The 117847-nt window shown below is 42.7% G+C and overlaps 4 protein-coding genes across 13 annotated transcripts; 2 read left to right on the top strand and 2 right to left on the bottom strand.

Annotated features, from left to right (window-relative positions):
• Nucleotides 1-45568: 45568 nt before the first annotated feature.
• Nucleotides 45569-50738, top strand: WNT8B (Wnt family member 8B). The gene is made up of 5 exons (XM_045507500.2): nucleotides 45569-45622; nucleotides 46780-46918; nucleotides 47735-47860; nucleotides 48850-48992; nucleotides 49203-50738. The coding sequence occupies exons 1-5, from the start codon at nucleotides 45569-45571 to the stop codon at nucleotides 49746-49748; spliced, it is 1008 nt and encodes a 335-aa protein (XP_045363456.1). The 3' UTR covers nucleotides 49749-50738.
• Nucleotides 50739-53605: 2867 nt separating this feature from the next.
• On the bottom strand, nucleotides 53606-82521 carry SEC31B (SEC31 homolog B, COPII coat complex component). Of its 10 annotated transcripts, none has more exons than XM_010971043.3 (27): nucleotides 82366-82467; nucleotides 81427-81596; nucleotides 79798-79884; nucleotides 79323-79446; nucleotides 73252-73447; nucleotides 72943-73038; nucleotides 71848-71991; nucleotides 71350-71492; nucleotides 70383-70482; nucleotides 70102-70263; nucleotides 69462-69596; nucleotides 66840-67070; nucleotides 64853-64927; nucleotides 64493-64591; nucleotides 64034-64133; nucleotides 63338-63516; nucleotides 62960-63086; nucleotides 62453-62598; nucleotides 61549-61722; nucleotides 60855-61013; nucleotides 57325-57502; nucleotides 56581-56895; nucleotides 56287-56345; nucleotides 55830-55976; nucleotides 55425-55541; nucleotides 54902-54973; nucleotides 53606-54678 (listed from the first exon to the last, which is right to left on the bottom strand). In XM_010971043.3, the coding sequence occupies exons 3-27, from the start codon at nucleotides 79874-79876 to the stop codon at nucleotides 54499-54501; spliced, it is 3537 nt and encodes a 1178-aa protein (XP_010969345.2). In that variant the 5' UTR covers nucleotides 79877-79884; nucleotides 81427-81596; nucleotides 82366-82467; the 3' UTR covers nucleotides 53606-54498. The 10 variants fall into 10 exon arrangements, with proteins under 10 accessions (XP_010969345.2, XP_074229866.1, XP_010969346.2 ...); XM_074373765.1 differs by having other exon boundaries at nucleotides 81427-81569; nucleotides 82366-82380; XM_010971044.3 differs by lacking the exon at nucleotides 81427-81596 and having other exon boundaries at nucleotides 69462-69551; nucleotides 82366-82521.
• Nucleotides 82522-84600: 2079 nt separating this feature from the next.
• On the bottom strand, nucleotides 84601-89258 carry NDUFB8 (NADH:ubiquinone oxidoreductase subunit B8). The gene is made up of 5 exons (XM_010971040.3): nucleotides 89105-89258; nucleotides 88729-88855; nucleotides 87389-87488; nucleotides 86810-86965; nucleotides 84601-84787 (listed from the first exon to the last, which is right to left on the bottom strand). Exons 1-5 carry the CDS (start codon nucleotides 89187-89189, stop codon nucleotides 84695-84697), a joined length of 561 nt encoding a protein of 186 aa, XP_010969342.1. The 5' UTR covers nucleotides 89190-89258; the 3' UTR covers nucleotides 84601-84694.
• Nucleotides 89244-101971, top strand: HIF1AN (hypoxia inducible factor 1 subunit alpha inhibitor). Its single transcript, XM_010971039.3, has 9 exons — nucleotides 89244-89383; nucleotides 93333-93551; nucleotides 93830-94080; nucleotides 96847-96995; nucleotides 99012-99157; nucleotides 99884-99990; nucleotides 100399-100462; nucleotides 100688-100798; nucleotides 101619-101971. Exons 2-9 carry the CDS (start codon nucleotides 93375-93377, stop codon nucleotides 101661-101663), a joined length of 1050 nt encoding a protein of 349 aa, XP_010969341.1. The 5' UTR covers nucleotides 89244-89383; nucleotides 93333-93374; the 3' UTR covers nucleotides 101664-101971.
• The last annotated feature ends 15876 nt before the right edge of the window (nucleotides 101972-117847 follow it).

The following is a 117847-nucleotide window of genomic DNA, read 5'->3' as shown; positions in this document are numbered from 1 at the left end:
CCCACACATTCAAGGAAGTAAACAAAAACAAGTAAATCAAAACCCCTGGGATATAGCTTCCAGAAAGTCTTTATTTAAATGCACATTTACTGCCTGAAAGACAGTAAGCTTTTAAGAGACAGTCCTTTAAACATCTCCTATTTGTGGCTCATGCAACAGATTTAATGTGAGCCCTATCAAATTATCCAAGACATTTTTCACAAAATTAGAACAGATAATCCTAAAATTTATATGGAATCACAAAAGACCCAGAATGGCCAAAGCATTACTGAAGAAAAAGAATGAAGCTGGAGGACTAACCCTTCCAGACTTCAGACAATACTACAGAGCTATAGTAATCAAAACAGCATGGTATTGGTACAAAAACAGACATATAGATTAATGGAACAGAATAGAGAGCCCAGAAATAAGCCCAAAAACTTTTGATCAATTAATCTTTGACAAAGGAAGCGAGAACATATAATGGAGTAAAGACAGTCTCTTCAGCAAATGGTGTTGGGAAAACTGGACAGCTGCATGTAAATCAATGAAGTTAGAATACTCTCTCGCACCATACACAAAAATAAACTCAAAGTAGCTTAAAGACTTAAACATAAGACAAGACACTATAAACCTCTTAGAAGAAAACATAGGGAAAACAGTATCTGAAATACAGCTCAGCAATGTTCTCCGAGGGCAGTCTACCCAGGCAACAGAAATAAAAGCAAAAATAAACAAATGGGACCTAATTAAACTTATAAGCTTTTGCACAGCAAAGGAAACCATAGGAAAAACAAAAAGACAACATACGGAATGCGAGAAAATATTTGCAAAAGATGAGACTGATGAGGGCTTAATCTCCAGAATATAAAAACAGCTCATACAACTTAATAAGAAAAAAAAAATCCCAATTCAACCATGGGCAGAAGTCCTAAACAAGCAGTACTCCAATGAAGACATACAAATGGCCAATAGGTACACGAAAAAATGCTCAATATCGCTAATTATCAGAGAAATGCAAATCAAAACTAAATTGAGGTATCACCTCACACCAGTCAGAATGGCCATCATTCAAAAGTCTACAAACGATAAATGCTGGAGAGGCTGTGGAGTAAAAGCAACCCTTATACACAGTTAGGAATGTAGTTTGGTGCAGCGACTATGGAAAACAGTACGGAGATTCCCCCTGAAGGGTTTTAAAAACAGGGAAGCGATGTGCAGATGTGCATTTGTAGAAGATCACTGAGGTTCTAGTGAGGTGAACTGACTTAAGAAGCAAGCAGCATAGGAAACCTGCTAGAAAGCTACTTCAGTGGGTCAAGGTGAGACAGGATGGAACAGGGCAGGGCACAACCACTCAAGCAATGACAACAATTTAACACCAAAATAGTGGAAGATTCACCAAAATGGTGGAACATGCACCTCCTAGTTGGCTTTAAGGATTAAGAGGTTTACCTTCTAGTAGACCTTGAGCTTCATTATATGCTCATTGTAACAGCGTGATCAAGTAACATGCCCGCAGGCGCCATGACAGCCCCAAGGCTAACCGCAAAAGGCCGAAGAATGCGTGGTGGCCCAATCCCTGGTAATCCTAGCCCGTTCCCCAGGGCAGTTGGATTGATCCCACCTGTAGGCGTGTGAAGCTATTGAGACCACAAAAAGTGACAACACCACGCCTAGTGGCCCTTTGCACTCTCTCCCCTTTGGAGACAGCCCGCACTCTGTCTATGGAGTGTGTACCTACTTTTACTTTAACCTGAGCACCCAATTCCCACACCTCTTTCCTTGCCTTTCTCTTGCCTTACACTCTATGCAGTATGTATCTCTCTGAATAAATCTACCTTTACTCAACGTTGGCTCGCACTTGAATTCTTTCCTGCGCGAAGCCAAGGACCCACACTTGACAGGGCACGTCCCAGAGGCTCAACCAAGACCTGGGACTCGGCCCTCATCATGCCCCACATCTGTTTTCCTGCATCAGAGGGAGAGCTACTGGTGGCAGCAAGAGGACAAACTGAAGGGATATTCGGGAGTTAGGACTGATAAGACAGATGGAATTGATAAGTGATGCAACATAGGATGGAGGAAGAGTCACAGATGACTCATCTTTCCCTTGATAGTGCTTATAACAATTATGACAAAACAGTTAGTTGTGCAGTTAGTCATGGATGACTTATCTTTTCCTTGATAGTGTTTATAACAATTATGATGAAACAGTTATTTGTGCAATTATTTATTTCATGTCTCCCTTCCCTACTGGATTAGAAGCAACCTGAGGACAGGGATCAATCTTATCCGACACCTTACTCCTTGTGTATATGCTCTAGCATGGTATGAGGCACGTAACAGTGTTTAAAAACTGTATGCTGGTTTGATTATGTTTTTGGTTATAAGGAAATGGGTTTATGGTGATATCCACTCACTGAGTTAGGGACACAGAGGAGGAAGAAGAAATGTGGAGGGTGAGTTTTGACCATGCTGAGTTGCAGGTGCCTGTGAAACATGCAAGGGAAAACATCTTGAAAGCAACTGGAAATATCACATCTAAAGCCCAGAAGAGAGAGATGGGCTGGACAGATATGCGAGTCATAAGCACAGAAAAGGCAGTCAGAGCCATGGAGAGTATGAGATAGCCAAATTAGAAGGTTTAGAATAAGAAAAGAGATGCTCAGAGAGCAGTCTGAGGAAGTAATATTTAAGGACTGTGCACAGGAGTAGCAGTGGACAAAGGAGATTGAGAAATGGCCAGAGTGTTCTAGGGAGGAGGAAAACCAGGAGAAATAGGACCTGAGGGTTAAGGGATGAATTTTAAGGAAGAAGGAAGGGTCAACATGTCCAGTGCATCTAAGAACTCAAACAATGAAAGTAATTGATAACCAGTTTCACTTTAGCGGTGGACAAAAAAGCCAGAGTGAGTTAAGGTGAAAGTGGAAAGAGAAAATGGATTTAGCAAATGTCAGCAGCTCATTCATTAATTTATCAGATTCATTCACTGTTGTCTTTGAAAACAATTTCAACTTCGTAGAGGACAAAATGAAAAACCTGAATTAAAAAAGAGAGAGAGGCAATAAAGGATGACTGTAACCAAGCCCTTTATGAGGAGATAACGTGGAGGTTGGGGCTAAGGAGGAGGTCTCTATAAGTGGGAGGAGAGGAGGGTAGATAACTTTGATTATTTCATCATTTTGCCTTAGGTCAGCCCTAATTCTCAACTTCAAAGAAGTTTGAAGAATTTACTGTCAGGATTTCACCTGTGGAACTCCACCTCTGGCAGAAGAGTTTTGTTAAGGTCCTCGCTCAAGTTTTGTTAAGGTCCTTGCTCAAGTAGCTCAAGTAGCAAAGCTCTATTGAGAAATTTTAGGACACTTCTCTAAGCTTCTCAACCTCTCCCCTGCAAAGAAGCTAACCATTGGAGAGAGCAAAGAATGCTGGAGAGAGCAAAGAATGTTCAAGTTCCTTTTGCTGAGAAAATAGGATTAACAGCTAATTTCTCTTTGTGGTTCAGGGATCTGATGTGTATCATTATTCTTGCCCTTTATTTAGTTAGAGGGATGTTGGGAAGAATAAAAGCATTTGTGCAAAATGCTTAAAACTTTAAAGTCAATGTTTAAAAAATACAAGGGGACAGTTCCTTTCCTAAGGGTTAGTAAATTAAACATTAACCTAAAGTACCATTTTTTATTACTGGAGGTTTATACATTCAGCCCCAATTACTAACTAGAAAAATGGTGGGATAAAATACAAATTCTGTCCCTGATCTTGAAATTTCTAGAATTGTAAGATCAGGAAAAGTTGGCATGAATATTGACTTTCCAAGCATTAAGGACAGAAAACCAGGCCTTCACAACAGCCCTGACCCCTGAGGTCTCAAACTGACCTCCAAGGGACATTGGATCCTAAAGCACTTGAGTGAATAGGAAACCTACTGGGAAGCCCAACCCAACTCTGCCTGGGTAGTGGCTTCTCAGTTCTTTTGCCTCCTAAAGGCTGTGTATAACTGTTTAAGGGGCTGGAAAGCTTCCTGGCATTCTCCATGCCCAATCATTTTCACTACCTTGTAATCTCTCCCACTGTATAACTTCTTGTCCAGGAGAGATTAAAGGTGACTTGAAAAGAAGTCTGAGTTTAGAGAAGGCAGAAAAGTCAGATTTCCACCCGGAAAGCAGTATCTCCATGGCACACACAAAATTCTTTATGAATAGGCATGGTAGTTCAGAAATAAGCCAAAATTAGAAATAAAGAAGTTAGAGGAAAGCTGTCCTTTCAATGTACTTTGGTACCAGCCAAGACGTCTTCGTGTGTATGCATTTCTCCCAAGGCTCTCGCAATGGACATTCGAGATAATGAGGATTGAGGGGTTTAGAGGTGAGGTCACACACATCTACAACTGGAGTCTGAAAAGACAAGCGTACACTTCCTTTCATCCTTATCCACCTCTTGTACTCCAGTTAAGTTTCCCTGGATGCCATCAGCATCTTTCTATTGACGTTTCCACATATCATTATACTTTACAAGAAAGCCCTTAAGTCTGGCCCGAAAATTTATTCATTCATTCAACAAATACTTATTAAGTTCCTCTTATTTTCCACCATTGCAACAAGCATTGTAGATACAAGTGGGAATTAGATATGATCTTCAACTTTATTGAGGAACTTACAGTTTAATAAATAAAAGAGAAATTCAACGAATTCCGGCAACCTAAAAGCATTTTCTGGACTATAAAGGTGATAACATCTGGGTCTAGTTTTGTAGATAAGTACTGTCTTCTGATTGTCTGTTGTTGAAACCACGACTCCAAGTCTCAATCCACCTGTGAATGCATGTAACCTTAGATGTTTACACTGTTAAATTTTAAACTGGTCCTTAAATAGAGAGGTTTTGCAATTCATTCATTCTTAAGTTTGTTTCTGAGGTATTTCTTAATACTGAAGCACTTATCAGATGATTTAAACATACCCACAAATTGTGAGTGTCAAAGAGCATATCTGATAATAAGCCCAGTGTACAGTGTCTGAGAATTTTCTGTTCTGCCTAGTTTTGATGGCTTTGTTTGCCTCATTTGAAGAGATGTGTTTAAATATTGTGTAGAATTTATATTTGTCAAACAGCTTTGCAAAGCTGAGTTGTGACATATTCTCTTTTGTTAATTCATTTGACCATCTCAAGGGTGTTTTTACAATTTAACATCTGGGCACCTCACTTCAAACACGTGGTGTCTGGACCTGAGATACACGGTCAAAGTGAGACAAAAGTTTATGATGTTTCACTATAATTCTTTAACATTTATCCTTTTCCTTTCATTTTCTAATTAGGAACTCAAAGTTTTGACTATAATGATTCTAACCTGTAATCTGTATACTGTCAGCCTTAATAAATACTGAGTAAATTAACATAGAGCTTAGAGGGAGCCCATGAGCCTGAAATCAGGTTATCCTGTATAGAGAAAATGTCCCACAATTTCATTTCATTCTTTCATTCAACAAACATTCACTGAGGGCCTTCCAAGGGGCAGGCACTGTTCTAGGTGCTGAGAAGACATCGGGGAACAAAACAGGCTCCCCTAGGGACCTTATGTTATAGTGCCACTTACATTCATTGAACCAAAACCCCCAAATGACCAGTGTTGAGAAAGAACTCCACTTTTTATGGGGGAAGGAGACAAATGACAAGAATCCCAAATCATTTGAAAGTTGCAGCATGAGAGAGTCAAAGGGCGGCTGGGTTTGCAGTCAGGAGACACTGATTGTTGGTCTAGCTGTACTAACCTCCCTTGTTATTCTCTGAGTCTTTGTGTTCTCTGTTAAACAGTGGCATTAAATTTCTTAATCTCAAGAGTCTCTTCTGGATCAAATAGTCTGTTATTCTATGATATGTAACAGGCATTTACTTAATTAAGGTCAATTTACATACAGTGAAATACACAGATCACTGAGATTTCTTTTTCAAAAGTATAGAAATACATTAAGTATAGAAATGTTCAGGAGCTATTTTAAACTCCTCTACCTTCTGTAGCTACAGTACGTATAGAATTTTTTATTAGGTTCAGAGTAATGATCTGAGGCATTGCAGGATGCTGACTCAGTAAGAGAAGATTTAATTATGCTCATCTGACTACTTATTAAAGCAACAAAATGCATGGAGGCAAATTTAGAGAGATTTCAAACACAAGTGTCTTCCCTTAACCCATAGTTAATCAGAAACCCAATTAACCAGTATGCTATATTCCAAGAGATTACTGTTTTTAGACTTATTTATTCTTCTTTGCAGCCATGAACAGATCACTGATCCAGATCCCAGCCATTTCACATTCATACTGCTCAAATCAATGGGTTATTTCCCCCTCAAACAATATGAGATGCTACCACCAAAACAATCACTTCCGAGACAGAAAAAATAATTATTTAAATAAGAAACTGATGTGAGGGAAGTGATAAAATTCTGAGGGTTTTTTTTTTTTTTCTTTTTAATTAAGGGGCCAAGGTCCAGGATAGAGTAGACACTTACAGGGACAGGTACCCAAGACAGAGCAGACACTTGGGGAGACAGCTCAGGGACAGAGGACATTTAAAGTGGTAGGTGCTCCAGAGAGCAGGACATTTTAAAGAGCCTCAGGGCAAGCTTGGAAGACATTTAAAGAGGCAGGGGCTGGGGTTTGAGAACACATTTGTTACAGAGGCAGGGATGATCTCCTGTCCTGGTGGCCGGGGTAGGAGAAAAGAACATGCACTCCTGCTCTCCTCCATTGTAAAGAAAAAGAAAGGAAGAAAGAGACATGAATGAAATGATAAAGCTGAGTTTTGCTTTATAATACTTCAGATGCATTCTTTCAGGTATACGTGCAATTCAAAAGCAAGTAAAAAATAAGAAATAAAACATTTATTTTCCAAGTCTGTTTTTATTTCATAAATCTTAATTCTTTCTAAATTCTGAATCTCTATAAGCATTAACTATCCTATGTATGTCAGGGTACCTCACTGATGACACTGTGTCAGAAAGGCTGGGCTCTCCTCCCTTCACTAAGGAGCTAAAGAAAAAACAAAACTCTTTGCAATCTTACTGGACACTTAAACTGGTTCAACTTTACAGAATGATAAAGTAAGGTTTAAAAACAGTTTTGGTGTTCAATATTTGACTGTAACATTCAGGAAGAATTCGAAGCTTGGCCTATTGTTTTAAATCTGTAGACTCCTTCACCAGTTGGAACTTATTTCAAAAGTATAACTTCCTTTCACAGAATGCCTTTTTTTCATTCATTTTTATCTCCGTTGGTGAAGAAATCTTATTTCTTCCTGTGTGCACCATGAATATCTCCTCAAAAGTTATTACTGTCCACAGTAGCATTTCCACTTTTTGAAAAAATGAGATTCAAATTTCCTCCCTTCATATGGCCTTTGATTAGTCCATTTTCCTTTTCTTAACTACTTCCTTTCATGGGTCAGTTAAATCAGTCTTTTAGAAACTTTTTTTTTTTTTCAATTCCTTCCTATCTCTGGGCTCTCCCTTACTTCTCACTGTTTTAAAACAACTTCCTCATTATTGCATCAACCCAAACATTGGTATTGAGCAAGCAGAGCATGTCCAACAATGTGAGTGTTTGAGGGCAATGGGATCTAGGCTTGAAGCCTGCAGTCAAAGGCTTCCAGTCTAGATAAGGAGACAGCAAATCCATTAGGGCAAACAAGACCATGAGGAAACTGTGACCCTGAACCCTGTGGTCCAGGCTGCCAGTGTAACCCTCAAGCTAAGAAAACCAAGCAGCTAGAAGTCTCAAGGTAGAGAAACGAAGCCATGCCATCATCTACCAGGAAATCTCATGCAAATCTGCAGAGATGGGCATCCTTCCCAGTGCTACCTCCTACCTCTGGAGCCTACATGCAGCTATTAGATAAGAAAAAGCAGGGAGACTAATGGACTATGAAACTTTCATACATCTTCTTTCCAGCTGTATTAATTTAGCTGGATCACTAAAGATGATTAGGCCACTGAAAAAGGTGTGCGATTATAAATATCAGAAAAATGTGTGTGTGTGTGAGAGAGAGTGTCAGAGAGACAGACAGAGACTTGGCCAGGTAGGAATCAATCAAAAGATGCATAGTCAGAATCACACTATGGTACCCCAACCCGCTCCACCAAAATAAACCAATGTATGGTTAGGGAGAAATACCACCAGATAAGAGACCTGATCTATTCATTAATGCCTGACTTAGGACGTGTACCATATAAAAAAATAAATCTTTCCACGACATATCTTACAGCAGGTACTACCCAGGATAGAGACATATTGACTGGGGCATGGGGACCACCATGGTCTTCCCTGACCGAGACTGTCACAGAGATTGGCTTTTAATGTCAGCAGAAGGCTTGTGCATGCCTTTGCACTTAGTCTTCCCAGACTATTCTACTTTCACAACGGGGAGGTTTGTGGTTTCTGATCTGGCGCGATGTTCCACCCCATGCCTTGTCATAGGGGATGTTTACTGACATCATCCACGTAGGTAACTAGAAGACACTTCCTCACCTAAAAACATAAGCAAGTGCTGCACCCTGCAGGAAAAAGTGGCAATTGCAGCCCCAGTGATCCGTGACAGCGTCCCGTGCTTTTTGTAGCGCTATAGTTTCTCTCCAGAAGGTGGCGCTGCTGTTCCAAACGTCATTTTTCAGCCAGCCAGGGAAAGACGGGTGACACCGAGAAGGTATAGGGTGGGAAACCAAGGCAATTAGGAGAGAGAAGTTAAGGAAGAAAGTTGGCTCTTTCTGCCAGAAAGGGCTTGCCTGGCAACTCAAATCAGACCCACTGCCATTAGGAAAGTTATACCCCTAGCCCAGGTAATTCATTTTGGATCAATTAACCCAATATTTCCCAAACCTTGCTGACCAACAGAATCACCAGGGAGACGTCTTTAAAGATACAGATCCCCAGATTCCACCCCAAGAAACTCGGACGCAGTCACCAGTCTTTTTAAAAAGCTCTCCCGAAAATCATTCGTGTTTCATTTATACAACATTTATAAATTAAAACAGTATTTTAAAAGGAATCAGTTCTTGCAGCAAACATGGCTTGCATTTCTCAATTCAATAACAACAAATGTAGCAAGAATCTAGGCTGTGGCAGCGAGTTCTCTAGGAAATAAGTGCACAGTTTATTGACTAAGCCCATCTATCTCTTTTAGGAGCTTAGTAAACAGACCTCTGTTCGGTGTTTCCTCTCACTCATTTTGGGCAAAGACTTTGTGACCCAAGAGATTCATAATTCCCTGGTATCAGACCACACTGTCTCCCTTCTGTGTACTGGTCATCCGATCATCCCAGTTAGGGAACAGGGTGATTGGGCTATCTTTGGCATCATTCAGAACTGAGTTTGAATCCTACCTCAACAACTCATCAACTGTGGGACATTAAAAAAAAATGTTACCTAACCTTTCTGAACATTTGCTTATAATAAGAGAGAGTCATACCTGCCTCTGTAGGCTGTTTGTTAGAAGACTCGCATAAGGCAATTTAAAGTCCTTAGTATGCTGCCCAGCACATGGTGTTTGATAAGCATTATTTATTGATAGTAGTAGTAGTAGCCTGCTGCCTTGGTCTCTAGAACTTCTCTCCAGCACCTGTGTAATCTAATAACCTTCTATGTACCCTTTTGCCTCCTAATGCCCTGTTTTGAGGAAAGCTGCTTGGCCTTGCCTTCAATAACCTGTACAGAAATTAAAGTAAGGAAAATGTCCTTCCTGCCTCTGAATCATAGCAAATTGAGAAAATAAATATACTTATCAATCCTTAACACCCCCCCCCATCTATAATGTTAGAATAATATAGGTGGAAATTACCTTAGCAGGAGTTTTCAGGTTTGGTGAGCAATCTATTTGTCAGCAGCACATATGCAAAGTGCAGGGTCTTAGGCTACTTCTTGGGATTCTGACTAAGTAAACCTGGGGAGGAGCCCAGGCATCTTCACCCTAACAAAGCCCTTGGTCACACTGGGAGAAACATGGCCTTAAAAACTACCTAGTCCCAGGTGATGGATATTAACTAAACTTATCAAGGTAATGATTTTGCAATATGTACATATATCAAATCATGTTGTACAGCTTAAATTTATACAATTTTATGTCATAATATCTCAATAAAACACAACACAAAAAACCCAAGTAGAATGTGTGATTTTTGTATTAGATAGATAGCAGTGATGATGGCATAGCTACTGAGTCCCTGCAAATCCTCACATAAAAACCGAGAGAGAACAGATAGCAAAGCCAAAAGCCATGGACTGCATTTTGCAAAACTAGGTGACAAGTTTTCTCCATGAATTCTGTATACAAGCAGATGAGGGCAAATTACCAACAGCCACAACGTCTGCATCATTTTGGCATCTGTGTGGGAGAAAGCAGAGGAGCAACAGGACATCTGACAGCCCCCCCAAGCTGGAAAATCTCAAGAGGAAAGTGAGGTGAGTCCATCTGAGAACAAGAGATTAAACTGGAAGGATTTGGCCTAATCCTATTAGTAGATGAGGGCACAGGGCCCACAGTAAAATCTGAAGTGACTTGAACAGTCTGGTCCCTATAAACTCTGGAACTTGACTAGGCAGGGATCCATTCCAGGACACGGCCACACACTGAGGAGAAGCTTCTGGGTGTCAAATCAAAAGTGAGAAAGACCCGGATAACAGAGCCAAGGAGAGAGAAGGTAGGCTCACACGGGGGAGGGCAACAACTCCAGGAAGTCACAAAAAGCAAGATACCGTCTTTTTAAGCACTAACTACAAAACCATCTTGTAAAAGTTCAGGAAAACCAACATCCCATAAAAATATGCAGCAGAAAAGTACCAAGGTTCAATCTGGTAAAACTTATTATAAGGAAAGGGAGAATGAGGAGCAGATAACATTTTTACAGACAATAAAAATGAAAGCACACCAGAGACAGGTGAAAAATATTACACTCTGCTTCACACCAAACCAAAAAACATTTTTAAATGATGCCAGACATAAAAGAATACGAGAAAACAGAAACAGAAATACTCAGAAATTGTGACAGAATTCATAAAAGAATTAGAAAGAAAAGAAAAAATTCAGAAATAAGACTAAACAATTAGGAACACCAGAATGAACAGGCACAACAGATAACTCCTTAAGGGAAATAGAAGGTAGAAAAGAGGGAAATTTCAAAAATCAAAAAGAAATGTAAACTATAAAGATATATATATGTATATATATATAGAGAGAGAGAGAGAGAGAGAGAGAATGACAAATATTAAAGATGAATTAAGAACAGCCAACGACATGCAGGCGAGGTGACGGCTCTAGCTCTATACTCAGAGCTGGGGGAGACCCCAACTAAACTGGGAACATACATGTTTTAAAAGTGTTTAACTTTATAGTTTATCCTAAACTAAAAAGGATTAAAAGTTCATTCAATGATCTTCACGTTTTTCACTGATTAGAACCCAAATCCCCCTTTCCTAGGAAAGGTATGGTTTAGCTAGTTTCAAAAATGAACCCTCAGGATGAAGAAAATAACATGGGTCAGGACCACCTCCCCTATAACTAGGACTGATCTAGATTTTATGGGTCACACAGTTTATATAATTTGGGGCGCCCTCTTTAAGGAAAAGAATACAAAAATGTCTTACTTTTATAAATTTCACAAAAACATATGGCAGTTCAAGGGGCCTTAATTTAGTCTTATGGGCCCTCTGCCTGTATCGACTTCTAATACCACAGTAGGCTGTTGTCTAGATTTTTTTAATAAATTTTTAAAAGTTTTTTTTGTGTTCACCAGAAAATTACAAGGAAAATACAGAGATCTCCCATATGCCCCCTGCCCCGACACATGCGTAGTCTCTCCCATTATCTCCCATCAGAGCTTGAATCTACACTGATGAATCTGCATTGACACATCATAATCGCCCAAAGTCAACAATTTACATTAAGGTTCATGCCAGGGTTTCTATGGGTTTCTATTGGACAAATGTGTAATGACATGTATCCATCACTATGGTATTATACAGCGTAATTTTACTACCCTAAAAATCCTCTGTGTTCCACCTGTTCATCCCTCCCTCCCCAATCCCTGGCAGCCACTGATTTTAGTCTCCATAGTTTTGCCTTCTCCAGAATGTCATATAGTTGAAAGCATACAGCATGTAACCTTTTCAGATTGGCTTCTTTTACTTAGTAACATGCATTTAGGTTCCTCCAAGACTTTTCATGGCTTGATAGCCCATTTCTTTTTAATGCTGAATAACATTGCGTTGTTTGGATATACCACAGTTTATTTATCCATTTACTTACTGAAGGACATCTTGGTTGCTTCCCAATTCTGGCAATTATAAATAAAGCTACTAAAAACATCCGTATGTGGGTTTTCATATGGACATAAGTTTTCAGTTCCTTTGGGTTGCTGGATCATATGGTAAGAGTATGTTTAGTTTTATAAGAAACTGCCAAATTGTCTTCCAAAGTGACTGTACCATTTTGCATACCGACTAGCAATGAATTCGAGTTCCTGTTGCTCCACATATTCACGGCATTTGGTGTTGCCAGCGTCCCCAACAGCTGGGAGAAATATAAAATGGTCACTGCTGGGAGAAACATAGGATGATATAATTGCTTTGGAAAAGTTTTTCAGTTTCTTAAAATGTTCACCTGTACCTACCACATGAACTAGTCATTCCATTTCTAAGTATTTACCCCAAATAAATGAAAGTATATATACATATAAAGACTTGTACTAAATGTTAATAGCTTTCTTTGTAAAGGCTAAGAACAGAAAACAATCCTTATGACCATCAACAGGTGACTGCGTAAACAAAATGGGGTATATTCATACAATGGGAAAAAAAAGAAGAAAGATGAAAAAGAAAGAAAAGAGAAATGAACTGTTGATAAATGAACCTGGAAGAACTTCAAAAACATACTGAGTGATACAAGACCAACAGAGTATATTCTATATGATTCTATTTATATAAAATTCTAGAAAATGCAAACTAATCTATAGTGACAGAAAGATCAGTGGTTGCTTGACAGGAAGCTGGGGAGGCGTAGAAGTTGATAACACAGTATTGCACAATTGAAATTTGGTAAGAGAGTAGAACTACTCACACACACAGAAAGATAAATATGTGAGGTGATGGATGTGTTAATGAACTAGCTGGAAGGAAGCCTTTCACATGTATATGTCTATCAGATCATTAAGATGTATCTTTGAAATATCTTAGAATTTCATTTGCCAATTATACCTCAATATAGCTGAATTTTAAAAAAGGGAGAGACAGATATGACTAGTGAGAAAGATATAACCATGACTATTGGGAAACACACCAATAAAACACCCTCCTAGGGAGCCGTCCAAGCTGGTGCTCAGGAAACCTGGTAGCTCAACAGTAGAAACAATGGTCAGGGAAGAAGCCATTTAAAGCCATAGATGAGATGTGATTTCATCACTCCTCCCTGAGGACATTAGCAGAGGTATGCGCAGTTCCGTGGGGACAGCTTTGTCTATTGCTTGGTGCTCATTTTTTAAAAAAAGAAAAGGAACATATTTCCTCAGGAGTCCAGAGTAAAATAAAATCTCATTGGGTTTCCTGGGGAACTGGCTTTTGGACAGGCTCACATGGTCATTAGACATCATGTTTCACTCTTGCAGGACTTAAGCTGAATGGCTGCCATCTGTCTCCTTGATTTGCCCTACAATTCACCAAACTAAGTCATTCTTCTCTCTCTCCAGCCTGTCCTTTGGAGGATTGCTATTGTTGACACAAAATAGCTTGCCTTTATTACTCTTTCATTTACTCTGTTTCCTCTTATTTTTTTAAAATAAAAATTGTGGTAAAAAATACATAACATAAAATTCACCATCTCAACCAGTTTTAAGTGTACAGTTTAGAAATGTTAAGTATAATTCTCATTGTTGTGAAACAGATCTATCCTATTTCCTCTTGCCCCAAACCATCTCCTTTTGTGTACTCCACTTAACAACATCCTAGTCATCCGGATTCAAAATCTCAGAAACAACCTTTTACTACTTCTATTCTACTTGCTAATTTCAGTCAGTTCTATCTGTAACTTGGGCTTATTGAATCAGCCTCCAAAATCTTTCTCATGTCATTAGTCCCTTTCTTTCTAAACTCTTTCCCTCTATCTTAGTCCAAAGCCTTATAACTTCTTGCCTGGATAATTCCAAGAGTTTTATAAGTGATTCTCTTATCTCCAGGATCTCTCCCCTTTGAGCCATTCTTTAACAAAATTAACATTTTTAATAAAAAAATTTTAATTGGAGTATTCCTCTATTCAGAAAAATCTTTGATGACTCTCCCTACAAAATAACATATGGTGTTCTTGGACAATCACAGAAGGTTCTGCATGATGTGCCATAAATTATCTTTCTGGGCTTATCACTCACAAGCATGGTATGATTTCAGAGGATTGGCAAGAAGGAAAGAGCCACTGTCAACGTTCCAAGCAGAGAACGTACCTCCATGAGACCATTTCATAACACGAGTAGAACACTGATTCCATCAGTGCTCTCATTTCAAAGTATGCCTTTCCCATCCCCAAACAATGGATGTTTACCAGCCATTGTGAAATCACAGATACTAAAAGTTAAATATTCATGCTTCTTGCATGTCTATATTATTTTCTTTTGGAAATAAAAGAAATATAATTTCTTTGGAAAATCATAGAATGAAAGTCCTGGGGAAAAAAATCTGTTCACTTCTCTTTACATCTGCTGCTACCACCCTGGACCAAACCACCATCATCTCTCACCTGGACTACCACAGCAGTCTGCTAAGTGGTTCTCCCTGCTTCTGTTCTATTATTCTTCTAATGTATTCTTCACAGCAGCCAGAATACATTTTTCAATAATATAAACCATATCATGATACTCCTCTGCTTAAAACCCTCCTATGGCTTCCATTGCTTTTAGAATCAAATCCAAATATCTTGAAGGCTCTTCCTGACCCTGTTCATTCTACCTGTTTGACCTTATCTCCAACTATTCTCTCCTCTTGCTTACTCTGCTTCAGCTGTACAGGTCTTCTTTTGTTTCATAAACCCGCCTCAGTTGTTCCTGCCTCTGAACCTCTCCATTCATTGGATGCTCCTCCTTGGACCCTTGTCAGATGGCTCCTTGTCTTTCAGGTTTCACTTCACATATCCCCTCTTCAGAAATAAAAGCAAAAATAAACAAACGGGACCTAATCAAACTTAAAAGATTTTGCACAGCAAAGAAAACCATCAACAAAATGAAACAGAACACCCAAGACAAAAAGACTGTCTTAAAAGCAGACAGAAAGAAAATCACTACTTTCAAAGGAAAAATTATCATATCTACAGCTGACATTTCAGTAGGAACAATGGAACCCAGAAAACAATAATATATTTAATATACTCAAATAACTGTAAACCTAGAAATGTACATTTGACAAAACTATCTTTCAAAAACAAGAATGAAATAAAAAACACTTCAAATAAAAACTGATAAGAGTTTGCCACCACACTGCAAGAGTTCTTAAGGTTGTTAACTCAGGTAGAAGGAAAATTATGTATATCTTGGGACCACAGATAAAATAATTAGCAAAGAAAGTGGTAAATATGTGGGTAAATCTAAAAAAAAGCAATAACTAGATGAAACAATAATGATCAAGTCTTATGGGGTTTAAATAAAACAAGACAGGATTGAAGTGCATGAAAATGATAGCACATAAATTGGAAGGGAGATCATCAGAACCAAGGTTTTCTACAGTCTTTTTATTGTCAGATGTGGTAAAGACACTGATTGCCTTTGGACTTGGAGAAGTTGAGTACGGATAATAAAATTTCAAGAGTAAACACTAAAAGAACAGAGAAAGTGTAAACTTCTAAGTTACTATAGGGAAATAAGGAATGAAAAAATCCTCAGTTGCTTTGAGAGGCAAGAAAAGATAGAAAAAGATATATGTGGAGAAGGTGGGAAAAATCACAAAGTAGGAAATTCAAATATGTCAGGAATCACAAAAAGTGTAAATGGATTAAATGGTCCCATTTAAAGCAAGAATTGTCAGATTGATTAAAAGTAAATCTATCTGTATGAGGTTTTACAAGAGAGACAAAGCATAAGGACACAGAAAGTTTTCAAGTAAAAGGATGGAAAAAAATATACCAGGCAAACACTAACAACAACAACAATTTGGCTAACTATATTAATAACAGACAAAATAAACTTTAAAGCAAAAAGCATTACTTGAGATAAAGAAGATCAATTCATCAGGATGGTTTAACAATTCTGGACAACGTAATTCACTATTTTATCTAATGGACATATCTAGAAGATACCCAATATTACTAAGTGTGTATTTTCTTAGAATTCAAAAACACTGAGAACTGAGTGACATAAATATACCACATATGTGATCTAGCTAAAACAGTATCTGAAAGGAATTTTATAACATTAAATGCTTCTGAAAAAAAGATGATCACGAAAGGGTTGTTGAATGTTCCCCCAACATGCCAGTTGGCTCGTCCAGAGCCAGTGATCCAAGAATGGGAACAAAATGTCATGCAACTTAAGAAGTGAAGAAAGGAAAACATAGTAAATTCAAAGAAGGTAAGTAAAAGGAAGTAAATAATAAAGATAACGTCAGAAAATAAGACTTTGCATAGCACTTCCTCTGTGCTGGGCACACTGTTTGAAATTCTTGGCAGTTACTAAGAAAATCATACAACAGAGGGGTTTAACAAAACCAAAGTTTCATTTTTATAAACAAAGATCTATTAAAATTTAAAAACCTCTGGCAAGATTAATCAAGGAAAAAGGAAAGATCCAAATAGTAATGGGTATAAAAATAAGAACACTCTAAATATGACAGAGATTAAATAGATAAGATTATATTATGAAAAAATATATACCAACACATTTGAAAACTTTCATGAAATGAACCAGTTTCCAGAAAAATAAAAATATAACTTACTAAGACTGACTCAAGGATAAACAAAAACCCTGAATAATCCTACAACCATTAAGTCACTGAAACAATAGTTTAAAATCTTCCCACAAAAAAATCAGGTCCAGATTGTTTTACTAGTGAGTTCTAACATACACCAAAGGACCAAACAATCCCCCCTTACATAAACCAATCCGGAGTACAGAAGAGGATGAGTCACACCCCAATTAATTTTATGAAGCTAGCAAAATGCTGACACCAAAACTTGGCAAGGACTGTATGAGAAAGGAAGATTGTAGGTCAGACTTACTCAATAATATATGCAAAAATCCAACAATGTGTTACAAAACTAAATTTAATAACATACAAAAATGACAAAACATTATGACCAACTTGGGTTTATCCTAGAAATGCAAGCTTAGTTTAACATTAGAAAATCAACCAAGACAATTAATCATATTTGCATATTAAAGAAAGGTAATATGTTCATTCACTAGATAGATAAAATGCATATAATAAAATTCAATGTCAATTCATAATTTTAAAGAATCTCTTATGAAACTAGAAATGGATGGAAACTTCCTTAATCTGCTAAAGCCTTTACAAAAACTCCCAGTATTAGTTATCCATTATTATGTAACAAATTAACTTAAAGCTTAAATACAATAATAAATATTTATGTTTTCATGTAATTTCGGGGGGGGGTGTCAGAAATTCAGGGCAACTAAGCTGGGTGGTCCTAGCTTAGGGTTTCTCATAAAGTTTCAGTCAAGAATGTTGGCCAGTCCTGCAGTCATTCGAAGACTTGACTGGGGCTGGAGGACCCTTTGCCAAGGTGGCTCACTCACAGGGCTAGCAAATCTATGCTGGCTGCTAGCAGGAGGCCTCTTGGCCACACTGATCCTGCCCTAGGGCTGTTTGAGTAAACTCCCAACACAGCAGCTGGTTTCCAAGAAAGAGCAAAGTGGAAACAGCAATATCTTTTGTAACCTAGCCTCAGAAGTCACACACCAACATTTCTACAATATCCTATTACATAGGTCTGCCCTATTCAGCATTGGGGTATAAATGTCACCAGGCAAAGATCATTTGAGGCCATCCTGGGGACTGGTTATAAAAACACCATGTCAAATATTTTATGATGAAACATTCAAATTATTCCTTTTAATTTCAGGAACAAGACAACAGTTGCCACTATCATCATTTCTATTAAATGTGGAACTATGGTTCTTAGCTGACACAGAAAAACAAGAAAAAGAAACAGAAGGAAGAAACAGTCACTATTTTCAGATCATATGATGTGTCAACATAGAAAAGGCAAAAGAATAAACCACAAAATATCAGAATTAAGGTCAATAAATTTCTGGATACAAAGTCAGTATACAAAAATCAATTGCATTTTCACACATCAGCAACAATCAGTTAGAAAATACAATTTTAAAAAATGATTGCACTTAAAATAGCATGAACTATGAAGTTCGTAGGAATAAACCTAACAAAATACATCTAAGACCTTGGTGGAGAATATTATAAAACTTCATTGAATAACATTATAGAAGACCTGAATAAATAAAGGGCTGCATCATAGTTGTAGACAGGAAGGCCGGGTGCTATGAAGATGCTAAGTCTCCCCAAATTGATCTGTAGATCTGATAAATTCCAATGAAAATCCTAAAAGTGTTCTGGGAGGAGGGAAGAATTGACAAGATGATTCTGAAGAACTAGATGGGAGGACTTGCCATACAAAATATAAAGAATTATTATAAATCCCTAGTAATTAAAATATATCTTACTGATGTAGTGATAAAAATGTAGCTAACGAAATAAAATAACCTAGAAATAGACTTATGAATAAATGAAAACTTGACTTAAATAAAGCTGGTAATAAAGAATGGGGAGGGTATAGTTCAATGGTAGAGCACATGCTTAGCATACAGGAGGTTGTGGGTTCAATCTCTAGTATCTCCATTAAATTAAAAAATAATAATAAATAAATAAACCTAATTATCTACCCCCCCAAAAAAAGAGCAGTGAAAAATGGATAAATAGCTTTTTCTTTAAATAAATGGTACTTCATTACAGCTACACATAACAGCAGGGATAATCTCAAGAATGCAATGTTAAACTTAAAAAAAGCAAATTACAAAAGAATACATATAATATGATTTTATTAATATAAATACCAAAAACCAAACATTGTTTAGGAATAAAACATGGGAATAGCAAAGGCATGCTAAAGAAAAAAATTCAAGATACTGTTTATCTCTGAAGGGGGAGTAAAGAAGACAAGACTGGGATGAGGTATAAAGTGTATTTCAAACATAATAGAATTATTCTGTTATATTAAGCTACAAAGGTGTTCACTGTATCTTATTTCTTAATTTTTAATATGTATTTATAAATTTTATTTTTTATTTAATTAAAACACTAAACACCAAAAACAATTTTAAAACACCAGGTGTAATAGTGCATGTAAAACTTTATACCCACTTTTCAAACACAAATGAAACATTCACATAATTTGAAAAACTCCCAATGAATTTCAAAAACTAATGATCATATGGCCACATTTCCTGATTACAATGCAATACAATTAAAGATTAACAATAATTTTTTAAAAATCTATCCATTTAGAAAATTTTAAACGCTTGATTAAATTACTCAGATTAGAGATGAAATCAAAATAGAAACTTTAAAATGTGGGATGTGGCTAAAATAGTTCTCAGTAAAAAAAGTTTAAATGTATATATTAGAAATTAACAGTGATTGAAAATAAAGTAGATAATGTAAGAAGCTCTAAGAAAATAAATCCAGTGAAAATAGATGAATTTAGTAAAGATAAAAGCCAAAACAAAATAGAAAACAAATGATGGGGAGAAGCAACTAGCAGAATAGCAATCTGAATAACTGTCACTGGTAATCAATAAAATGCAAATTAAAATGATATACCATTTCACACTCATTAGACTGAAAAAATTAAAAACGAAAATACCAAATGTGGATGAAGACGTGAAGAAACAAGAACTTTCATACTGCTTGTGGAATATAAATTGGTATGAATACTCTGGAAAAAATTTTGGCAGAATCTGGCAAAGCTAAAGAGCACGTTTCTTTGGACCAACAATTACATTTATAGTTATATATTCCATAGAAACTCTGATACATGAGTTCCAGGAGACATGAATATATGTGTACAAAACTTCTAAATATCCACCAAGAAAGAAGGGATAAATAAAATTTAGTACATTCATGAAAGGTGTGCTACACAGAAGTTTAAGTGAAGAAAGTAGGTTACATGTATCTACATGAATAAATATCTAAAGAAGAAAAAACCAAGGAAAATATAGAACTCTACATGGCATGTGACTGCATTTGTATAAAATTTTAAAACATGCAAAACAATGTTATTTAGGAATACATATGTATGTAGTTAAAGTATAAAACATGCAAGGTAATGATAAGCACCAAATTCAGAATAGTGATATGTCTGGGGAGAGAATGAAGGGAATAGAATTGGGAGGAGAAATGCCAGGGACTTCAAGTATATCTGTAATTTCTTATTTCTTTTTTAAAAAATTAAGCAAGTGAAACAAAATGTTTGGATTTGATGGAGGTAGGATGGATACAGAGATTTGTTATGTTTTAGTTCTGAATAATATATTTTACAATATTTTAAAGACTTTTAAATGACTTAAGAATATGTAGAAAACCTGAAAAGACTGATATTTACAAAAGAAATGGAAAAGTCCTACTCATCAAAACAATAGCATCTGACTGAGATATTTGTATGTCAGTCCTAAAAAATCTTTAAAAAATGATCACTTTTATGTTATATGATTTGTATCAAGGTTTAGAAAAGGACGAAAGTCTTCCAATTTGTTCCAAAAATCTAGCATAATGTTGCTACCAACACCAAACTAGGATGGCATTTTTAAAATGGGGAGGCCAAATTTACTTATGCTAATAGATGACATATTTGAAACGACAGGTTAGCAAATTAATCTGTCAATGCAGTAAAATAATAGTACATCATAATCAGGAATCCATGAATGATTTTGAATTGGGAACTATATTAATATAATTCATTATATAAACATATTAAAGGAGAAAGACCTATTATCTCAATAGATACTACCAAGATAATTTAGTAAGATCAAAACCCATTATGAATTTTTAAAAACTCAGCAGAAATATTAAGAAAATATTTCAGTTTCATGAAGGATATGAATCTACAACAAAAATCATGCTTAATGATGAAATATTTTCACCTAAATAGGATAAGGATGATCATCACCAACATTATATTTAAGTTTAGCCAATGCAATAAAATAAGAAAAGTGATCAAGAAATACAAATATTAAAAAGGAAAAGCACTTTGGTGATATCTATCAAAAAACTAAGTACATATATACACAAGTTTTAGATTGCTATGGACACAGTTTTCCCCGTTTCCTATTAGGATCACACTCCATTAAAATGATGATACAGAAATAACATACACTTAAATTAAATTTCAATGGTGAAAATAATGAAGAAGTCTGTAAGCAAATGAAAGATTTCAGCCAATATCTGGAAGTTAGACAATGGATAAAGAAAGGGTAATTAATGAAGCCAGAAAGGGGAAGCTACTGCCCAAAGTATGTGGAAAGTGATACAGCTAAGGGCACTAATCAGTTCCTCAAAATCCTGGAGAAGCTCTTAACTGGTAAAAGCCATGTACAACAGAGGGAACAAGTGAGACATGGTACCTATTAATTAAAAGTCTGTAGAGATCTATAGATACTGACAGGTATATATAGAATAGATAAACAAGTTTATACTGTATAGCACAGGGAAATACATTCAAGATCTTGTAGTAGCTCACGGTGAAAAAGAATATAAAACAAATATATGTATATTCATGTATGACTGAAAAATTGTGCTGTACACCAGAAATTGACACAACATTGTAAACTGACTATAACTCAATAAAAAAAAGAAAGATTAAATCCTGAGATTTAGGCCCTAAAATCAATACATAATGGGTCTTAACAACTGGAAAAGAGGAGATGGCTTCTAGGCTACAAGACATCTCAGCAATCTTGAATAAGACTGAATGAATAAGCATATCTAATGAAAAAAAAAGTCTGTATACACAACAGCCAAGTCATCAACTCCACTCTCTCTCCATCAGCGAAGTATCTACCCCTCTGGCAAATAAATGAAGGTTCTCTTCAAAATAAATCAAATGGCTCAATGAGAACGGGTTTAGTATGAAAAATATAGGCTCCTGGAATCACAGACCCTTCCAACATCTGATATGTGGGATTTGACCACTCAAGTGAAAGGGTCCAAAATGTTAAAATATGAGATTATACAACATCTGAACAAGAGTTCAAGGTTTGTCAGAGTTAAATGTTTAAAGTTATTTATAGGTTCTATAGGTTCAATTGTGCTATAGGTTCAACTGTGACCCTAAAAGATATTTTGAAGTCAGAACCCCCAGTACTTTAGAATGTGATCTTATCTGGAATAAAGTCATGTCAATACAGTTAGTTAAGATGAGGTCACACTGGGGCAGAGTGGGCTCTTAATCCAATGACTGTGTCCTCATAAGAAGAAAAGAAACACAGAAACGCAGACACACAGGGAGAGCACCATGGGAAGACAGAGGCAGAGACTGGAGTGATGCAGCTACAAACTGTTATAGGGCTTTTGGATTCTCTGTCATCTACTTTAGAAAGCATTTTCCTATCCCGTGCTTCTCCTTTCTACTCTCAGCATTCTTCTTTTGAAAAAAAAAATACATGGACTAATCAGGAGACACTGGGAAGTTTAACTTGACAGAGGTACTACTTACTCTCTGTCATTCTCTGTCATCTAAAGTTCCAGGAAAGGAAACCTGATTGGCTCAGCTGGAGTGAGTACCAATTTAGTTATGACCACTGAGGCGGGGGTGGGGGAAAGCTGTCACGTGGTACAAAATCACTACTGGAGGACCCCCTTTAGAAGTAAGACAGTCCATAAAAGTAGTCCTTATGAGCTAGGTAGACACTCTGATAGTTTTCTACTAAAACTATTATTTATAATAATTCAATAAATATCCTTGTAGATATATCCTGATAAACATTATCTGATTCACACTCCCACCAGCAGTATATAAAACGACCATTTGATAAAATACAACTCCTTTGTCAATATTGGGTCTCATTTTTTTTAACCTTTAAAAATTTGATAAATGAAGGTGATATCTCATTGTTTTTATCTGTCTTTTCTCTTATAATCAAGAAAGCTGAATCTTTTAATCTGCCTTTTGGATATTTTTACTTATGCATTTTTTTAAGAGTCTAATCATATGAATTAGCCATTTTTAAAAATTCTTATTTTTTTTATTGAAGTGTAGTTGATTTACAGTGTTAGTTTCAGGTGTTAGGCAAAGCGTGAATTAGCCATTTTTAAGTAGGGCTATTTTTTTCATCCTAATAGCTCATAATAACTCTTTATATATTAAATAAATTTACTTTTTAAGATCTATGATGAAAATATTTCTTTCTATTAGTATTTTTATTTTGTTTATAGAGCAGGTTTTTTCTTTTTTTTTGGATGCCTAGTTAAATCTAAAAAGATGCTTTTCCCTAGATATGAATTGTCCTCAGATCAACTTTAATAATAGATTTTTAAAAATACTATGGAGAGCAATAGATTAAATACTAACAAATGAATCTTGAATACTTAATGAGTATGAAATGCCAAGCAAATATGCAATCATAGCAGCCTCTGTTATATTAATAGCTATCTCATCCCATCCTTTTATTTGCTATCATAGTTTAACCTTTGTCTCTTCTCACTTGGATTTCTGCAGCTAGCCCTAAACTGCCTCTGCCTCTAGTGTCACCTAAGCCATCTTTCATCACTGCCCCCCAATAATCCTTCTGATACACACATTTGAGGTCACATATATGCATAACCCTCTTTGATGGGTTCCAACTGCCTTCCTGATAAAGTCCAAACCCTTAGCCCAAGGCCCTTCCCCACCTGCGTGCTACCGAATTTCTCCTGCCTTCCTTCTATCTTCACGTCACACAGACTCCAGCAATAACGGACTAATTACAGTTCTCCAAAAGGACCCTGTTGCTTCACAGGGCTGTGATACCTTCTGTTAGCCCTTTGATAAAGAATCTCCTTCCTCTCTGTCACTATTGATGAACTCACTCATTTTTTTTAAGACTCAACCAAGTCTTTGCATTTCTAGGAAGCCTTTCTGCCTCCCCTTCCTTTAGGTAGCCGGTCTCTGTCCTTCCACAGTGCTCCATGCCTCTCTCTTCCTTAGCACTTTTGAGAGTTTGCTAGTCTATTTCTTCCAGACTGTAAATGTAATGACAGCCTCCTCTCTCTCTATAACTCAGGATCATCCACAGGACGGGACACGTCATCGGCCATTAAGCTTTTGCCACTTAGATATATAGACAAATGAACATTTTCATGTTTTCTCAGGAAAAAGTACAGCAAAGCAAGTGTGCTCCCATCAAAGTTTTAAATAGGGATTAAACAATACAGCAGAGTGTCAGGACATTAATAACAATCATTTTTAAAGGTGGTATCATTTAGAGTATTTGGTATATTGCTTTTCTGCCCTGTGCCTTAATTTCTACATTTTAAGGTCTAAAAGAATATTATCAAGCAAATATCTTCAGAAGATAAACTAGGATAGATGAAAATTAAGAAATTTGATTATAAAATGCTTCGATATATCAAACGCTGGTACAAAATTCCAAGAGACCTAAGAATATCTTATTGTCAAATATCTATAATATTGAAAGTCACTAAATAATGCAGTATAGTTCATTTTTAGAGGAATAATGCAAATGTAGTTCATTTTTACCTGGGACCGTTGATTTGAGGACATTGAGAGGGAACTCCAGACCTAGGATTTAGAGAAGATAGGAGGAGATTAAGAAGGTTATATAAACTTCAGACTGCTAAGAGACCAGATCTAAATAGTTCTTACAATAAAAAAGAAATGATAATTATGTGACATGATAAAGGAGTTAGCTAACACAACGATGGTGATCATACTGCAACATATCAAATTAGCACCTTGTACACCTCAAACTTACACAATGTTTTATGGCAATTATATTTCCACTTAAAAAAAGATCATAGATCTTGTGGTAGCTCACGGTGATAAAAAAATGTGACAATGAATATATGCATGTTCGTGTATAACTGAAAATTTGTGCTCTACACTGGAATTTGACACAACATTGTAAAAAGACTATAACTCAATAAAAAATGTTTAAAAAAAGATTATAAAGTTGAAAACAAACACAAAAATATTATGGTGCTCATAACTTTATGAATAATCCATTGGACCTCAGACATTGAGATAACTCTATTTTCCAGTATCAAAATGATTAAAACAGCAATACTTAAGTCCAAACTGAAATAAATTTAAAACTTGCCAATTCCTTTACTAGACTGAAAACAACCCAAATTGTCAGCAAAATAAGAGTGCTAACGATTTATATACCTGACGATTTATATCTCACTCTTAAAAGACAGAGATCTTTAGGCCCTAACATAGAAAGCTGTCTAATATATTATTAAATGAGAAAAGCAACTTGCAAAATATAATCTATATAATCTCATTTTTGTGAAAAATGTCAAGGTACATATTTGCATTCAAATATGTATATTTAAAAACCTGAGAGACTATCCAAAACCTAGTTGTTCTCCTGGAGTGGGGAGGAGGCGTGTCACCAAGGAGACTACTTCATATATTTCTGTCATGGTTAAGCTTTCACAATGAATATACATTAACTTTGTACAAAACAATAAGAACACTAAATTTTTCCTTTGTGGGAAAAAATTCTGAGGGGTTGGGGAGCATGTCAAGAAACTTGTTTTAAATTAGCTCACCCTTTTCACATAAAAATCACCCGTCTGTTCTGCCTCTACAAGTTTTTCATCTCCTGGGAATTCTTTTGTCAAGTAAATGGGGAGAACCCCATCCCCACATAAGGGAAGAAGTCAAGATGGAAATTCAGGAGTCATCACTCCTCAATTCCCTAGGACTTGACTCTGGGTCTTAAATATACTCTACAACTCCCTTTCTGAATGACAAAACAGAGAAGGACCTCCAAAGGGTACAAACGTTCAGTGGTAAGATGAACAAGTTCTGGGGATCTAATGTGTAGCATGGTGATTGTAGTTAACAATGTTGTATTGTATTCTTGAAACTTGCTAAGAGAAGAGATCTTAAGTGTTCTCACCACCCACACACCATAACCATGTGATGGATGTGTGAATGAACTTGATTGTGGTAATCATTTCAAAATATAGACATATATCAAATGATCACTTTGGACGCATTTAAATATATACAATTGTATAATTTGTTAATTATACCTCAATAAAGCTGAGGAGAAAAAAAGAGAGTGAAGGACCTAAAGTTGTTTGTGTGGGGGTCAAAACTGACTGAGCTCATCTCACAATAAGGAATCCCAAATAAAGGTCTGGAAGACTCCAAATGGATAACAGTTACCTGGTCAAAATATTCAAGTCAAGAGCCCTAAATCATCTGTCCTGAACAATCTGATAATGAATTAATCTAATAATTCTTTATTTCCCAATTCTGATTATCAGTGTAGATCTGGCCAGAAAAGGTTCAGAAGCAAGAGAAACAAGGAAAAAGGGAAGAAAGTAGACAGACCATTGTCTCTGGGGAGCCCTGAGGAAAGGTGATGCAGATGCTAAAGCAGACATGACATGAGGAAGTACGTTGGGGGCCCTTTGAGGACCCCTGCACTGTGACTGAGGTGACCCTTCCTAGTGGGACAGAAGGGATGGCAACTCAGAGATGTGAGAGCAAGAAGCTTGGGTGCCTTCCTGGCTTCACCATTGAGTTTAAGAGGGTAGGGACTTGGCTGCTTATTGAAATCTCATCCCTTCTTTGAAGCTCAAATTCTACCTTCTTCACAAAACCTTCCCAAAATAAGCTGATATAATATGTAGTCAGTTTCCAGAAATTTAATACCTTATTCAATTGCATTCTTGTATTATCACCTCACTAGGTTGTAAATGTCTGTAGGGCAGAAATCATGTTTTGGTGTTAGAAAACGTCCACAATGCCTAGCGTTGGGTTGAGAATGTAATAGGTGTTCAACAAGTCAGCGTTCCAAGGAAAAGTTGAAAGGAAGAAACCATCGGGCTCCCTAAAGTTTCCTAAGCTTCTAGCTTAGAGAATACCAGAGATGGTTGGGCCATATCCCTGCCTTCTCAAAACAGGGGGCTGAGGTTCACCTAGTACATGATATATTTTCCTCTGAAGAAAGTTACCCTGAATGCAAATTAAGTCTCAGAGCCCTACAAAGGACAGCCGGGAAAGCACAGTCCCTTCTAAATCCCCTTGGGGACCAGGCTCCCCTCTCTGTGTGTCTGTGTCTGTGTCTGCGGTGAGTGTGCGTGGGTGGGGGAGGCTGGGGTGGGGTGGGAGGGCGCAGGCGAGAGGGAGGAGAGAGACTCCTTGCCCTGATTATGTGGAGGGGATTTGCTATGTCCCTTTTCCTCCCCCCTTTCTTTCTTTGTCCTCTTTCTCCGTGTTCCTCTCTTTGTCCCCTTTTCCTCGTCCCCTTCTTCTGCATTTGTCTGGGAGGATCCTGGAGTGTTCTTTTGATCGACTCAATCTTTCTCTGGCACTTGAATTCTGATTGGCTGAAGGACTTAGAGGGGAGAAAAAAAAAACTTTAATTAAGTAGATAATCTCTTCTTTGGAAGTTTGGCAGCTCCATTTCACCTCCCCTTAACTCTGTTTGGGATCGCTTACACACCAAGGAAGTTGGGGTTCGAGGAGAATTCCATCCCACTACCACTGAGAACACTTTCCCATTTTACTTTCACCTCCCAAGTTTTTAGAATTTTCTATCCTTGTTACTCCAGAGGATTATGTTGCTTACGAAGCCTTCTGTGTGCATCTTCCTTCTCACCTGTGTCCTCCAACTCACCCACACCTGGTAAGTAACCTGGGAATAGGTAAATGTATGTAATATGTTGGAAAGAGCTTATTTTCACTTCCAGAATTGTGGGAAGCCTTGGGATCTCTCCTAGGGAAAAAATAGAATTGCTCTATGGGGTAGGGCTCTTCCGAAATTTTATGGCTGGTTTTAGTAAATCTTTAGGACTCCTTTTGCAATAAAGGAATGGATTAAAAGATGAGGGGTTCTTACTTTTATAAATTGCTGGACCACAAATATTCTAAGTGGTTTTGGGGAAATGGACAGTAGCCTTTTTACCAAGTCCTGACATCAGCATTGTGAAGAAGAGGAAGGTGGTTCAAAGCAAGTTCTACAGTGTGTTGAATCTGATCTTTGAGGTGAAGCCTGGAGACAAAATTTATTGGGATCTTATTTTGCTCTTTCTGACTTTATTTTTTTTTCAGAGTATTCTAAGTAACTGCTCATATTGACACTTCCTAGAGACTAAAAATTTACTTGAGCTACTGAGTTGATACTGAGTTAACAAACATATTTGAAATAAACTAGGTTAGAAATCTAAACTTCTCTACAATTTTATTTAATTTCCTCCACTTACACACATTCCTAAATTGCTCAGAAAGTAAGAAAATGTGTGTGAAAGTGCTTTGTAAACCATAAACCATTGTGCAAAGAATAGATGATATTATCATCATTTTCATTTAGCTCTTGGAAACCACATAGAGTATCTATATATGGAAATGTTAATAAGCTAGTAGGCAAAGACATGCAGAAGTAGGACCGGGGAGATGCATGTTGCTAGGGTGTTTGGAATTTCTCCCCAATTAAGATAGAAACTCAGTTCCTCTCGTTATCAGTTCTAATTTTGACCATCTATGTAACCAAGATATGAATCCAATTACTACATAAACTGTCGAGAAAGCAACAATAGGAATTTTTTTTGCTGAAATCAGCTGCCTGTGCTAGTTGAGAATACATTCTTATCATAAATGAGTATAGCCATCTTTATTAGAGTTAATAAGAACTATGCCAAAATACGATGATTTGTAACTTAATGTGATCATTTGCAACATTTCTGAATATAAACTGAACCAGCAAAGAACTGGTCAATTTTTAACTGGCATTTTAATTAAATATTCCATGTTTAAAAAAAAAAAACCTCTCTTCTCTCCCCTTCAGGAGAACAAAAAGACAAAAGGGAGAGGAGACTATTTCAGAGCATTTCTTCTGACGTTCATGGTATTCTTCAGCTGATTCAGTATCAGCAAAAGAGAAACACGAGATTCCTCTCCCCAGTCACCAGGGCAGTGTAAAGAATTGTTCTATAAAAAATACCTTTACTGTGTGTTCCTTCCCTGCTGGAGGGGGTCATGTTCATTTCATTCTGATACTGACACAGCCACACTGAAAGGTGGCTGGGTTGCTTGTCTGTCCAAATTCAAGTGTCTGGATTCAAAAAGAGACAAGAAAAAAAGAGATGTGAAAGAAAGTTCTAATTTAAAAACAGGGTTTAAGAACCCCTTCTCGCCTGGCCTGACTTTGAGGAGAAAATGTACAAATCTCCTGTATAATGCAATTAGATTTAAATTGCTTTTCCCCTATAAGCCCCAGTTTGAATGAAACATTTATACTTTGCCAAAGTCTTGTTTGGGTAGCATTTCAAAGAGATTTTTAAACTTAACTTTAAATCTTGATTATTCTTAGAGTGGAACTATCAGGGTTTTGCATAAGGTCATCCTCCCCTTTGAGCCATGCAGAGAAATTTGACCAACCGCAGCCTTTCAGAGTTTCTCTTAATACTTCATTATCAACCTTTTATGTAAGGACCTCAAAAGCATTTAACAAATAGAGAACAACAATTTCTGCTTGGCTGTTCAATTGTAGGCTTTCCTGAAATTACTGTCTAAAAGAGTCCATCAACAGAAATTCCTGGGCTTGAAAAGGAAAGAATAAAGATGAAATTCACCTACAATGCAGTTTTACTAGGTATCTCAGCACAAGATAATTGGGGGGAAAAAAAGCATTTTCCACAGTTTCTTCTTGTTGGGACACTTCTGAAGAGAATTCTCCTTTAGTAACTTGAGAAAAATCTATTTAGATTTGCTTTTCTTAATCCTAAAGGCTGCAAAAAAAAAAAAAAAAAAAAAAAAAAAAAGAGAGAATGGGAACTCATGATAAAGCCAAGCAGATGGCGATGGTTATAATGGTGGTCAGAGAAGAACCAATTTGACTTTTCACTCCCAATACATTTAGGCATCTGGAACGAACAGGCCTAGAACATGGTTTTCCTTAACTTGTCTTCATTTAACTCCAAATGATGTATCATAATGATACCGGTCTTGCTCAGTTCTGTCCATTTCTCATTCTCTCTCTTTCTCTGCTCCACTCAGCCACCAAATCAGAAAGAGGCACTGGGATATAGAGGTTAACTCTGGCTCTGCCCTCATTCTTTAAGAGATCACTACCTCTACTTCTTTCCAAAGGAGTTAAACAGGGTCAGTTTCTTTTCTGCCATAGAGCAAGAATTTATCTAAATCTTTGGGTTTTAAGGCAGCTTTTGAAATACATAATTTCTTGGCTCTCTACAGGTACATCTTCAGGGTAACTTTTCTGTGGCTCCTGAAATTTATCTTATAATGACATGCAGAACCTCTGATTAGCAAGCACTTCAGTTAGTGTGTGTGTGTGTGTGTGTTGTGTGGTGGTTGGGGGGGTTGAACCCATATTCTCACCAATATATATAGTTTATTATTCTCGTGTATATGTGAAATGGTTTTTCAAATGTATATTATGAACAATAAAATACACCACGCCTTTAAAAATGGTTGAATCCATGGTAATTTGTCATCATGTTAAGATCTTGCTGAGTTCTGCCCACTGACAGATACAGAAAGAACAGGTGCAACTGAGTGAGAATCTCTGTCAGATTAAAAAGGGATTCTCCTCCTCACAGGGGCTGGGAAATCTTCAAAGTTGGGGAAATAAAATGTAAGGTGTGTGAAATTGCTTTGGAATCTGGAAAATAGTATGCCAATATAAAAGATTCATATACCTAATAGCTTCCCTGCTCAATAAAAAAAAAGTTTATAGTCCATAAAAAAAGGCTTGGGATTCGTGGCATAAACTCAGAGGAGGATTAGGTTGCCAGCTGCACTGTAGGAAGTCCTTCTAAGGGCTTGAGACACGATCACTGAAATTTAATTCCCATTTTGTCACTGATTTCTCAACAATGGAGCCCTGCGATTTCTCCTGTCAGAGTCTCTATATCTCCTGCCTTGGATAGTAATACTAATAATAGTAATAATTATTGTTATTTACAAAGGCTGTGAAGTCCTGGGAGGAGACACTTCATTAGATTTTTTCTCACAAAACCACTTTGTATAAGCAATGAGGAGGATGCTCCGCGGTACCTCTTTATTGTTTTATGTGTGGATGGTAATGTGACACAAAGAAGAATCTTCTTTTTGTGGTATTATATAGAGATAAATGAGAGTATTTTTTTTAAAAGAGTCAGAAGAAAAGGAATTTCAGTCCAAACTCTCTCTCTTCCATGGAAAGAGTTTTTTTTTTTTCTTCACTTTTTCCCAGCTGGCACAATTGGTTTAATGCTGCTCTATGTTTAGTAATGCTCTTCTTTCTTGGGACTATTAATAAAATCCTTTTTTCCCTTGGGCTCCATTTATTTTCTTTTCCAACTGATATGATCAAATTCCTTTAATCTGCTGGCTGATCATCATCATCATCATTATTTTTATACTAATATTATTGTTATACATCAGGACATTTGGAAAGGATTTTATTTGCTCACATTTGGGTGAAGTGATTTTTTGGCTAAAAGATTCCAAAGATTCCACCAGAACGTGGCCATCTAGTCATTCTTAAAGACTTAGTTCAGGTATTCCCTCCTCCAGAAAGTCTTCCCAGGTTAAATTAGCTACCTTTCTTCTCTGCTTCTGCTTTTCATATTTTCTAGTTTAAAAGTAGAAGATCCCATGGTTTACTGAAGTCCTTACTTCTGTATTGCTACTGACTCCTGAGAAAGGGTAACTTATGATTAGCTCTGCTCCATATCCTGGGACACAATCTATACTCAGGAATAATAATAATGTGAACCAACATTTAGTAAGCATTCACTCTGTAACTTGGCTAAAGACACACTGCTTGTCCGTGGTGAGACAGGGATTTGCCTCTACAACACTCACTACTCTGAGCCACTAAACCATCCCATGTCAGACAGAACCTTGCTTTGTTTCCTCTGCCCACAATTTATTGCTCAGTAACTGGAACACTGGACCATTCTCCTTCATCTTGTGGTCATATTTCTTTCTCTGTCTGGCACTCCAATTCCTCTGGGAATTTTTAATGATATTAACCGTTTAGTCTGATAAACATGCAGAAGTCTGGCACTGAGAAACAGAAGCTTGTACCTGACTAATATTTTTACTTATAAAAGTATTTGTTCTGTTAGTGATTCAAATTGTCTCTTACATTTATTTATCCATAGAATTTATATTGATTTCATAACTTTCAACTCACTGAAAACTGTCAGTAGGCTCTTTGATTTGGATTAGATGTGTGAAGAACTGGCTTTTGCCCAAAATCTCAAATTACCTGTTCTTTTCAATGTAGTGGTTTCATGCTTGTTTGGAGATCAGTTCAAAAGCTATTTTTTCTATCTGTACTGCCTCTGATGTTAAGAGTTTACATACAGGGGTAGGAGTATAGCTTAGTGGCAGAGCATGTGCTTAGCATGCATGACAGTTCAATCCCCAGTACCTCCATAAAAAATTGTTCTAAAAAAAAAGAGTTTACTTATAGGATAAGGAAGCTAGCTCTGTCTATATTTTCCTAAGAATAAAGATCAATTTTTGTAGCATATTTTAGAATTTCCAGGAGTGCAAGAATTATTGTGGGCATCCTTCATTTCACTGTTTTTCATTTAACAGCTTTTAAACAGACACTTGGAATCATTAGCACTTTTGATTATTGAAGTAACTAGCCAATGGTAAAAACAAATTCGCCAAGATCCCTAATTCAAGCACACGATGAGAGACGTGTAGGATAAATATAGAGTTGGTCTTCAAAACAAACAAACGAACCTCTCTCCTATTTCTATCAGAAAGGCAGAGGAGAATTCACAGGGCTTAGAGAAAGAGGTCAATACAATTTTTCTTAGAATAAATCCTCATTTTTCAGAAAAGCAGATTTTTCTTCCTAGGTAAAAGATCAGGCTGGGTTAACAGTTGGGGGAACTCTGAGCTTGGTTCACATAAATAACATTCCCCACTGCTTCCCTTTTGAAATATACCTACACTCTCAGGGCCTCTTGAAAGAAACTACCATCCACTTTGGACAGACTCTCTAATCTCATTAGAAGCCGAACTTTTATGGCTTGTTTTTCTCAATCTTTATTGCAGGCTCTTGTTATTGATCATATCATTTCGGTGTATGCTTCTAAGGTCAGAGTTTTCTCTAGGCCAAAAGAAATCAGACCATAAGGGGATCATTTAAATTCACCATAATCTGACCAGCCCAAAATCACTTTTCTTAATAGGCTGTTTTCCCAACTTCAGCATCCTCTGGTTCCAGCACACCAGAAGGCTATGTGCCGGCGGTCTCAATAAGACCCTGTAAGTGGGCTGACAGTGCGGTCTTTCTGTGCAACTCCATAGATGACATGCTTATATTTACCAGACCAAGCTTACACCATCCTGCATAAGGAGAAATTTTCTTTCATTCAAAACTGTAATTCTCTTTTGCTACCATAAATTACAGTCCTTCTGCTTTACTCAGGGTCTCCAGGTTCACCATATCAGACTTTGAAGGTTCTGTTCCATACTAATATCCAAAATAATAAATAGTAAACCATTCAATCTTGTCTGGCATTTCTTCATGTTAATCCAGGGTGTCCAATGGAGCCTAGATCACATACATTACTGCTTCTGTTCAGATTATTCATTCTGTTGTTTAATTTTATATTATGAACATTTTGATTTTCTTACAAAGCTAGAGAGAACGGTGTATACAATGAACCCCCATAGCTCAGCTTCAACAGTTATCAACCACTGGCTAATCTTGCTTCATCTATACTTTCTGTAGCATTTTTAACTGCATATGTTTCTCTTTGTCTAAATCTCCCAAATACTACCATGGTTCAAAATAGGAAAAATAAGGATAGGAGAAGGAATCTTGTGTCTGAGAGATCTTGATCCAGTATGTAATTAGAATGAATCTTGGGGAGCATCATATAAATCTGACCGCCCTTGGGGGAAAAACCAAGAATACAAATTAAAGAAAAAGAGAAACTATTCAAATACACATTTGAGTTTATTTCTGTTTGAGCTGTGGCTGGTCAGCATAGGCAACAGAAACTGACAGTTGAGTTGGAATGAGGAAAGAAAATTTTTACCATCCATTTGGATTTAGTTCCATTAAGTAGCGAAAATGGTATCAAAGTGCCAACGTTTGTCAATTTGCCTACCTTGAACTGTTCACCTAGTTGTTTGGCAGGATAATTCTTAGAATTACCAAGCATACCTACCTTCTTGATCCTGATATAAACTGGTATTGTGTCCATCAGTGCAATTGAGAACACAAATATTTTCAAAAGTCTACACTGCAGGGATCAACACTACAAGATCAAAAAAAAAAAAAAAAAACAAAAAAAACCCCAAAATTCTCTGCCTTCATAAGGATCCTGGAAGAGGTTCCTGCAATCCCAGGCTGTCTGGGAACCATGGTTTGAGCTGTTCCTTAGCACCTTTCACTTAGAGACCACTGAACGGAGAATGAGTACAGCTTACTCCCTCCCAGTCAGAGTCCTCATTTAAATGCTAAGTGCTTAAATGCTTTTTTGTAGCTCAGGGTTTCTCAGCGGAGTTTGCTACAATGCATAAAGAAGGAAGGAAATGAGGACAAGGGAAGATGGCTGACTGTTCCATAAAATATCCTGGAATACAAATGACATTTCACTTTCAAGGGAAAAGATTACCCTTTGCAAATATGTGACTTGCCTGGGAAGGGATCTGCCTGAGATTGTTTTGCAGAGACTCAGGATACACAGTTGTCTGTGGCCTATTCTATGGTCCTTGCCAAAAGTTAATTGAGAAGGGCTAGCTTTGAGATAACGTGGGATTTTAATATAAATATAAGGATAACTGCTAAAACTGAAGCATCTGTTTCACCTTTTTTTTTTTTTAAAGCCAAGTGGTTTACAAGACTTTTTTCCTTAATATTTTAGGGCACTGTATTATATAATACAGAAGATTCACATAAGACACATATTTTCCTCAAAAGAGAATTACATATGTATATGTATATGTTTACATATATAAAACAATTTGAGAATTATTTATAGGGCTGAATTCCCTTTGATGAAAGAGAGGGAGTTTAAATCAGTGAAACAGATATGAGGATATAGCCAAAACGACACAGTCATTAATTTTTCCTTTTACACTTAATCTTGGAAAAACCTTCACTCAGCTCCATCTTTCACTGCAATCATTTCTTTCTCTCTTCCCTTTTTCTTGCATACTCTTTCCATGAATCTATATTAGTTGCTTTCATTTCATAACTGTTTCCTTGCTGTAATCTGGACTTTGTTCTATTTCTAACTGAAATAGATGTCTCCACTGATAGCACCTTTGTTCCCCCTAGACAAATTTTTAAGTAGGAGGAAACTTGTCTTTGAAAGGCTGAATACTTCTCTTCCCTTCAAGACTGCAGCAGTCTTGTGCCTTCTACCTCCTCATCCCTTCCCATAACTAAATAGGAAAGAGCCTGATTTCAATTATTTATACTTCACAATGGATAAGAATGAGTCATGCTGGCCACTCTTAGAAAATGTTGCATTTTAAACTTAACTCTCTCTAATTCTACAGTGAATTGTTCCTAGCTTAAATAACCTCAGTTATTGTCAGAGAAGGCAGTGAACATTTTTGGACCAATGGGATATTATTTCACAGTCACTAGTAAGGATGGCCTTCTATGTACATAATTGTGTGTATATACATATCTGTGTGTGTGTACATGTGAGCTCTGTGGGTCAGATGTTGTAGAGGCTAGAGTCGCAATGAAACTTGCTCAGAAAGAACTGTCTTTGGGCTTTTCCCAGGCCAAGGCATCTTGTGGGTTCTATTAGGTGAAGAATCTGGCTGTCAGACATAAATCCTAAGAGAGAGTTATTTCCCCAGGGCCACATTCTAGCTGCAGCTCCAGGCAGTTCCCCTCCGCTGGACCCTCCCCTTAACCTTTTCACCCCTTTCCCCCTGTGCTCTCTCTGTGCCACATCACCAGATGGAGATCTGTATCTACATGTATTCACAACCACTTCTCCTTTTCCCTGGGCCACCACCCAAAGTTATAATAGTCAGATGGTCTCTCCTGAAGTAGACCAACTAGAGCTTCATGACCCAGAGACTTCTTAACAGTCCTGAAAGGGCAGGAAGAAGCCAAATCTGTTAATGAAGGACTTGGGGGGAAAATGAAGGAGGCAGAACAAAGGAGGGGCTCAGAAGGCATTGAGATGAAAGTCCTGGTAGGTGAGAGGAAACCACCAAATTCTGGAGAAATATATTCAGAACCTTTGCTTTTTAAAAATACATGCGGGAGTGAGGTGGGTATAGCTCAGTGGTAGAGTGCATGCCTAGCATGCACGAGGTCCTGGGTTCAAGCCCCAGTACCTCTATTTGAACAAACAAACAAACAAACTTAATTACCTCCCCCAACCCCCCTACTCTGAAAAAAATGCATGGAGAAGGGGAAAAGAGAATCCTAACTTAAATCAGAGCTGCATCAACCACTGGGATTCAATTGTGTCTGGGCACACTTGGCAAACTAGTGAGGCTGGCCTGCAAGAGGCTGGCTCCATGAGACAGTTCCTTACCGGGAAGGAACTCTCTTACTGAGAGGAGTTGTGCACACTTGGCCCAGTCACAAAGTCCCAGTCATGCAAAGGGAGAAGTCAGCCTGCAGATAGCATGGTGCCTGGTGCTCCTGTGCCCATCTGTGCCATGGACCATATAGAATCAGGCATGTATCCTCACCATGGCTGCTAAATCCCTCACTTCATAAGGTGATGTGCTGCAGACTGCCTATGCTAGTTTGGAGAAAATCCCCAAATAGGGAGAAGTGGGTAAAACTAATTGGATAGTGGCTTCAACCACTCATCCACAATGAAGCATAAGTAACAGAGAATGGGAACTTGCAATTTTCTATGAACTTCCTAAGCGGGTAAAATTAATTTCTTCAAATGGTATCAGGTGAAGAAGGGCTTTGAAAATTTGAGTGTATGGATCTATGGATAGTAAATGTTAGGTAAGAAAAGACAACCAAACAAACAAACAAAAGCAACTTGGAGACTTTCCAAGAACTAAAAGAGAAGCTGTGGCATTTGTATTTGGGTTGATCCAAAGTCCCTCCCCTCCTGTCCCAGCTCCCTGGGAAAAAGTTTTGCTGCTGATCAGGCTGATTATGGAATAGGCAATTCAGGAGGCAATACAGCCCACGAGAAAAGCTGTGTGATATTGAAAGCTGTGGGTGTTTGTACCCTAGATCAAAGAATTTTGAATTGTGGTCAGATTGTGGCCAGATAACAGCCACTGAGGTGCTGCAAGTTTAGAAGGTCCCTAGAGCAGAGAGAAATAGGAAATGATAGAAAGTCCACAAGGCTCTGCTCCGGCAGTTACCCACAGCCTCCAAACTACGAATGCATCTTTATCTGTGGATGGTTGCTTAACAAAAGCTGAAAAGATATTATTAATGAAGAGAACAGCCTGGACTTAGACACACATTAAAAAGAAGGGGGAAGAATTTGTTAATGTTGATATTAGAGGAATCATGGCAAGAGATAGTGAAGACAGGACAAAAGGAAACAATTTGGCTACCCAGCCCAGATGGGAGCAAGTGACAGCAGAAGCTACTTACAGTGAAACATTATTGTGAGAGCTTAGAGTGAATGATGGAGAGAGGAGAGAGAGAGATCTGACTGCTTGTTCAAATTCTTCCCGTTGGTAAATTAACTTGGGAGAAGAATAAAGTAGCATTAGAAGCTTGTAGAAAAAAGTATAGATCCAAAAAATGAGGTAAAGATTCACTTCAGGGTTGATGACAAGAGTGTGGAGGTGGTCTAAGAATACAAAATAATAGCTATGGCATTAAAGACTTCCATAAGTGGAAGTAGTTAGCATGTTTCCTAAAGGACAGAGGGCCCCTAGACAAAGATTCAGAATCCTTGTGGGCATATTCCACCCCTCCCCTCCAGATATTTTAGTCTTGGTATGGGGAAGGTGGACATAAACAGGGCAGCTGTAATTGCCAGGAAAACACTACAATACCAAGAAAAAAGCTGCAGGGAAGGACAGAGGTCCATGGTTTTAATGCTTAGTGCAGTCAGAGACTCAGTCCCTTAAAGCAGTAACCAGTTAGAGCTTTGAAACCAGAAGGTGCTCCGTCCAGACACAAAAGAAGAGAATGTCCACCTATTTGTTACTGTTGCAGTTGGAGCAGCCATTTTTCCAGAATACTGAGGCAATAATTTGCATCTCCCAGGCCCTCAAATTATACCTCAGTATCTGATACTTGTAGGCACCTCCCGGTTCTCCTAGTGTTTCTCACAGTGGACTCTCAGGATCATCTACAACGCCACCGTCTCAGGAACATGCAGATTCCTACAATCCGTTCCCCAATCACCACTGCCCAATGAGACTCTCTTGAGCTGGGGTCCTTCATGTTTAATAAACTCCCCAGAAGATTCTCTACAGATAATACATAAGGATTGATTTTCAAATGCCTGTAACGAAGTCCATTCTCTGGCACTCTAGATTATGTATATATATGTATGTTACATTTTTATTTTTATGTAACTATAAATTTGCAGAAGGTTGGAAAGAAATGCACAGGAAACTCCCATGCACCCTCTCCCCAGCCTCCTCCAGTGTTAATATCTTATGACTACAGTACAATGCCCATAAAGCTTATTCAGACTTCACCAGTTTTACATGCTCTACGGATTGTACTTCACGGTCCTAGACTAACGGAACACCTCTAAAAGAGCACGAAAACAAGACAGATATCAGGAGACAAGAGGTAGGGAAAGAATACTGTCCTGTCCAGGCCACCTGAGTTAAAGGGGACTGGTGGAGTGTGGCTGTTGCCAATAGCCTCCACCGCTGGGACTCACAGTAAAGCCATAGGCAGATCTGGAGAGATGCTGTCACCAAAGTCACCCTTTTCAGGCATCTGGGGACAGGCGCAGGGATAGAACTTCAATAAGAGTCTTACTGAGGAATTATCCTGCTTATCTGGCCAGACCTCAGTCTCCATGTTTTGCTTTTGAGCCAATGGAAACTGCCAGCTTCCAAGGTAACAGTCTTCCCTAAAACCAGGAAGTACGCGGGTGCTTATTCTTCAGAGTCATTATGGGTGGAAGAGGTCCAGGGTGGGTGAATCAATAATGACCCACGCTAGGGCTAAGGATACTGCCCCTGGGTGGGCAAGGGCACTTTGTTTGTGAGGCCCCTGAAGGCTGAGACCAGTGAAGATTATCGACAGAACACTAGAGAGGCCCTAGTTAATACTTTTTTAAATTGCCCAGTTCTTTGCAAGGATAGCACCCTTTGAAAGGACCACCTTTTGAAAGGGCTCCAGTTTGGGCCCACCACCTAAATTCAGCATTTATAGGCAGGTCAGGAAAATTGGTAGGACTAAGGCCCAAGAAGTTTATCTAAACAAGTGACTGTAGAGTCTTCCCAGGAGAGCATTCTCTCCAAAGGAAGGGAACTGAGAAGATTCAGCTATAAAGCTTGTCACTGGAATTTATTAGCAAGCCCCTCAGTTTCAGTTCAGTGAAGGAGGTTGGAGGGTGACTAGGAGGGGGTGTTCTAAGCAAAAACGAAAGAGCTATTTTACTAAAACCCTATAAAACCTTGTACACAAATGGCAGTTTTGATACCCAAGTGGAAAAGTAAAACTCTAAAAGGGGTTAAAAGACATTTGTCCCTACATTAAAACAATAGACTTTCTAAAAGAGAAGTTTTAGGTTTACAGAAAAACTAGAGATGAAAGTAGAGTTCCGTATCTCCCCTCCTCTCATCCCCTGCACTTCCCCTGCTATTAACATCTTGCATTCGCGTGGTACATTTGTTTGTCCCTTCTTTTTCATGCATTGAATCCAATGTGAGCAGCAACAGACTCCTCAAAATGTGCCCAGGGGATGTGGTGGTAGATAAAGCAGAGCCAGTGCCTGGTGGGTAGGAGTGCCCGGAGGCTTGGAAGCAGAAGGAAGAGCTGGAGCAATGGAATAACAGAAAAGCATGGGAGACAATGTGATAGTTAACTGAGCTTTTTATGACTGTGTGCAAAATATCCCTGAGACTGCCAAGAAATACTCATCAAGAACTTTCTGGGATCAGGAGCCTTGGCATGTGGGAAAAAAGGCAAGAAAAATATGTGCAGAAAAGTGTAGCAGGGAGGGAGTACCTGCTCCAGAGTCAGACTGACTAGGTCCCTACCCTGGCTTTACCATGTAACTAGCTGTGTGATGCTGGTTAACCACTCTATACTTCAGTTCCTGTGTCTGTTAAGATGGAAGACATAACAGTTTCTTCCTCATATAACTGTAATAATTATGTGAGCTTCAAACATGTAAAGCACTAAAACCAGTATTTGGTGTGCACAGAATAAACAATCAATAGTACAGTACCTACCCCATGGGGATGTTATAAAAATTTTAAATGATGATACATTTACAGAAGAGTTCCTTACACACCAAATAAATGTTAGCTATTATTGTGTGACAGAAATTACATTTTAACACTAGAAACTGACACAACATTGTAAACTGACTATACTTCAATAAAAATATCTTTTAAATTACATTTTATATGGTATCAGTATATATACTGGAAGACTGACAAAAGGAGAAGAAACAATTATAAAATTTTTATTTGACCATACAAAAGCAAAACTAACTACAATTATTTATGTAAATTGCTTCCTACTTATGCCTAATTACTATGAAGCACAATAACAATTATATATCACATTAAGTGGGTCAGACTGATTTTGCTAAAAGTTTTTTTAATATATGTTTTTTACATTTTCTAGGTGATTTATTTATTTATTTATTTATCTATGTATCTATTTATTTATTTATGGTTTTTCGGAGGGGGTAATTAGGTTTATTTGTTTATTTATTTTTGGAGGCAGTATGGAGGATTGAAACCAGGACCTTCTGCATACTAAGCATGTGCTCTACCATTTAAGCTATAGCCCTCTCTAGAGGTTTTGATTATAACATCAACCTCTGTGTACATATGGTCAGTGTTTATTGTCTGTTGCTCATATGCTATGATCTTCTGCTGACGTAGCAGTCATCTGCTCACAATGGTTGAACATTAGTGGGAGCACTGGCTTGCCACAAATTTCATTCTCATACTCCCCCCAAAATTTCTTTTCAGTTCTTATTATCCTAGAATTTTCTGTTGGATCTGATGATCCTTCCATTATTGTTTCAAAACCCTTTAATTTGTTTTTATGGAGTACTTCCTATGTTCAGATAAGGAGGTGGAGGGGATACAATGATAATTAAGGCAGCCTCTATTTATAGTTGAATACAAGGGAATAAAGGAAAACCTTTATATGAGGCAGAAAAAAGTTTTCTGTCTGGCTTCTTTCACTTAGAATGATATTATCAAAGTTCATCCATGTTGTAGCATTTATCAGTACTTCATCCCTTTTTATGGCTGAATATTCCATTCTATGAAAAGACCTCAGTTTATTCATTCATTCATCAGTTGATAGACATTTGGTTGTTTACACTGTTTGGCTACCATGAATAATGCAGCTATGAATACTCATGTATAAGTTTTGTTGGACACGTGGTTTTAATTCTCTTCAGTAAATACCTAGGAGTAGAATTCTGGGTCATATGGTAACTTTATGTTTAACCTTTTGAGGAATTGCCAGACTGTTCTCCAAAGTAGCTACATCATTTTGTAATCCCACCAGCAAGTATGTTCTGATTTCTCCACATCCTTGACAACACTTGTCATAGTCTGTCTTTTTAATTTTAGTTTAGTGGGTGTAAATTCTTGTTGTGTTTTTTATTTTTATTTCCCCAATGACTAATGATGTTGAGCACCTTATTATGTACTTTGCAGCCATTTATATATCTTGTTTGGAGAAATGTCTATTCAGACACTTCGTCCATTTTCCAACTGGATTATTTGCCTTCTTACTTTTCAGTTGTAAGTGCTTTTTATATGTGTCTAACCAAATATATGATTGGCAAACATTTTCTCCATTCTGTGGGTTGTCTTTTTACTTTCTTGATAGTGTCTTTCAAAGCACAGAAGTTTTCAATTTTTCCGAAGTCTGATTTACCTATATTTTCTTTGGTTACATGTGCTTATGGTATATCTAAAAAACCACTGCTTGACTCCAGGTCATGAAAAATTATACCTGTATTTTCTTTAAAGAGTTTTATAGTTTTAGCTCTTACATTTAGGTCTATGATCCATTTTTAGTTAATTTTTATATGGTCTGAGGTAGGGGTCCAACTTCATTCTTTTGCATGTGAATATCCAGTTGTCCCAGCACCACTGGTCGAAAACACTAAGAATAAGTAAGATTTAATAGAATAGCATGAGCAAAAGCATAGAGGCATTAACGCATAGATTTCCAGGAATGGTTCAGCTTGAGTCAAGGATTGGACAAATAGGGGTATTTAATGGGAAATGGAGAAAGGTATGTAGGTTCAGATTATGGGGGGCTTTGAGTGCCCAGCGTTGGAGAACTACAGAAGATTCTTGAGTAGGATGACAACAGAATCAGGCTTTTAGAGGATTAATCTAGCTGCAGACTATACACTGAATTGGAATGGGATAAAAACTGTAAGCAGAGAGGTCAGTTAGTGGAGCTTCTACAGTGGTCCAGGTTGGAGTCCACAACTAAGGCTGTGATAGTGAAAGCACTGAGACAGTGAGAAAAAAAGAGGGAACTGGTATGTAAAAAATATTATAGAGGTAAAATACACACAGGTCTTAATAACTGATTGGATGCTGAGAATGGATTGAGAGAGATTGAGGGGGGAATAGTAAGTTCGGCAGGGAAGATGAGTTACCTTTTAAACATACTGTCTTTACAATTTGAAACATTCCCAGTAGAGAAGTCTAGCATTCTTTTGTAAAAGCAGCTCTGGATCTCAAGATGGAAGTCAGGGCTGGAGGTAAAGATTTGGGAGACACTGCATAATCACGGTGGTAAGACCCTGGGCATGAATGAAGGATTCTCTCCTTTCCCCCATCTCTCTAGATTGCTGTTCCTTCTGAGTTTCCTCAGATGATACTTCTTCCTGCTCCCACCCCTAAAAGTGAGTTCCTCTGTTCTTTCATTCAACAAATATTAAATGCTTACTATCCTCAGGCACTGTTCAAGGCACTGATAACACTTGGTGAACAGAACAGACTTCCGCACCAAAAACTACCTTAATGCAGCTTACAGTCTAGTGGAAGGAGACAAAGAATATACAAATAGAGTTGTAAAATCTAGTGTTCAGATGATGAAAAATGCCGTGTTAAAAAAAAAATGAAGCAGAGAAAGGAGGTGGGGGGAGTTGTAATTTTAAATAGATGATCCAGGAAAGCCTCAGGGAGAATGACACATTTGATTAAAAAGCTAATGCTGGTGAAGGAACAAGCTATGTGGATATTTGAGTAAAAAGCATTCCTGGTAGAAAAGACAGCAAGTGCAATCAATGGCTCAGAGGCTGGAGAGTGACTAGGGTGTTGGAGGAACAAGGGGAGTGTGGCCGGAGCAGAGTAAGTGAGGGGAGAGTGGTAGGAGATTAGGCCAGAGACATAGCAGGGGGCCACGTTGTGTAGGGTCTTATAAACCATAAGAATGTGGCTTCCACTCTATGTGAGATTAAAAGAAAAACTGGAGGATTTTGAGCAGAGAGTGGCAAAATTTGATTTATATTTTAAATGGATCAGTCTTCAAAGGGACCAATCATTTTGAGCATAGCACATGGGAGAATAAGAGTGGAAGCAAGGAGTTCAGTTAGTAAGCCTTAACAATAAGCCAGGCAGGAGATAATGACAGCTTGGACCAGTGTGACAGCAGTGAAGGTGCTGAGAGCTAGTTAGAGTCTGGATATATTCTGAGCCAGAGCTGGCAGGAGTCGATGACAGACTGAATATAGGATGTGAGAGAAAGAAAGGAGTCAAAGATGACTCCAAGATTTTTGCCTGGCAACTGGAAGAAGGAACTGCCCTTTCCTTAGGTGGGGCAGATCACGGAATGGGCAAGTTTGAAATGGTGGTAGCGAAGATCAGGAGTTCAGTTTTGGATGTGTTAAGTTTGAGCTGCCTATTAAAGACAGAAGTGGAGATGTCAAGAATATAGCTGAGTATGCAAGTCTGGTGTTTAACAAAAGGTCTGGGAATAGTTGGGAGGGTCTAGAAAGACGTAAACCCTTTGCCTGACACCCAACCTGGGTAGCATCATCAGCAACTGTATGCATGGGGAGTGGGAAGCTTGTCCCTCTGTCCAGTACTATGCTGCTTGCACGATGTTCTATAGAGCTGCCTCCATCTCCCACTGTTTGTTAGCATCTTTCCTTGAACCATATAACTGTCCCCAGGTGGCACTCATACAAACACTTAAATTCCTTCCTCTTTGGCTCTCCTCCTACCCTCTCACCTTACACACCCACTCTGCTTCCTGTAATCCATATTCTATTTTACTCCCCCAAAGGACATCTTGCCATTGTCTCATGAATCAAGAACGAGCTCCTCTTCCTTTGGTACTCAGCACAAGGGCATACAGTCTTTTCTTCATACTGGATATTCTAGATATAAGTAACCCATGTTATATGGTCCAAATATGTCTGCAAATATCAAGGGGGTTAACAACCCGAGTCAACCTATGGGAATATTGTCCAGATAAGGCCTAGAGTCATGTCCCATGGCAGGTGCTCAATTAGATCTGATTGATTCATCAATTGGGCTGGACAAGCACATCATCCAAATCTTTACATACTATAGGATCTTCAAGGAAAGCAGAATCCTCTAGCATCTCTGCCCAACTCAGTATCCTTTCACAGGAAGTCTTGACCCAGGCTCACAGCAAAGCTTTCTCCTTTGGCTGCCACTCAGTTTTTGTTTTGTTGCTTTGTTTTCCTTCTTGATACTGTCTGTCTTGTGGAACGGGAACTAGTCTCTGTCTGGCCTGGTAACATCCAAAAATCTTTAAAAGTTATCCCTCACATAAAGACTGCCCTTCTGAGCCACAGCAAGCTCAGCTCCTTTCTCTGAGGCAAAGGACCTGGTTGACCTCTAACACCAGTCTTTAAGGATCAGAAATTTATCTCCAAACTCATAATGGCTTTGGCAGTTTTGAATTCATTCAACTCATTTTGAATTTATTTTTGTGCTTTGCTGGTACTACTGTCCCCAAGAGAGTAGTGCTTCTTTTTACTTGACTTAATTTTGCCTCCCAAGCTTTGAAAAGTAGGCATTGGTTTTGCTAGACTCTGTAGTTTTTATGATTTTCTAAAATTCTGTTACATTTCTTTCTGAATCTTTTGCATCTTCTCCCATAAGGTAGCCTATCAGTTTGTTGTTTTTCAAAAACAGCATTCATGAAGGAAGAGTCAATCGATGTGGCAAAATTTGTCTTATTTTAAGAAGTTGCCACAGCTATGCCAGCCTTCAGCAACCACCACCCTGATCAGTCAGCAGTCATCAGCATCGAGGCAAGACCCTGCAACAGCAAAAAGATTACAACCCACTGAAGGCTCAGCTGATGGGCAGCACTTTTTCACAATAAAGTGTTTTTAAATTAAGGCATGTACATTTCTTTGAACATAATGCTATTGCACACATAACAGACTACAGTATAGTGTAAATATAACTTTTATATACTCTGGGAGACCAAAAAATTCACGTGGCTGGCTTGGTTGTGACGTTCACTTTCTTGCGGTGGTCTGGAACCACACTGGTAGTATCTCTAAGGTATGCCTGCATATTTGCTGAAGTAATCTTTATAACTCTCAGCAGCAGAAATGAGTTGGTGTATCTCTACTATGCTCTGTGGTTTTTCTCTCTTCTAGGTCAGTGAACAATTTCCTGATGACTGGTCCAAAGGTAAGAAAAAAATTCTTTTGATTTGTTTGGATTTCACTCAGTTTCTTGACTGAAGACTATACACGTCGATTTCCTTATGTCCACATCTTTCATTATTCTATATATATATAAAAGACGGAAAAACTGCAGCACAGAAAGGGTTAGGGACACACCCCAAACCACACTGCAAACTAGTGTCAGCACCAGGATACTGATTCTGAATTTATGGCCAGAATTTCCAGAGTCAGAAAAGTTTTCTTTCACAGTGTCAGTCTGCAGTCATCCATCCTTCCCAGTGCAGGGTGGGATGCAGTCTTCCATCTTCAAAATCCTGGCAGTGTGCTGCGTGATCTCTAAGGACACTTCCAACTACAAAATGTTCTTTCCTAAGCTAGTAATAGGATGAGGACCGACTGCTGAAAATTCATGAGTTATGAAATTGGGAATCATTTTGGAGTGACAGGATAGTATAGTGAATGAACGTAGTGAGGCCTAGAGTCTAAGAAAACTGATTTTCATTCTTACTGCTACCCTTTGCTCGTGGTGGGACCTTGGGCAAATTGCTTTACATCACCTCTCTGAGCCTCAGGTTTTTAATCTATAAAATGGTACCTATTTCACAAGGTTATTTGTGATGGTAAATAAGACAGCATATTTGAAGTGCTCACTGTGTCATTATTTTGGAGAGATGGGAGGGTCAGCAGAATGGGCAGTCCTTGGCCACTTTAGGGCAAATGCCTCCCAAGTTCAGCGGCTGCGAGTCTTAATTTGACCCGTGTCTCCGTAGGCTTACCTGATCTACTCCAGCAGCGTGGCAGCAGGTGCTCAGAGTGGTATTGAAGAATGCAAATACCAGTTTGCCTGGGACCGCTGGAACTGCCCTGAGAGAGCCCTGCAGCTGTCCAGCCATGGCGGCCTTCGCAGTGGTGAGGAAAGCCTTGGCCACAGCTCCCTGGACCCCCTGGCCACAGATTAGAGCCCCACTCTCCAGGGATGGCCCCCTGACTCTTCTTCACCTTTATTCCTCATCTGGTCTCTGCTCTCAGGTCCTCTTTGGGATCTTCTCTGCTCCTTCTCCAGCTCCTCTTTCCTATCTTAGAGCTTTTTTCTTTCTTCCCCAACATCTTCACTACTGAACAAAGGGACCTTGCCTCACCCCCAATCCTATACCATCCTTGGCCTCCCAGTTGGCTAAAGGCTTCCTAAAAATACAAGTAACATCAGGAGGCAGGGGTTAGAAATCTTCAGATCTCTTAGCCCCTTCCTTCAGGAGGCTCAGCAGAAAGGCACAGGGCAAGTGGGAACTGACTTGGAGACCAGATTTCCAGGGAGAAGATAAAAAGTGGCCATGCAAGTAAATGGAAGAGCTGCCAAGCAGAGGTTCCTCTCAGGACTAGCTAGTGCATGTCTCTGACTTCAGTGCTCCAGGAGGAAGTGGGGATGGGTTCTTTACAAACTGGCCTTCAGATTCATCTCTTCCCCCATTTCTTTCTTGAGCTTTTCCCACCTATGTTAACAATAATCTAGCCACCTAGGCACAAAATGTGTGGCCTGAAAAGATGGGAAGGGAGAGGAGCAGGCCTGAGACCAGGGCTGGAGCAGACCTTGGAAGAGAGTAAAGTACATTATAAACATGGGGAATAGGACGGAGTTGGGAAAGGAGGGTATACTGATGATATTAAAGGTATGTCTTTGGGCTGAAACTCCTCCCTCTAACTCACTCGATTTTCGGTTCCTGCCAGCTAATCGGGAGACAGCATTTGTACATGCCATCAGTTCTGCTGGGGTCATGTACACTCTGACTAGAAACTGCAGCCTTGGGGATTTTGACAACTGTGGCTGTGATGACTCCCGCAATGGGCAACTGGGTGAGTAGTGATATGGGGGTGGGTAGGGCAGCCCAGTGAAGTTCTCTTAAAGAATAAAAAGCTTGGTAGTGGGGAGGGTAATAGCTCAGTGATAGAGGGTGTGCTTAGCATGCACAAGGCCTTGGGTTCAATCCCAGGTACCTCTGTTAAAATAAACAAAATAAATAAAATAAACCTACCCCCTCCCCAAAGGGGGAAAAAAGATGACTGCTTAAAAAAAAAAATACAGTTACCAACCCAAGACTGGGGGGAAAAAAGCTTGGTGGATACTTGGTGGTGTGGAGAAGAGTTGTATTCTCGGTCTGAGGAAAATCAGGGCGAACCAGTTTGAGCCCAAAGCCTACAGTGACAAACCAGGGTAAATGTAGCTGGGGGCCCTTCTCTGAGTGAATGGTTTCCTTAATTTAAACACAATGATAAAGGAAGAACACTCCCTGCGATTTCAGTCCTATTACTGTCTCAAACACAGGGGGACGCCCTTCCATGCTGCCTATCCCTGTCCTCTTTCCATTCTCTGCTGTCCTCTCCAATCCTCTCTGCCCTCTAGCACAACTTCCAACTGCTGTTCCATATTATTTCAATTGCGCCTCTCTCTCCCTTAATGCTCGCGCTTTCCTCACCTTATCCGCGCCATTTTGTCCCTTCCGGACGTCAATCGCTGGGGAAGCACGTGCACACTCTGCCCAAAGGCCAGAAACACTGCAGTAGACGGACGCGCGGCTAACTTGCTGAGACAAGCTACTTACTTCAGCTTCTTGCGTCAGCTACTTGCGTCAGCTACTTACGTCATGAAGTCCTGAGCAGGGGATTGGCTACGGCTGGAAGTAGGCGCGCAAGGTGGCAAAAACAAAGCTAGGCTGAAACACAGGGCACTCACTCAACCTTAAGCCTTCCCTACCTCAGGTTCCCCAAACCCACCTAGACCCAGCAGCCCAGGAGGCTCCACGCCTGCCTGCTCAACTGCCTTTCTTCCCACTGCACTTTTCCAGGGGGCCAAGGCTGGCTGTGGGGAGGCTGCAGCGACAACGTGGGCTTTGGAGAGGCAATATCCAAGCAGTTCGTCGATGCCCTGGAGACAGGACAGGATGCCCGGGCAGCCATGAACCTACACAACAACGAGGCTGGCCGCAAGGTGAGTCCTGCAGTCCCTGGAGTCAGGCAGCTGGCTCCATCCACTACCAGCCCTAGGTGCAGACAGCTCTTTAGTTCATTTACCAGGTTGGAGAAACGAGGTATCAGGCTGGCTGGCCACGTAGGCTAGCTGGACGCCTCGCAACCCTCAGAGGTAGAGACTCCCCACGCATTTAATCCCTGGCCAGCTCACTCCTAGCTCTCTCCCCAGGCGGTGAAGGGCACCATGAAACGCACGTGTAAGTGTCATGGCGTGTCAGGTAGCTGCACCACGCAGACCTGCTGGCTGCAGCTGCCCGAGTTCCGCGAGGTGGGCGCACACCTGAAAGAGAAGTACCACGCAGCTCTCAAGGTGGACCTGTTGCAGGGTGCTGGTAATAGCGCGGCCGGCCGCGGCGCCATCGCCGACACCTTTCGCTCCATCTCCACGCGGGAACTGGTGCACCTGGAGGACTCCCCAGACTACTGCCTGGAGAACAAAACGCTTGGACTGCTGGGCACCGAAGGCAGAGAGTGCTTGCGGCGCGGCCGGGCCCTCGGACGCTGGGAACGCCGCAGTTGCCGTCGGCTGTGCGGGGACTGCGGGCTGGCGGTGGAGGAGCGCCGCGCCGAGACGGTGTCCAGTTGCAACTGCAAGTTCCACTGGTGCTGCGCGGTCCGCTGCGAGCAGTGCCGTCGGCGGGTCACCAAGTATTTCTGCAGCCGCGCGGAGCGGCCGCGGGGGGGCGCGGTGCACACACCCGGGAGAAAACCCTAAGGGTCTCCTCTCACCCACTCCTTTCCCCATTTGTTCTCGACTTCTTTTAGAGACCCCAGGAATAGAGGAATCTAGGGAATAGGGACCCCACATTACCAAGCCCAGGGATCCCGAGAGGGAGAGACGCTGCAATCTCTCCAGTGCTTGCCGCTTTTCCAACCTGTTTCCACAATTCCTCTGAGCTCTCCTCGAGCTGTCCGCACCGTCTGCTCACCACACTGAGGTCTGAGAACTATCTGTTCTGAGATTCTGAGCTATTGAGCGTCCTCGGACTAGGATGATAACAGGCATTCCTCCTCCCCATCTAGCTGCCCTAATGCCTGGCCTACCCTGTGGAACTTAGGAATGGAAGAATCCTTTTAAGATACGCAGGGCCTGGGAAAGCATGGCTTTTCCCTTTTACCCATTTTCTCCACCCCCAACTCCTTTCCTGTTGTCAGATGTCTGAAATAGTCACATCTTCCTTCTGCAGAGCCCCTCCTGTATTTTTAATCTCCCCAGGAATCTCTGCTTTCTCTCCCCTTCTCCTTCCCTCTTTTCCCTGAAGGGATACTGATAAAACCCACCCAGGAAAAAGCACTTCTTTGGGGGTTGGTTCCTAGAGGCAGAGATTGAAGATGGAGGAAGTGGGAACCCTAGAGTGCTGAACTGATGAAAACCAAGAGTGCCACTCTTCCTTCTCATACCACGTCTCTAATGAACTTTGCCAGTGGGGCAATGACCTTCCTAGACAATCACCCACCCAAGGTGCTCCAGACACATACAATGTCTGGGAATGAGTAAGGGCAGATTGCCAGTCATTTCCTACCCTTTAAAGTATCTGTCTCCCTGCTCCTAACCTACATCTTCCTAGAACAAGTTTACCTCTTCTCTTTCCTGAAGACTCAGCTAAATAAAGCCAATTTCCCATTCAGACCCTGGCTTGCACCTCTAAAGACAGGTCACAAGGAGAAGCTGGGACCCTTCCTTTTTACAAACCTGGTTCTCAAACAGGCAGGATTCAGGGCACTGGATACTTTCCTTCAATAAGAAAGCTTCCTGCAATGAGACTTTGCTAATAGGAAGTTCAGCACCTTGAATTTTAATTTATTGCAATCATTATGATATGTATCTTTTTTCTCCTAGGTGTTGAACTTATTCTTGGGGATATGGGGAAGGGCATATGGAAGATATAACCTCTAGGTTCTCTCCTCTCTCCCACCTAGCCAGGATACCATCTTCCCATGAGCTTCACTTCTTTGATGGCCTAAGTAGCTATCCTGGCCCAAGTGAGGCTAACCTGCCAAGGATTAGTAAATCATTCCCATAAATCTTCCACTAATACATTCACTCAATAGCTAAAACCTTGCTGCCTGAGGTGCTTGAGTCTTCTGGTTCTTTTCTCAGAAATAAAGAGTACAGCAGGGACTTGCTCATGAAATAGGGCTCTGGGAAGGGAAGAACTAATCCCTGACAGACCCTCCACAGCCTGAGGAAGTTCCCAGTCATCTCCCCCTAGGCCAGTCCTGGGTCTGGGCGCCAGGCAGACCTTCCAGAGCAGAACCGGTCAAATGCTGAACAACCTCATCTCACCTCTTGCAGAGGAGGAGAGAGCACAGAGGCGATGTGGCTCAAGTAGGTAAAAGGGTGGAGGCTCTAGGGGCCAACCTGTGAGAGTGGAAGAGTTCCCATATTCCACACTGAGACAGTGGCCAGGTCGGACACAAAGTCCGTGGCCTCATCCCTACACATCTTCTGTTCCCACTAACACTTACTGAGGGAAGAGGTTCCCTTTCCCTCCTTACAGGGGACACACTTCCCTTCAGGGTCTCCTAGTGCTTCATTTCCAGTTCTATCAGCAAAAGGCCTTTTGCTCCTTCCCTCAGCTTTGATCTGGGTCTCTTGAATCTCCCCAAATGCCCTTCGTCCCTAATCAGGCAGCAGCATGTACTAACTTGGCTGTCCCAGAATTACTTGATACTGTACAGTAAGAAAATCTGACAAGGCACCTAGAAAATACACAAGAACAACGTTATAAGGGAAAACTGCATTCTCCAGGAGGTCTCTCAGCATACAAGTAGGGGAACTATTGTGCTTCATATTTGACAATTCCATGTCGGTACTTGAAACATGCTGCCAGAAAATTCTTTTATAGGTTACTGTTTTGTATTCCCAAATGGATGTGATACCAGCTTCATTTGAGTCTATGAAGAAAACATTACTTAGCTACCTTAGATCTGGATTGCTTTTTCCCCCTCTTAAATTATCCATTCATTCATTTTTTCATTTAACAAACACAAGTGGAAATACAGTGGTGAACAATACACCAACCTCCTGCACTCATGGAATTTAGGTTCTCTCTTATACTCAACTGCTAGGGCTGTGTTCCCCGTTACAAATGTGGACAACCAGACTGGCTGCTTGGGAAGACACACTAGAGGTCAGCTAGTCAAACATTTTGTTTTATAGATTTAGCCCGATGCTGAAAAGAATGTCTGGCTTGTCCCACCAACTAGTAAGTTACCGTGGGGTGAGTCCTGGCACCCAGGCCCCTTCCCTTCTCTTGTGTGCTCTTTAGGAGTCCATCTGTCTCAGCCAGGGGACAGAAGCAGAGGGAGGTCCTGAGAAGTGACAAGGATGCTGGTTGAGGGGGGCGCAAAACACTGTCTCCTTCCTGTTCCTGGCCTGTGAGCCTACACACAGGCAGGGCTTTCTTTTCCTGAAAAGAATCCCAGCCTCAACTGGCCTTAGCAGCAGGTTAGGGCAAAGACAGAGACAGGGTCGTGCTCAGCGCTGGCAGTGCTGGTGGTGGTGGGAGGGAAGGGCAGGCCAGGGCACTCGCCTATTGTGGGTCTGGATTGGATGCTTCCACTCATTCATTTCCTTTTAATTAACCCGCGTTCCTGGAGGAGAAATATTTATGTTGGCTCCCATAGAGGCAATCCGCAGACTGGAAAGAAGGGGAAGAAAGCCTGCCTTAGCAAAACAATATCTCTAAAGAGCTCAAGAAGGGAAAATAAGAGAACAAAATGCCATTAAAATAGCCTTCTACCCCCATTGGAGTCAATGAAAACTTCATTTCACATGCTAATCCCCCACCCCGCCCCCTTCTCTTCTCACAACACCTTTCCCGAAAGTGTTTGGGAAAAGTCTTCGCAGTCAGTACACAGCTCCCCGCAGCTCAGACTTCTCCTTGTGTTAGTTCAGGGCCCCAAGTGGGGCTCTCGCTCCAGCAGCGGCTTTTTTCTCCCCCCCTTTAATTTAAACAAAGACTTCGGAGTTCATCAACCTCCCACTGAAATTCACAGCTGCTGAACAAACTAATCCCCTCTCCCGGCCTTTCTTCCTTTCAATGGGCTCTTGGCTTCAAAGACACTTTGGGAAAGGACTTTGCTGGGGCTCACACTGCTTCATCAATAGAAGTTAGTGCAAGTATTATCTGAAGAGCAAGTGGCTTTACAAACAAATACTGCCTAACAATCCCTTCCTCCCAAACACACACATCTAGCCCGCAGACATGATGGGATCTACAACAGGATTAGAGATAGTACCCCTGGCTTCACACCCAGCTCCTTTGTGCAGCTGAGCTCAGCCCTGAAGTGGTGTGGGGAAAACCCTGGAGCTGAACGTCAGGCATGGATGGAGACACACGCATATGCACATACACACACACACATAGCAGGGTGAGCATAAATGCTGTGAGGAGAGAGCCTAATTCAGTGTCACCTCCTTCCTTCAACTGTCTTGACTTCCCATCTGTCCCCTAACCTCTCTTCTGCCTTATTAGGGTACAGGGAGCAAGAACAAAGGGGGCTGGAAAGACAGGTAAGGGCAAAACACGACCCAGAGGAGATAATGATTGGAGATGACCGAGGAAACCAAATTAAAGCAGCTTTATTGCACATTAAGTACATCAGTGTTTCAAATGCAGAGCCCAACCACGAAAGTGCAGCCAGAGTAGGCAGTCCTGAGACGTGTGGGGACTGGAGAACGGCCTCCAAGCCTTGAGGAGCAGTGTTTTAAGTCTTTCGTTAATATGGCTCCTATTCCAGAACCTATTCTGGTCACAGAATGAATGGTCTAAGCCTTGGGCTGGGGCTCAGTCAGGCTGAGTCAGAGGCCGTTCCCCATGGGCAGTGGTCCCTCTGCTCCTATCCTATACCCTAAGAAAGCTCTCAGCAAAAGGCAGTGCACCCCTTCCACCCTTCATAATGCTGCAGATGAGAAGTCCCTTTTCAAAAGGGCCTACGTTCCTTCTCTTGGTTCTGCTCAGCACCCAGCCCTTATGTCTATGACTTGTTCAAAGGGTGAACAACAGTCAACTCTACCCCAGCCTCTAGTGCTCAGAGAAATACAGACCTGGAAATATGAAGTCAGAGGCAAGGAGGAGGTAAGGTCAGGCTTGTAACCCACAGAAAGGGAAAACAAAAGTCCCACATGATGGATACAGCAGAGGTAGACTTGGAAGTAACAATCCTGCTCACCCTCTCAGAAGCCACTTAGAATATCCTTGGGGGAGAAGACACCATGCATCAGGCCCTGTGGGAGTAGTTTTAAAACAGGCTGCGAGAGCCCCAGAAGGCCAGGCATAAAGGGGTAGAGAGCAGGCACTCTGCTGATTTGCAGGCACCAAGCCTGCAGCATCATATACCTGGTAGCAAGAGAAGAGGGCTGAGAAAAACAAACAGAATTTGTTTGGAAATTCCCCTTTCCTGTGGGAAAAAGTTAAGTCACAGTAGAAGTAGCTTCCTGGCAAGAGCAGCTGCCTGGTTTAGATACGCAGCTTATGAGCAATGGTGAGGACAGACTTCAGGACAGGCATGAAGCTGGAGACCTCACTGAAGCTGCTGCAGCCCACCACCTGGGCATGCACCGCGAGGCCCTGCTCAAAGCTTCCTGTGTCCACGCATCGAGCAACCTCGTGGAGCCCCACCAGGATGTGAGGCGAGAGCTGTGGAGGGATTGGCTAATAGGTTAGTGAGCCCAACCTCTCCCCTACCCTGGAGGCACAGAGGGAGAAGGGAGACAAGTTCTGGAGTCCTGTCTGGATGAGATGTCTATATTCTGTGGGGAACCCAGGGTTGTGAGGCCTATGGGAAGGGACCCTGGCTCCCTCTGACCCTGGGTGGCAGTGGAGGGCCAGGAGGCAGAGGAGCACCACTGAGTGTACTTACCGTCCCCTCACAGAGCTTCTCGTATAGATGTTCGAGACGTAGAGCTGCCTCGTCTAACTTCCGTTTTGTTTTCTGCAGGGAGGGAAATGGATTCTGATTCTAGCCCCTAAGTTTAACACTACGTAGGACCACAAAGAATCACGGGACATTAGAGCTAGGATGGTTTACCGCTCCTTCTTTCATTTCACAGATGACGAACTAGAAACCCAAAGAGGGTAAGTGAGTGGCTCAAGCTGACACAGTCAGTGAATGAATGGCAGGTTTCCTTAGTCCTGGTCTCACCCTCCCTCCCTGAGGCCTTTCCAAGAGCTAAGTCTCAATGCTGTTGGTTCTGCTACCAAGGAGCTAAACTTCAAACCAGACAAGTCCTCCCCACTCCACAGGGACATCAAATAAGTATAAGATACAGACCGCATGTCTAGGGGCAGTGAGAAGAGAGTCACACAAGGAACTGGTCTACAGCTAAGGGGTCCTGGAACCAGCTGGTAGGTGAGGGGGCATCATAGGGAAGGTTCAGACTCACTAAGTCAGTGGCAGACAGAGAGCAGCGTTGCAAAAGCGCTTCAAAGCTGATCTTCAAGGACTGGTGTTCGGGGGGCAGCTCTTTCTTTTCCATCTTCTCAGGTGGCCACTGAAATTGCTGAAGGGGGAGCACAAAGACAAGAGAGAGGCAAGCTGTCCTTCCCATGGCTCCGCTCAGGGCTAGTCCTCAGTGTGACTCAGCGTCACACTGGTCCCACTAGAGTGGAGTAGAGCTGGGGAGGGGGCACCCTCCCTCCTCTGCAGTAGGGACACTTGGTATCTGCCCCCAACCCTGTCTCCTTCAGCCCAGAGCCTGCCTCCAAGAATGAGGCTCATCTACCATGCTCCCTGCTCTTCTACACCCAAGAAGATTTGCAAGAGGAAGGGAACACATTATTCCTGTCACCTGCAGGCTGAGTTCTCCTGGGGCTCCAGGGGGAGCATGGCTCACAAGGGAGACAGCGGGCTGTGAGGAAAGGACCCCTCGTGGCTCAGGGGTGAGGCACATAACTGGAGTAGTAATTGGTGCTGGGGGCATAAATGTCTCTGGAAACTAGAGAGAGAGAAAGAAAGGTACATGAGTCTAAGCTGAGAGACTCCTTTTGCCCTCGTTTGAGGGAGTGGCAGAAATTATGAGTGAACAAGGGGACAGAATAGTGAGTGGGGAACTAGGAAGTGAGAAGACTGGTGAATGGATATAAGAAGGAAAGAGGAGGGGGCTGAGGGGAGAAGAGGGGGTGGGGAAAGAGAGAGTATGGAATGTGTGCCTGAGAATGGGAAGGTCTGGGTTGCATTCTGTAAGGAACTAGAATTTGGGTCACGGGTGAATGTATGAGAAGGTGGTTGGGGAGAGATGCACTGACCTTTTTCCTCTGGAGGTTTCCCCTGGGCACTGGAGAATTTTTCAAGGAGTCTTGAGGTCCTGTACAGTATAAATACAGAGATATTTAGGGGCATCATCAGGAACACTGCAATTTTTGGTCTGAAGGCCAGCAAAATTATTTTAGCTGGAGTCCACCACTTCTCCCTCTGCAGACCAGCAGACATTCTCTAACCCCAGTTCACTGGCTTGAGGAAAGAGACTCTTGAGGTGGTGAGGGAAAGGGAGGAGACGGAGGCCATGATCCAGGAGAGGAAAGCTACTGAAGAAGACTGACCTTGGTGAGGCATCAAGGTGCCAGCGGCTGGGAGGACACCAGTGCATGGAGCACCTGGCCCTCCTGGAGGATGTGCCGCAGAGAAGCTAACAGGAAGGGCTGGCGGCTGTGAGCTCCCAGGGCTGAGGCCCGGTGGTCTCACAGAAAGCAGAGGGAGCAGGCGAGGAGTCTCAGGCAGGGAGGCAGAGCCAGGCTGCCTGATGTCTGGGGGTGCCATGGGTGGAGGGGGACCAGGAAGAGGCCATGTTCCAGGGAAGTACACAGGGTTAGGAGCCTGCACCCTTTGCCCTCCTAACAGCTGCGGCTGAGATAAAGCTGAAATGGAACAGAAACAGGTCATTTGCCACTGAACTTCAATTTGGGAGAGACTGAGAGCACATCAAGGGAGAACAAGGCAGCAACAAAAAATCCATAATAATAATAATAGTAATAATAATAATAATAATAAATGATTAACACATGTGTATGGAGATCTACCTTTACAAAGTACTTTTAAATACATCCCTATTTGCCCCTCAAAACAATCTTGTAGGGTTGAAAGGACCAACATAACAACACTCTCATTTTTTGAAAGAAACAAAGTGACCAGGTGTTTTGCCCACAGTAAGTGATAGTACTGAGAATTCGACTTCAAATTCCAACCTCCTCTCACAAGATCAACATACTGCCTCCCAAATCCATGCTGGCCATGCCAGCTATCTTCCTCCGTGCTCTGCCTACAGAGCTCTCCACTCAGCCACTCACCAGGCCTCAGCCCAGGGCCCAGGGCCGAAGGCTGCACTGCCTGGAACCCAGGTGGCCTACAGTCACTTGTGTTCTGCATTCTAGGCCCAGGACAAGGGCTGGGATGGGAAGGTGTCGAGGGCATCACCAGTGAAGACTGAGGTGTAAAAATTCTTGGCCTTGGAGATGGAGTTGAAACCTGTGAAGAGAAAAAATGGTCAGCACTTGGAAAGGAAAAGAAAGGTAAGTAATTGAAAATAGAAAAACAACAGAGAAAATGAAACAAAAAGCTAATTCTTAAAAAAAAATTAAAAAAATTGATAAATCTTTATAAAGACTGACAAAGATAAAAAGAGAAGACACAAGTCATCAAGATCAAGGCTGAAGCAGGGAACCTTACAACAGACCCTGCAGCCATCAAAAAGATAATAAAGGAATAATACAAGTAACCTTACATTCATAAATTTGACAACTTAGAAGAAATGGACCAATTCCTCAAGAAACACAAACCACCAAAACAGCCAAAATTCAACAGAAAATCTGAATAGTTCTGTAACTATTAAAGGAATTAAATTTGTAATTAAAAACTTCCCAACAAAGAAATCTCTAGGCTTAGGCAGTTTCACTGGAGAATTCTACCAAATATTCAAAGAATTAACACAAAGTTCATATAATCTCTTCCAGAATAAAGATGGAACATTTCCTAACTCACTTTATGAGGTCAATACTACCCTGGTACCAATACTACAAAATAAAACTACAGACCATGAACTTAGACACAAAAATCCTCAGTAAAATTTTAGCAATAATCAAGTCCAACAATGTATATACAAATAATATACCACAACCAAGTGGGATTTATTCCAGGTCATGAAATATATATCATGCTATATTTAAAAATCAATCAACATAATCTACCATATCAACAGGTTAAAGAAGAAAAATCATTTGATCATACAAAATGATGCAAAAAAATTTTGACAAAATTCAACACTGATTCATGATTTAGTACACCAGGAACAGAGGGGAAAACCTGGTTAGCCTCATAAAGAGCATCTACCAAAAACCTAGAGCTACCATCATACTTAGTGGTGAAAGACTGAATGTCTTCCCTCTAAGATTTTAAGACTAGGGTGTTTACACTACTCTTATTTTAGTACTACAACAAAGCCAGAAAAATAAAGGCATATAGTTTCATGAAAAAAGAAATAAAACTGTCTCTATTCACAGATAACATGATTGTTTACACAGAAAATTCCAAGGAATCCACAAAACACTCCTAGAACTAATAAATGAGTTTAGGAATCTCATTTCTGAGCACTGAAAAGTCACAGGATACAAGATAAACACATAAAGACCAATTATATTTCTATATACTGACAACAAGCAACTGGAAACCAAAATTTAAAATACAATACCATTTGATTTTAAATTGCTCAAAATTAAATATTTATGTTTGAATTGAACAAAACATGTCAAAATCTGTATGATGAGAATTATAAAGCGCTGATGGAGACAGAATTGGAAAGACCTACCATGTTCATGGATGGGAAGATTCAACATAGTAAAGATATCATTTCTCCCTACTTTAATCTATAGTTTTAATGCAATTCTCATCAATTTCAGCAAGTTTCTTTTTGGACAGAAAAGCTTATTCTAAAATTTATGTGAAAAGGACAAGGCACTAGAATACCCAAAGCAATTCTGAAACAGAAAAATAAAGTAGGAGGAATTACTCTTCCCCATGTCAAGGCTTACTATTTAGAGGTAGTAATCAAGACAGAGTGGTACTGACAGAGGAATAGAAACATAAATCAATGGAACAGAATAAGAAACTGAGAAATAAGTCTATACAAATATGCCCGACTAGTTTTTGACAAGGGAGCAAAATCAATTCAACAGAAGAGAGATAGCCTTTTCAGTAAATGATTCTGGACATCCATTGGCAAAAAAATGAACCTGACCCAAACTTCGCACCTTATATAAAAACTAACTCAAAGTGGAACATGGACTTAAATATAAACTGTAAAAATATGAAACTTCTAGAAAGAACACAGTAGGAAATTTGGGGGACATTGGACTAGGCTAAGAGTTCTTAGATTTGACATGAAAAGCATGATCCATAGAAGGAAAACTTTATAAACTGAATCTTATAAAATTAAAACTTTTTTTCTGTGAAGGACTCTGTTAAAAATATAAAAAGACAAATTCTTACGCAGTTACATACACACACACACACACACACAAATGAGTACATATAAAACCAGTGAAATCTGAATCTATGGATTATACTAAATGTCAGTTTCTTAGTCTTGGTATTGTACTATGCTTGTGTGGGACACTGGCATGGGGTGTGGTGGGCTTAGGATGCATGAGACTTCCCAGTACATTTTATTGCATCTTCCTGTGAATCTATAATTATTTCAAAATAGAAAAGAGAGGGTAAGAGGGAAGGAGGGAGCGAAAAAGACAATGAGCAAGTAGGGAAAGAGAAGGAAGAGGAGGGAGGGGGAAAGTGAAGGAGGGAAGAAAATTATGGTGGGAATGAAAGGTGGGACAGGATGACCATCAGAACTTCTGCCTTATACTTTATCTACAATCTCCTTGGGTTTTGGTTCCCTCTGGTAAGCTCCGGGTCTCATAAATTAACAGCATCCTATCCATCTGGGCACTGTGGTCAGTTCCCCTACTTCACACATTACTCTAAACCATCACCAATTTTTGTCAATTCTACCTACTAAATATCTCAGATCCAACCTCACTCTCTAGCTTTAGGTCATTTCATGCCCTCATCATCTCTTGCTAATAGCCTCCCAACTGCCTCTAGTCTTGCCCTTCCTAGACACATAGTTAGCCCTTCCCCTGCATAAGACCATTCAATAGCTCCTGACTGCCTTCGGGGTCAATCTAAACTGCTGAATACAGAATGCCAGGTCTCTCCTGATCTAACTCCTATTTGTTACCTCAGCTTCAACTAACTCATTTCACTGCCACAAACACCTGTTCTGTAGCCCCATTAAAGTATTAGTCATTCCTCAAATGGGTTTTGCTTACTTTCCCTTCACTGCCTTTGGTACATGCCATTCCCACTGCCTGAGATAGCCTTCCTTACCTCTTCCCTTGCCTAAATAACTTTTAATCTTCAAGACTTAGATCAAACATCATATTCATTCTGAAATATTCCCTAAACATCCCCCACTCTCAGTAAATTGCTTTCTTGTGTGTGATCTCATAGCACTTTCTCATACCCCAATCATGGGATTCATTAATTTTACTGCAGTTATTTTTCATATATCGATCTTTCCACTAGACTATGAGCTAATTAAGGGCAAAGATCGTGGTTTGTGCACCTTTCCATTCTAAGTGCCTAGCAATTGTTCACTAAACAGTTATTGGAAAAATAAGTGAATCTCTGCTTTATGAAGACAGGGATTTTCACCTTTTTTTCGACTAATATATTCCAAGTGCCTAAAACCATGCCTGGCACTTGGCAGACATTTAACAAGTATTTCTGAATGAATGAACAAATGAATTAACAAGTAAGGTCTTACCTGGTGAGAAGGCTGGAATCCCAGTCTGTGAGATGTCTCTTGAGAGTAGGGGGTAGCTCCCACAACAACCCGGGGAAACGGGAAAGGAGGAGACTGCTGGCCCAAGACACCAGAACCTTGGGCATGAAAAAGCCGATCTCTCAGTTGCTGAATTGGTGGCTATAAAAGTTGTAATAATGAAGAAATGTGTTAAGTAGAATTAAAACAAGTAAACATCCTCTCTTAAAAACCTGGCCCCATATAGCATTCAACCTTCAGCTGACCCTCTACACTTCAGCCACCTTAGAGGACTCAAAGGTCTCTAATCCCTGCCAAACCTTCCTCCTTGTTGTTCTTCATGCCTAGAATGCCCTATATCTGGGAGCAAGCTATTTCTCTTTGAAGGTCCAGCTCAACTGTTTTAACCACTGGGAAACTTTGACTTCTCCAGACAAAGCCAGCCCCTTGCCTGTGGAGTCCCACAGCACTTAGTATAAGCTTCTGTTATGGGCATGAGAAATTATTGACGTCTGATTTCCCCTCAAGAGACTGACTCAGACGTCACTTGTTCCCCTCAAGTGAACTTCCTGAGGGACAAGATCTTATTTATCCTGGGAGCTTCACCATTTAGCATAGTGCCTGGAACAGGGAAGTGCTCAGCCAGTATTAGATGATTGAATGAAATGGTTTGCTCTTTCCACATGGTGCCACTTACCTGAGCACAGTCACTGGGTAGGTAGCTCATGGCAGTGACCAGGCTGCCCTGGGCTGCCAGGAGGTTGGCATACTGAGTGACCCTATAGGTGGTGGCAGGGCCTGGGGTCACCCCATCAGGTCCCTGCAGTAGCTCCAAGCTCCTATTAAGGACCATCACCTTCTCCATCAGGTCCTATAGGGACAAAGATAAAGGCAGTCAGCCCTCTTCAAAGCACATTCTGCTCTCCAAGCCCAGGTAGCTCACCCAAGGACTTCTCACTATGGGTATGAGGGTATCTGGCCATAGCTAGGGCCATAGCCCATGATGATATACGAGAAACATGACAGTTAGAGAAGGGCCACTTGCCTTCACCTTCTAGGCTGTCTGGGTCTTACATTTTTTGTACACCTCTGCTTCTGTTTGGTTTCTTTATCCTTTATGCTAATACATCATCAATTTCAGATTCTGTTATACTCTTGTTTCACATGTGACTTTGTCTTCCCATGAGTCTGTAACCCCCACCTTCTCTGGGCCCCCCGCAGTGTGTTTAGTATAATTCAGATCCACAGGACTTTTCCTAGAAAAGCTAATAGAAGGCCCAAATTACTCAAATATAGAGTAAACTTATATACCCAAACCTGAAGTGGAAAAAATTATGAAAATTAATACTTAGCTGCTGCTCAGTCTCCCCTGACTGAGAAGGAGGGAAGAATATGATAGCCTACCCATGGGAGAAAGTCCCAGACTTTGAGGGCCTAGGTACCATAATTCCAGCCTGGGTACCCAGAAGCCTCGCCACAGAAACCTTGATTCCAGCCTGGGTACCCAGAAGACTTGCCTCCGATGTCCCTGCACATGTCTACCACTTGCCTCTCCTGCAGGCCTGGTATGGAGAGACCAGGGCCCTGAAGAGAAGGGGTACCTGGAGAGCCATGGGGGATGAAGTCTGATGGTATTTTGCCCAGCACTCCACCAGCCGCTCCACACTCCCTGAGCACACATAACAGAGTCTCGCTTCAGAAGTTAATGCCCTGCTGCCTTCCTGCTCCATGCGAGTTCCCAGTATGTCTGCAGAGAGATGGAAACTTCTTTAATGCCACAGAGTCCCTGTGCTTCTCCTCCTTCTCCTGTTTGAAAATAGCTGGGGAACCATGAGCTTTTGGAAAAGGAGCCACAGTGGCTTCAAGACAACACAGAGGCTAATCCTGCTCTGCAGTGAAGGGCAAAGCTCTTGCACCAAGATGTGACAAGAAAAAGTAAAAGAGGACAATAAATGACCCCTCCTAAAAGTAGGGGCATGCTCTGTAGTTCCTGAGAACATGGCCTGGCCTCCCAGAGCTCAGGCTGTTCCTCAGCCTCCTCCCTCAGGGCGTCCATTGACTCCATGCTAGAGTCACACTACTCTGTCCTGGAGCCGAAGACCACCTACCACAGAGCTCAGGGAATTTCTCTGGCCCTGAGTAAGTCAGTAGCAAGGCCAGAGCCTCTCTCCAGTTCTTCATGCTACAGGCACACAACATATCCTTCCAATTCTTCTGTATAACACAGGCTAGCAGCTGAAGTGGGCAGAGAGGGAAGGAGGCCATCAGTCACCAACCAGCATAGGCAGCAGGAGTCACAGTGATATGCTAAGAAAAGCCCCTCATAAATAGCCTTCCTGTTGACTAGGGGCTAGGGGTGAGGTAGGGGTGGTTAGAATGGGGGTGGGGGTGACATATCCTCTAAATATCAGTCCCAAAGTGTGGGCATCCACTTGATTGATTCCAGGTAATCCCCTCCCCTCCTCTCCTGCCTGGTGGGCAGTTACCGGGGTGATTCTGGTTTTCTTCTTGGCCAAGTAGCGTTCCTGTGTTTGCTTCAGTAGATCTGTGCCCCCAGCCTGGGCCAGGATGATGGCATCAGCAAAGCGCTCTTCCTTCAGGCACAGCTCCACAGCAGGGCCCAGTTCCCCAAGCAGGAGAGCTTGGCTCAGGAGTCCATCCACATCTGCAGGCAGAGGCACCCCTCTGCATCAGCCTGCCCTCAGATCCCAGCTTTCTGGCCCCTGCAGGGCCCACAGCCCACCTCCTGTACTCTGTATCCCTCAGTCTCCTTTGCCCCAGACAAACTCCCAAGTTTCATTCCTTCACAACAAAACATACTGGGGTGTCCTGGGGTGCCCAGGTTCATGGTAACTCTCTATGGACAGGACCCAACAGAAGACAGGGAATCATGGGGCAGTATCACAAGTGTGACAAGTGCTTGCTCCACAAAAAAGGGTCACAGTCATTTAAGCAAGAAGACAGGACAGAAAAAAACACCTTGGTAGAAGGCCTTCCATAGGAAGACCCGTTCATGAAAATCTGCAGCCAGAGAGAGCTCTAACTGGTATAGAACCACCCAACATTTGTGATTACCGGGGAAAGTAGGAGGCCGGGGACAAGAAGGGAATGTCCTCAAGTCCAAGAACTCTGAGCCCACCTACTCCCACACAGAGGGTTCCTCTCCCTCAGGGTCAGGATACCTTCTGTGGTGGGGATCTCCCATGGAGTCATGTTCTGAGGGACCAGCTCATCAAAGAAGGTTGATGAGGCAGAGGCTTCCTCCACAGTATGTTTGGAGGTCTGTACAAGAAAGGACAGAGGTGGGTCCTTGGGAAATGAACCCAGAAGACAGAGATCTGGCTTAGTAACTCTCTCTGAGAGTGCAATTACGAGTTGGCCCTTAATAGATAAAGCTAAAAGAATAACCAGGTAAGGTTTGGGAAGGGCTCTACTTCACGGTTAAAACACAGCTCCATTCCCAGTCCAAAAGCTTATGGGCTCTGTGTCACATTCTGGTTCCAAGAGAGTGAGGAGTTTGAAGACCTCCACAGAAGCTGAGCACTTACTAAGACCAAAGCAAAGGGCCAGAAAGGGGAAGATACCCTAAAGGCAAGTCTTCTGTGCTACCCTAGGTCAGGCTGGTGGGGCTCCTACCACACCTGGCTGCAGAAGGCCTGTTGTCTGATACATTTGAGGTCATCTCCCTTGGGCTGAGGGCTCTCACCCAGCCCAGAGTCACTCTTTAACCATGTGGCCACCTGCAAGGAGAGACCTATGAGTACCACTCTTCCCAGCATTTAGTCAAATAAGCATTATGCTTTCTTACCATCTGCATACCCCACCAACTGGACCCTCTAAAATCCTTGAGCTATTTTCCTGGGAAAAAGCCTAATCTCCAGGAGATAAAATGCTCATATATGCATTAGTGAAGCTCAGGAAGAGGTGTTCTAAGATGGTTTCCACTGACAGGATTCTCTTCTCTGCATCAAGCACATGCTTCTGACTTGAAAGCACCTTACCTTCTTCTGAAGCTCATCTTTACTGTATCCTAGTAGCTTTAGGAATTTCATTCTGGAGTCTTGTTCTAAGGTCACCTAAGGAATGACAGAACACTGAAGTCTCCATTAAACGAATGTGAATGACCCTCTCCTGCACCAGCTGGACACCTGTGCCAGTGTACCCTCAAATAAAGTTCTTTGTACTAACAGAAGTGCCCCCGAAGCCAAGACCATCTCTCTATTTCTCCCCAGATCTGATTCCTATTGGGCTGCATGCAGTTGTGTTAACAAAACCCTTTCCCTCTTCTGCATAAGAATTGGACGTTCAGTTGACTTCCTGTTACCCTGGTAACCTGATAAAAGTATAATATCAACTATGCTTCTAGGCAACACTACTTGTGACTAGTAAATTGTATCTGGACTAGGACTATGTAAACCATTGATAATTGATGTGGACACCATGCTCTGGGTTTCCCTGATTGCAAGGACTCTTGTAACTAAACAGATCCCCTGCAGGGACCTAGAAGCTATGCTTATGGAGTTTATACAAGAGATATTGGCTCTTGTGGGCCTGAGGCTTCTATACCAGGGCAGTTTGCACACCAGTCTGATGTATATCTCATCTTCTTGCACCTGAGCTGCCTTCTGGTGAGCTGAAAAAGAGAATGCTAAACTGCTGCGTGGGCTGTTGCAAGGCCTCCCACAGAAGAGAACTACCTGAATCTGTCCTGTTGACAAGCTGTGGTTCCTGTCCCCTATCCTTCTGAGGCGACTGATGCCAAGTGAGTCTTCAGTAGTCTTGTGAGTCTAAATGGCTAGGTGAGAAGACTCCTAGTGGAAGTTGCACAGATACAGCAAGCAAAGCTTATCCACTCAATGCAATGGGTTAGATGGCTTGGAGCCTTCATTTATCTCACACTGAATCATGAATTCTGACTACAGTCTTTCTCATGGTTTTTCAGGGCCCCCTCCTTCTTCCATGCTCTTCCCTTGGAAATGTTCATCCATACTTAGCTTTAGGACCATCATGATGGACAGCTCTTGGGTAGCTTTTAAACCACACTCCCCTCTGTCTTATGGGCACCACAGCCTCCTTTGTTCAGCAGAGTAAAGGCTGATCAATCTTTCTACTCTTTCCCACCCCACCATTCCTGGAGCTACAGCCTGTAACCTACTTATAACAAAGGAATTATTTCTTACTCTTTTCTTCCCACATCTTTTTCCAGCTTCACTCTGCAGTTGATGATCTTTCTCAAATTCTTTTCTCCTCAGATCCCTGGTGTTTACTTTCATAAAGTTCTACTATGTCTGAAGCACTGACTCCAAGTTCTTCTCAGACCCCCAGGACAGACCCTGTCCTTCTATTTGCATTCTTCTCTTTAATCCCAAAGACTTTACTAATCCTCTCACTGCCTGTCCAGTTATTTCTCTTTCTTCCTTCAGCTCTCTCCTCTCTTTTGCTCATTTCTTTTGACAGGTAGAGCATTCATCCTGGCATCATAAGCAACTTGAGATTAAATTGGCACTGGAACTGAAGCCATGCCTTCAGCATTGAGTGGGACTTGAGCCCTGAGTCCCAGCACAATGACATGCCTTGTGTTACATGAAACGACTCAAAGCCTTCTGATGACAATGTACCCTTTCCAGCTGATCTTCCTTTCCTTTCTCATCCTTTCTTCTCCCTTCTCATCACCTTAACTGCCCTGTGGCATGGCACTGTGAAAGCCCTCACCTTGGCTCTGGTAAAGTATCCAGGACATCAGCAACAGCAGAAAAAAGGCAAATGTCACTTGTACTCATCAGCTTCCCTAGCCATAAATGGTCTCTGAGTCTCTGGTAAAGAGTGGAGGTTCTGTGCCCAGGGGTGGATGCTATGTAGAAAAACTCAGTAAGGGTTAGGACCTCTGTAATCTGGATCACAGTGTGGTTGCTGCCAGAGGGTGGGGTTGACATAGGCTGGAGAATTTTGGGGAAATACTTCTGAGCAGCCAGCCTTCAGACTTCCTACCTTCAGGAACTGCCAGAGCATCTTTTCGCTTTGTAGCGATGCTTCCTGGATCTTGTTCTGACAATAATTCAGGAGATTTCCTGAACCCAGGGCCTCCTGCAGCTCAGCTGACCGCAGCAGGAATTCGGATTCTGTGGTGACCTGACTGATGAAGACTAGGCGGAGGCAAGGCTGTGGCACTTGATGTGCAGGAGTGCTGGGGAGGCCAAAAGTAACCAGCTTCCCCCCAAACTGGTGAGGAAAAACAAGAAAGAGAAAGGTCAAGCCAAAAATTAACACCAAGTCAGGATCACAGGGAAGACTATCTATTGGTTGACCCTAGGATAGGAAAACAATAATATGAGAACTCCTGGGATGGAATAGGATCTGGAACTGAGTAGCAAATGTGCCCCCATCCCAAAACCACCTCTGCAAGTTCAGCACCATCAGCTTAAAACTTCAATACATGATACTCATCTTTCCCTCACCTGTCCTGGTACCACCATTCTCCCAGATACCTGGACTAAACTCCTTGGCATTATCACAGTCTTTGTACCCAGCATAGCCAAGCAACAACAAAATCTTACCTCTTCTTGTTCAGTGTTCCTCATGCAGGCCCCCTCTGTCCCATGCCTAGTGCTAGCACACCTAGATTATTGGAATAGGTTGCTAGCCTCTGGGTTTTTCCTCCTCCGTCCCAAGCCTTAGACGACCACCCTATACCTGGTGCTACTCAGGAGCTTGTACTGGTTTCACAAGGCCATGGGAGAGAGCTTAAGTTCCTCTGCCTATAATCCACAAAATCTTTCAAAATCAGGGCCAGTATCTCTCCCTGCTCACTTATGTGATTACTCTGCATCCCCAAAGTGCCCTGTTCACTCCTGCTTCTGTGCCTTCACCCACCACAACACTCTGATCTGAGCATCCTTCTCACCAAATTAGGTACTTTATATAAAGCACCTGGCACAAAAGCAGAGCTCAGGAAAATTCCTTTACTCCAGCAGTTCTTCACCTTGGCTGCACTTTAAAACTATCTGGGAAGTGATCCAGAGTCGCCAGGCTGTACCCCAAACAAAAAAATCAGAAGCTCTGGAGGTGGTATTGGGCATTGTTTTTCTTTTTTTTTTTTAAGTTCCTTCAGGCTATTCCAATTTCAGCCATGCTCTACAACTACTGTTCAACCATTTACTACTTCCCTTCCTAAGACCCTCTACTTAATGAGCTTCCCCAGTCAGAATTCTTCTTTTGACTCCCAAGCACAAAAATCTACACCACAGAGTGCACTAAATAGAACCATCTTAACTTGTGATTTGTATAATACTTGATAATTTTACAGAGTGTTTGCATATATTCTTACTTGAGGTTCATGTCAGTTCACTAATGTAAGCTTGGCAGGTATTATTATTCCTCTTTTACAGATAAGAACACTGAAGTCCTGAGTTAAGAGGCTTGCCCAAGGTTACCCAGCAGATAAGTGACAGACCTATGATATGAACTCAGGTCTCTTGACTTCAGAGTTTTCACCCCCCTGCCTCTTGAGTGTGTTTGCCTTACCTCCCTAGTAAAACTGTCCATTCTGAAAACAAGCAGCTCTACTACATCTGTTTCTAATTCAAACTTAATAATTAAAGCATTGTGCTAGGTGCTTTAGGGCCTTGCTACTGCTCCCTAGACCAGCAGCAAGGGTATCATCTGGGAACTTGTTGGAAAATCAGAATCTTGGTCCCTACCTCAGACCAAATGAACCAGAATCTGAATTTTAACATGATCTCTAGGTGATCTGTATGCACATTAAAGTTTGGGAAGCACTGTTTTAGGGATAAAAATGGATAAAACATGGTCCTAACCTCAAGGAGTCTAGTACTTACTAGGGTCTCCAGATCCTATTTATGCATATAAGTAGCTTTAGTACAGTTAGTACAGGTATCACTCCAGGAGTACAAATCTGTGAGATTACAGAAGCAAGGTCAAGTTTGATTAGGGTTAGACAGGCGTCATGGAGGGGGTGGTATTTAAGTGAGGGAACTTGAAAGGCTGCAGGAGGATTCAGTGCTCAGAAGAGAAGCTGAAGGGTAAGGTACAGGGGGAGGCTGCAGTTATCTGTAGAACAGAAGGTAGTCCTATGTAACTGGAGAAGAGCGAACACATAGCAATAAGGTGGGAATAAAAACTGGAGGTAAATGGGGCTCTGTGTATATCTGGCTTTGAGTCTATAAGGTAATGAAGATCAAAGGTTTTGAGTAGAGGAGAGGATGAAATCAACAATTTTTTCTTTCATGCTTTGCATTCACCCTTTTCCTGCTTTGAATTCCATGCCTGGACTCACTACCATTCTAGATATGCAGAGGTTAGAGAAAAATCAGATGGAATCTCAGACAGTTCTCCATAACAGAGGTCTAAGGCAATCGATTCCTTTCAGATAGGACTGGAACAGCAGGCAGTGTGAAGGGGTAGAGAGGGAAGCTACAGCAACTCTCTGAGCAGTAAAGTGGGACCTGATCTGAGACACAGGCAATGGGAATAAATCTCTTCCAGAATGCAGCTCCATGATGGGCACACAGCAGGCTTAACACATACACGTACACACACACACACACACACACACACACACACACACCACAACACAACACACACTACACTTACAGCAAATGAAACGCCTGCTGGTCTTCTCATCCATTTGGGGGGTTTTTTCAGGGGAGGTATCAATGATGCTTGGGCCACTTGCTCTGGCACCTGCAACGGTGGGAGAGGCTGGCCTTTGCTGAAGGAAGAAGAGATCTGAGGGCAAAAGGACACCTGCATCATCAGGGTGAAGTGGTGGCTTAGCCAGGAACTCCTACAAACTACATTTTGGAAAGGATCCTTGAGGTACCCAGTCTGGCCCACAAAGGCAGGACTCTCATACTCCAGGGGACTGGTAGTGAGAACTCCCATGCAGTAGGCTCTTTTGGAAGACTACTGCATCCAATGTTTACAGTGGAGTGTAACACCAAATGGATCTATAGGAGACAGGGAGGTAAGACAGTTCATACTTCCAAAAATAACAAAGGATTCAGGCGTGGAGGTCCAATTTCCCTAAAATACCACAGGGAACATCCAAGGTAAAGGCCTCCTTTGTATTGGGTAGAAACTGATATCCTCCTGGGAAGATGGGTGCTGGAGCAAAGGTTCATCCCTCCCCAAACCCAGGGCTCTGGTTTCCCAAGTCTCCACTTCTTCTCAGGCCATATGTCCTCTCTCCCCCTCAAACAGAGACAGCCCCTTTCCCTAGCATTCTTCAAACCTTGTCAGCCTGTCTCATCTGCTGGACTTCCCAGCTCCTACCCATCACAGAGTACAAACTGATCCAGCCGTCGAAGGAGGCAGCAGAGAACACTGGAGGATCCCGAGGGCACCACTGCACATCAAAGCACCAGCTGCTCTGTGTAGGTAGCTTATATACCACCTAATATGAGGGAACACAACCATTAGGGAAATCCTGACTTAGGCAAGGCAACCCAGAATACATAGGTGCAGCTGAGATTCCCCTCCCATCCCAGCATGCCCACAGAAGGGCCAGACTACCTCAGTGCTCCCCAGGTTCCAGCACAAGATCTGGTTGTCCTTGGCACTACTGAGCAACAGCTCAGCATCAGCCTGGCTCCAGGACACTGACAAGATTCCCCTAAAAAGGAAAGGAAAGAGGAACTAACATTTGTTGAATGCCTACTATGAGTTGGGTGCCTTATATATCTTGGATAAATCTCATCCTCCCAAAATGAGCAATATAATTTCATTTTACAAATGAAGAAAATGAGGCTTTGGAGGAAATAAAGGAACTTTCAGCAGTCATGCAGCCAGAACCCAAGTCAAGTCCCAGAGCCAGTGCACTATGCACTATACCACTCTGCCTTCCACAGGTCACTGCAGGATGGCCTGCTTCTCTTCCCTGATGGTACAGTAGGGATTACAAATCAGCATGAATCAGGTAAGCACCCACCCTGTGGGTGCTTTTAGTGCAGAAGGGTAGTAAGGACCTAACTCCCAAAAGTCCCCATAGAGGTATAAAGGCATGGCCCCTGAGTTAGAAAGACCAGACTCTGGGGCTGCTTTCTCTGCTGTGGGCCCAAGAGCTATAGCCTCGGAGGCAGACCTATTCACAGGAAAGGCAGGAACCAAGGTTCTTTTATTAAGGAGACGTCTTGGAGGAGGCAATCTCATCATCTAAAGAAATGAGCATTATCCTCATATCAGAGCCTGGGGACTCTCACAGCGGGACTAAACACTGGCTCCACTGTTTCTCATGACCCCATCTCTACTCCCATCTCTGGAAGTTAGATGGAATCTCAGGCTCTTTTCCATAACCTCTGGGGCTAACGGAACTCCTCTTGGTTGGGGCAAGAGCTAGAACTGGGTAACTGTGTGCTCACTGGGACGGCTTTGAAGCCAAGGAGAATGTCTGGTAGCCAACGTGAGACATTCACTGCCTTCTACCCAGGTTAGTTATGGCCCTTCCATTCACCAAGGATGTGGACAGGGTTTGAGATGCTACCTGCTGTGACTCTCCAGCAACTTCAGGGGCGAGGAGGCAAAGCGCAAGTCCCACAGCTGAATCACTGGAAGACGATCATCTTCTGAACACAGAACCAACTGCGTGGCTATGACTGGGTGCCAGGCCAGGCCTGAGCAGTGCATCTGTGAACAAAGCAGACCCCAATGGGCGATGTAACCTGATTCTTCTGGTTATGAACTTTTTTTGTCCAGTTGGAACAGGACCTCTCTGAGGGCAGGTTTTATGTCTCTCCTATGTGGCTGGGAACAGCACAACCACTGGAGTAAATGATGACCACAAGTAAGGAGCACTAGAAGCCTCCAGATGAGCTCAGTTCAGCTTCCCTAAGCTCTCACTCTCAATAGGAAATCTGCTAAGGGGCTGAATCCACCTGGGTAACAGTTGAAAGCAGAGCCCTAGCCTAGGGGAGAGCAGCCCAAGTGTTAGGCCTGAGAGATGGCAGAGCCTGAGCCTATATTCTGCCTGTATTCGACTTACCCTGTTGCTGTGATCACTGACTTTGATGACAGGTTCATTCTTCCTGAGATCCCATACGACTGCCTTGCCGCTGGGGTGAGCAGAAGACAGAATGTGTTGAACTTGACGGTTCCAAGAGAGTGCCTTGACGTCTTCTGGGGGCTGCTGAAGCAGGATGGGGGGAGGGGTTGAGGACAACCTGTCACCCTTGGACCAAAAGACAGATGCAGCTCAACTGCTCCCAACCACCCATAGAAGGGCCAAGAGTAGACATGGGGCTACCCAAACCAAGCCAGTCTCAGGGATCTGGGTGTTGAGTTTTCCAGAGAGGATCCTTTAGGGAACTGGTGTAGAAGCTGAGAGGACAGATACACTTGGGTTCTACTTCTATCCCAAGGTGATCCTGAGAGGATAGAGTCAAGATTTAAAAATGCCCTCTTGTCTATGACAAAGAGAGAAGGAGAGGAAGAAGGAGAGAGGGGGAGGGAAACACAGACGTGCAAGACCCCCAGAGAGAATAAGGCAGAGAGAAAAGCCACCGCTACTTTTAGGGCACAAGATGCTATCAAATTCATACTCAACTTACCTCACGATACTGTAAGCGTTAAGACAGAAAAGCCAGGAAGAAAAATATGGGCCCAGTTATAGACTGACAAGATAGGTACACTCAGAGACAGATATACACAAGACCCCCAACTACATGGGAGAACCAGACATAAAGACAAGGCTGATTCTCCCACAAAAAGGACAAGAGTATATCTGGGTATCCTACTTTTGTCCCTGGTCTGCTGAGCCCAGGGACCAATGCTGCCTAAGCTACTCTATGATGAGCAGTACTCTCACTCCTTCTCTCAATGTCTTTTACTCCCATCTTCATTCTTCCAGAACCCACTAGACAGTTAACGACCACAAACCACCTCCACCACCCACACACCCCCTTCCCACTTTATCCCTCTAGTATCTGGCTGGTAGGTAGCACGTTGGTCTGTGGAGTTTTATTGCCCTCCAGTGGTAAAGACTGTAATCTCCCGTGCTCTGACTGCCTCCAGAATTCAAGACGCTCCCTGGGAAAATCAGCTGTACACTCTTCAGTAGCAGCACCAGGAGCCTCCTCACCTGTGACTTGGATCCTGGGGTCATTGGCACACTCAGGTTATTCAAATCCCAAATGAAGATTTCAGAATCATTGGCCCCTGAGGCCAGGAGGTTGCCCTGTATGGAGAATAAGTCTTTGGAGACACATCACCCTAGGAAGAGATGAGAGCAGAAAAGGGGGAAAGAGACCCACAATTTGAGCTTCCAAAGCCTCCCCCATAACAACTTGGGAAGGGCTCAGAGTTACAGACCAGAGGTCACAAGTAAATGATTCCCTTCAGATCTGTTGCTCCATGGCTCAGCCATGTCTGATCAACTAAAATGTAGTACCTGGAAAGGATTAAAGTCAAGAGCTCTGACAGCCCCCGTGTGCTTCTGTTTCTGGGCAATCACAGGTTCCTTTCCCGAAGACAGGATGTGAGTCACATTGTATAGAGTAAGCATGCCATTGTCCCCGCCGCCTGCAATAACCCCGGAGCCTTCCAGAAGCCCATTGCCAAAGCTCCCCCAGATCAGCTTGTGAAACCTACAAAGAGGAGAACTGGCATCAACACCCACTCAGGTCCACGTCAGTAAGTAGAGAGCAGGCATCTGCATCAGCCTCTGCCACAACACAGGCATCCCCATCCTTAGTTGTAGCCTGCCTATCAGACACAGAATGGAGGTCTCCTCTGCCTGGTCCTGCCCTTTGGCTGAAAAAAATATTCCATCTATGTTACATTAGAAGCCAGGAGGCTACTGCCTTGGAGCTAGGGTTGGGGGGGATTTTTTCTTGCTATTAATGTTATTAAGGTTACATAGGCCCAGTGATAAATACTTCAAATAGATTATTTCACTTAATACCTCCAACTCCAATCACAACTAACACTTACTGAGTACTTCCTGTGTACCAGGCACTGTTTTCTAAGTGCTTTACATGTCTTAGCTGATTAACAACCCCATGAGGTATTAACTCCATTTTCAACTGAGGAAACTGAGGCACAGAGAAGTTATATACTTCTGTATATACAGTTAGTAATTTTACTCCCATTTGACAGTTAGGGAAGTGACAGAGTCAAGGTTCAAAGTCAGGCCCATCTTATTCCAAAGTCCGAACTCTTAACCATCATAAAATACTGTCTTCTATTTAAGGGAAGATCCAAACTCTTCCATAGTTGAATAGAAGCAGGTTCTCTAGCTGTCCCCTCTTCCCTCTTAAACTGGAAGTGAGAAAAGATCTAAAGACCTCTCCACCCAGTGCCTCTCCCATGTGGCTGGCCCACTGGAACTACGTGGATCCAGTTGGCCAGCCCTAGAAACACAAAGGCACCACTTGGGAAGCACTTTTCTGGCTTTCTGAGTGTCTCACACTGCCAAATCTTGCACAAAAGAATGAGGTGGACGCTGGGCCTCCTGCAAACAAGTATGGGTTCCTTGCAAAGCTGCTAGGGAAGGCCTATGAAATCCCCAAATCCTCACAGGTGGTCTGTCCTCCATTTCAGTCACTAGCCAAGGACATTTCCACAGCCCTTTCGAGAAGCCAGATTTCACCTTGAATGAGGTCATAAGATCCATAACTGAAATGAAATGTTCCCACACCCTGGGAACAGTCAGCAAAGAAACTGAGTGGGGTGACCAGGCAGCAACCTGTTTGGCCAGTCATTAGAGTAGAGCTAACCTGCCAAAAGTGAAGAGCTGAGCACAATTCAGACTACGTCAGCATCTGAAGAAAACAGCGGAGATGAAAAAACGGTGGGTCTACAGCTACTGCCAGAAAGACTATGTTTTCTAAGGTTGTGCTGATTTTAACAGGGCAGAAGAAGGAGTTCCATGCTGGCTCCAGAGGCTGCCATGTCACCCAAAGGCTAGAGCTCAACATTGGTAGGGTGCAAATCAACAGAGTAGCTAGAGAAGCCTGTAGTGAGCCAAACAGGAACCAGAGGAAGGTACTGCCAGGAAAACTCATGTGGGAATGCAATGACCTCAGTATGGTCAGAGCACATGACATACAAACCAGAGTAAAAGGCACCTGAGTCCTCAACAGTTAGTCACCAAAGGGTTGGAGAAGAGAGCTCAGTTACTTTACAGTGGCTGAAATGTGGAATACAGGGTGTGACAAAATGATTTTCCTTCTGTCTGCATGTAGACAGTATATTTCTACTGCTAACACTTCACTAGTGACTGTGAAACTGGAGCTTGAACAGACGTGACAGAGAACACCCGGGAGAGGGGAACACCTGCAAAGAGTAAGGCAAGGAAGGGGATTTGATCATTCAGTGGGCTCAAGGAGTGTCAATTATCTCTGCCCTGCAAGTGGACAGGGAACAAAAGTGCATGTGTGCACGTGTGTGTGTGTGCAAAGAGAGAGCATGTGAGTAAATGTGACAAAATGTTAAAAACTGATGGGTCCAAGTGAAGGTATAAGACTGTTTATTATACTATTTTGCAACTCTTCTAGGTTTGCATATTTAAAAAAATAAAAAGTTTAAGACAAAAAAGATGGTCTTTGGCCTGAAAATAGGAACTAAGAGATTTAAGGAGAAGGTATAGGGAGAAGAGTTTGCACAAGAAGGTGGGAACTTCGAAAACATGGGAACACAGGTGGAATTCTCTGCTAAAGAGATTCCCAGGATGATGATGGCAATGCTGGAGACTGACCATATGGCATCACAGAATGAGGGGTGGCACAAGAAAATATAGGCTCTTTGATTCCTACCCAGACCTCGTGAAGCAGAATTTGCAGAGACAGGCCCTCAGAACCTACCTTTTTAACAAAAGCCTCCAGGTGACTCTAACAACCTGCAGAGTTGAGAACCACTGTACTAAATACATCAGACTGCATACCAAGCTAGAACAAGGGAAGAAGTTGAATTTCGTAAAGACAGAACCAGCCCCAACAACCATCTCATGGCTATGCTTCTGGCAAAATGAAAAAGACAAGGCTGGAGAGAATAAACAGAACTGTGAGATTAGAAGGTTGAGCCAGCTAAGCTTTCATCTGAGGCCAAGCCTCAGCTAACTTATGATTAGGAACATGTGCTATATAAATTCTTGGTCCTATGACTTCCAGACTTCATTGTTTGGGATTTTGATTGTATTTGCTTAGATTCCTTTTGGAAAATCCCAACTTCATGTTAGTAGACTAAAGTGAGAATGAGTTTGTCCATATCCTGGCCAAAATAGCTGAGAAAATGCAAATTTCCTTAGAAGTCAAACAGAGCGGTACTCCAAGCTGGAGAATGAAGGCATTGAGTAACAGCTGCTCGAGAGGAAAACTACTTTTCTGAAGGCTTACTATGCACTAGGCTGCCATATGCCTACTATGTATCCCAAATTTACAGTAGAGAAAACAGAGTCAAAGAAGTTAAATGATGCGTCCGAGAGGACAGTAGACAGCAAAGCTGGAATGCGAACCCAAGTCTGTTCAACAACAAAGCCCGCCCTCTGTCTATTCCGTGATCTTGACATCTCTAGACAGAAGGCAAGTCTTGGAAACAAGAAAACTAAGAGTAGTACCTAAATGATCTTTTACCACTTAGTGATGTCCCTTACACAGGCACCTAAAGAGGGGTCACAGTGCTCCCAAATAGCTAGAGCTGAGATAAAGGTAATGGAAGACAGATGACCTACTTTCTCCATGTTACTAGAGGATGGATCAGACATAGGTTACAGAGGCCACTCAGAGATCGAGAACCTCAGTGTAGAGAGAGGGTAGAGTATAGCGAATCACCCATTAGCCCCTGAACTATTCAGCCACAGCAGCTATATCCTTAGTTCAAAAGTCAATACACAAACAATGTAGTATTCTCCCAGAAAGCTTTCTTCTTGAGTGAGATTCATCTAACAAACCAAACATCACTTGCCTCAGTGCACATGCTAATCCATATTGATTCTGACTGCGTCAGGTGGCACTTATCCATGCACTCTCTTCAGTCTGTTTATAGCTGAAGGCTGTCTCTTATTTACACCCATATGAGTGCTTCAGAACACTTCTCTTTCAGCCAGATATTGCTAAGTAGATAATATTTCTCTGGTACATCACAGGCTGATGATAAGGGGATCTTTAGGATTCAAATGTGGTTGGCATAGGTCTGGAAAAAAGGGCAGGTAATGGAAGGAGGAAGACTGAAAAGTATGTTTAGTTAATAATGAAGAGATACACAGAGGAGTTTTTAAAAAAGGAAAAAAGGAGGCTAAGCTAGAAAAAGAGGAGAGACTGAACATAAGACCTAAATTTGGAGCTCAGTAGGGTCTTAGAAGTCATCCTGTACAACCTCTTCTCTCTCTATATATAAGTGAGGAAACCTAAGATCACTGACGGAACTCAATTTGCCCAAAGTCACATAGTTTTAGCCAAGGCAGAACCCAACATAACTGTGCTGTCCATCAAACTATGCAGAAGATGACACAGAAAAGGAAGACGGGAGCATTAAGCAAAGAGTGGGTTGCCCTTTATCTACCCTGATCATCTGGGTCACTAGTTTGTGATGCTGACTTTTGAGTAAGTGACCTAACTCAGGCTGGAGCAGAAAGAAGTGAATGTCTTAGACCCTGAAGTGTTTAAGATGGTTTCTTCAGAAAGGCCCCAACAGAACTGTATTAGAGGTAATTCCTTCTGTCTTTGAGAATCAGAATCAATCTTTGGATACAATTATACAGGTGGAAAAAGAAAGTAGAGAAGAAATACTATCGAGAGGGTTAACTGTACTATTTGTTTTGGTTATAGCCCCCAAATTCCTGCAGGGTAGAGCAGGGGGTGAGGTGATGCTTTGTGATTACCGAATATAGTAGCAACATTTCAAAAAGGGTTTCTTCAACCTAATTGGCTGCAAAACAAACAGATCCTTACCCCTGAAAAGATCTTAAGGCACTAAGACTAACTGAAGACTGACTATAACTACCTGAAGTGGTGGCTATGGATGCTTAGTTTGGTAATCCAGAAGTTTCTAGTATCACTCATTTATTCAACAGATATTTATTAACCACCTAATGTTCTAGGTACTAGAGATACAGCAGTGAATAAAACAGGCAAAAATCTCTGCCTACATGGATCTTAGGGTTCAGTTTCAAGGTTTCTTAAGCAATTGTATTGCCTCTTTCTTAAGAACTCTTAGCCCTAAGGAGCCACTACTGTGCTAAAGCTGCTGCTTGGCTGATCAAAGAAAAAAGCCCCCTCTCCCTTATCTCCACGAGTATAAACATTATTAAATTAGCTCACCCCTTTCAGCAGCCCTTTCCTAAATGCTTGCTCAGAGGCTAAGAATATCTCATCATTATTGGTAAACCCTCCAAGGCCTGCTCTTCAAAAGGTACACATACCGGAAATGCAAAGAAATGTAAAAAACTGCGAAGTAAGGGACTCTGTCATAAAGTGATATAGGAGCTCAAGAAAGGGAGAACAATAACTAACTTTCATCATTAGCTTAAACCATGAAAAAAAGAAGAGGGTAGGTCTGTCTAAATATCTTAATCTAATCACTTAAGTGGGCCAAAGAATGCACAAGAGGACGGGAAGCTGCATCCAGCTTCCCTAAAGACCAGCAATCTCTCAAGTGGAATGGGCAAGATAATTCTCTGGGCTGTAAGAAAAAGATTTTACATGTTATATTTTTAATATTAAAAATAGTATAGTAATACATACATATTATTTATATTGAATATATAATTGAGTATAGTGACTATTCACATTTTTCCTGATGGTACAAAAATTTGGAGACCATTGATTCAGACTATAAGCCTCATCTTTATAAAACATATAAAAAGCAATTGAATAATGGACAGGAGGTAGGTTTTGGAGTCAGACAGGCCTAGACTGAAATCCTTGCTTCTCAGAGCTTTGGTTCCCGCCTATGTAAAATGGGAATAATGATATTTATTGCTTAGGCTCATTCTGAGGAATGAGTAAGCTACATGGAGCCCCTAGCATAGTGCCTGGTGTGTATACATGCACTCAGTGAATGCTAGTACCCAGCCCCATAAACCTGCCAGAGCCATGAAACCCATGAGTACCCAGTCAGCGCCCAACAGCAATGAGGAAAGGATCATTCATTCGTCTCCCATTGGCAGAAAAGGGAGATACTGAGTAAGGCTGTTATCTTCACAAGAGCCAAGGGAGGAAGGAGCCAACATCTCTGGGTTCAGAAAGAGATCAGGTACTCGTGAGTCCAGGCTTGCGTGAGGCATCTCTATCACATGACTCTGTCTGACACTGCTGCTGCTGCTGCCCAGAAAGGTGGGAGTGGCTGTTTTTAATATTTTTTGGCAAAACAAATCCAGAGTTAACTTCTCTCCAACTTGAAGATCCTTCTCTCCTCCCTTGCCTCCTCATAAGCCCTGAGAAGCACACACTACTTCCATAATCCCCCATCAGGGTCTGCATCAGAATGTGCCCTGCATACCCATCAATAGTTCAGACATAGTACCTGCTGGAGGCGGAAAGGACTCCCTTGCGTTTCAAGTCAAGAGAGGGGTCCCTGAAATCAACCTCAAAGATTTCCAACGTGCCATTTGTGCTAAAGGAGGCGTCTAGTTGCTGGGCAGATGTTCCTAGGCATAAGAAAAGTCAAGAGGCAGCGTATGAGGAACAATAAATGCATGGACTTGGTATAAATGGTTAGGTAGCAGAGGAGAGGAAGAACAGGAGAGGACTGGATACATCCTTTATCAAACAGTAACTCCAAAGAAAACATGAAAGTATGAGGTGCCTAGACTTGACTCATAGTCTAAGACCACCCCCAGGCCCCCAGAACACCTAATATCCCCTTGCTTATGCTGCTAGCCAACCCCATCTTCCTGTGACTCTAAAGTTTTCTCTGAAGCTCAATAAAGAATTCTGGATATTAAGTTTCCTCTCAACCTATGTACTCCTATGGCTCCTCATCTACAGTATTGCCATACCTGTGGCCAGATACACAGGGTACTGGCTGGCTGGGCTCCACACTTGGACAGCTGGCCGCTCAAGTTCTTTCAGCTTCATGGTCTGTCCTGTAGGTGGCAAAAAAGTGACCTGGCCCTCAGCCTGCTGAAAGTAGAAACCAGCAAGCTTAAGGGCCAGATCAAGGGAGCATCTGTGGACACCAGATCTTGTTTCTCTCTTTCTACCATAGGATGGGGGCATTTTGGGGCAACACAGGGTGACAAAATACATGACTATCTGCAGGTCTACAATGACAGTTCATTTACCCAATTACTGAAACTAATGCTTTAAACCCCAAATGATATCCAAACACACTGGTTGCCACAGGCTCAATGGTGATAATAACCATCAAACCAGATAATCTCTCAGTGACCCTATCCATTCCCTGGGTTTTAAACATCATCCATATGATGATGACTCCCAAATTTGTATCAACAACACAAATCTCTCCTCTGAGCTCTAAGTTCTTATATACAACTACTAATCTAATATTTCCACTTGGATATAGCAAAGATACTTAAAAGTTAGTCTGTCTAAAATGGAATTCTCTATTGCACCATCTCCCTGACCACATACCTCAAATCTGTTCTTCCTCCCGTTTTCTTCATTTCAGCAGATGGTACCACTATCTACTCCAAAATCTGAAAATCACCCTAGATTCCTATTCTCCCTTATTCCCTTTAATCCATCATTAAATCTTCCAATTTTTACCTCCAAAATATATCTTAATCTATTTTTCTCCATCTCCAGCACCACCTCTTTAGTTGAACATACCATCATCTCTCACCTAAATTACTGCACTAATTGTCCAACTGGTCATCTCCCTGCTACTCATCCCAACACCCAATTCATTCTCTACATAGAAACAGGAGTAAACTTTTAAAATCAAAAATAGGATTTTGGCATTCTATGCTTAAATTTTTCAACGGCTTCCATCACACTCAAAATAAAATTCAAACCCCTTTGAGCCCTGCTCAAAGGCTCCAGCCTACCACTTCAACTTCATCTCTTGCTACTTTCCCCCTTATTCCTTGTGTTCCAGCTTTTCATTTCCTGGCTGTTTCCCACTTTAGAGCTTTGTAAATCCTTTTTCCTATAAGTTGAAGGCTTTTCGTTACATTCTCTGCATGAATGGCTCTTTATCACATCTTTCTGGGCTCAGCTTCTCACCTCCTCAATGAGGAGAACCACTCAATCCAAAACAGACTCCATTTTTTTTCTTCTTAGCAATTTATAATTATATATTTAGTACATTTACATTGTTGGTGTTGTCCACCAATAAGTGAACTCCATGAGAGCTAGCACTGTGTCTGCTTTGTTTACCAGGTTATAACTAGTGCCAGAATAATGTCTGGCACGTGGTAAGTGTTCCATAATATTTGATGAATGAATGCAGACATCTACTTTACCCCTGTGGTTTTCAGTCCAATTCTAACACACACTTAAGGTGCTGTTCCAAAAGGCTAGCAAAGCAGCAGGAAAGTTAAAAAAAAAAAAAAAAAAAGTAACGCTGAACTTGAGGGAGTACACTTGGAACCCACTGTGACCTGCTTGAGCAAGCCACAGGCAGACAAGTCTCAACTGCAAAAATAAGAGTAATATTACTTAACCTCAAATGTTCTTTCCCAGCTTGAAAAAAGTTTAAGGTTGTCAATTCAGCCAAGATTTCCTGAGGGCGTCTATAAACAGTTGAGGCTACATCAGGAATATTCCGACAAGCTTGCACATCATACCATACAGTCACCAGAGACACCTGCTGGTCAAAATCATTTTCACATTTCTAGAGAAAGATGTAAAGTAGGAGCTTCGATTATCACTGTGTACTTGAGTGCATATGTCATTTAATTCTCACAATGGTTCTGTGCAGTCAATACTATTACTATCTCCATTTTACAGAGAAGACTGGCTAGGCCAAAATGTGAAGCCTAACCAGCCTCCAGAGCCCAGTGTTTTTTTACCATTATGCCAGTCTAAATTCAACTCCATAAAGTATTTAAGCCCCAGACAGCCTGAAAAAATGGGAAGATGGGTTTTTTAATCTACTTTATTCAGAAACATATGTTCTGGGGTTAGAAAGGCTGGGGCCGGGACGTTGAAAGCGGAGAAGGTATGACCATTCACCCAAGAGCTGAACACAATCGTGCAGGGAAGGAGGACGCCAGCTACCCTTGGCGGTCCAGACCCTCGGAGGGCGGCCAGCCTTCCCCGAAGCACAGCGCGCCGGGGTCGGCAAACACAGGCCTTCCAGCCCGGGGAAGGACGCAGAGACCCGTTGTCAACTCCCAGGCCAGGTCAGGGTTCAGGGCGGATTGGGAGGCGCTAAGGCCGCGCTGGAGAGAGACTCTCGTCGGGCTGGGGCACTCGGGCGCGACAGGAGAGAGAGCCGGCATCGCGGGGGCCCCAGAGAGGCACACCGGCCGGACCCCCGGAGGCCGGGGTCTCAGAGAAGGGCGAGCGGCCCCTGGCGCTCTGCTGAGGGAGGAGCGGCGCTCGGGGTCCCCCGCACGGACCCTGCTCTCAGGGGCCCCAGACTGGCCGGGAAAACCAACCTGCGCGGAGAGCCAGGTCAGGGGTCAGGTGCGCCGCGGCCGGAGCCGGGGCCGGAGCCGGGGCCAGTTCTCTCTCACGTTTTGGGAGCTCAGCTGGACGCTGTGGACGGCGGCTGCCGAGGGCCAAAAGTAGTCCCGGCCAGCGGGCACCGTCGCCCATAAGCGGCGCCAGAAGCCAGGCCCACAGCCTCGTTGACCCACGGAGAACGTTCCCTTTAATATAGCTTCTAATCCCGCCTCCCTTACCTGTTCCATGACTGCGCAGTGAATTAGATCCTGCGACCAGTAAGTTCTGGTCTATTCAATTTGAGCCAGGCTCCTGGGGCAGCCTCAGAAAGGGGAAAATAATTTTTCAATATTTACTTATTGAAGAGAAGACCCGGCCCTTGCTCCAGGAGCTGTTAGTGGAACCCACTTAGTCGAAAAGATAAAAAGCAATCTAGCCCATAAACAGCAGTGAGTGATGCTCTGCAGCCCAGCAACAACTGCACCCCGCAAACCATTGGTTGAACTAATTAAGGGTTAAAGATGTGTGGAGGAGGAGATACTGTAGACCGGGGGCTTCCTGAAAGGTTCCAGGAATGAGAGGGTCGTTATACGTTGGAGCTGCAAGAAGATAAGTGAAGTCCTAGCAAGGAGAAAAAGGCCCAGCTAGCTAATAGGTGCCCTGGCGTTTCCCATACTTGAATGAAAGAGGCTACAGCTGGAGGAGAGGGCTGGATACAGATTATGGACTACTAATTCAACTCTGTAGGTAATTGGGAATTGCTGAAAATTATGGGTAGAGATAAGATAAAGATTATATTAGACTAGCAATATGGATCCCCTTGGAGAGATGAAATCCTTTTGAGCTGGTTATCTTATGATGGGTCCCAAGTCATTGTAACACAACTCTAGATTTCCTTTTCAAGTGGACTTGGTAGTTTTGAAGTCAGGACAGAAAACAATTTAGGGCATTGGCAGTGCCTACCCAGTCTATCTACTAAGTATTTCTTTAATTCCTTAGTACAACAGTGGATGAGAAACAGGGTTGAAAACTGAACCTTAGGCAACACCTCCAAGTAGGGAATGAAGCAGAGGTGTCACTGATGAAGTGCTCTAAAAGAAATCTGAGCCAAAGGCATAAGGTCACAGTTTCAAGTAGGACATGATTTAAAAAAAAAAAAAGTAAAAAAAGGGGAAAAAAAGTACTCTTCCCTCAACTCAAACATCTTAGAAATTCTTTTCACCTTGTTTTATAACTGCCAGTCTCCTCTTCTGGGTATCTACTTGAAGGCAATTATTTTGTCTTGTTAAACTTTATATCCCTAGGGCTTATCAGTATCTGATATGTATTAGGCAGACAGACGTTTGTTAAATGACATCAAATGCTCTAAAGGACAGAGAATGAAAACATACAGAAAACAGTGGAGACCTTCAAAGACATTTCAATAGAAACACCCAGCCCCTGACCTCATAAAGGTCTTCCACTGCCCAACCATTGAAGGATCCCTTATATAATTTGAATAGACTTGCTTCTACAGGTCATGTTGAATGTGTGCTTTTTTATGGGACAGGTTTTCAGGCAATAGGATTTAATTTAAGAAAATGTCCCCAAAGGGAAGAAAACATAAGTTGGTTCTCTTTAAAACAGATGTATTAAAGAGACAGACCCTCAAGATCGTGGTTTTCCTCCTTCTAAGGCTACTGTAGGAGCTTGGATAAATCATTAAGGTAATGAAAGTCATGCATAGGTTCAGTAATAACTCAATGACTGTCCTCTAATTCATAAATACAGGTAATGTCAACTTATAAGAGTCTTGGATTCAGAAGTTGCTTTGGAATAAATATTCTTATAAGATATATAAGATTAGAGGCAGTCACAGCTCTAGGCCAGTCCCAAAACATCTATTCATCTTTCAATATACTTGAAACATGTTAGAGTACATTTTTTTTAACCACAATTATTAAAAACGTTTATGGGAAATAAACCTTGTTCCAACTTGAGAAATCAGGAACCTTATCTTCCTTCTTCCTCAACCCTGTAAATGGGGAAAGGAGCTACCCTGACCACCTGCTGCACAACTGGAACCCTCAACTACCTTTCCCAGTGAAATTAACAAATTAACATCTTCTTGTGCTTAAATCCCCCCACCCTCCAATCCTTCTAAGCTTGGGAGACAGTGGGCAGAAAAAAAGGAAAATAATGAGGTTCCTCACAGCAGTGGCCATTCCGGCCAGAAAATGAGGCACAGAGACAACAGAACTGAGTTTTATTAGGGGTTTCATTAAGGTTAAATCTCTAGGATTGAGAGAGTCATTTAAGGGGCACAAAGCCCATGAAGCCTCCTCAGATCTCATAGTGAACCACTGGCTCAGGTTCTTTGCTGGGATCGCCGCCTTGTTCCAGGTAGAGATTATTATAAGGATACTGCTTTGGCCCCTAAGGAAAAAACACAGGTCAGCCAAGAACATACATCCAGCCAATACCTGGCTATACCCCACTCTGAGTGAAGAATCACACACAGTAAATGGGTACACAGTAGTCTCTGGTCGGACCAAGCTGGGCTAGAACAGCAGGGACATCACTCCTCTTCCCTGCTCAGCCCAAGGCAGGAGAAAGCCTAGATTATAAGTGGTGCCCACACTGTGTGTGTGTGTGTGCGCACACGCGCGCGTGAGCACACATGTGAGTATGTGAGTGTGTATGTGTGTGTGAGAGAGAGAGGGGGCGGGGGAGGAGAGTGGAGAGGAGAGGGAGAGTGTGAGGGAGAGCTTTCTAAGTGAGACGATGCATCCATCCATCCCACTCTCTCTCGGGGTCGAGACAAACTCAATCTCCTTTAAGTCACTCAGCCTCTAATGGTTCCACCACTAAAGTGGCCTAGGAAATGAGGCGTGCAGAGCAGCAGTGGGGGAAAGCACAGAGGAGACACGGTTTGGATGTGCTTTAGGGGCTGCTGGCTTAACCAACAAACAGCTGTCAGAGAACACAGCTCAAGGGGAGGAGAAAAGGGTGATGTGCTTACAGAACTGAAAAATGGAAGAGCCACACTGCGTTTCTTGCTCTCCTGAAGTGAAGTTAGTGCTCACACCAGCCCTATGTGCACTCTCCAGGCTGGGGCCCCTGGGGCTCGGTGGGAAGGCTTGTGTCAGTGCACACAGACAGACCCGCTAACATTAGGACATTGATTATCTCTGCAGAGGTAGCACTGTGCAGCCAACTGCAAACACGCCAGCCTCCTCCTTTCAGTTCCTTGTCTTACAATCTATCCCACAGACTACTCCCAGATTAATCTTCCTAAAAACCTAGCCTTCATTATGTCATTCTTCCCGTCAAACCCAATGTGGCTCCCTGCTGCCTAGAGGCAGACCTAGTCATCACTGTATCCCCAACCCCTTGCACCTTCTGTACTTGGTACATGATAGGGGCTTCATAAATATTTACTGAATTAATGTGTTACTATACCATCAAGTCCAGATCTCTTAGTCATGCAATAAAAGATGCCCAACCTCACCTATCAACTCACTTCACAATATTTTTTAACACAGCAATTTCCACATCTGATTTCCCAGGACATCAGAATTACCTGGGAGCTTGTTAAATATCACTTCTAGAACCCCATTGTGGAGCTACTGAATTAGGCTCTCCAGATAATGGAGCCCAGGAATCTGAATTTTTAGCAGCTCTCCAGGTAACTAATCCATCTGGTTGTCTAGGAACTATTTTTAAGCCTATTCCACTCCAGCTAACTCACTCTCCTTTTCTTCATTCTGTTTTCTCTTGCCCTAAATGTTCTCTTCAATTTCTCCCCACCATCTAAAATGTATCTATATATTTTAGCATCTAATATAATCCTTCTCCTTAACAATAACTGATACTCCCAGCACATACATCCACTACACACATAGAAAGACAAAAACTGTTCCAAATTCCTATATGTATGTTCAAATGTTGCTCATGTCATTTATCTCAATTTTCTTCTTATCCAAATTAAACTTCCTTAAAGATAGTATATTTTCCATGTCCTTTACAGTCTCTAAAATATCAGTGGGTCTATGCTTGCAGTAAACACTTAATTGCTTCCAGTGTCCTATCAGAAGTGCCCTCCACACCAACACAGGGTAAGGGTTCAACTCTAGATTCCTTGATTCTACCTTGAAAGATCACTTGCTGAAATGTAATTGGTAAGCACAGTCTCTAAAGGGCAACTTTAAAGATGAGCTAGCTTTCCCATCCTCATTCTTCACCTAGTCCTAAACTGTTTCTTATCACTCAGACTGATCTGAGATGAAGGCAGGAGCAGTGCTCTGGTACTTGTACCAGGCCAATGGGTAAGGCCCCCTATAGGCCTTACCAGGAAGCCAAGCTTGGTATTGGCTGGATCCCTACTCCAGAGATTTTATTCCCGCAGGAAACAGGGCTAAGTAAATGTGGCTAAGGAAGCACCTCTCAGATACTCACCACAGGCTGGTAGGTGGGGTAAGTCTCCCCCATCCAAAACATGAACATCATGAAGGCCACAAAGCCGAAGAGCTGCTTACACATGAGATTCCAAGAAAGAGGAGTGGGGGACGTGTCCACACGGTTCCTGATATACATGTCTAGGTCCCAGTGTATCTGAGGCAGAAAGGCAGAAAACTGTCACATACTGCTCTTCCTGCAAAAGGCAAGCAGTCCAGAGTGATTAAGAGTCTTACATAAGGCTTGAAAGGCATTCTACTGCCCTGGGCAATATTCTGCGAGCCACACCTGAGATACTCTGGCCCACAGGACTGGATGCTAGTTTACAGCTAGGTTCGGCTGACCAGAGATAGCCCAATCGTGGAAGTTCGCAACTCTCACAATATAGAGCTCTCATTATTCCCAGAAGTCCCATTCCACGTGCCACACATGGACTCTCAGATCACTGGAGCTTGCTTCCTTAGGCAGAAAAACCTTAGTGTCCCTTGGGCAGAGAAATGCCATTTGAACTCCAGGAAGAATCCCCAGGAAGACATTAGGGAAAAGGAAGAAAAGTCAAATGGCATATGGTTCTCTCACCGGTTCACCCCAGTTCAACCGCAGATCTGGGTGGTCCCAGTCATACCACGGATCCCTCTCCTGCTGTGAGCGGTCGGGGAGCTTCGGGTAGTCGCCATACCTGAGAGACAGCAAGAACTTCTGGACAGGGCTCTGAGCAGCCTCAGTCAGAAAATTCAGTCTCCCCATCTCAGAGATGAGAAACCAAGTGACAGAGACAACTGCTTCACCTAAGGACAGAGGAACTGACCTTTAAATCAAGACCTCAACTTGTTCTCACTAAACACAGAACTAACCGCGCAGTCCAAATTCTTATTAAAAATTCATGTCAAACTCTGAAACATTTTAATGTATGTAAGCCTGTTATGATGTTATAGAGCTGGAAGGGAATTTATCAATCACTCTGTTTCCCTCATTAGAGACAGAAAATGAAACTGAAGTTTAGAGTCTGAACCTAAGGTTACTCAGCTAATTGGAATAAAAGCAAAAAGTGTACAGATTAGAAAAGCACTCTTTTCATAGCAACTGTGTTCCTCAACCAAGTTGGCATACATCTCCAGGTCTCAAACACCTCAGGGACTTTTTGCTAAGCTGGATTTTTCTTCAACAAATCCAGTTTCAATTTATACCGACTGCTACCGAGGCTGCTCATGTCCACGACACAATAAAAGACATAGGAAATGATGACAACTATACATGTGTCACAGAAACTGATTGGAAAACAACAAGACGAATAGGAGCTGCTGAAACCACGCTTGAAAGAGTGATGCTAACAGAAAATGAGGGTGACGGTAATCACCTCAGATAGTTAACCATAGGGATGTTATGGGGTGCGGGGGAATAACATCAACTGGAGTAAGGGAGTTGGCTATTTAATCTGCTTTACAGTTGCTATGATTTCCACAGCCCTGACAGCAAAGATAATTTTTTTTAAAAAGAGAGATGTACACATAAATACAGAGTAGTCCATCTACAAATAAGGTTCTCATGACAGGAGTCCAGCTCAGGCCTGATCACGTGCTTATATGACAGCACCTGAGCCCAGCAGATGCTCAATCTAAATGAAACCTTGCCCTCTGGATAGAGCCTAGGAAGGTTCCTGCTATTCAGAGGTCCTCACGGGAGCTATTAAAACCTCGGCTTCCTCATTTGAGGAAACAGCCTGAGCCAAGGAGAAAATTGAAGTCCTCTCGGCTGCAGCTGCTCACCCATCCCCTCCCACCTCTCTCCACCGAGAAATGCACCCACATCACTGATTCTGAGGGGTAAGGAAAAGGTTCGGGGAAAAGGGTCAGAGTAGAGCCACCCAACCCAGCCGACTTTCTCCCGTCACCTCTAGGTGCGGGCAGACCCTATCTCACCCCATGCCATCATCTTGGTACGGCTCGTAGTCTTCCACCCGCATATTATACTTCTTGGCGGCGGCAGCCCGTTCTTCTGGGGTCCTGGGGTAGGGCCCTGGGAGCATGTCCTTGGTAATATGGGAAGCTGGAGGGCAGACGAAGGCAGGTCAGAAGCGACCCCATTCTTCCTGCAGTTCTGAAGGCTTCACAGGCTGGAGCCCGAGACTTCGAGGGACCAGCAGACCCTCCACCCATTTTTCTGGATATACCAAGTCCACCTCCGCCCCTGCCCGGACCCGGCTGCCGCGGTCTCCACGATACCCACTATCCCCCCCGACACACCAAACTTCAGGTATCCCCTTCCCACACTGAGGCCTCGCCCGTTCTCGCGGACCTGTCCGTGCACCCAACGGCACCACGTTCCGGGATGCCCTTTGCAGCCATTGGACTCCCAGGACCCCAGCCCTGGCCGCCGCCATCTTCACCTTCTCCGCGTTTCACCCCGCGCATGCGCAAATGCCTTGTCACGGTGGCTGAACTGGGCCAAACGCGACGGGGAAAAGTCGTAAGGATTCAGTAACGGCTGGCTTTAAAGGTGCTGGGAAGCCAGCGCGAAGATGACAAGTTGGTTAGAGGGAGAGAGGGAAAGCGGAAAGGAGAGAAAAACAAGCAGGTCACTGCTTTGATATTTCGGATTATTATGTCCCTTTCCTCCCTCAGCTGATTTAGACGCATCCAGGGATAATGGGGTCTCAGAACCCGAGCATCTCAGGCGGACAGCTGACCCACCACTCCAGGAGGAGTACAAGTAAAATGAGCTTGTCTTAATCTCTCCTCTGACTGCTTGCCTTTTTCCTCTCCTTCACTGACACTTTCTCCTTCCATCCCCAAACGTGATCATTTATCAAATTCAGCCGTTGGTCTCGTTTGTTCTTGTACCGTTTTCCGAGTTAGTTGTCTCCTTCAGTTAGATGCAAGGTGCAACGCACAAATTGGCCCTGAGTTGGTTCCTGAGTTTAATTCCGTGTTTACATCCGAATGCCCCAGTCACCTCAACCTAACTAATGTAAAACCAATCCTATCATCTGAGCCCTCCTCAGATTTGCTTGGACTTGGATAAATGCATTTCAAGCTGGACCACAATTAACAAAAGGGGGATGAGGCATTACTGTTTGCGTATGAATATGTTTTCACTTTATTTACACAAGTGGAATTTGCATAACTTAAGCAGTAGAAATATATTTACAGGAACTTTTAAGGTGATCTCTGTTTTGGAGCAGAATCCATTATTATACACATTCTCAAATATGTATGAGAGCAATAAAAACTGATATATACTATACAGCATATGAATTTGGGTGAGAACTATTTCACAGCAACTTGCCCTCTTGTAAATGAGCATGTAATTGATGTTCAGAATGACTGGAGGACATCTGCACTCAATTAATAGCAAGCCCTGATCTAATTCAGTAAAGAAACAGAGTTGGTCTAAATTATTTATCTTTATTAAGATGTAATTCACCTACCATAAATTTCACCCCTTTAAAGTGAACAACAAAGTAATTTTTAATACATTTACAAAGTTGTGCAAGTATCACTACTATCTAATTCTAAAACACTTTCATTACTCCCCCCAAAAACCCCATACACATTAGAATATTCTCCTTATCCTCACCCCTTGGCAACCACTAATTTGCTTTCTGTCTCTGTGGATTTGCCTATTCTGGATATTTTATATAAATGGAATCGTATAATATGTGGCCTTTTGTATTTGACTTATTTCATTTAGCATAATGTTTTCAGGGTTTGTCCATGTGTTAGCATGTGCCAGTTCTTCATTCCTTTTTATAGCCAAATAATAGTTTATTATATGGATACAAAACGTTTTGTTTATAGATTCATCAGTTGATGGACATTTGGTTTATTTCGACTTTTTGACTAATATGAATAATGCTGCTGTGAACATTCTTGCACAAGTTTTTGTGTGGATGTATGTTTTTAATTCTCTTGGGTATATATCTAGTAGTAAAATTACTGGATCATAGAGTAACTCTGTGTTTAGCTTTCTGCAGAACTCCAAAACTGTTTTCAAAGAAGCTGCACCATTTTACGTTTCCAATAGCATGGTATGAGAATTCCAATTTCTCACATTCTCACCAACATTTATTGTCTGTCTTTGTTATTATAGCCATCCTAGTGGGTATGAATGGTATCTCATTGTGGTTTTGATTTGTATTACCCTGAAGACTAAAAATATTGTGCATCTTTTCATGAACTTTTTGGCCATAGTATTTCTTCTTTGGGGAAATGTCTATATAAATCCTTTGTCCATTTCTTAACCGGGTTTTCTTTACTGTGGAGTTGTAAGAGTTCTTTATATATTCTAGATACAAGTCCCTTATTAGATATATACTTTCTCCCATTCTGTGGATTGTCCTTTCGCTTTTTGATGGTGTCCTTTGGGACCCCATTTTTATCGTGAAAGGTGTTGGAGTTTGTCAAAAGCTTTCTCTGTGTCTATTGAGCTCATCATGTAGGAGTTTTTTCCTGCCTTCTATTAATATCATTAATTTTCAGAGGTTGATTAAACCTTGCATTTCTGGAATAAATCCCACTTGGTCATGGTTTATAATCCTTTTTATATGGTGCTAGATTTGGTTTGTTAGTATTTTGTTGAGGATTTTTCCATCTGTATTCATGAGGAATGTTGGTCTGTAGTTTCCTTTTCTTGTGATGTCTTTGTCTCATATTGGTATCAGGGTAATGCAGGCCCCCTAGAATGAATTGGGAAATGTTCCTCCTTCTTCTGTTTTTCAGAAGAGTTGTGAAGGATTGGTGTTAATATTTTTTTTTAATGTTTGGTAGGATTCATCAGTGAATCCATCTGGCCCTAAGCTTTTCTTCATGGAACATTAATGACTACTAATAAAATCTCTTTATTTTTGTTATAAGCCTATCAAAATTTTCTATTCTTAAATCAGTTATGATACTTTGTTCCTTTCTAGGAATTTGTTGGTTTAATCTAGGTTATCTACTTTTTTGGCATATATATATATATATATATATATATATATATATATTCCCTTGTATTCCTTTTTATTTTTGTAAAGTCAGTAATAATGTCCCTTCTTTCATTCTTGATTTTAGTAATTTGAATTTCTCGGTCTAATTTATTTCTAATTCCCAAAGTTACATATTAATATATTCTTGTAAAACTTCAAACATTGCACATAAAACTAAAGCCTTGAATGCCACCCCTAGGCCCAAACCCTCCACACAGGTAACACCATTATTAGTTTGGTGGAGCATTGGAGCATCATAGTTAATATGTAGCTGAATTACATAATTAGGCCAGTGTACTTCTACATAACAAATTACCATAAACTCAGCAACTCAAAACTACAATAATTATCTATTATGTTCCAAGAATCAGAAATCCAGGCTTGGATTAGCTGGATCTCAGCTTGGGTCTCACCAGACCAAAATCAAGGCATTGGTTGGGGCTGCTCTCTCATCTGAGGCGCTGTGTCCTTTTCCAAGCTCAGTGGTTGTTGGCTGAATTCAGTTCCTTGCAGTTGTAGAACTAAGGTCCCTGCTTTCTTGCTGGCTGACAACCAAGAGCCTCTCTCAGCTCCTGAAGTCTACCCATCATTCTCTGCCACATAACCGTTTGCTCCTTTAAGATCAACAGGAGATCTTCTGCATCTTCTAATCTTTATGACTTCTGTCTTTGACTTCTAGACCCAGATTTAAAGAGGTGGAGTGATTAGGTCAGGCCTACACAGGATAAATCTCCATTTTGATGAACTCAAAGTGAACTGATTGGGGACCTTAATTTTGCCACATAATGTCATATTTATAAGTGCTGCTTTTATTCGAGGGGAAAGACACATAGCTCATGTACATCATGGGATGGAAATCATTGGATCCATCTTAGAATTTGGCTGCCCACAGCCAGCCATAAGAACTGTCTAAGTAAGCAATAGAGGTAATTGATAGGGCCTTTTATAACCAACACATATTATTTGAAGATGTGGGATGCTCATGGTTGGCCACTAATAATAAAATTAGTCCGAGACAGCCAGCTTTATTTGTGAAACAAGGAAATAAAGGCTTGATTCTCTTAAAGAATAATAATAAAATTAGTCATGGCAAAAATGCCTTTAAATAGGATGGTGACATGGACAGAAAAATCAAGTGGTGCTAAGCAAAAGAAAACTGTCTTTGACGTCTAAAGAATTCAACTTGCTGTATATTCTTTGCCGAGGCCTTCAGTACAAACTTTGCCCAACATCTGACAATTGGTTTTCCTTCTGACTTCTTTAGGTCAAGTTTGCGTCTCTCCCCACTAAACTTGCCTCGTTCTTTGCTTGTTGTGTAGGCTTGGGCATACTGAGGCAGCAATAGTATTTTGTGAATTGTTTAACCAGATGATCACCCCAGTTCAGTGGGACTAACGACTAGTCAGTCTCCGGTCTTCTGGGCCGGAGCGTACGGCGTCGAGCTGCAGGTCACCATTGGGAGGCGCTCCTCCAGAGTTCGGCCGCGCGTTCTTAGCGTCTCTCGACCGCTCTCTCTTGCAGCCTATGTCTATGGTTTCCGTTGTGTTTTCTCCGGAATAGGCGGAGCTTCCGCTTCCGGTGGGGCCGTCCCTAGCGGCGGAGATGGCGGCGACGGCGGCGGAGGCCGCGGCCTCGGGCTCCGGGGAACCCCGGGAGGAGGCTGAAGCTCCCGGCCCCGCCTGGGACGAGTCCCAGCTGCGTAGTTATAGCTTCCCGACTCGGCCCATCCCGCGTCTGAGTCAGAGCGACCCGCGGGCGGAGGAGCTTATCGAGAATGAGGTAGGGGGCGGGGCCGTGTCCGAAGGGAGACGGGGGAAGGGACCAGGTTGAGAGGAGAGGTCAAAGGCTAGTGGTGATAGAAGTGAGGGGCTGGCCGGGCTGTGAGCTAGGGCCTAAGGGGAGATGGAGAAAGAAGCGAGGAGAAATGGGACTTGTGGGGTTCTGGTTAGCAGGAGAAATTACTTTAAAGTTGGGAAGTAGTTGAAATCTTGGGACCAGACCCCACCAGCTCCTTGGGACGATTTCATTTGTTTTTTTCACTTGCTCTTTTCACTTAGGAGCCTGTGGTGCTGACGGACACAAATCTTGTGTATCCTGCCCTGAAGTGGGACCTTGACTATCTACAAGAGAATATTGGCAACGGAGACTTCTCTGTGTACAGTGCCAGCACCCACAAGTTCTTGTACTATGATGAGAAGAAGATGGCTAATTTCCAGAACTTTAAGCCGAGGTCCAACAGGGAAGAAATGAAATTTCATGAGTTTGTTGAGAAACTGCAGGATATACAGCAGCGAGGAGGTGAAGAGAGGTAAGTTCCTAGATCATGGTTTTGCATTGAATCAAGGGCATCCATTTTTCTTTCTTGTACTTACTTGGCGATGTGTTCTCTAGTTTGAGAGATGATAGAATGACTAGACTTAAACTGTGGCTAAGTTTGTTGTCTTCATAAAGTGAGAGCCACAGTTGCAAACCAGACTCAGGTGAGTGAATGAAATGAGTTAAGTTGTTTGGATGTAAACCATGATGGGTTGCTAGATAGTCTGATTTTTTTTAGTTCTTATTTTTTATTTTTTTATTTAAGTGTGGTCAATTGACAATGTTAGTTTCAGGTGTACAGCAAAGTGATTCAGTTATATGTACATATATATGCATACATACATATACACACACACACATACACACAGTTTCATTTCCATTACGGCTCATTACAAGAAATTGAATATAGTTCCCTGTGCAATACAGTAGACTCTTGTTGTTTATCTATTATATACAGTAATGTGTAGCCAGGTAGTCTCATTTTTCAAGAGAAGCCAGAAACCAGGGTTTTTATTTAAAATCTCTTAAACTTCTAAATGTGGGCAACTAATTGAAATTTTTTTAAATGCTGCAAGGAGCCATTTAAAAATGTCTGTCATTGGATTTCCTGAGATGGCAGGTTTGCAGCCTTTGTTCTAAAATATTTGACTGGGGGCAGTACAGGCTGAAAAGTTGCATAGAAGAGGGTGTGGAAAATATTGATGTTCCGCATTGTATTTACGATACCAAAGACAACACACACACAAGGGAGTGATTCTTTCTACCTTTATCTCTATTTGTGAGGGCTGCTTTTTATGTAGATCCCAGGCAGCATTCAGTTTAGTACTGAAACATTGCCTCTGGGGAATTGCTGTCACTGAGTACTTCATGGTGAATGACCATCTCCGTGTCACATTTGGTGCCCATCCCTGGGCTTTTCTTCATTCTCCTGCCTCAGTTCTCTTCCTGATTCTGTTAGCAGTATGTGGCATAGTGAAGGGATTTGAAATACCCTTTTTTCCCAGTTTTGTGACTCTCAACAGATGTCATAATGATAGGACTTAGATCAAAAAAGTTTCCAGGATCTGAACTGTGATGGATTTGTTCTTTGTGTGTTAGAGAGACTGGTTCAGTTGAATTATCTCATGCAATAATGTCCTCAAATTTAACACAGTGCGCGTGCGCGTGCACACACACACACAACATTGAGAAGAGAGATTGATTTAAATGGTGCCAGTGAAGTGTAAATCTGTTGAATGAACGTATGCACTAGAATGAGCATGAGATAAGACACATGAATTCCCTGGTTCCTCAGTCACTTTAAGTTTCTTGCTTCCCATAGCAAGAGCATTTTGCCTTACTAAGTTTGAACTATGAGTGTAGTCTGTGCTTTATGGGTGGTTTAAGGAAAATTTTTACTATGCAAGTTTTGCCCTACCAACTGACTTTTGCACCAGCCAACTCCATTGTATAATTGTACAGGTTACTATGATTCTGAGGTAAAGGGTTTTAAGATCCTATTTGAGCTATTTTGAGCATTTACTGTTAAGGTTTAACAGGAATTGTCGAGATTCATGTTTGGAAAATATGAATGTTGAAAAATAGTTGTATGAACATATGTACATTATAATATCTGAGGAGAGTTCCAAGGATGCATTCGAGTCTTGAGGGTTCCGTGTCCCCAAAAAGCTAGCTATTTCCAGCTTACCAAGATCTTTCATTAACGTTGGGGTAGAGATCATGATTCCAGGCAGTGAGATCGCTTTGAGCCTTTTGAAGTAATGTCCTCAGGACCTTGACAGGGCTATTTCTGTCTCTCTTCTTCATGTTTGCCCCCTGATTAATGTTTCTGGTGGAGCTTGATCAAGTGTGTCTGGGTTTTCATATCTCTTAAAGTAACTTCTGACCTTCCTCAGGTGTATTAGGAGCCCTGGGCCTAGTGAGATATCTTCTCCTTCGGCTTCTTTAGGTGGGTGGCTGAATCAGTTAAGATAAACTAGGCTTCAGGCCAGAGCTCCGGGACTTGAAGCAACAATGGTTTATTTCTCACTCGTGCTACAGGTCCATCGCAGGTCACCTGGAGACTCTTCTCTTACAACATCTTTTTCACTTTGGGACCGAGATTGCCCCAGCAGTTACTGTCTGAAACTTTGCAGTTACTGTGGCAGAAGGAAAGAAATGTGGTGGTAGGGTGTACTGGTTCTTAAAATTATAGTTTGGAAACAGCACAGGTCACGTCTGTGGACATTTCATTGGCCAAAGCAAGTTAAATAAGCAAACTTGGCTTCAAGGAGGTACAGAATAACTCTCCCATAGGGAGGGAACACTCGAACAGTAATACAGTCTGCCACAGTGGCCATCAAGGACCAATGGGGATGTCTTGGGCCCTGAGAGTCTCTGGAACAAGGTTGATTCATCATTCTAGGGTCTGTGGATAGGCTTTAAGGAATCTATGAAATTATATGAAAGTTCAGTGCGTATGTGCATTTTTATGGGGAAGCTTCCTTGGATTCTTTTTTTTTTTCTTCCTTGAATTCTTAGAATTCATGCTGTGACCCAGAAAAAGTTAAGAATCACTTCCTTAAAATACAAAGTTTGATGTTGAACAGAGTTCAAAGAAGGATAGGTAAGGATTCAGTTCTGTGAGAGCCCCAGGACTGCAGCTGTTCTCTGTAGGAGATGCTGGTGTGGGTTTGGGTTTGGATTTCCAGGTGTAGGGAAGCCAAGCCAGGGGCAGTGTGTACGTGCACTAATGGGATTTTCCTCTTGGGGAACATAGGTTGTATCTACAGCAAACACTCAATGACACTGTGGGCAGGAAGATTGTCATGGACTTCCTGGGTTTTAACTGGAACTGGATTAATAAGCAACAGGGAAAGCGTGGCTGGGGGCAGCTGACCTCCAACCTGCTGCTCATCGGCATGGAAGGTAAGAAATCTTTGAGAAAGCAGCATGGTTTGGAGTCATATGAACTGATTTCTTACACTCTCTCCACCACTTTGAACAAATCATGTGCCTTTCTTAAGCTTCACCTCCTCGTTTGTAAAAGGAACACATTAATACCTTATAAATAGCTATGAAGATTAAATGAAATAACATATGTCACGTTTCTAAGCTAGTTTCAGGCACTCTAGAAAGAAAATTCCTCTTTCCCTTTTTCAGCTTCTGTGTAAAAAGTATACACAGAACTTCTGAGCATATACTTAGATATTATGTATTTCTTTAAAATACTGCTATTCTCTATTGGATCTATCTATGTATTCAGATTTTTATCCCAGTAGAAGAGGGAAACTTACTTTTCAACATAAATTGAACCTTATCTTTCGAACAGATAATACATTCAGGGGGTTAAATTCAAAAGGTATAAATAGGTATGTAGAGATAAGTCTCTTCCTCCTGTTTCCTAGCCTCCCAGTTTCCCTCCTTGGAGATACCTCCTGTTATTAGTTGCTTGTGTTATCCTGCTAGAGGATTTTTTCCTTCGTAAGCAAATATGTGAATCCTTTTTTTTCCTTTTGAATAAAAAGAGAAGCCATTAAACTCCAATCAGAAGAAGGAGAGCTACTTACCAGCCAGGGTCATTGTCTCATTCTTATTTTTATTTCTGTCACTAGCTTCTGTCACTGCCAGGCCCATAGTAGGTACTTAGTAAATGGTGAATAAATTGGGTTGAACAAGGAAGCAGAGTAATTATTCATTGTCATTCACCCATAGGCTCTGAAGTCTCTTCTCCCACTTTAATTATCCTTTCTTCAGATTTGGATCCTTTGTTCCCAGGATCAATAGAGTTTTCCAGAGGTGCAGCCTATGAATTGATCCTTCACCTGTCCCTTTGAAACCAACTCTTGGTTAACCTGCCAGCAGCCAGTTTTTGTTTACTTGACTGAGTTTTTATGTTGCCTTCCTATCCTGTAGTAGAGGGCAGGGAAGCAAATCCCTCAGAGATGAGAGAGCAAGTTTCCTTTGAGGGTGCACGTGGACTCTCTGCACTTAAGAAGGCAGCTGTCTTGACCCACCCAGACAGACAGACCTGGGGAATGTTTTCTAAGCTCCGTGCCCTGCAGAGGGCCCTTCAGCTCTCAAGGATTGTACAGAGGATACAGCCCCAGTGTTATGGAGTAGATGGAGCATACCTGCACTAGGGCAGAACTAATTCAAGATGACATTTTAAATAATTTGCCTTATTCAGAGTATGCGGCACTCTTTGGGAATCTGATATGCTTCCCCCCAATGAAATCTGTAAGCCAAGATGGTGTAAAATGAAGAAGCAGTTACCTTAGGACACATCTCTTGCTAAAGGATACACAAAATAAATCAAGATAAAGCACAGATGCTCACAGACACATTTCATAGCTACAGTGGTTTGATGCTAAGATGCCGAGTATAGTTCTTGGGGAAGGAGCTTGACCGTGCCACTTTCACTGCTTGGGAACACTACCTCTATAATGGCTTGCTGCAAAACAAACTGAATGATGTTTTTGCTTTTTGCCTTTTTTCATAAAAACAGAAGTCCTCTTTGGATTTCTTTCAGTTAGCAAAAACAGATACTAATGTAGGTCTTTCATAAAAGCTGAGTGGTGTAAAGCAAACTTTTGAAAAGTGGGGCATATTTGTATAAGTATATTACTTTGCCCAGACTTACATCATTTTGATGTGCAGTTGCTTCCAATAAGGGCAGCAGCCGTCATTTAAGAAAGTCTGCTTTGCTAATTGATGGTAAACTCTTAGCCAGTGATGGTTACTACTAGGTGTATTGCCCATTAAAAGTGTAACACCTAGTTTGCCGAGGGTTGTAATTACATTCTCCCTGATTTTGCCTGAAATTTTGATTTGGAACCCTTTGCTGACAGGACAGGCTGGGTTTTTCTCCAGCACTGGGGCCTGTATTCCAGCCTGTGCAGTAGAGCTACTGCTCTGAATAAGAAAATGTCGTTCTTCCTACAGGAAATGTGACACCTGCTCACTATGATGAGCAACAGAACTTCTTTGCTCAGATAAAAGGCTACAAGCGATGCATTTTGTTCCCTCCGGATCAGTTTGAGTGCCTCTACCCATATCCTGTTCATCACCCATGTGACAGACAGAGCCAGGTGAGCCTGTGTGGTGTGAGGAGGGTATAGAACTCCTTTGGGATCCAAGGCCAGCATGCCTTTCCCCTTCCCAATGGTGCTATGCCAGGTTTGGACAAACTCAGAGGATAATTTCACAGTGTAACTTATGTATTCCAGACCCCTGTGGTGGTCCCCAGATATTTATAAGCATCAACAGCCCCATAGAGCTAATTCTGGAGAGCAGACCCCATCATTGATGCCGATGGACTCTGATTGCTCTGTTTGATTGGATTATATGTACATTCATGGGACAAAATGTGTATGTTTCCATTGGGTTTAATAATTGTTTTCTTTTGTCATGGACGCTACTACTTTCTGATAAGGAGAATGATGAATAGAATTGAGATGTCATGTAATGTCTTTTCTGAATCTAAGTGAGGTATATGGTTGACTTTGTGGCCAACCAGAGAGGTCCTCTCTTTTCTTGAGGAGAAAGCTACTTCACTACCTGTGTAGGAGTCTTTGCTGGTTAGAATCTGTGTTTGGGAGAAAGTTTGTGAAGGTTGAATCCTAATTCTTCAGATGTGCAGACCTTGAGTAGGTTTTCTGATCTGCAAGCTGTGATGATTGGCATCTGACCTCAGGAGCACTGCTAAAGACTTTTTTAAAGCCATCTGTTTTGACTGTCAAAGTTACTAGCATATAGTAGTTACTGATAAAAATTTGGTGATTGACTGATTTTTTTTTTTTTTTTGAACCTCTCAGGTGGACTTTGACAATCCTGACTACGAGAGGTTTCCCAATTTCCAGAACGTGGTTGGTTACGAAACAGTGGTTGGCCCTGGTGATGTTCTTTACATCCCAATGTATTGGTGAGGACGGGACCAGAACTGGGGACTTCTGGGGAGCTTTCTTTCCCATTCCCTGGGAAACCTTATCTGTGTCCCTTCTTTTGAGTTGTGGCAAGATTGGTCTTGTGTGATCTGCAGGAAAGTTGGCATATCCAGATGGTGAGCATTCTGAACATGGGAGAAATGACAACCCTGTCTCTAGATAAGATGAGAGTTCCTCAAGGTCAAAGAGATCCCAGAGGTGTGAGACTGGAGAAACTGTTTTTGATGCTTCACTTGTTGGAGACCAAACACCACTGCCTCTAGCCCCAGGGTGTGCTTGATAGGATGAGTGTGAAGATACTGTCTTAATTCCCTTGGCTGGACTCTACCTAGTTTTCCATCTGAAAAATACTGTTGGCAAACAGGAGCCTGTTTATTTTCTTGCAGGTGGCATCACATAGAGTCCTTACTAAATGGGGGGATTACCATCACTGTGAACTTCTGGTATAAGGTGAATATGGGTTTTTTTTCCTAGGTGGGACTGGGGTGAGGTAGGTGTAATTATTTAGGGGGCAGGGTGGGGAGGTTGGCTATCTCTGGAAGTGATTCTCAGGTCTTTAGGATGACGTAGAGGGATGGGAATGAACCGGGTTTCATAAGGGAGGATGGTGCTAGAATCAGTGGGTGACACCGATGCCTGCTAAAGACGTTTCCTGAGCTACTGCTTCTTTTGCAGGGGGCTCCCACCCCTAAGAGAATTGAATATCCTCTCAAAGCCCATCAGAAAGTGGCCATAATGAGAAACATTGAGAAGATGCTTGGAGAGGCCTTGGGGAACCCACAAGAGGTATGTGGTTGCCCCAAGGTGGCACTCCTGTGGCTCAGTGGGCAGAATGACCAAGGAAAGTCAGGATTAATGTCACATTCTCTATAGCTCTTCTGTTTCAGTATCTGATGTCCTCTCTCTCCATAGAGGTTACGGATATGTTCAAAAAATTCTTGTTTTCTGGTGAGAGCTGGGCCAATTATAATCTGTTCCATGCTAGTAGTAATGTTCCCCGTGGGGCTTGTGTGCCAGCTGGGGACCCCTGAGGGGATTCTTCTGGAACGGGAAGCAAGCAGTAAAGCATCTCCTTGTAGTCTCCCAGCTGTGTCAAGGCTGCTGTAGGTAATATTGAGACCTTCCCACGCAGGTGTGCCAGTGGCCCATCAGGTAAATGGGGGATGTTTGTATTTGTAGTGCTCTTGCCTCCATCCTGTGGATAGCCTCAGCATCCAGAGAACCTGTGAGGTTGGGAGATAGCACCAGCCCCAACTGCCAGTGACCTTTCCAGAATATGGAGGCATTTAACATTCATAAGGCGCAGACAAATACTCTCGGGTGTTTGAGGATTATTAGCTCCTCTGACCTGTCAGTTTGGTGCTGCTTACAGATAAATGTAAGGTATTGTGAAAGGGAAGGTAGTATAAGACGGACCCAGAGGAGAGGGCCATGCCCCAGAATACTGGGTAGACCTCCAGGAAGAGAGTTGGTTAGAGGGTTTACAAAATTGAATGAAAGCCTTGTCCTTGTCCTTGGCTGGACATCAGTGTCTCCAGACACACCCTGTCCAGCTCCAGGGCCAGGGGACAGGCAGTTCTGACTGGCTCCTCATGTCTTTTCACAGGTGGGGCCCTTGTTGAACACAATGATCAAGGGCCGATACAACTAGCCTGCCAGGAGTCGAGGCCTCTTGCCAGGTGACTGCTAGCCCGTCCACACCGCTTCATTGATGAGGACAGGAGACTCCGAGCGCTAGTATTGCACGCTGCACTTAATGGACTGGACTCTTGCCATGGCCCTAGAGACAGGTGTTCTGGGCAAGGCAGGGTGGTTGGCATTTCCGCTCCCATTCGGAGGGACTTCATACCCTTGCCTCTGTGCCCCAGCACCTTCCCTCTCTGCCCCCTAAAGTCCTGCATTCAGTGTGTGGAGTCCCCAGTTTCTGGTTGTCATCACGTCTGTGTGTCAGTCTGTCAACCTTGGGATGTGTGTGCATGTGTATGGTTGCACACGCGTGTATGTATTTGTTCCTTGCTCCCTCATTCTGAGTCACGATGCCACTTCGGGCTCTCAGCTCTGTCTCCTGCAACTTCAGTGCCTCAGCCTGAGAGAGAGGAGATGCTCTTGGACGCCCACTACATCTGGGCTGCAGGGCCACAGCTGTCCTAACCGTGAGGTCAGTTTGCCTCATCCCAGTTTTCACAAGAGTCAGCCTCTAGGCTGGTGGGAAAGGCTGGTGGGACTGTAATGGGGAGAGGGGAGGGAGGCTTGCCTTTGACAGCCTAGATAGCATCCCAGGACAGTGAATTAGGATTCCAGCTTAGACCTTCAAGCTCAAGCCATACACAGAAAAGAACCTTGGGACACAGGAACCAAGGATTGTGCGTAACTTTGAAATTACAGACACATCCACCTTCTCTCTTTCAACACCAGCTCCTGCTCTCTGTCCTGGGTGCCAGGGGAGTCCTCTTAGCAGTGGCTTCTCTAGGTTCGAGGTGTGCAAGCCTGTGTGTGGATATGTGTGTGGATGTGCTGTGTGTGTGCATGTGTGTCCACATTGGCCTGCCTCTCTTCTCACCAAGTTTCCCAACTGTTTAACCTTGTCCAGTGGAATACACAACAGGAGCCTCAAGGCAGTCCTACCCGACCTAGACTAAAGCTTTTAAAGTCATTTTTAGCCATTGGATATTGGTCAGGTCTCACTGCAACCTGCCTGAGGCTGACCACCTGGAGTCTCCAAGTCCTGTGACCTTCCCTGCCCAGGCCACATCCTCTACGTCTGCGGAGCTTCCTGGCTGAGTAGACAAAATGGGGTCAAGCTTAGGCACTAACTCACCACCTGTCATCCACCTCATGGCAAGGGCAAAAAATACAGCCTTGCCTCCTAAAGCCAGCGCCTCTGCCAGACCCCACTGTAGTGCTTCACAGACACCCTCAAAAGTCAGGGCAACTCGTGGAGCACAAAAGTGGAATTTCTTTTTCTGTTCATAGCTACTCATGGGAACCCCTCTCAGGGCTGCAGCTTACAGCTGTGCAGCTGTGCACTGCACAACTCAAGGGCCATCATTCACATCTGTTCAGTGGAAGTGGGCCTCTGGAATTGGGCAGTGTGGTGACCCTGCGCCTTCTCACCTCCACTCCCATCTCCATGCCCCCTCTCTCTGGAGGAAAAGAGGATGTGGAAGTCTGTGGGTTTCTTTTTTTCCTTTTTTTTTTTTTTTTTTTTTTTGCCAAAGGTTTACTTCCAGTGTCTGAGCTGTGGGTCTTACCCCCAGAGCTCAGTTTACAGTTACAGTGCACTAATGGACTGAGAGGATGTGTGTGTGCATGTACGCACCTGTGTGTATTTTGGGGAGGGGTGTTTATTTTTAGTGCCCCATTCTGGGGCTCTCAGATGCCGTGTGGGTGTGCAAACATGGTACCTTCTCAAGTGTAGTTCTTTCAAATATAGCCAATGCTGGAAAATGTGATTGTGGTGATCTCCATCCCTCCATCTCTTTTGGGAAAGAGGAGCGCAGCAAAGACAAGGCAGACAGGATAAAATTGACCACAGCCACAGTCATTTGTGAAAGGCAGATAATTTTTGTTCTCCCCAGGAGGTCTGCTGCACTCCTGGCTCATTCCTCAAAGATGTGGGTGATGTGTGGTAGGGAGGCATGTGCCACTCAGCTAGTCCTCTCTGGTGGCTGTGCTGACACAGGTCTGACTGAGGGAGAGGGATCTTCACAGGATGGGTCCTAATCCTTGGGAAATATAATAGTGACCCCTGATTAATAGACACCTGATACGTGCTTAGTGCTTTTACCTTTGTTCCTCACTATCCTGCAAGGTAGGTATTCTCATTTTACAGCTCAAGAGTAAGTGATTAGAGGCAGTCAGGATTCAAACCTAGTTTGGCTGTAAACCCCTTGCTATTCCTTGCCACCAGACCATGTTGATTCTCCTGCCTTACCTCATTTGGACAACAGTCGATCCTCAGGTCTCACCCACTGGACAGTGTCTACTGCAGACAGGCTTAGCCCAAAAGGATATAGGAGATACAGCTAAGGGCAAGAGCTCTTCTGGGCTCCAGCTGAAGACTTCTTGGGAAAACTGCCATGAAGCCATATTACAAGAAGAGTTCTGGAGGGAGTTCCAGAACTCTAGAACTGAGTTCTAGGTCCCACTGCATTACTTTTGTCCTTGAGTAGGTCTGATAACTCCTCCCAGTGTGCTCTGCATGTGTAGAATTGAAGATTCAGACCTAGAAGTTCACTGAGAAGTTTGATTCATGTTCTGTGGCCTCCTTTTCCCCCAGTGAAGAGACTGAGGCTTTTCCCTACACATGCCTAGGTTAGGGCTGTTCAGGTTCATATTCTGCTTGTAGCAGAGAAAACATTTCTGCTCTTGCTTATTATCCTAGCGGGCAGCATGCAGGTAGACACACCAAGGGAAGATGGGGGTTTGGGCCTGTATGAGGGTCAGCCATATTGCAAGCTCCTATTTTTACACCAGCAGGTATGGAGGAAACTACTCTTTGGCGAAGTCAAATATTTGTTGGGGGGTTGGTGTTTGGGGGATGGAGGAGGGGCTGTTCTGGGCATCAGTTGAGCAGATGCCCAGGATGCCTGGGGGAGACCAGCTTCCCCTACAAATCAGAGCTCTAAATTACAAGGTTTTTACCAACGTGAACAGTTGGGGGACGTCGTCTGCTCTCATTTGCGTAATGGTTTCTGTCACTGGTGATTAGACACAGGATGAAAGAAAAGAAATTTGACAATTAGGAATGAGCAATCATTAATCTGAATCTGTTAGGAGACAGAAAGGGGAAGGATCCTTATCAATGGGCCAGCCTAGTGTGGGGAGACCCTCCCTCTGTCCCCCAGAGACTGTGGGGCCACATATCTTGTCATTCCCACAAGCAGGCTGAACTGGTATGTCATAACAAAGGCGTGGTGGGCCCAGTCCCCAGCCTGAAGTGGATACAGGGACAGACAGACAGGCATGAGCCAACAAAAAGATGGGTGTCAAATGCAAGTGATAGCACAAAAAATAGCAATAGAATGGTTTTGACGTGTTTGCTGTTTGTGGAAAATTTTTCTAATCAACGCTCCAGATATCCCGACCTGTGACAAGTACGTGTTACATTCCAACACGGCAGGGTGTGGAGAAAACCTGCTCTTTATCCTCCAGGAGTTGGAGAGGAAACTACACAAGACACCCACAGGTTGTGAAGCCATGTATTGTGCATTTCAGACACTGGCAGGCTTGAGGCCAAGGGGTCCGTGGTTAGTGAGGCCTCCAGAGATGTGTGAGAGGATGGAACCTAGAGGGTCTTGGACAGTGGAGAACCAGTGAGGGGGGTATTGAGCAAGAGACTCCCCAGGAATGGGGGTGGGGCTGGGGCTGGCCAGCCAGAGGGGAAGAACTGAAGTTTATGTTTCCATCTAAATGCATCTGTGTGCGTTAGGGTCCAGCAGTTCTGGGATGGTGGGTGTTTTGTGAATGACTCCTCATTTCTCTCAGGTGTCTTTGGTGATGCTGGAAGCCACCAAATTTGGCTGACTTACGCATTTCAGTGTTTGTTGAAAGGGAAACAGTATATTGAGTAGTCACGTGTCAGGAGTGGACGTCTTAGATGAGGAAGGCCCTGGAAGCTGGGGTAGCAGGAGAAAGGGACCAAAGTTCAGCTTGTACACCCAGACTGTCTCCTCTCCCATAGGTGTTTAATACAGTAGCTGATTAAAGAAGTTAAAAACACTGTGCCTTGCCTTCTCCACCTAAAATCTGGTCTTCGGGTAATACTTCAGGAAGGAGCATGTGTCCTAATGAGAAACAGTCTTAACAATCTAGTGTTTAAAAGCATGGGTTTGGGAGTCAGATGTATTTGGTTTGGATTTCTAGTTTTGCTACTTTGCAGCTGGGTTTGGCCTTTATTAACTTGACCTCTCTGAGCCTCAGGTTTCCCCAACTATGATAGTTGTGTAGGGGAAGTGGGGAGTTGAAAATATCTACCTCAGGGCTGATGGATTGAAGCAATGTTTGTAAAGCTTTAGCACAGTGCCTGGCAAGCACTTAATAAATGGCTGTGGTGGTGGTGGTGGTGGTGGTGATGATATTTATTATGTGATTTATTCAGAAATGATTTCACAGCAGATTTCGAGTGATTCCTTCCCTCTAAAGAAAAGCATAGGAAAGAACAAGGAAATTATACTGGAGAAACTCTTACTGAGTTGGGAGCAAACAGAAGAGCTTTCGTATCTAAACCTGTTCTAGAGGGAGGGAAGCAGAAGAGTCTGATGCTTTCTGCTTGGTCAGCCAGACTTTACTGTTCTTCACACCAGCCCAGGGCTGGCCATCAGGTGCAAGCTGGCCTTACACTGTGAGGGGTGAAGGCAGCTGAATGAGTTCCCCTTACACTTGGAGAAGCTGTTGCCAACCTCATATCGTGAAACACTGTGGCAGTCAGATTAGGCCCCCTTGGTTCAGTTTCATTCCATGCCCTTCCATATATTTAAGTTAAATGTGTGTTAAGATTATTCTAGGACAGAGGGGGCATTCAGAAAAGTATAAGATTGGGATCTTAATAGCTACCATTTGTGAAGCACCCTGGAGCATTTCTGTTCCAGACTCAGAACTAGTCTCTACCCACGTATTCTCAGTTCACTGGTGGCGGCTAGGAGGCAATAAGTGTTACAGGGCCACAGAGAAGCACCTGACAAGCTCGGGTGTCCACAGTAGGCTTCCTGCAAGAAGTAACGTAGTCTTAAGTATCTGGAAGATAACCAGGGGTTGGGAGTAAGTAGTAAAAGGCATAGGTTTCTCCTCTGGCTCCTCTCTCTCCCAGTCCCAAAGCAAAAACTCCGTTCCTCCAAGTTTAAGGGTATTATGAATCACTCCTAGGAAGGAGCCAGACAGTAGACCCCAAAAGAAGAAAACCCTTTGGTTAGCCATAGAAGCCTTTGAAAATCATTTTGGTTGTCAGCCCATTTTTGTCCTGGAATGCAGATGGATTGGACTTGCTCATTTTAACCACTTCACTGTCTGCCTCCTCGTTAGACTGGCTGCAGTCTGGCCTCTGGAGTTTCACCCTGCTACCCTGCTTGGAGAGATGCTGGATTCAGTTACTCAGACATTAGCCTGTGATGTACTCTGGCACCTGGGATTCTCAGCCTCTTCCACACCAAGATCCCACTGATCTCTTAGGTTCTGCCCCCACCCCTAGCCACTTGCCTCCTTCCCACTATGAGTCACACCTCTCTGCAGCTCCCTTCTGGCCACTCACATCATCTTGCCTCTGACCCTGGTCTCCAGCCCCATGGGTGAAGAAGACCCCTCTCTAGCTGGTGCCAAGCCATCTCTGGACTGCAGGCCATTCTGTAGTCACCTTGCAGTCACCCCTTTGCTTCTAGATTTCTTTGGCTCTGAGTCTTGGAAGCCTTTTCTTTGGCCCCAGAAAATGTTGCTGTGTTTTATTTAGTTTGCTTAAAACTTGGTCATTGAGGTCAGTCCTGGCCTTCAGGGAAGCTCTGCTGCTTAACTCCAAATCCAAGCTACTTCTGGGCTAGGTTTTTATTACCTCTTGAATGTATAGTGTGGTGCAGTATAAGGTAGTGGTTGAAAATGAGGGCTTTGCATATTTGGCTTTGAATACTAGATTTGACACCCTATGTGACATCGGGCAAATGACAGACTGCCTGAAACTCAGCTTCATATGTAAGGGGATAATATCACCTACCTTGTCAGGGTTATGTAAAATAAAGTATGTAAAGAAAGGCTTAGTAGAGTGACATTTCATAGCAAGGGCTTGGTTGTCATTGGCTTCTTGTGGCCCCAGCACTTGTGTCTTCTAAAGCCTTTACTTCTCTTCCCCATCTAGCTTTTTGACAAAAGCCCTGCTCTTACTCCCAGAGCAAGTCTAGTTGTCAGGTCATGACCAGAGCAGAGGTATAAGCATAAATTTCCTGTTCATGTTACCAGTCCCTGCCCCTTCTCAGTGACCTCTGACTCACAAGGACCCTATTATACCGCCATCACTGGGGAATGATCTTACAAAATTTCTTTTCTATAATATTAAAAATACCTGAAACACACTGTCACTGAAAATAGAAGACATTAGACCTGCTGCCACCAAGGGTATAAGAGGTACTGGAGGTGTGTGTGGTCTGGTGGCACAGCAGGCGGGGACAAGGGAGACAAGGGGGTTGGCACGGGGGCTGCCGTGCTAGTCTAGAGGCAGCAAGGCCATGGGCTTGCAGAGTTTCCCTCCAAGTTTTTGAGCTTTTGACCATGTTTGAGCAAAAGCCCACCCATCTCACAGTCAGCGTGGCCATTGTTCTCACAAGGGTTCATGTGATGTCTTTGACAAGAACGGAGGCGTTAGATGTGACTTCTGGGTTTGAATCCCTACTGGTGCTTCCTAACTATAACCTCTTAACCTAAGCCAAGTCTCTAGGTTTCTGCCACTTCACCCATGAGGGGTGGGAAATAACACATGGCTTGCAACATTGTTATGAGAGTTTGTGATGATGTTTTAAAAACACCAATTCAGGAGGGCACCCAGGAAATGATTTTTTATAGTCTGGGTGACTTTGGCACATTTGTCTCCATGCTTCATTCCCCTCATCTTTAAACGTGGGTAATACTACTACTACCTTCCTTACAGGGTTGGCGGGACAATATGTGAAAATGCTGTCTAAATTGAGTACTATATGTTAGTTGTTGGGTATTGGTTGGGGTGGGGGTTTAGGAAAGCTTTTCCAGAGTTGGTGGGCTTTAGAATTGTAAGAGTTCACAGATAAGAGCCTTGCACATTTCCAGCAGGAAACAAACAAAAGCAGCATTTCTCACCAAAACGCTGTCCTTTCATTCTGCCAGCATTTGATTGGTAAGGATTTTGTTTTGGTTTAAGAAGGAAAAGCAGTGTGCTGAGAAAGGACATAAGTTTTGGGGTTTCCTGGACTACGTTTGAATCTTGGTTTCACCATTCCCAACACTGAGGTAGTCAGATTACTTACCGTCTCTGAGCTTTGCTTGTTTAACAGGCCCACTCATGTGCCTGTTGGGAATGAATGAGACATCTCCAGTGAAACAACTCAGTGCCTCGTGACTCCCTAGTAAGTGCCCAATAAAGATTAGTTCCCTTTCTTTCATTTCTTTTTCCCTTAGGAAGCTTCTAGTTTACCCAGTACAAAAGGGACTCAGTTGTCCATGCCTTAGTGTAAGCAAGTAATATCAGATTTCCGTTCTTCTCTAGGGTGAGATCAGTTGCCCAAAAGGAGTATGAGTGGGAGTGTGAGTGGGGAAGAATCATGGAAGAAGGGGGCAGGACTCTACTATGCTAGAGGTGGAGTAGGGATCCTCTGGTCTTCTAGTTGGCAAGAGAGTGGGTAAAGCGTGATGTTGAGAGGTGAGAGTTTCAAGAAAGAAGGCGGGTTCTGAGTGCTTGACCGAAAAGCCAGTCAAGGAGGGCAGTGTGGAGTGGAGGACAGAACAGTGAGCTACGGGTGAGACCAAAGTTCTACCAGGACAGCCTTAGGAATTGTGATTACAAGTCAAAGTTATGAGAGAAGTCCTGCATTCAGCCAGCTGTCATCTTAATACTTGTAAGAGTTGTGGTCCTCCCAGAAAGGAAGAATATAAAAAAGCAGAAATCTTCAAGATGGAAAGACTTTTAAGTGTTTTCAGACCCAAGGAAATGCACCACCCAGTCAAGGTATACAGCAGCCTAGGTGGGGTTCAAGATGTCTGAGAAAGTGCAGTTAGATACTGAAGAGCATCAACTCAGGGATGTGAGCTGGGTGACCACCTCCTCAGGTAAGGGAGGCTCTATGATAGGGCTTTGAGAGGAAATAGGAAATCTCCGGGTCCCTTCTTAGAATCCAGTCAGTAGCCCAATCAATGTTTCTGGTTGTTTTAGCCCCTCAGACATCTGAGAAGGCAACCTCCACAATATATGGGGCAGCATCAGTTGTTTCCTTGATAGGCAAGCATCTTTTAACTCTGGAGAACTTAGAATGAAGGATAAGCATGTTTAAAAACGTGGAACCAGCAGCATTATTATGTTTGTTCTAAGGAATCTATGCAGTTTGTTTTTAAATCCTTGACACACAAAGGAGAATTTGCCTCTTAGATTTGCCCACTAAGGAGTGTTGAATAGTTGATTTAGACTTGAATTTTAAGTTGAGATCTTGTTAAGTTTCTATATTGCTTTGAAACATGTAAAGTGATTTGAGATTTGCTGTATTTATTAACTTAATTTATTGGAGATATAATAAGTGTTTGGGAAGGTTTGTTTTAGTCAGATAAATGAAGTACTTAAGGAAACCGAATATATTAACCTTACATTAAGTCAAACTCCTTTGTTTTAGAAACAAAATAATAAGGTTTGTAAGCTGAATTTAAAAGCATAGATAAGAACTAGGATTTTGAATATGTAACTTTGAAAATTGAATATAATTCTTAAAACCAAAGTAATTTCTGGATAATTATTTCTATACACAAAAGTATCTCTCATGGATATCAGTAACCTCACAGGGAAACGTTACATGTAGTATCACCACAAACCCAAGTCACTTGGCCTCTCCAGGTACCAGCTGCTCCCCAGGCAACTGGCAGCAGTTAAGATGGCCATGGGTCAAATCCTAGCTACAGACATGTTTTTGAAAGTTTTTAATTGGTTGGCAACATTTAGGATAAACTTTCATTTAAAAAAATAAAAGAGCTTTTAGCTTCTCTGGAAAATTAGAAGATCTGGCAACAATAAAATCACATTTCCTATATGATAGCAGTTGGCTGGAGCTGAGTAGCTACCACTCCTTTGGGCATGTTCCTTCCAGTTTGCCATAATCACTGCTCCTCATTTTGGTACCTAATACCTGGTTTGTTTCACTTATGTGACCTATCTGGCCCACACAGATGTTTATATCTGACCCCAGAACTAGAGGTTTTCTGAGGTTCCTAACAGCTGATTTATAGCCTGGGAAAGGGCGGAGGAAAAGTGCAGGCCCTGCCCTCCTCTGTTCTCATCCTCCCCACTCCAGCTGCGCTGTCTTTTCCCATCCACCTGGCCCCAGGGCTGGTTTCAGCCCCTAGAGGAAACACACAAGAAGCTTCTGGGCTCAGCCTTCTCCATGTTTGCTGCTCCTGTCTGTAACCAGACTGGTTCCAGATCTTCTCTTGCCTGGGCTCTCACCTCGTGTGTCAGTTCCTGTGAACCTGTGTTCACTTTCTTAATTTCACCGCAGCATCTCTTTGGTATGTGAGGGCTCCCAAGCTCTGCTTTAGGAAGCTCCCATACCTGATTACACCTAGTCTGTCAGGCTTGGTTGTGAATCTTCTGACTCAGACTCCCAGACCCCAATCCCATCTCCACCATCACTGCTCACTCTCTGGGCAGTGTGGTTACTCCGCGAGGGATCGAAGATTGTTGAAGTTTCAGGAGACATGAGAGGTGATGTTGGAAGTGTGCATTTTCAAGAGAAGGATGGAGGCAGAAGCCAACCACAGTTTAAGGAGGCAACCAGTAAAAGGCTTTTTAGGTGAGAGAGGCCACTGTGCATATTTGTGGGCAGAAAAGAAGGGAGCAGAAGAGAGAATTCAAGGGTGAGAATAAGGCCTTAGAGGAGGCACAGGGTGATGGGATAGGAAATAGCAATAGTTGGTGACACTCAGGGAGATGCTGAAGTTCAGAAATAAGAATCTTAACACCTCAAGAGATGCAGGAGCGGGCACTGTTGAAAGTCTGTAATCCCCTAGAGTTAAGGGCTAAATAAATGATCCCAGAGGTTTGGAGAGTAGAAAGAGGGCATGGCCATGATGTTGGGGCCATGGCCTGGGGCAGGAGAAATTTCCACAAATGCAGCTGACAGCCTCTCACAGTATCTGTAGATGTAGTAGAAACTTCTGAACCAAATGGTCATGAAGCTTGGTGAAGAGCCAGACCCAGTGAGGGCTGATTAATGGGTCCACGTCAGCCTAGACTAGAGGGAAGTCTCCAGCAGTATGCCTTAGGGCTCAGTCTGGGTCCGTGTCCTGTCTGACATTTTTATTGACAACTGACCGAGGCAGCAGGCTCATCAAGTTTGCAGGTGATAGAGCTAGGAGGGGCAGCTAATACTTTGCATGAAAGAGTCTGGATTCAAAACGATTTCAACAGGCTGGAACACTGGGCTGGAACCAACAAGATTAAATTTAACAGGGATAAATGTAGAGTCCTGCACTTAGGTTAAAACAAAATCAATGACATAAGTACCGAGTGGGGGGTGGGCCCAGCTTGACAGCAGTTCATGAAGAAAAGACCTGGGGGGTTTAGTTGACTGCAAGCTCAATATGAGTCAACTGTGTGATGTGACTGCTAAAACCTCTAATACAGTCACAACTGCATTAACCGAAAAGGAGCAGCCAGATCAAAGGAGGCGCTTACCCCACTGCTTTCCGAGATTGTCAGGCCACCTCTGGAATACTGGGTCCAATTCCAACGTCCTTTTTTTTAAAGGAGATTCATGACAAATAAAAGAATATTTTGGACAAACAGCCAGCATGGCATTGGACCTGAATACTGCCAGAAACTTGCCAGAAATTCTGTGATGCTGAGGGTGTGGGATTAAAGGTGGAAGTGTATCCGGAGTGCTTTTCTGGTATTTGGGAGAAAATATGGGGGCCTGCTTTTCCTCACTTCCTGGGGGTACCCAGAGGCATTGGCCTGTAATTTTCATCCCAGGCTTTCCTGAAATCGGTTGACTAGGGGTTACTTAGAAGGGGTCTAGGGTGGAAACCTCTGTGGGAGTGGGTAGAAAACGGGACAGTATGGTAGGAAGGAACCTGAAAATTTGGACCGCAAGCACCACCTTTCCAGCGCTCTCCCCGGGACGTGCAGTCCACGCTTCAGTCACAGCGTGGCGCCCTCGCTCCATGTGGGGATCCTGAGTCAAAGGCGGGAGCCGAGTGGGCGGCAAGGCCACCGCTGAGCTTCCCGCACTGCCCACTGTGGGGAGCCCGCGGGGCTGCTCTGCTTAGGCGCGGCTGGTCCAGGACTCGCCTGGCAAGAAGACGGTGCGTGGTGTGGAAGAGCTTACTAGCGGCACAAACGCACGTGGGATCGAGATGTGGCTCCTGTTAGGGCCACGCATCTCGGCCTGAGCTACTTACTCTACGCACGGTTTCTTGTCTGCCCTGGCATAGAGCCCCCAGTGCTGAGGGCTGCTCCTATAGCAGGAGGATCTCTGGCACGGAGAGTTCCATCTCTGTGGGGTCATGGACCAGTGAGGATCCCCTGCCACTGGCTGGCTGAATGGCTGTCGCCAATTTACCTAAACTAAGTTCTGTTTGTCTTGGTTTCCTTAACTAAAGTAGAATAACACTGCCAAGTTCACAGAGTTGTTAGGATTGAATGAGTCAGGCATCTAGGGCATGGATTCTGAACATTATAGGAATCACCTGAAGAGCTTGTTGAAAGTGCAGATTTGTGGCTCTACCACCAGTCATTTAGTGGTTCTGGGACGGAGCTCAGGAATATGTTTTTAACCAGTTCCCCAGGTGATTCTCATGTCCGTGGCCCTCTGGCCACATTTTGAGAAACTGACCTAGGACTTACAAGGTCACCTGGTATGCATTAGTTCTCCTTCTCAGAGCCCACTGGAAGGACAGTGTGGAGATCAAGGGTACACAGGCATGCTCTCCAGGTGACTGTGGCCAAGATGGTGGGAGAAGGATGGGTCTGGGGATGGGGACACAATATTTAAGCCCAAAATGGATGTTTGAGACTTGGGGAGGCTGGATGTACTGAGAGCCATAGAGGATTTGGGGTCCTGGCACCAGGGATAGGGGCACAGTGGTGGGGTGATGAGGGTGTGTCAGTGTACTGGAGTGCTGAGTGTTATGTGTTGTTGAAGGGAATGGGGTCAGAGTCTACCGGGAGGGGAAGGAGCTGAGGGGATGGGATGGAGACCAGTGCCGTTTCCTTCGCGGGCGAGTGGTGAGGTTTTGTTACAACTGGATGGGGCCAAGAAACCAAGCGATGGAGACTGCGATGCTCAATGAAGCCCCACGGGGGCAGCCACGCTTTGTGATTTATGGTGAGACACTGAGCCCACGCCTTCTGACTATTCTCTTTTTTAGCATAAGAAGGGAGAGGGTGCTCCTTAATCTTCTGGGGGAACTTTGCCCCTGGGGAAAGTGTTTGTGTGTGTGAGTGAATGGGGAGGGAAAGGTGAACTTATGCTCAGCGGCAGAGTGCATGGTTAGCATGTACAAGAAGCCAGGTTCAAACCCTAGTACCTCCGTTAAATAAATAAATAAACCTAATTACCCTCCCCCCAAAAAAAGTCCCTTTCTGGACCTCCTGACTGGCTTGAGGAGGGCAAGTCAGCCTCCAGGACACTCTCCTCTCCCCTACCTTCACATACAAAATAACGTTTGACCTGCCCGGTTTCTCTTGAGTCTCAACTTTCCAAAAGGGGGCACTCTTGTCGGCAGCTCATGAACATGTGGATGTATGCTAACTAAAAACACTTTCCAGAAATTCTGAAGACCTTCCCAGAGGAACATTCTAGAAAGAATCTTCAAATTCCAAATCTTTGAACACTGAAATTGGAAGAGAACTTAGATGCTATCTGATGCAGTCTCCCTCAGCTTGATACTGAGGAACGGACACCTTGTGTAGACACCCTGCTTTCTAAGTCTTGGGGGATCACAGAGCCTGGTGTGGGAAACAAGATTCAAACATTAGCTAGAGAAAAAGGGGACTCAGTAGAGTCAGGCAGGGGTTTGTGTGTTCTGCCCGTAAGCATGTAGGAGGTCAGAGGTGGGTGAGCACCTACAGAAGGCTCCCTAAAGCAGGGCAGCTGGAGCTGCACCTGAAAATCGGTGGATTTTTTTATTTAGTTACTTTTTTTTCTGACTGTGATTTTATGAAAAATGAAGGAAACAAAAAATACTGGAATTGAGAGGAGGGTGAGACATCTTTCTTTGTCTGCAGGGGAGCGAAGCTGCAGAGGCCTGAACTCATGTGAGGTTTGGACGACTATAGAGAGACCAGCTTGGTTAGAGTGCTGGGACCACTGCTGAGGCAGAGTAAGCGAGAAGGACAGAGAGGTCTGACTGCGGCAAGAGGTGCAAGGCTGGAGCCAGAAGAAAGAAACTCAGGGTCGGGCTCAGAGTGGGGACAGTGAGGACTGAGGCTAGAGGAACAGATGTGAGCACCCAAGGAGACAGAGAGAGAAGAGGGTTTCGGGGCAGAGAAGCTCTTCCCAAGGAAGCAGGAGTAGAACCCAGAGAGTGGAGGTCATTGAGATGAGGGGACACAGGAGGGGTGGTCCCAGGCTCAAACTCCAAAGAGTAGTTTGGTGTAGGAGTTGGGGGTGAGAACCCAGTGAAGGTCATTGGAGTTGGTGATTAAGAGGTCAGCAGAGTGGTAGAGGTTAAAGAGTGAGTTGGTGGAGAAGAAATGGGGGCAGCCAGTGTAGACCACTATAGGTTATCCTTTGAGAAATACACAGAGGGCTGGAGATGGGCTGTATTTTGAAAAAGAAGCAGCAGCAAAGCTTTGCTAGCCAGAGGGGGAAGAGTAGCAAATTTGTGGACAGTGGACAGGGGAGAAGGAAGAGATTGAGCAGCCACTGGAAAGAGCCAAGTTGTAGAAGGGAGAGGAAGGACAAGGATTCAGGGCCTAGAAGAGGTCAACGCCACAGAAGGGAAGAGGAGTGAAGTTGTGGAGCTCTGATTGGACTCAGACCTCCTAAAAGTAGGTTCCTTCACCAAAGGGTGGCCAGGGTGGGGCTGGGCTAGAGGGATGTGGAGGAAGGGGTGGAATCAAAGGAGCTGTCTGGACGTCTGAAAAATTGTCCAGTAGGCCTGGGAGGCAGAGGACTCAGGCTAGAGTTTGCCTTGGGTCAGGTCTGACACTGCTTCTGGGAGCAGGATGGAGAAAGCAAGCCACGGCGTGAGCAGATTACAGCAGTCCCGGGAGCCTAGAGGCCAGGACACCATGAGGGCAGGGAGGGGCCTTGCTGGGGAGGGGACGGACAGCCATCAGAGCAGGCGTGGGAGGGCCTGATGGCCCAGTGTGGGTGGCCGTGCGATGTGGGAATCGAGAGCCTGAGTTCAAATGTGAACTATTTTTAAATATCCGAGGTGGGATCTGAGTGGAGAGAAGAACATAAGGAGATGTGGAAAGGGAGCATTGCTTTGTGCCAAACGCTCTTCTAGATTAACTAATTTAATCCTCACAAGACTGTTCATGAATTAGATAGGTGCTATTATTATTACCATTTCACAAATGAGGAAAGTGAGGTTCAGAGAGGGGAAGTAACTTGGCTGAGTTCACACAGCCAGTTGGTGTCAGAGTTGGTATTTGAATGGTTTTTCTGATTCCAAAGTGTGTGCTTCCTGCTCTGCCTTTTTATCAGCTACTTACTAGGTAAGTGACCTTGAACAAGCTTACTTTCCTCATCTGAAAAGTGAAAATGCTATCTCATAGATTTTTGTGTGGATTAAATAAATATATGTAAAGGACTTAAAACAGTGTCTAGTACATAGAAAGTGCTACTTAAGGAATGTTGTTGTTGTTATTATTATTATTATTATTATTATTATTATTATTTATTAATTGTCATTACTCCTCCTAGCCTCCAGCCAGAAACTAAGGACTCTGAGGAAGATGAAAGAAGGTCCTGGAGCATACTGATAATTTTGAGAGGGTCAGGAATTGTGGGGAAAGTGAGAAAACAGTATCCAACCAGTGGTTCTCAACCAGGTACATTTTTGTTGATATAACCTGGAGGAGCTAGCTACTGGTTTTTGGTGGTCAGGAGCCAGGATTGTAAACAGTAGTGAGTCATGTCCCAGTTGAGAATGTGCAGGAGAAACTCAGCTGGAAAGGATGCTTGGATTTTAACTCCTCAGAATAGTAGCAATTTCAGAGATTGGAGCAGCTTGAACAAATGTTGGGCCTATGAAATGAGCTTGAAGATCTGTCAAGGGCTGGGAAGAATTAGACCCTGTTGGAGGCAAGTGTTTCTGGATGGGAGGGCAGGGTTAAGGCTGCAAAGATAGGCTGGGAGCACACCCCAGAAGGCCAGAGAGTTCTGGATACTGAGCAGAGAAATGGAGATCTGTGGGGTTTTGGACAAGGGCATGGCATATTTAGGAAGATCACTCATGCAGCCAGGAAAGACACTGGATGAGAGGGGGAGAATCTGGGCCAAACCCTAGCAGGAAAGGCACATGAGTTGTACTGGGTTTGGGGTTGGAGTATGCAGATAAGTGGCAACACTAAAGAACATTTGAAGGGAAACTCCCAGTGTGAAGATGCATGAATGGAGAGTGGGTGGGGCCTGATCTGGCAGGCATAGGACCTGAGAGGGAATTCTGGGAGAAGTGGGCTGGTTTGGTACTCAAGGTGATCACAGTGAGTTTAAGATGATGATGGGAAATTTGGGAGATACCTGGTGAGGAACTGGAAATGTCCGTTGGAAGTCAGAACTGAAGTACTGATTTGGGAGTCATTAACCCATGTCTATTGAGTACCCACGATGCTCAAAATATGTATAAAATAGGGCCCCTTTGAGGGTCATTCCCATCAGGTTGCTACTTGAATTTGAAGTCCTACTTGTAGGTAAGTTGGTCATGGGGAGAGAGTGTGGGGCGGTGGGGGGGGGGGAGGTGCGGGAAGCACTGAAACCTTCTGCCAGAGCCTGGGCCCCTTCTGCAGATAAGGGAGAAGGGTTGCTGGGAGAGATTCAGAGGTTGGAGAATTTGGAAAGGGCAGAGAGCTTCCCGGAGGGCATCACCAGCACCGGGTACCCCAGAGAAGAGGCCTGGGGCTGGCTGCTTCCAGGGCAAGTGACTCCAGTGCCGCAGCAGGGTAGAGGCCAG

The sequence above is a fragment of the Camelus bactrianus genome, chromosome 11 (genome assembly GCF_048773025.1).
Source record: "Camelus bactrianus isolate YW-2024 breed Bactrian camel chromosome 11, ASM4877302v1, whole genome shotgun sequence".
In the NCBI taxonomy this organism is placed as follows: Eukaryota; Metazoa; Chordata; class Mammalia; order Artiodactyla; family Camelidae; genus Camelus; species Camelus bactrianus.
The sequence above is the reverse complement of the archived record's forward strand: the minus strand, read 5'-3'. Positions and strand labels throughout refer to the sequence as shown.

What these genes read in the sequence shown, in the direction of transcription:
- WNT8B (XM_045507500.2), top strand. Translation starts at nt 45,569, where the DNA reads ATGCCAGCCTTCAGCAACCACCACCCTGATCAGTCAGCAGTCATCAGC. An exon ending in CCATGGCGGCCTTCGCAGTG is followed by an intron (nt 46,919 to 47,734) that starts GTGAGGAAAGCC and finishes GGTTCCTGCCAG; the next exon opens with CTAATCGGGAGACAGCATTT. An exon ending in ACAACGAGGCTGGCCGCAAG is followed by an intron (nt 48,993 to 49,202) that starts GTGAGTCCTGCA and finishes CTCTCTCCCCAG; the next exon opens with GCGGTGAAGGGCACCATGAA.
- SEC31B (XM_010971041.3), bottom strand. Translation starts at nt 79,876, where the DNA reads ATGAAGCTGAAAGAACTTGAGCGGCCAGCTGTCCAAGTGTGGAGCCCA. An exon ending in GATTCCAGCCTTCTCACCAG is followed by an intron (nt 57,503 to 60,854) that starts GTAAGACCTTAC and finishes TTCTCTTCACAG; the next exon opens with GTTTCAACTCCATCTCCAAG. An exon ending in CTCTGTCTGCCACTGACTTA is followed by an intron (nt 54,974 to 55,424) that starts GTGAGTCTGAAC and finishes CCCTCCCTGCAG; the next exon opens with AAAACAAAACGGAAGTTAGA.
- NDUFB8 (XM_010971040.3), bottom strand. Translation starts at nt 89,189, where the DNA reads ATGGCGGCGGCCAGGGCTGGGGTCCTGGGAGTCCAATGGCTGCAAAGG. An exon ending in GCCGTTGGGTGCACGGACAG is followed by an intron (nt 88,856 to 89,104) that starts GTCCGCGAGAAC and finishes TCTGCCCTCCAG; the next exon opens with CTTCCCATATTACCAAGGAC. An exon ending in TACCAAGATGATGGCATGGG is followed by an intron (nt 87,489 to 88,728) that starts GTGAGATAGGGT and finishes GCTGTCTCTCAG; the next exon opens with GTATGGCGACTACCCGAAGC.
- HIF1AN (XM_010971039.3), top strand. Translation starts at nt 93,375, where the DNA reads ATGGCGGCGACGGCGGCGGAGGCCGCGGCCTCGGGCTCCGGGGAACCC. An exon ending in CAGCGAGGAGGTGAAGAGAG is followed by an intron (nt 94,081 to 96,846) that starts GTAAGTTCCTAG and finishes TGGGGAACATAG; the next exon opens with GTTGTATCTACAGCAAACAC. An exon ending in CCTTGGGGAACCCACAAGAG is followed by an intron (nt 100,799 to 101,618) that starts GTATGTGGTTGC and finishes GTCTTTTCACAG; the next exon opens with GTGGGGCCCTTGTTGAACAC.